General features: G+C 39.9%; 3 protein-coding genes across 3 annotated transcripts; 2 read left to right on the top strand and 1 right to left on the bottom strand.

Moving 5' to 3' along the window:
* The first annotated feature begins 46,371 nt into the window (after window positions 1–46,371).
* LOC121443393 (hippocampus abundant transcript-like protein 1) lies at window positions 46,372–86,927 on the top strand. Its single transcript, XM_041645150.1, has 12 exons — window positions 46,372–46,824; window positions 58,880–58,975; window positions 67,350–67,412; window positions 67,820–67,947; window positions 70,576–70,690; window positions 74,501–74,719; window positions 76,128–76,241; window positions 77,895–77,966; window positions 79,825–79,937; window positions 82,110–82,207; window positions 83,847–83,989; window positions 85,197–86,927. Exons 1-12 carry the CDS (start codon window positions 46,711–46,713, stop codon window positions 85,440–85,442), a joined length of 1,521 nt encoding a protein of 506 aa, XP_041501084.1. The 5' UTR covers window positions 46,372–46,710; the 3' UTR covers window positions 85,443–86,927.
* An 11,970-nt stretch (window positions 86,928–98,897) lies between these two features.
* On the top strand, window positions 98,898–107,771 carry LOC121443359 (putative serine protease 47). Its single transcript, XM_041645091.1, has 5 exons — window positions 98,898–98,971; window positions 99,816–100,019; window positions 103,330–103,607; window positions 106,286–106,449; window positions 107,454–107,771. The coding sequence occupies exons 1-5, from the start codon at window positions 98,898–98,900 to the stop codon at window positions 107,769–107,771; spliced, it is 1,038 nt and encodes a 345-aa protein (XP_041501025.1).
* A 155-nt stretch (window positions 107,772–107,926) lies between these two features.
* Window positions 107,927–123,670, bottom strand: LOC121443358 (spermatogenesis-associated protein 31D3-like). Its single transcript, XM_041645090.1, is given in 10 exon segments — window positions 107,927–108,190; window positions 118,678–118,902; window positions 118,904–119,367; window positions 119,370–119,462; window positions 119,465–120,418; window positions 120,915–121,370; window positions 121,373–121,635; window positions 121,880–121,940; window positions 122,550–122,592; window positions 123,302–123,670. Coding segments are annotated over 10 exon segments (3,192 nt in total).
* Between the last annotated feature and the right edge of the window lie 20,509 nt (window positions 123,671–144,179).

The raw sequence follows: 144,179 nt of genomic DNA, 5'->3' as shown, positions 1-144,179 counted from the left end.
AGGGGAAAGGGGTAAAGGGCGCTGGCCTGGGGGTGAGAGTAATACCTCATCCCTTATTTTAACTGGCGGCGGACATGTATTAGCACATGGTCGAGGTAGTGAGTGATCTGTGAAGTCCCATAGTAGTGAGCGTAAGTGGAACAGGAGGGGAGTGAGCAGGTGGTCAGGAAGGGGAGAGGTCTCCTATGAGAAGCCGGGGGTTAAGACCGGCCGCCCATACATGAGTTCAAAGGGTGAGATGAGGAGGGGGCCCCTTGGAAGGGCTCGGAGTCGGAAAAGAGCTAAAGGCAGGAGCCTTACCCAGTCAAGGTGGAGCTCTTGTGACATCTTAATGAGGGCTTCCTTTAAAGAGCGGTTAGTTCGTTCTACCTTACCTGACGACTGAGGATGGTACGGTATGTGAAAATTCCAGGGGATCCCGAGCGCTTTAGACAGATTTTGAGAAATCTGAGAAGTAAACTCTGGACCGTTATCTGACTGAAGAGAAGTTGGGAGTCCAAACCGAGGAATAATCTCTCGGAGAAGAATATCAGAGACTGTCTGGGCCCTCTTGTTAGAGGTGGGGAAGGCTTCAACCCACCCAGACATTGTATCCACCAGAACCAGGAGATATTTAATCCTCCTGACTGTGGGCATATGAGTAAAATCCAGCTGCCAATCAGTTCCCGGAAGGGAGCCCCTTGCTTGGTGGGTAGGGAAAAGGAAGCTACGATATTTAGTCCTGGGATCTGACTTTTGGCAGATCTGACAGGAGGCAGTGGTGGCTTTTAGAAACCTGATGTCCTCAGGCGTGGGTTTGATATGTGTTTTTACAAAATGAAGCAGAGCTTTTTCATTAGGATGAAAAAGCTGGTGCAGGTAGGACAGGATCTGTTGAGTGTTAGGAGGTGCCTGTGGGGTTGTGGGCTGTGCTGTAAGGACTCCCTGAGGTAACTGAGGCAGGTCTGAGCTAAGAGCTGCTGTCTTAGCTGCTCTGTCAGCCCGATTATTTCCCTTGGAAACAATAGAACTGTCCGACTGATGAGACCGACAGTGAATAATTCCTATAGCTTTAGGTAGATAGGAGGCCCTCAGCAAGTCCATAATATACTCTGAGTTGGTAATAGACCCTCCCTTTGCCGTGAGAAGCCCGCGTTCCTTCCAGATGGCCACGTGGGACAACAGGATATGAAAAGCATATTTAGAATCTGTATAAACATTTATTTTTAAAGATTTTATTTATTTATTATGTATACAACATTCTGCCTGCATGAAGAGGGCGCCAGATCTCATTACAGATGGTAATGAGCCACCATGTGGTTGCTGGGAATTGAACTCAGGACCTCCGGAAGAGCAGCCAGTGTCTTAACCACTGTATAAACATTTAAAGATTGTCCGTCGGCTAACTGGAAGGCACGGGTGAGGGCTATCAGCACAGCCTGCTGGTTGGTAGTATGAGCAGGGAGTGCCTTTGCCTCGACTATCTCTGCATCTGACACTATGGCGTAACCTGCTCTGCGTGTCCCGTCACATAGAAAGGAGCTGCCGTCCGTGTACCAGGTGTGGGTGGCCTGGGGCAGACTGCCCTCCTGTATATGTGAGGGGTGGGGCAGTAGGTCCTCTAGGACCTCAATGCAGGAATGGGATGGGGAATCATTAGCACCAGGTTGAGGTAGAAGATTTGAAATGTTGAGAGGTGGGCAGCACTGGAATGTGAGACTCGTATCTTCCACCAGCACCACCTGAAGTGAAAGAACTCGAGAAGGAGGTAGGTTCTGTAGGCCTTTGTAAGTTAAGAGGTTAGACAAGTTATGATGAGAGAAAACCGTAGTAGGTGCTCCGAAGGTTAGCTTTTTGGACTCACGAATAAGAAGTTCCACAGCTGACAAGGCCCGTATGCAGGGTGCCCAGCCCCGAGTGGTGAGGTCCATCTTCTTTGACAGGTAAGCTACAGGTGCAAAGGAAGGTCCCAGTTGATGGCCTAGAACTCCCAGGGCATAGCCCTCTTTTTCTGCTACGTAAAGAGAAAAAGGGCGGGTTAAATCCAGAAGATGGAGAGCTGGGGCCTGGGTAAGGGCCTGTTGGAGTCTCCGGAAAGGTTTGGTGATGGGGTGAAGCAGGGGCTCATGCATAGAGCCAAGGGCTGCCTCATATAGGGGGCGGGCGAGGAGAGAGAATGAGGGAATCCAGGATTGCAGGAAACCGGCCACTCCCAGGAATGACAAAACCTCTTCTTTGGTGGAAGGAACTGCAAGAGATTGAATTAGTCTCTTTCTGTCTAAGGTGATAGCCTTTTGTGTTGGGGTTATAGTTAACCCCAAATACGTTACCTGGGTGGTGGACAATTGAGCCTTCAAAGGCGAGACTCTGTAGCCCTTTTTGGATAAAAAATTTAATAAGATGGCGGTGTCAGTCCTGCTAGTCTCCAAAGAGGGGCTACATAGCAGGATGTCATCGACATAGAGTACCAGTTTTGATTTAAGGAGGGACAGTGAGAGCAGATCAGAGGCCAGAGCCTGGCCAAAGAGGTGTGGGCTGTCCCGGAAGCCCTGAGGGAGGACGGTCCAGGTTAGTTGTGTGGAGAAATTAGTATCAGGATCTGTCCAGGTGAAGGCAAAGATGTTCTGAGACTGAGGGCTGAGAGGAATAGAGAAAAAGGCATCCTTTAGGTCTAAGACTGAAAAGTGGGAGGTCCCTGAAGGAATGTTAGACAGAAGTGTGAGAGGATTGGGTACCACTGGGTGTAAGGGAACGACAGCAGAATTAATGAGCCGGAGGTCCTGAACCAAACGATAAGTTCCGTTAGATTTTTTGACAGCCAGTATAGGAGTGTTAAAGGGGGATGAGGTGGGGTGGAGCAGCCCCTTCCTCAAGAGATCAGAGATTATAGGTTTTAGTCCTTTGAGGCTTTGGGAAGGAAGCGGGTACTGGGCTTGAGTGATATACGCAGTAGGGTTTTTTAACTGAATAACAACGGGGGGGGGGTGGTGTTTAGCGACAGCTGGGTTTTGGATGTCCCACACGAGAGGGTCCACCTGGGAAGCTGGGAGGGGAAAAGGCATGTTAGTATCAGAGGGTCGTGGAGCCAGGAGAAGCAGCAGCTGTGTCACTGATGGATCTGAAACGAAAGGGGTGGGGGGCACAAAAGAAATGGAAGCTCCCAGCTTGGTCAGAAGATCCCTTCCCAAGAGTGGGACTGGACAGGTTGGTAGAACTAGGAATGAATGAGTGAGAAAGATACCTTTAAATATGCAATTGAGAGGTGGAGTTTGGAGAGGTAGATAAGGCTGTCCCCCTACCCCAACAATAGGGGAACGTGAGGGGGAGGTTGGCCCCCAAAATTCCCTTAGAACCGAATATGTTGCTCCGGTGTCCAAGAGAAAAGAGATGAGGCGTCCCGACACTGTAAGAAGTACCCACGGCTCCTGGTTGCAGATGGGCGTAGCAGTCGGGTTGTCGGTGGAGGAGCCCGGGAACCTTCAGTCTTCCAGAGCCAGACCCAATAGGTCAACCTGGGGGTCCTCTGGGGCGGCTGCCCCAGCGTCACTGAACGCACGAGGGCAGTCTGTGGACCAATGACCCTCCCTGTGACACTTTGGGCAGGGGCCCCTTGGGTTGCGATGGGGATTGGGGCACGCCTTTGACCAGTGACCTGTCTTACCACACTTGAAGCATGGGCCGGGGGGCGGGGGAGCCGCGCGCGGAGGGCGGGCAGTGGAGTCCATCACCTCGGCTGGCCTGGCGGGTGCGGTGATCACGTGGCAATGATTTCTGGCCTTGTCATTCCTTGCGTGGTAGATCTTGAAGGCCATCTCCAGGATCTGTGCCTGTGGAGTTAAGGGACCCTTCTCCAAACGTCTGAACTTCGCCTTGATGTCTGAGTAGGACTGGTTGACAAAGTGGGTCATCAGGAGCTGTCTGCCCTCGGTGGATTCTGGATCCATGTTTGTGAACTGTAGCATAGCTTTGGTGAGACGGTCAAGGAATGCGGAAGGATTCTCCTTTGTATCCTGAAATATTTCTGCAAGTTTAGAATAATTGACTGGTTTGAGAGCCGCCTTTCTTAATCCCACCAGGAGGCAGGTTAAGAATCGGTCTCTGGCCAGAATGCCCCCGGGGGAGTTGTAATCCCAGTGGGGTTCCTGTTCGGGCACCACCTCTGCACCGGGTGGATGAGAAGGCTGGGTCTGGTGTACTTCATCAGCATGCAGTCTCGCCTGCTCCCAGACCCGTCGGCGTTCCTCAGGAAGCAAGTTGTTAAAGAGAATCATATAAATATCATGGTAAGTTAGGTTGTAAGATTGGCTTAAATATTGAAACTCTTTTGTGAAATTAGTGGGGTCAGCCGTATACGACCCTAGTAGCTTAGAAATATGTGAAAGTTCCGATAAGACAAAGGAGACGTGGACCCGAAGTGGGCCCTCGACCCCAGCTACCTCTCGTAAGGGCAGAACGGTAGCTGGTTTGGGTTGATCAGGGTCTGCTGCTGCGGCAGCGGCTCGCGAGCGCATGAAGGGAGGGGTGAAATTAGGCGCAAGGCGGCGGGTGGGGTTAGCGCCTGAGAGGGTCTTGGAAGACCGAGGCAGAGGGGTGGGTCGGGGAGGTGAGACGGAAGAATCCGAGGTTGATTCGGACAGCCTGCGTCTTCTGTGACGGGAAGAAATTGTTAATTGTCTTCGTAGTCGAGTCCTGCTGTGAGAGGAATTAGGTGAAGCTGGATGGGAAAGGCTGGGATATCTGAGACGGGGGGAATGAGATTTTTTGGGGGATTCAGAGGAACGGGAAGGCGACCCAGAAGGATGTTTACGCGGAACTCCTGGAGACCTAGGAATGAAGCGTTTAGAGGCGTGGGGAGAAGGTGTAGGCGACTCCTTTTTGTACCTAAAAGAAACTTTTGAAGGAGGGGGGATAGAGGAGGTGGCCCCCGATTGGGCAGGGCGGGAAGGAGTGGTCCCACGAGGTCGGGGAGGCGGGGGGTCGTCAGCGGGGTCCATGGTCGGAGCGGAGGGTTCCTGGAGGGAGGGTAGAGCCAAAAACATGTGAGCCGGTGAAAAGTGTGACGAGGTAGATGGGTCAGTTTTTAGAGCCATATAAAAGAAGGCCATCATGTACATTAATTCCTTCCATTTAGCTGACCAGTGACAAAAATTTGCCAGCTCCCACAGAGTGTCAGGGTCAAATGATCCCTGGGAAGGCCAGCGGATGGAACCTTGTAAATTGTATTTAGGCCAAGTCTTGGAACAAAGCCGTGTTAACTTGGATAGTTTTATGGAGGGAATGAGGGCGTGAGGGTCGAGAGCTTCCAGAAGCTGCCCGAGCGGGGAAGATGGAGGGATCGGTTTAGAATTTTTAGAGCCCATGGCCGAAGTGTAGCCCAGCCGCAAAAAGGTACCAACAGAGTACCGCGAACACGGCAAGCCAAAAACGCAGGCGTCCGAGCGAATTTGGGGCGTGTTAACTCTTAACTGCCCCGAACCCAGCAACCGTCGGCTGGGAGGAGATAATTAAACTCTTTAGGGCGTACAGCCCGGAGGTGCCGCAAGGAGCGGCCCGAAGGCGCCGCGGGGAGCGGCCCGAAGGGGACAGGAAAAGGTTAGAAAAAAAGAAAGAAAAGAAAAAAAGAGAAAAAGCCCAGAGCACCGAACTCCGGGTGCGCGGACTGAGCGTTTCGGCCGAGGGCAACAAACCTGGGGAGGCAGGTTAGCAACCCAGCCCTAGCCCGGGGTGCGCAAAGAAAGCCGGCCGGACAGTCTTTGAATGCCCGGGGGGAAGGAAGCCAACTCAGGGTAACTCACGGATCAGGATGAAGCGGTGGAAATGGCTGTGGAGAACAGGTGGCAGTGAGCGAAGGCTGTCGGTTCTTTAGACCTTGTCAGTGAAACCCAGAGGCAAAAGCCTTGGGCACCAGACGGAGAGGTCTCCTGGTCGAGGCGGCGGCACCAAAATGTAGTTCTTAATTTCTGCGGGTTAGACAAGGGTTACACAAGGAAAGACACAGACACGCGGCGGTCCCACGTGGTACACTTTAATGGGAGGGGGAAGGGTAATAACAGGTAAGGGAAAATGTGCAGACACACTAGGGAAGCGGAAGGAAGGGGCAAGAAGGGGCGAACTCGTGGCTTGTCCTTGCTTTTAACGGAGGATGCAAAGGCTTCTGGGAAATGTGTCCCCAGGGGAACGCTGGGAGTTGTAGTGTTGCAAGAGAACAACAGTTTTAATCCAGGATAATTCCAATTTACTTGTAATATTATTTTACTTTCCCTTGATTCCAAACTTTCTATCTAATAGTACTCAAAACAGTATAATTTTTAAATTTCTTCTGAATTGGAAATAAAGTAAATCTTAGAAGTCTGAATCTAAGTCACAATGAAAGTCCTCTTTACCATTTTAATATGTGAAAACAAATAGAGCCATTGTACTGCTTATCTTCCCATGGCAGGCAGAATATCTGCGCTAACTCAAAAACGAAGAGGAAAACTAGGCCTGGGAATTTTGTGAAAGAGTAAAATGTGTAAATATGAGTAACTGAATACAAATGTCTAGGACCCATATACAGTCAGGTGCAGTAGGTCAAGTCTGTAATCCTAATATTTTTACAGAGAAATGGGAAGAGGAGACAAGAGATTTCCCAGAAGTCCACAGGTCAGATTGGCTGGCATACACATCAAAAAAAAAACAAAATATAGTTCCTCAAAAAAGGTGGAAAGTGGGGACTGACATTCAAGGTTGTCCTCTGACCTTGACACACACACCCTGACACAGGTACATGCACACCTGCCTATGCTCACTTGGCCCTATGGTCTTTGGGGCTGTGATAAAGTAATTTCATCATTGTGGAAGCATGTAACAGAGTATGTCTGATCACCTCATATCAAAAAATTGGAAGGGAAGAGTCTCTAATGTTCCTTCCAAAGACACACTGTAATTGGTTTTGTTGTTGTTGCTTTTTTCTGTTTGGCTGTTAGCTCTTTGGGGACCTGCCACCCAACTCCCAAATAAATACACGCAGAGAGTTTTATTCCTTATCATGATTTCCCAGATTTAACTTGGTTTGTTTCCAGCCAGCTCTACGGCTTGCTGTGTGAATGGGTGGCTGACCCCTGGTATCATCCTTATTTTTCTGCTCCTTGATTTTTTTTTTCTTCCCAGATTTCTCCTTCTATTTATCCTCTCAGCTTGCCAGGCCTGCCTATTTTTTCTTCTGTCTTGCTATTGGCCATTCAACTCTTTATTAGACCAATCAGGTGTTTTAGACAGTTTCACAGAATTAAACAAATGCAACATAAAATAATACAACATATATTTGCATTATTAAACAAATGTTCCATAGCATAAACAAATGTAACACATCTTAAAATAATATTCTGCAATATTTTCCCGTTTTTGTCTAAATAAAATGAAAGGTTTTAAGTTTAACATATAACAAAACATTTATTAAGCCAGGGTTGGGTCTTTTGCAACTGAAGTTACAGGCAGTTGTGTGTCATCTGAAGTGGGTGTTGGAAGCTGAAGTCAGGTCTCCAGCAAAATCTTCAAATGTTTTTTTTTTAATTAACCACTGAGCCATTTCTCCAGCCTCCCACCCAAGCAAGCATTATGTAAATTACATTTCAGAAAGTACCCTCATCATTTACAGAGTACTTCAATAGGTAACATCATGATAAAGTCATAGTCATAACCTTGATTCAGAGATCTGAACTCCTGAGGATAGGTACATAGACATTGCTAATAGAACTGGAAAAATAAAGCAATAAATTAATCTAAAAGCCATTGCATTTCAAATTGATTAATTCTAGAATTTATGAATGAAACTTAAAATTCAAAAGTTCAATTTTGTATAGTAACTAGAAAGATAGGGGTTTTTATTTATATTTGAAAAAAGTTATTTGTATTTTAACAAATGGCAACTTCAATCTATTTATTTCTAAATATATATATGTATATATATATGTAGACATTTTTACCTACATGTATGCATGTGCACCACATGTGTGCTGTCTGTGGAGGCCAGAAGAGTGTATCAGATCTCCTAGAGCTGGAGAGTTAATGGATTATTTCAAGCCACCATGTAGATGCTAGGAATTGAACCTGGGTCCTCTGGAAGAGCAAGTATCCCAAATGTTAACTTCTGATACATTAAGAAATCAAATATTCATTTTTGAAGTGCATATGGAGTAATAATTCTAATATGGAAGGAATAAGAAATGTTTTATTTCTAGAGGGGGTAGGGGCACTACAAGATCCTTTACTTTGGTCCTAGGAAATGACAGCTTCAGTCTGTGTCACCTATATCATTAATTAGAAAACTGACAAGTCTGATACCATATGGAAATTACATTACTTCTCTACTTTAGAGAAGTAAAATGTGGAGCAAAAAGAGTCAGAACATTACACCCTCAGAAAGCCCAGCAGAGAGTAAGAACCTATATGCCTTCGACTCACTGAAAATAACCCTAACAGGATGCCAAATTTAAAGTAAAAACAGTCAAAAATATAATTATAAGCTGTGGTAAGTGATTCTTTGGGCATTTAAATTGTACTAATGTGGTAGACATTTTAGTTTCTTTTCCTGTTTCTGTAATGAAATATTTGGATAAATGCAACATAGGGGGAAAACGTTTTTGTCCATCATGGTGAGGAGCTCCTAAAAGTATATCATAGCCTCCTAAAAAAAAGTACAATCATTCAGACTGGGAACAAGCAAACAAAACATGAACTCAGACACTTCAAATTTAATTAATAACAAAAACATTTTCAATAAAGTGATAATTTGCTAATGAATACTTTTACTGTCATTGTTCTTATGCAGATTCAACTTTAAAATACATAAAATTCTATTCTTTGGAGTTGCAATTCATAGTTACATACTATCAGTTGATGAGAATTAAAGCACTACTTAAGACAGATAGAATCAGTTTGAACAAATCCTGTCCTTGTCATAATTTATACAAAGGTTTAATGTGGTTATGAATTGTTTCAATATTTTTTATTTATACTTGTGCTCAGCCATGACATCCTACTCCATTTCACACTCCAAACACCTGCTAGTCACTATCACAGGCCACTGATGCACGATTAATAAAAGCTCAGAGACGGATATTGGCATTCAACCTGAAGACCAGAAAAACAAAGCAACCAGTCACTGACTCTTACCTCTACCTCAGTCCAAAAATGATGATCCTGCCTTCAGGAAATCCCTAGACTGAGACTGAGAGCTGTCCCCTCCCATTTTATAATCCTCTCTAGTTCTGGGATTGAGGGCATGCCCTACAACTGCCTGGTTTCTTTGACAAGAGAGTGTGGCTACTGGGATTAAAGGTGTGTGTCATTGCTGCCTGGTCTGTAAGGCTGACTAGTGTGGCTGTTTTACTTTTCTGATTTTCAGGCAAGTTTTATTAAAATACAAATGAAATGCCACTACAGGCTACAGTCCTTTTGTTCCTCAGGATCTAGGCTCAGTGATGGCACATGTCCTAGAGTCCCATACTCACTTCAGTGTGGATTACTGTGATTACTGTGAAGTGATTATCTCTATCTCAAAACACAAGATGCCTGCATTGCAAGACTCTGAGCCAATGACAAAGTAGCCTGTCTTCTAACTAGATAAAAGACTCGAGAAGAGGGAGCACTTAGGGAAAAGAACAATTTTATTTACCCAGAAAAATCTTTATAATATTATATTAAACTAATTAATAATATTACCTACTGAGAGTAATTTTCTTGCTTCTTTTATAGTTCTGATATCACAAGCATTTCACATTGTCATGAATTCTATCACAGTTATATGCAAAATATCTGAGAAATAGCTCATAATGCTGAGTGATATATATATATATATATTGCTCTCAAATTTGTATGCGTGTAGGTAGAACATCAAGATTTTGATTATAATTGCAACAAAAATGTCCTGTAATAGGCATATTTTTATTCTATTATACATCTCCAGATAACAGGCTTAGCATCAAAGTATCCAAACATGTATAGCTAGAATTACATTTAATCTTCTTGACATTTTGTAATTTTCATCTCAGGAAATACAGAAATTTAAACTCATTTTAAAGATTTAGTGTTATTAAGGTATTTTTTTTCAAGATGGAAATATAGATATTATTTCTTCTGACAGCTCAATTTATAACTTAAGTGCCTCCTTTACAGTGCTGTACAAGACCTTGAAAATGTCAAAAAAGAGGTCTGAACTTTAAATACAAAAGACATGTACATTTTTGAAGCTTTCCTCCCTGGGATCTTGAGCCATGAATACCGCTTTCTCTATCTAAGGTACATTATTGTTAGTGAATGCTTTGAATGTTTTACATGTTTTGAAAATATTTCACAATAGAGTAAGAAAGTCAAATAGCTGTGGAATGAGATACTCTATTGGAAATGATTTCCCAAAAGAAAGGAAACCATACCTAGGATATTATGCAGTTAATATGAATGCTTCCTGGATCCATGCAATGTCAATTTTAATGTGAAGTTTTTCTTGATAAATTTCTCATATACATGTAAAGACCTGAAATCTGATTATCTTTTTCAGTGCTATACTTACAGGTAGGTAGAACAAAAAAACAGATGAAAAAGCGACTTTAGCAAAGCCACATAGTGATTCAGTGGAGAACATTTAGAATTTTGTTTTTTACCTTAACCATTCTGCAAAAGAAAGGAAACACAATCATGTGTAAATGGAAGTTATCTGTCCCTACTGTCTGGTCCCAAATAAACACACAGAGGCTTATATTAATTATAAATGTTTGGCCAATAGTTCAGCCTTGTTACTAACTAACTCTTACACTTAAGTTAACATATATTTCTGTCTATTATTTGCCATGTGGCTCATGGATTGATATATCATTTTCTATACATCCTGCTTGCTCTGGGGCTGGCTGTCATCTCTCCTGACTCCACCCTTCTTCCTCCCATTATTCTCTCTGTGTCAGGCTGTCTGGCCCAATCTCTTTTTGCCTTGCTATCAGCCAATCAGTTTTTTATTAACAATAAACATAACCCACAGCATTTTACCCCTTTGTGTCTAATTAAAAAGTGTGGCATAAATAATAAAAACCCAGAGACAGATACTGGGGTTCAAGCTGAAGATTAGAAAAGCAAAGTAGCCAAGGCACTGGAGAGTTCTTACCTCTACCAAGACTTAGACAAACAAAGGTGGGATCCTGTCCTCAGCGTGACTACAGACTGCAAGACTTTCCGCAAAACCTCAGACTGCAGTGGTGCATGCCAGTAGGATTTGCTGAAGGAGGCAAAGGCAGGAGGATACAAGTTCAAAGCCAACCTGGGCAAAAGAGAAGGCAAAAGAATTACAGACTGTAGAGAGTCCATTGGCTGAATCACATTATTAACAGATCTTATATCTGTTACCATTAAAAAATACAGGAGAATTCTAAGGGCTGGCTGATTCTTTAATATGCTGAGCATTTAACAGCCCCTGTACCAGCTGTTCTAAGGCCTGCAGTTTCTCTGTTGTTAAAGGCCTTTGTGCAACCCATACATGTTTGTCTATCACCATTTTAAAGGTAGGGCCTTTGAAAGATCAACAGCTGTTGTGCCCTGTCCTTGTACAACCTAAATGGATAGTGATTACTCTTTTTTATATCTTGTAATATTTTTCCCAGAAGCATATGTTAGTTTATTGTTTGTTTCTAAGACTGGGAGAATATTAATCTGAGTATTCCATTGCTATAACAAATCACATCCCCACAAAAAGGAAGGTTTTAGCTTTACTATAATAACACCATATACAACAAAAACAGTTATTAAGTAAGAATTAGAGTAACAATATCCAATCCATTTACATTTGGCAAAATTAGAGAACATACTTATCTATCTGATCTCAATGAGTATAAAGTTTTGTATCTAGTTTACTTTCTATTAAAACTAAGGAAAACAATAATTATAACTATTTAGTATTGAACTCCATCAGAGACCTGAGAAGGATATAGTATTATCGGAGTAAACAGTAAGTACAGAGCAAACAACTTCCAAAACTCAGAAATGACAAAAACAGCTGGCTGCCTGGACAGTCACTCAAGGTTCCTCTGTAATGTTGGGGAATCCAACTTTGACATGCAGTCCTAGAATATCTGACAGACTTTTCTGTAAAGCAGGATTTCTGAAGGTCTGTCTGCCTTATCTTAGCAAAGTTCCACAGTCACTTTCTTTCTTGTCCTCCTTCTCTAAATTGGACAACATACTATCAGTAATTAAGGCAATGACAGTTTCTTGCCCAGTGGCTAACTTTTGCCAAAGAAAGTAAACTCCATATAGAGTTTCTCTGAAGTAGATTGGTGCTGCCAGGAGTATAAATGTCTCATTGACACAGAAAAAAGCAAGCCCTTATGTTATTAAAACATTTTTAAATGCCATATTCTGTAGATCTCTGAAATGTTTAAAGGTTGCCTACCTGAAATATATATCTATATGACCTTGAACACATATCTAACATTACTATAAATTTGACTATTATAGATGAATCTGTATTTCTTAATTATGTATTACATTTTTAAATAAGCTACATAAACATAATACCTTAAATAAGAGTAGAAATAAACATACAGTATAACAAAATTAACATTTGTAACAATAAACCAAAATCCATGCCAATGTAAAACATTTTGAGATTAATAATTGTTTTCTGGATTAAAAGAGGTCCCCCATTTTTCTTTTTAGAAAGTGATCCTTGAATCTAATCTCCTTAGTTCAGCTTCTTTCCAGACTTTTATCAATAACAACTTGTAACAACCCCCCTTAGATGATAATAAATATCCATAACCTATTTTGGGGGAATGTGGGTATAGTTCTCTAGACTACTGTCAGTTGACTTGGGGTACTGGTAATCTTTGGGGGACCCTGAGAAAATTTAGGATTATGTTCACATTCTTTCTGGAGTATTCTGTGAGGCTGTATCATCTCAGCCAATTGCCTTGAAGCTGCTATGGATGCAGAATTCAGAGGAACATGAAACAGAGGTACTCTGAGATGTTGAATCATCTTGGCAATTCACTCACACTAGAGATATTTCAGAGGGTTTTCCTCAATCAAACCTGATTTTTCTTAACCCAGAGTGAACCCATAGGCTCTCATTTTCTGTGGAAACAAAAGCACACCCTCTCTCCCAAAGTAACATACCTTTTAACTTAAAATTTGAAGTTGAAGATATTTTAAAAATATATAAGTTGATTTAACCTATTAGTTTTCATAAACCAATGTCTTTTCACAGCTAAAAAATTCAAAGACAACACAATAACATACAGGATCCAGAATCTTTATGTATTTCCAATCTTTACATGGCTTATTATTTTTTATTACCACTCTGTTTCTTTCTCAAGGACTTTCTCTCTCAAGACTTCATATTTTTTAAACACACTGTAAAACATTTAAAAGTGTTTTTTTGTTGTTGTTCTGAATCTGTCTTTACTGTACATCTATCATTTTCTGACCACATGAGTCTTTAAACTGCTAAGTGATGTGGCTAGAACCAAGGTGGCAGCTTTGGCAACTGGATCCACCCAGTTTCTTGGTCTCTAAGAGCCTAACTTCATGGCAGGTGTGTGTATGGGAACCACATTTACTACCCCAACTCTGTGAAGTTTCTGGGTCCACACCACCACCAAGCAGCATGCCACCTGATTCTCATAAACTCCATATAAGTGTTTGGTAACTAGCCTCCCAAAAGAGCTATCCATGCCACCAGTTTGAACCAGTAAGCCTTCTCTTAAAGATGCCACGCTCTGGCTGGGACCGAACCCAAACCGGGAGGACAAAGGGGTGGGCGGTAGCTCCTTTGTTCCCATAGCCTGCCCGCAGCAAGCAGGGTGGGCCCTTTGTTCGCGAGCTAACCAAGCAGCACGGAGTTTCGATCTGGGCACCAAGTGAAACATCATTTTGGTGAGTGAGTGCTGCGGCAGCTGGGAACATACCTTAGCCCACCCACACTTCCTGGCCATCCTACAGGGGCTATACTGCCCGATACCTCCTCTTTCTTCCTATCCCATCCAGCTTATATCCAGATCCCCCCACCCCCTGTCTCCCTCCCTCCCTTCTTTGGCAGCATAGCACCTCCCTGCCCAGCCTGCTCGGGCGCTGGGACCGATCCTGAACAGGAAGGGCAAGGGGGGGGGGGCGGTCCTTTGTCCACATAGCCTGCCTGCAGCAAGCAGGGTGGACCCTTTGTTCGCGAGCTAACCAAGCAGCACAGAGTTTCGATCTGGGCACCAAGTGAAACATCATTGTGGAGAAACATCTCTGGGGAGTGACATCACTGGGAAGGTACATCAGTGGGCAAGAAGACCTGATCCTGTAAAAGAAGATGCATAGGGGAGTATTGGGACGAAGACATGGGCAGACGCCAATGCAGGAATTCTCCCAACAATCTGAAAAACAACACGAAACCACCAGAAGCCAGTGACCTCACAACAGGAGGACATGAACACCTTAATCAAGAAGAAGTAGAAAAAACTGACTTCATGAAAGTGATTGACACCCTTAAACAGCATATAAAAAACGCCCTTATAGAAATGGATGAGAAGTATAACAGAAAGTTCAAGGAATTGAGTAAATCAGTGAATGATACCCTAGGAAACCAAGGAAAAACAATCAAGCAGATAATGGAAACAGTTCATGACTTGAAAACTGAAATGGAGGCAAAGAAGAAAACACAAACAGAGGGCCTGCTGGACATGGAAAATCTAGGTAAACAAATAGAGACTACAGAATCAAGCATAACCAGCAGAATACAAGAGATAGAAGAAAGAATCTCAGATTCTGAGGATAACATAGAGAAAATAAATGCTCTGATCAAAGAAAACAGCAAGTCCAACAAACTCTCATCACAAAACATTCAGGAAATATGGGACACAAAAAAAAGACCAAACCTAAGAATAATTGGAGTAGAAGAAGGAGAAGAAGTGCAGCTCAACGGTCCAGAAAATATACTTAATAAAATTATAGAAGAAAACTTTCCCAACCTGAAGAAAGATGTACCTATGAAGGTTCAAGAAGCATACAGAACACCAAATAGGCTGGATAAAAAAAAAAAACAAAAAAACAAAAAACATCCCCTCACCATATAATAATCAAAACACAAAATATACAGAATAAAGAAAGAATATTAAGAGCCGCAAAGGAAAAAGGCCAAGTTACTTATAAAGGTAAACCTATCAGACTTACACCTGACTTCTCTATGGAAACCATGAAAGCCAGAAGGTCCTGGATAGATGTACTCCAAAAACTAAGAGACCATGGATGCAAGCCCAGACTACTATATCCAACCAAACTTTCATTCACTATAAATGGAGAAAACAAAATTTTCCAGGATAAAAACAAATTTAAACAATACATAGCCACAAATCCAGCCTTACAGAAAATAATAGAAGGAAAATCACTAACCAAGGAGTCCAACAATGACCACAATAACTCAGACATCTAGAGACCCTTCACCAGCACAAATCAAAGAAGGAAAACACACAAACCCTACTACTAAAAAAGTGACCGGACTTAACAACCACTGGTCATTAATATCACTTAATATCAATGGGCTCAACTCACCTATAAAAAGGCACAGGCTAAGAGATTGGATACGAAAACAGGATCCAACATTCTGCTGTCTACAAGAAACACACCTTAACCACAAAGACAGGCACCTACTCAGAGTAAAGGGCTGGGAAAAGGCTTATCAAGCAAATGGACCTAAGAAACAAGCAGGTGTGGCCATACTAATTTCTAACAAAGTTGACTTCAAACTTAAATCAATCAGAAGAGATGGAGAGGGACATTTTATACTCATAACAGGAACAACTCATCAAGAAGAAGTGTCAATCCTGAATATCTATGCCCCTAATATAACAGCACCCACGTACGTAAAAGAAACACTACTAAAACTCAAGGCAGCCATCAAACCGCACACACTAATAGTAGGAGACTTCAACACTCCTCTCTCACCAATGGACAGGTCAATCAGACAGAAACCTAACAGAGAAATTAGAGAATTAATGGAGGTAATGAAGCAAATGGACTTAACAGACATCTATAGATTATTCCACCCAAATAGGAAAGAATATACCTTCTTCTCTGCAGCTCATGGAACCTTCTCGAAAATTGACCACATACTCGGTAACAAAGCTAACTTACACAGTTACAAAAAAATATTAGCAACCACCTGTGTCTTATCAGATCACCATGGATTAAAGTTACAATTCAACAACAATGCTACCCCCAGAAAGCCTACAAACTCATGGAAACTGAACAGTCAACTACTGAACCATACCTGGATTAAGGAAGAAATTAAGAAAGAAATTAAAGTCTTCCTGGAATTCAATGAAAATAAAGAAACAACATACTCGAACTTATGGGACACTATGAAAGCAGTCCTGAGAGGAAAGTTCATCGCACTAAGTGCCCACTTAAAGAAAACAGAGAAAACACATATTGGAGACTTAACAGCCCACCTGAAAGCTCTAGAAAAAAAAAGAAGCAGACTCACCTAGGAGGAGTAGAAGACTGGAAATAATCAAACTGAGGGCTGAAATCAACAAAATAGAAACACAGAAAACAATCCAAAGAATCAATGAAACAAAAAGCTGGTTCCTGGAGAAAATCAACAAGATTGATAAACCCCTATCCAAACTAATCAAACGACAGAGAGAGAACACGCAAATTAATAAGATCAGAAATGAAAAGGGGGACATAACCACAGACACAGAGGAAATTCAGAGAGTCATTAGATCTTACTACAAAAGCCTGTATGCCACAAAACTGAAAAATGTAAAAGAAATGGACATTTTTTTAGATAAATACCATATACCAAAGTTAAACCAGGACCAGGTGAACATTCTAAATAAACCTGTTAGTCGCGAAGAATTAGAAGCTGTTATCAAAAACCTCCCTACCAAAAAAAGCCCAGGACCAGATGGTTTCAATGCAGAATTCTACCAGAACTTCCAAGAAGTCCTAATACCTATACTCCTTAATGTATTCCACAATATAGAAATAGAAGGGTCATTACCAAATTCCTTTTATGAAGCCACAGTTACTCTGATACCAAAACCACACAAAGACTCAACCAGGAAAGAGAATTACAGGCCAATCTCACTCATGAATATTGACGCAAAAATCCTCAACAAAATACTGGCAAATCGAATCCAAGAACACATCCGAAAAATTATCCATTATGATCAAGTAGGCTTCATTCCTGAGATGCAGGGCTGGTTCAACATACGAAAATCTATCAATGTAATCCAGCATATAAATAAACTGAAAGAAAAAAACCATATGATCATTTCATTAGATGCTGAAAAAGCATTTGACAAAATTCAACATCCATTTATGTTAAAAGTCTTGGAGAGATTAGGGATACAAGGGTCATACCTAAATATAATAAAAGCTATATACAGCAAGCCGACAGCTAACATCAAATTAAACGGAGAGAAACTCAAAGCCATCCCACTTAACTCAGGAACACAACAAGGCTGTCCACTCTCGCCATACCTCTTCAATATAGTGCTTGAAGTTCTAGCAATAGCAATAAGACAACATAATGGGATCAAGGGGATTCGAATTGGAAAGGAAGAAGTTAAACTTTCGTTATTTGCAGATGATATGATAGTGTACATAAGCGACCCCCAAAACTCCACCAAAGAACTTTTACAGCTGATAAACAGCTTTAGTAATGTGGCCGGATACAAGATCAACTCCAAAAAATCAGTTGCCCTCTTATACACAAAGGATATGGGAGCAGAGAGGGAAACCAGAAAAGCTTCACCATTCACGATAGCCACAAACAGCATAAAATATCTTGGGGTAAATCTAACCAAGGAAGTGAAAGATCTATTTGACAAGAACTTTAAGGCATTGAAGAAAGAAATTGAAGAGGATACCAAAAAAATGGATGGACCTCCCTTGCTCTGGAATTGGGAGGATCAACATAGTAAAAATGGCAATTCTACCAAAGGCAATTTATAGATTCAATGCAATCCCCATCAAGATCCCATCAAAATTCTTCACAGAGCTGGAGAGGACAATAATCAACTTTATATGGAAAAACAAAAAACCCAGGATAGCCAAAACAATCCTATACAATAAAGGATCTTCTGGAGGCATTACCATCCCTGACTTTAAACTCTATTACAGAGCTACAGTAATGAAAACAGTGTGGTACTGGCATAAAAACAGAGAAGTCGACCAATGGAATCGTATAGAAGACCCGGATTTTATCCCACAAACCTATGAACACCTCATTTTCGATAAAGGAGCTAAAAGTATACAATGGAAGAAAGAAAGCATCTTCAACAAATGGTGCTGGCACAACTTGATTTCAACCTGTAGAAGAATGAAAATAGACCCATATCTATCACCGTGCACAAAACTCATGTCCAAATGGATTAAAGACCTCAATATCAGTCCAAACAGACTGAACCTGATAGAAGAGAAAGTGGGAAATACCCTACAACAGATGGGCACAGGAGATAACTTCCTATATATAACCCCAGCAGCACAGACATTAAGGGCAACATTGAATAAATGGGACCTACTTAAACTGAGAAGCTTCTGTAAAGCAAAGGACACTGTCACTAAGACACAAAGGCAGCCTACTGACTGGGAGAAGATCTTCACCAACCCCGCAACAGACAAAGGTCTGATCTCCAAAATATATAGAGAACTCAAGAAACTAGACTTTAAAATGCTAATTAACCCAATTAAAAAATGGGGCACTGAACTGAACAGAGAATTCTCAGCAGAGGAAGTTCAAATGGCCAAAAGACACTTAAGGTCATGCTCAACTTCCTTAGCAATCAGGGAAATGCAAATCAAAACAACTTTGAGATATCATCTTACACCTGTCAGAATGGCTAAAGTCAAAAACACCAAGGATAACCTTTGCTGGAGAGGCTGTGGAGGAACGGGTACCCTCATCCATTGCTGGTGGAAATGCAATCTTGTGCAACCACTGTGGTAGTCAGTGTTTCGGTTTCTCAGGAAATTCGGGATCAACCTACCCCTGGACCCAGCAATACCACTCCTGGGAATATACCCAAGAGATGCTCTATAATATGACAAAAGCATTTGTTCAACTGTGTTCATAGCAGTATTATTTGTAATAGCCAGAACCTGGAAACAACCTAGATGCCCTTCAGTGGACGAATGGATGAAGAAATTATGGAATATATACACACTAGGGTACTACGCTGCGGTAAAAAAACAATGACTTCTCGAATTTTGCATGCAAATGGATGGAAATAGAAAACACTATGCTTAGTGAGGTGTCCCAGACCCAAAAAGATAAACATGGGATGTACTCGCTCATAATTGGTTTCTAGCCATAAATAAGGGTCACAGAGTCTACAATAGGTGAACCTAAAGAAGCTAAGTAAGAAGGTGAACCCAAGGAAAAACATATAGTAATCCTCTTGGCTAATGGAAGTAGACCAAATTTCCGGGGAGAAAATTGGGATCTTGGGGGTGGGGTGGGATGAGGGTAAGGGGAGATGGGGAGACAAAAGGTAGAAGGGAAGGAGGGGGGACTTGGGGAAACAGGAGGATTGGGATAAAGGAAGGGTGGATAGGGGAGCACGGAACCACAATTCTTAGTTAAGGCAGCCACTTTAGTGTGGGCAAGAGACTTGACCCTAGAGGGGCTACCAAGTGCCCAAGATGAGGTTCCCAGTTAGTTCCTTGGGCAGCTGAGGATAGGGAACCTGAAATGACCCTATCCTAGAGCAATACTGACGAATATCTTGCATATCATCATAGAACCTTCATCTGGTGATGGATAGAGATAGAGACAGAGACCCACACTGCAGCACTGGACTGAGCTCCCAAGGTCCCAATGAGGAGCAGATGGAGGGAGAACATGAGCAAAGAAGTCGGGACCACGAGGGGTGCACCCACCCACTGAGACAGTGGAGCTGATCTACTGGGAGCTCACCAAGACCAGCTGGACTGTGACCGAAAAAGCATGGGATAAAACCAGACTCTCTGAACATGGCGAACAATGAGGGCTGATGAGACGCAAAGGACAATGGCACGGGGTTTTGATCCTACTTAATGTGCTGGCTTTGTGGGAGCCTAGCCAGTTTGGATGTTCACCTTCCTAGAAATGGACGGAGGGGGGAGGACCTAAGACTTACCACAGGGCAGGGAACCAGGACTGCTCTGTGGACTGAAGAGGGAGGGGGAGAGGAGTGGGGGGGAGGGGGAGAGGGTGGGAGGAGGGGGAGAAGGGTGGGATGAGGGGGAGGGAAATGGGAGGCTGGGAGGAGGTGGAAACTTGTTTTTTGTTTATGTTTTTTCTCCTTTTCTCAATAAAAAAAAATTAAAAAAAAAGAAAAATAAAAAGATGCCACGCTCTGCTCACCACCAGCAAACAGAGCGCAGCCAAGAAAATGCTGCTACCAAGAAGCCATAGTTGGCTCTTCTTTTGTGTATTTAAAATCCAATTTTATTTTAGTGTTGTCAGGTTTTAAGTGGAGATTTCAGCCACATGTCAGAACACCATATGTAAATGGAAGTTTCCTATCCCTACCACCTGGCCCCAAATAAACACACAGAGGCTTATATTAATTAAAAATGCTTGGCCAATAGCAGAAATTTATTAGTAGCTAACTCTTACACTTAAATTAACACGCATTGCTATCTATATTTCGCCATGTGGCTCATGGCTTGTTACCTCATTTTCTATATGTCCTGCTTGTTCAGCAGCTGACTGGTATCTTCTGACTCCCTGACTCCACCCTTCTTCCTCCCATCATTCTCTCTGTGTCAGACTGTCTCATCCAATCTCTTCATGGCCTGCTATGAGCCAATCAGTACTTTTATTAACAATAAGCATAATCTATAGCAACCATGGGAAATTGTGCTCCTTATAAGCACTCTGAAGATGAAAGAAGAGTCATTTGACGTTCTTCCAACATCTCTATTATCTCTCTCATTACTAGAAACAGAATTACCAGGTCGAAGGTAGCATTTCATTAAGTCATACTCAAGTTAAAATGAGGATGCTGTCACTCAAACACTGGTCAGAATTTTCTGACTTTTGCCCCAGATTAAGTAACTACTGCCTCATGCAAACTAAGCATGTGTTTTAACACAGATACACCTCTAGTTCTCATAAATTTTTGACTTTTGAATTTTTAGAGTATTAACTTAGAAATAGTTTGACTGCTTAAATATATTTTTTTCAAGACTGCTTTTATTCCTCGTACTCCAAAACTCTTCTATTTTAGGCTGCAGTGTGCAAAACAGTTTGTCATTTTTTTCTATCAAAATTTTATATTAAGGCAGATGGTCCCATGTTAATTACACCTGTCTCCTAGTGCTCAGGCCAGGGCCTGGCATAGAACATATGAACAATACTGTTTAGAAAACTTAGCACATTATGTTTATTTTGGAAACATGTATTGTCCAACTTTAAAACCATTATAAAATTGCAGTCATCAAGGTATGTAAGTATCAAAACAGAAATAGACATATAGACCCAAAATTGCCTAATACTATCTTGGAGAATAGCTCCTAAATATGGCCAACTGATTTTTTATATTATAATATAATACAAATAACATAAATTTCAACTCTAGTCCTCAGGAAGAGTAATAAGCATCAGAATTTTTTAAATTTATAGTTCTGTTTCATTAATACATTCACGTTACTTTGCAATCTCCAGAATTTCTTCATATTGCAAAACAAACTGGTAATACACATATACTCACACAGGCTCACATGCATACACCCATACTAAATTAATATACAAATCTTCAGAACTTGATGGAGGAAGGTCATTGGCTAATAAAGGAACTGCCTTGGCCCATTTTATTGGTTAGAAGATAGGTGGGAGGAGAAAACAGAACAGGATACTGGGAGGAAGAGGAAGTGAGCTCAGAGTCTCGACAGCTCTCCTCTCGGGAGCAGACGCCAGAGAGAGACGCCATGCTCCGCTCCCGGGATGAAGCTCCGACCCAGGATGGACATAGGCTAGAATCTTCCTGGTAAGCGCACCTTGGGGTGCCATACACAGATGATTAGAAATGGGCTAAATTAATATGTGAGAATTAGCCTAGAAGAGAATGGGCCAAGTAGTGTTTAAATGAATACAGTTTGTATGTTGTAATTTAGGGCATAAGCTAGCCGTGCGGGCGGCAGGGGTGCTGGGGACGCAGCCCGCCACCCTTATTACTACAAGAACTTAAGAGAAAACTCTGTTGGAAGAAGGCTGCTTGTTCTTCCACACCAGAATTCAGTGGTTAAAGTGCTTATTACTCTTCCTGAGGACTAGAGTTGACAACCAGCACATTTGTCAGGCATCTCACAACAACCTGTTAAGTAAAGCTTCAGGGAATCCCACACCATCTGGAATTTAAGTGTACCTGCACACATATAGCATATGCATCCATACTCCATACATATACACATAAATAAAAATGATAAAAATAAATCTTTAAAAAATTCAAACTCTATCCCTGTAAATAACAACTTCTTATTTTTTCTCCTTTGCCCTCAGGCCTCAAGCATTCTGTCTTTCTAGGAGTTCCACATAGAGAAACCTTACAGTATCTGGGACTTTGGAAGTGATATATTTGTATTTTAATGCTTTCAAGGATTATTAAGCTTGAAGCAGGTGTCAGAATTTTCTTTGTAAAATGAAATAAGTCTATAATATGTACAAAATAAAATGCATATCACTTTATTTATGTATTTTTTATTCAAGGACATTTGATTTGTTCCCCCTTGATTACTGTGAACAATTCTGCTGTGAAGATGAGTTTACACACGTCTCCTCAGTTGTCTGCCTCCAGTTGTTTTAGTACAGTTGGAAGCTCTCGGGATTATTCAATTTTCAATTTTTAAAGGAATTGGAACTTTTTAATGTTTACATGATTCCACCTTCTTAACCATAAAGCAAAATGGTTTAATTACACCACAGTCTTACCAAAATTGTTTAAGATGTTTATAACAGTAATCATCCTGAAGACAATTTGGGATGACAGATGGGTTTCTGTTTTTAGATATGATATTCTTATGCAATCCAGGATAGCCTCAAATTCCTAATCCTATTGTCTCTACCCCCTGAAATTATGGTCATGTACCATTAAGCCCAAATAGCAATTGATTTTTGATAAATGTATGAACATAATTCACAGAAGAAATGGCAATTTTGCCAAAAATAGTGTTGAAACAACTAAAGATTCTGCAACAACATCAACAAATGAACCTCAATATCTGGCCCTGCGGCTGTAGACTGGGGAGCCTGTCCTGATCTCTTCTGGCTGGATCTGTCTTTGCAGCAGTGCAGACAGCATGAGGCATGGCTTGTCCTACCCCACAATGGTTCCAGTTCACAGGGGTTGTGTTGGTGCCTGGGATTACAGGCATGTACCACCACAACCAGCCATCCAGGTTTGATTTTTTTTAATTCCATGTATCATCAAGAAAGTTCTGCTGTATATATATACTAGTCTATGATATAAATTCAAGGCCAGTCAGAGTTACTCTATCTCAAAACTCTTCTAATATTTACATCCCATTTTTTCAGTATTCAAAATTCCTTTTAACAAACGGTTTCACTTGTTTAGAAAGATGTTTCTACACACATTTCAGGTAATAGTGCAAGATCATATGAACAGCACTGTTCTTCTTAGAAGCTACTTAAAATCTCATTAAGAAAGAACATTTTTGTTCTTTGGAATTTTCCTGAAATCAACAAACAGTTTGAGAATGTCTTTTGTAATCTTCATATGACTGCAAATATCTAATATTATAACAAGTGATTGCAGCCTCAAGAAACAGGCATTTCCTGCTTCTAAGACAGTTGAGAAATCCAGAGGGTGGGGCAAATGACAACACCCTGTGGCCCAGCTCTGTTATCTTAACTGGTACATCAGATAATAAAGTCTGTTGCAGGGCATAGTTTGAATTGACTGTTTCCCAGGTGAGTGAGCATCTCACTATCCAGGTTTCCTGCCTAGCTCTATTCTGCCCTGTCATAGGCCCAAGTAGCTTCTTTATTCATTAACCAATAAAAGCAACACATACATAGAAGGATTTCCCACATCAAAGAAACAGCTTTCCTTTCATTTATAATTCCCCCAAACAAAGGCATTTCTTGGTCTTTAGTCTTCTTTTCTATTTTCATAAGCCATTTTAAAGACCTTTGGAAGCTCACATGGTACAGGATATCTTTTAAAAGAAAATCTTGGGACTAGTATCTGAACTATATAAAGAATTCTTTCAAATCAAACTACCCAAATAAAATATCTGCCTTAATAGAGGACTAAAGGTTCTTAAACCTGCTGAATTCAATCCATTTTGACTTTGACCCTTTTTTAACACAGAGTCTCACAGGCTGGCCATGAACTCACAATCCTCCTGCCTCAGACTCAGGGCTTGAGTAGACACTTTCCCAGAAAAGATATACAAATAGACAACAAATACAACAGAAGATATTCTATATCATTAAGGAAACACAAATAAAAACAAAAAACAATTGGAAACCTTTAACACAACACCCATATATTGTCTTCCAAGGCTCAAGGAACATCAGAAGAGGTGGTGCAAAGAATATAAAATCCTGACAATAAGAAGGGGGGGGCATGAAACACTATCTTATGGACACATATGGCTTTGCACTCATGAATTCCTAACAGTTGTGTTTGCCTGCATAGGACCTAAACACAATCGAGACATTAAACATTCAGTGATAGATCAGGAGGAGTTCTTCGGGCCCAGGAGAGCTAATGACAATCAGACTTTACTGAGGGGGAGTAAGTCATTGTCTGCAGCGATGTAGCAACTGGTGAGTTGTTCATGCTTCAGAAGATCCTTCATTATATAAATGCAAAAAAAAGAAGAAGAAGAAGAAAAAGAAGATCCTTCACACTCATGCCCATGCATTCAAGGAGTCCTGGTTAAGGTCAATGAATCATAAAACAAAAACAAAAAGACATGAAAATGGAATGAGGATTTGGTGGAGGAATGGAGCAGGTGGTGGAAAGACATTAAGGGAAGGTAGAAAGATAACTATGTCCAGAAAGTGTTTTATACATGTATGAAATTGTCAAAGAATACTACTGATGAAACCAATAATGAGGTCCCATTTAATGTCCACAAGGATAATGACAGAATAACTATAATAACTTTTAATTAGAAATGTTTATGTGTATAAGTTTCTGTTTGTTTTGCCTGAATGTATATCTGTGCACCATTTGTATGAAATGTGCCTGCATATCTCCTGAAATTTGAGTTACAGACCATTGTGAGCTATCGTGCAGGTGCTGGGAATTGAAACTGGGTCATTTGAAGAGCATCTAGTGCTCTTAACTGATGAGCAATTTCTCTAGCCACTATAATACTTTTATAGTTTTATTTTTGTGATACTGAAGAATGAATCCAGTGTTGTCAGAAGTTTTTGTGCTGCTGGCAACACCCCAAATAACACACAGAGGCTTAATATTAATAATAAATTCTTGGCCAATAGCTGAGACTTAATACAACCTAATTTTTACATTTAAATTAACCCATATTATTTCTCTAAGCTTTGCCACATGGCTTGGAACCTTTTCTCAATATGACATGTCCATCTTGCTTCTCCTCACATCTCTCAATAGTTCAGACTCCACCCTCCTTCTGCCCACCAGACTTGTTACTACCTATTACATTTAAATTAACCAATATTTCTTATCTATGCTTTGTCATATGGTTTGGAACATTTTCTCAGTATGGCATGCCCATCTTGCTTCTTTCCGCATCACTCACTAGTCCAGATTCCAACCTCCTTCCTCCCAGCATCCTCCTAGTCAGGCTCTCCCACCCAATTGCTTCCTGCCCTGCTATAGTTCAGTCGGTTCTTTCTTAACAAATGAGAATAATATATATTCTCAGTGTATAGAAAGATTATTTCACAGAATTTCCCCTTTTCATTTAATTAAAAAGGAAGACTTGCCCTTAACATAGTAAAACCACATATAATAAAACAATTAAGAATCATAGTTACAATATCCAGTCCATTTGTATTTGGCAAACTTAGAGAAAACACTCTATTATCTATCTTCTCTTTGTAAATCTAAAGTTTTACACCTAATTTACCTTTTATCATGATGAATGAAAACTTTAAGTATGACTATCTAGCCTTCAAATCTGTCAAAGGCCCCAGCAGGGTGAAATATTACCTACCAATAGGGACATCTGGCTGCCTGGACAGTCACCCTAAGTTCATCTGAAACACTGGAGCATCTCACTTTGACTTACAGGCCTGGTATATCTGACAGATATTTTTGAGAAGCAGGAAAATTTGAAAGACTGTCTGAAGCATGACTGATAAAAAGTCAGAAAGAGAAAAACTGGGGTTCAACCTCAAGATCTGAAAAGCAAAACAGCCAGCCACTGGGTCTTACCTCGACCTCAGTCCAAAATGGGGACCCTACCTCCAGGAATCTCAGAATGGGACTGTTTCTGAGAGCTGTTTCCTCCCCTTTTATAATCCTCTCTACATCTGGAATTAAAGGCATGCACCACTAGAATTAAAAACATGCACTGCTTGGTTTCTATGGCAACTAGTGTGGCTATTGGGATTAAAGGTTTGTGTTACCTCTGCCTAGCTGTAAGATTGACCAGTGTGGCTGTTTTACTCTCCCGATCCTCAGGTAAGCTTTATTTATTAAAATACAATGGAAGTGCCACTAAAACTGTCTTACTTTCTCTTGGCACTGTTTGGCAATCACTTTCTTTTGTGTCCTGCTGGTCTACTTTGGACAGTATATGGTCAACAACTGAGGCAAGGGCAGTTTTTGCTCAATGTCTAGCCTTTGCCTAATGAAAACAAATTCCATATGGAGGTTCTTTGATGCCCATCTAATATGGGATGCCCTTCTGTATATGTGTTGCTTTTATTGGATAATGAATAAAGTTGTTTTGGCCAGTGGCTTAGCAAAGTAAAGCCAGGTGGGAAATCCAAACAGAAATATATAGAAAGAGCAGGCAGAGTCAAAGGAGACACCATGTACCTGCCAAAGGAGGCAAATGCTAGAATCTTATCAGTAGGCCACAGCCTTGTGGTAATGCATAGATTAATAGAAATGGGTTAATTTAAAATGTAAGAGTTATTTAATAAGAAGCCTGAGCTAATAGAACAACCACTGTCGTAATATAGTTTCTGTGTGATTATGCATGTCTGGATGGCTGGGAAACAAACAAACAGTCTTTGCTTACACCCATCAACTTCTCTAAAGTAAATTGGTGCTGCCAGGAGCAGACTTGTCTCACTATCAAGAAAAGCCTTATGTTATTAAAGCCATTTCAAATGTCATATTCTGTAGGTCTTTGAAATGTTTGAAGACTATCTATCTAAATATATTTGTATATGACCTTGAAAACGTACATTCATGACTAAAATTTGACTATTATGGGTAACTATTATTCTGTATTTTGTAATTATACATTATATTTTTAAATTAGTTAAATGATAAAAATACCCTAAATAAGAATAGAAATATACATATAGTATAGCAAAAAGAATTTTAAACTTGTATTAATAAACAAAAATCCATACCAAGGTAAAATTTTTAAGACTAGTATTTGTTTTTAACTTTTGTAGTTTAAAAGTAGATTGACTAATCTACCCTTTTATCCTATCATTTCTATATTCCCTCCATTTTTTTCAGAACAAGATCCCTGAATCTAATCTCCTTTGTTCAGCTTTTTTCTTGACCATTACCAATAACAATTTGTAACCAACCCCCTTTAAATGATAACGAACACCCATAGTCAATCTTTTAGAAATGGGGGTATTGTTTTCTCAAGACTGCTTCCTGTTGCCTGTGGGTGCTGGCATCTTTGAGAGAATCTTGAGAAAATAAGAATAATTGTTAAGGGTTGGCTGGAGTATTATGTAGAGTAGCCCCAAAAAACCTGCTTCTGGGCTCAGTTCAGGGTTCAGGAGAAAAACTCCATAGAGTAGGAAGCTTAGGAGTTCGTCTGAGGGATTTTAGAAGAAAGAATGGGTCAAGTATACACTTTGATTGAATGCCAGCACACTTTATTCTCTCATGATGGAATCTGCAGTTTCTTTGTTCTTCACAGCTTATAAAAACCCACAAAATATTTCAGGCATTATATATCATTTTTTAAGTAAATGATAAGAAACAGTCCTCTTTACAGTTTTAAACAATAAATCCAGATTAATTGTCACGTAGGAAAAAAGAGCACTTTCGGTAAACTTTCAAATTAGTGGGCTACAAACTGCAGCTGCAAACTGAGGAGTCTTTCTTTTGTCTAATCTATAGGGATAGTCTTATAAAATTAAAATATTAAGGAGGCTAAAAGATATAAGGAAATTATGTGTTATATCCTATACTTCTAAGTGTATAAGACATCCCAAATATTTGTGGTTAGTTGTCCTAAAGGCCGGATGGACTTTCTTGCACTGGAGACTTGTTTGTTTATAAAGAGCAAAGTGACCTAGAAAGAGTACAGCCCTTCTAACAAAGAAGCCCTTCTCAGAAAGAGTTGCAGGGCAGTGGGGTGAAGGCTTGGCAGGCAAGCTACTTAGCACTCTCCAAAGCACAGTGACATTAAAAGCATTTTAAATCTTAAGATAAATTTTTCTGTCCTTCATGTAACACTTGACCATAAAAAAGGAGGCTTGTAAACTAGCTATGAAGTTAGTTTCTATTTTGTAGCTAGCCTGATCAGTCAGGGAATCTTATTCCATGGTCATAAAACAAAGGCCATAAAACTGAGGTTAGGAATCTTGCAAAGAGCTAATTACTGTCCCTGGCACTGCAATTAAGTTACTTCTCACATTTACCTTGGCTCAACAAATCACACAGCTGGCTACAAGTCCTTGTAAATAAGATTGTATTTTTCTGGTAATACCTTATCTTAAAATCCATTAGTAGGACACCTAATCCGATCTAAGGCTTTGAATTTTTGTATCAATTGATATGTATATGACTATATTGGCAGCTGGGGAAATTACAGCTGATTTCTTAAGCTGTGCTCTAAGACAGGTCTTATTGGAAACTTTTAACTTCTGACTTGGTCAGTATCTTTTTGTATTTATTTTATTCATCAAAACTTTATATAGGGTAACAACATATTAACTGGACAATACAGTTAAGGAAGAGTCATCCTCTTGACAATCTACAGATAAAAATACCCAGTAGATTGGGAATGTATTCATAAAATACACATATAATATATGAAGGCTGTGGGAAGACATGCAAATGAGCACATGTGTGAAATTACAGGCAGAAGCAACAGATGTTCTAGAGTCTGTATATCTCACTGACTATGCAAAAGGAGTTTCTCTTCTCAGAAGTTAATTCTGGTGAGTTGGCACCTTAAATATCAATTGTTAAGTCCTGTGATAAATGATAAAGTGTCTCAGAAATTCTGTGAGGTTGTATCATTTCAGTCAGAATCCTTGAGGCCATTCTGGATGCTGGATCACCTGGGCCATCTATTTTTATTGATTTCTTGTCCCCTTGTTCTGAAAATATATAAACTTTTAAAGATAAAATTAATTACCTTTAATATAAGCTTAGACTGCATTAATATAAGTATAGACTTGCATTGTACACAAGTCAGACAAAGATGATTTTTGTTTTATGTTTGAGCAGGTAAAATATCCATCACCTGTCTTGTAGTTTTCTGGGTTTATTTCTTTAGGCCTGTAGCTAGGATTTTCAGGGGGATTTCCTGATCCATATCAACCTGGAGTGAATCCACATAACCTCTAATTTCCTGTGGAAATAAAAGCAAAGCCTCTTCCCCAAAGTTCTATATATATATATATATATATATATATATATATATATATATATATATATGTTAAGACATTTCTAAAATATATAGGCGGGTTTAGTACAATTATTTTTTTAAGATTTATTTCTTTATTATGTATATAACATTCTGCCTCCATGTATGCCCGCATGCCAGAGGAGGGCGCCAGATCTCATTAAAGATGGTTGTGAGCCACCATGTGGTTGCTGGGATTTGAACCTCTGGAAGAGCAGCCAGTGCTCTTAACCACTGAGCCATCTCTCCAGCTCCCAGTACAATTATTTTTATAATTTTTAGCAGGCAAAAAAAATAAAGACAACACAATAATATACAGAATCCAGACTCTGTGTATTTTCCATTTTTACTTGGCTTTTTTTATATTATTTTATTCCCACTTTTAAAGACTTTATTATTTTAAAATTATATTTTTATGACTGCCTATACCATTTCTTTTTTCTTTACCAAGTCTATGTATGTTTTTGAACACACTTTAACCCATTTAGAGATTTTTTCTCTCTGAATCTGTCTTTACTGTGTATCTGTAATCTTTCTGTGTGCATGAGCCTTTAAACTGCTAAAGGGTGTGGCAGGACCTCTGCCTCTGTTTTGGCAGCTGGCTCCACCATGCTTGTTTCTCTAAGAGCCTAGCTTCATGGCAGAGTTCCATTGCAAGAGCCATGTTTAATATCCAGCCTTCCCTCGGTTTGTGTTTTCTTCATTACCTCCATTTCATTCTTCAAGTCTTGAACCATTTCCCTTACCTGTTTGATTGCTTTTTCTTGTTTTTCTTGGGTGTCTTTGAGAGATTTATTCATTTCCTCTACCTTTTTGTTTGTCATCTCTATTTCTTTATGGCAGTTTTCCCCCTCCTGTTTAAGGTCCTCTATTATTTTCATATAGTTCCATTTAAAGTCGATTTCTTCTATTTCTTCTGGAGTAGGGTGTTCAATTCTTCTTGTTTCAGGATCCCTGGATTCTGGTGATGTCATGTTGCCTTTCAGGTTGTTGGAAGAATTCTTGCATTGGTGCCTGCCCATCTCTTCCTTCAAATGGAGCCAGAAGAGGCCTGGTGTCTTGGTCCAGTCTTTGCTGTGACTGACTCTCTGGGTGGATCTCCTCAGTGCAGAAGCAGGAACTGTTCCTGTCTGGATGAAACTCCTCATCACTGAAACAGGGAAGCCTGATAGCCCAAGGACACCGCAGACAAAAGGGGAAACGTGGTGGACAGGGCGGGGTCGAGTAGAACACAGAAAACCCTGTAGCACAAGCTGAAGGTGCCCACACTCTCTTGCAGGGACCTTCAGGCCTGCCCTGCAGGCAAACACTCACCCCTTTGGGTGGGTAGCCTCAGTGCAGGAGCAGTAAACTGTTCTTGAGCCAAGGACCATGCAGACAATAAGGCAGGCTTGGGGGAGGCTGGGTCGTGTGGGATCCAGATACCACTCTTGGGAATATACCCAAGAAATGCTCTATCATACTACAAAAGCATTTGTTCAACTATGTTCATAGCAGAATTATTTGTAATAGCCAGAACCTGGAAACAACCTAGATGCCCCTCAACGGAAGAATGGATAAAAAAAGTTGGAATATGTACGCATTAGAGTACTACTCAGCGGTAAAAAAAAAACAATGACATCTTGAATTTTGCATGCAAATGGATGGAAGTAGAAAACACTATCCTGAGTGAGGTAACCCAGACCCAAAAATATGAATGTGGTATGTACTCACTCATAAGTGGATTCTAGCCATAAATAAAGGACATTGAGCCTATGAGATCCTAGAGAAGCTAAATAAGAAGGTAGACCCAAAGAAAAACATATAATTATCTTCCTGATACTGGAAGTAGACAAGATTGCCAGGCAAAAATTGGAAACTTGGGGGTAAGAATGGGGTGGGGATAAGGGGAAATGGGGAGAAAAAAGTGAGAAGGGGAGGATGGGGAAGAGCTTGAGGGAATGGGATGGTTGGGATGGAGGCAGGGTAGATATGGGAGTAGGGAAGTATATATCCTAATTAAGGGAGCCATTTTAGGGTCGGCCAGAGACTTGACTCTAGAGGTGATCCCAGGTGTCCATGGAGATGTCCCCAGTTAGATCCTTGGGCAGCTGAGGAGAGGGAGCCTGAAATGGACCTAACCTATAGCCATACTGATGAATATCTTGCATATCACCATAGAAACTTCATCTGGCGATAGATGAAGCTAGAGACAGAGACCCACATTGGAACACTGGACTGAGCTCCTAAGGTCCAAATGAGGAGCAGAAGGAGGGAGAACATGAGCAAGGAAGTTAGGACCGCGAGGGGTGTGCCCACCCACTGAGAAGGAGGGGCTGATCTAATGGGAACTCACCAAGGCCAGCTGGATGATGGAGCTTGTGATCAAACCGGACTCCCTGAATGTGGCTGACAAGGAGGGCTGACTGAGAAGCCAAGGACAATGGCACTGGGTTTTGAACCTACTGCATATAATGACTTTGTGGGAGCCTAGTCTGTTTGGATGCTCACCTTCCTAGACCTGGATGGAGGGGGGAAGACCTTGGACTTCCCACAGGGCAGGGAACCCTGACTGCTCTTTGGACTGGAGAGGGAGGGGAAGGGGGATGGGGGGAGTGGGAGGGAAATGGGAGGAGGGGAAGATGTGGAAAATTTTAATTAAATAAATAAAAATAATAATAATAAAAAAGAGCCATGTTTATCGCCCCAACTCTGCAGAGTTTTGGGGTCCACATTTCCCTGAGTAGTGCGCCACCTGCTGCTCATAAACCATTTAAGTGTTTCATTTAAGTGTTCAGGAGCAGGGCCTTTTAAAAGAGCCAGGAAGCTGCTTCTTAAAGGAGCTGAGCAGCAAACAGAAAAGGCATTTACCAAGAAGCCATGCTTGACTCCATTTTTGTATGTTTAGAATCCTTTTTAAAGTTTTATCAGAACTTATGTAGAAGTTCCAGGCCAATGTTGTAATGCCATTTGTTGGCACAAGTTCCTGTCCCAAACAAGCACACAGAGTCTTAATATTAATTATAAATGCTCGGACAATAGCTCAGACTTGTTACTATTACTTTTAAATTAACCCATATTTCTTATCTACGCTTTGCCACATGGCTTAGAACCTTTTCTTAGTATGGCCCATTTGCTTCTCTCTGCATCACTCACAAGTCCAGATTCTGCTCTCCTTCTTCCCAGCATCCTCCTAGTTTGGCTCTCCTGCCCAACTATAATCTGCTCAGTTCTTTCTTAAATAATGAGAGTAATACATATGCATGTGTACAAAAAGATTATTTCACAACAATCCAGGTTCACATGAGTTTAAGTAAGTCCTTTACTGCTGATATATATACATATATATATATATATATATATATATATATATATATATATATATCCCCATCTGGAAAATAATTGGTGTTGGTTTGAATGTGGAAAATTAAACCTTCCTGCACTGGTGAAAAAATGAAAAATATAACAGTCACACGTGAAAAATTTGGTGGTCCTTTAAAAAGTTAAACAAGAAGTAAGTAGCTAATAATTCCTCTCCCAAAGAATCAAAAATGACCAAACAATACTTGTATATTAATGTTTACATAAACTCTAAGCATAATAGACAAAAGGTATAAATAAGCCCATTGAAAATGCACAATTAAATGTGGTATATGCATTTAATTGGATCAGCTTAAGAAGAAGAAAATTTGACAAATGTATGAACCTCAATTACAGAAAAAGATAAATTTGAAATAATTTATTTGAGATATCTAAAATAATCAAAATTGCAGAATCAGAAGAATATTATTTTCCAAGGGTAAGAAGCAATAAGGAGTAGAAAGTCAGTCTCTTGTGGATTTGGAGTTCCAGTTTGGAATAAAAGTTATGGAACTGAATGTTAGATATACAGCAATGCAACTCCATACTTGAAAACAGTGATTTCTGCTTGAAAACAGTGATTATATATATATATATATATATATATATATATATATATATATATATATATGGCATGATGGAACATACCATATATATTGTATGCAGGTCTACCTACAATACAGACCAGGTTGTCTCTCCCTCCTGAGTACTAGGATTAATGGTATGATATAGGTGGGTCATCTGTCTATGCGTTATTTTCATTCATTAATAAAGAAACTGCCTTGGCCTTTGATAGGACAGCAGCTTAGATAGGCAGAGTAGACAGAACTGAATTCTGGGAGGAAGAAGGCAGTGAGCCAGACGCCATGCCTCTCCTCTTCAGGCAGACGCAATAGCTCTCCTCTCCAAGATGGACGCAGGTTAAGATCCTTCCTGGTAAGATACCACCTCGTGGTGCTACACAGATTATTAGAAATGGGTTATTCAAGATGTGAGAATTAGCCAGTAAGAGGCTAAAGCTAATGGGCCAAGCAGTGTTTAAAAGAATATAATTTGTGTGTCGTTATTTCGGGGCATAAGCTAGCCAGGAGGCTGGGAGCCGAGCAGGATGAAAAGGAGGCCTGCAGCTCCTACTACACATGGTGGAACATACCATTAATCCCAGCACTCACGGGGGAGAGACATGCAAGTTCCAGGCCAACCTGGTCTACATTCTAAGTTCCAGGCCAGCCAGGAACACATAATGACACCCTGTCTTAAAAAAAGATATACACTTTACTGATGTGGAAAGTCCTTTTGGATATGTGTTGCTTTTATTAGACAATGAATAAAGCCAATTCTGCAAATGGTGTAGCAGAGCAAAGCTAGGCAGGAAATCTGAACAGAGATATATAGAGAATAGGCAAAGTCAAGGAGACACCATGTAGCTGCCAAAGGAGACAGACACCAGAACCTACTAGTAAGCCACAGCTTCTTGGAGATACACAGAAATTGTATTAATTAAATCACTTCTTGGCTCATTTAGCTCTAGTTTCTAATTAGCTAACTCTTATATCTTAATTTAACCCATTTCTAGTAATCAGTGTATCACCATGTGACAGTAGCTTGCCGGGTAAAGTTCAGGCATCTGTCTCCAGCGGGGCTACATGGCTTATCTCTGATTCTGCCTTCTTTAACCCAGCATTCAGTTTAGTTTTCTCCATTAATCTGTACATCACCACAAGGTCATGGCCTACCAGCAAAGGTTTAGCACGTCTGTCTCCAGCAGCAGCATACAACAGATTGGCACCCACCTAGCCAATTAAAATTCACTTAAAAACATGAGAGAGCTTAAAAAGGAATTCTAGACACAAAAATATAGAGTGTAACATAGCTTCTTGCTGTTTGCTGGTAGCATGCTGCAGCTTCTTTAAGAGAGGTTATCCTGACTCAGCAATAGCAAAAAAAAAAAAAGCCATGCCATTTTGAAATACTGGCTTTCTGGGCTGTGCTGCCAGCACAACCTCTGGCTTTTTCAGGAGACTGAGTATTTGAATAAGGTTTGTGAACAACATGCTACAGTTTACTTGGTGGCAACATGGACTGGTTGTGTGCCTAGAGATGGGGCATTGTGCACAGCTCTGAGAAGAAGGAGTGAGCAGCGATCCCACACTGGGCTGGGTGGGGCAAGTACCAAGTGCCATATTTCCCCTAGCAATGGCACAGCTTCAGTTTTTAAGAAGCGCTTAGCATTTTAAGAAGTGTTCCTGAACAGAAAAGAATTACATGTACACAATAGGACAGATTCAGACACAAAAGAACTCTAAATGTGTCACAGTGTTGAATAAATGGACATAGGCTTGGGAGAGAGAAGGAAAAGAATAAAAGAAAAAGACAGAGTACAGATAGTCATAGATTAAAGGAGTAAAGAATAAAATAAATATTAAAAAATAATAGAGTAAAAACCAAAAAGCCACACAAAGATGCAATATACACAGAAAGTTTGGATTATGTGTATTATTGTGTTTTCTTTGAATTTTTTGACTGTGAAGGAGCTAAGTAACCAACATATATACTTTAAAGGTATTTTGTTTCCAAAAGTTGGGTATAAGGATATGTTGCTTTGATATGTTGCTTTGGAAAAGAGGTTCTTATTTTGTTTCCACAAGGGATGAGAACCTGTGGACTAATGTGGTTTGATAGACCACAATCCATGAAGAGGTCACCATGAACATCCCCAAAATTACTTCATCCAATAAAAAGTAGGATGCAGTTTGGAGAACTATGTCCACATTCCCAAATATTGTTTATAAATTTTTGCTTACATTTATAGGGTGATATGCTATAGAGATTTGCATTGGTATGGATCTTGGTTTATTGATACAAACTTAAGATCAATTTTGATATATATATATATATATATATATATATATATATCTGCTCTTGATTAAGGTATTATGTTTGTACAGCTCATTTAAAAATGTAATATAAAATTAAGAAATATAGGTAGAGAGTCATCTATAACAGTCAAGCTTGTAGTCATGTTAGTTATATTTTCTAGATGTACAGAGATATATTTCAGGTGGATAGGCATTCTTCAAACCTTTCCAAAACTACAGAATATGGCATTTAAAATATTTTAAGAATTTAGGACTTTTCACGACAGTGAGACACATCTGCTCCTAGCAGCACTAATTACTTCAAGAGGAAGATGGGCATCGAAGAGGCTCCTTATTGAGTTGGTTAGCCATTTGGGTAAGAAACTGCTCTTGCCCGGACTGTTTGATGAACTGAACATGCAGGATTTGCAGAGAAATGACTGCTGAACTTGTCTAAACGTGAGATGATCCTTCGGGGTTCCTGCTACATGAAAGAGTCTGTGAGGCGTTCTGCAGATACCGAAGAAAGTGACTGACAAACTGCCAATATAGGCAGAACTGTCTTTGAAATTTCTTGCTTCATGGGAAAGTTTGCTGGATATTATGGGCCTGTAGGCTGAAGATGGATTCCCCAACAGTACAGAAGAACTTTGGGTGACTGTACAGGCAGGGAGATGTCTCTGTCAATTCTAGAGTTCTGGAAGTTGCTTACAATGCACTTCCTATTTACTTAGGCAATATTATATCCTTGTGGAGTATTTGGTGGAGTTGAAGAATATATAATTATTATTATTATAGTTTTTCTTAGATATGATAAAAGATAAAGTAGATATAAATATTGTAACTGTAACTATGTTAAAGTTAAAACCTTTCTTTTTATTTAAGCAGAAAAGAGGAAGTGATGTGGGATACCCCTCTGTATGCTGTGATTACCATTAATGATTAAAGAAACTGCTTTGGACCTATAACAGAGCAGAACTTAGGTAGGCAGGGAAAACTAAAATGCTTGGAAGTAGGAGGCAGAATCAGAGAGAAGCCATGTAGACCTGCCGGAGACAGAAGCCTGAACTTTACCCGGGAAGCCACTGCCACGTGGCGATACACAGATTTTTTTTTTTTTTGATTTTTCGAGACAGGGTTTCTCTGTGGTTTTGGAGCCTGTCCTGGAACTAGCTCTTGTAGACCAGGCTGGTCTCGAACTCACAGAGATCCGCCTGCCTCTGCCTCCCAAGTGCGGGGATTAAAAGCGTGCGCCATCACCGCCTGGCGCGATACACAGATTAACATAAATGGGTCATATTAATATGTAAGAGCTAGCCAATAAGAAGCTAGAGCTAATAGGCCAAGCAGTGTTTTAAGTAATATGGTTTCTGTGTGGTTATTTCGGGTATGAGCTAGCGAGCAGCTGGGAACCAACAAACGGTCTCCTCCAACAATCTTTATTAAACAAACATCCTTACATAGTTAAACAAATACAAAATAAACAAAAGCAACACACTTTTACACAATTAAAGTAGTATTCTGTAGCATAAACTAATGTAACACACCTTCGTCTAGCTAAAATAATATTCAACAACACTATTCAATCTTCCTGCTTCTGATTCTATTTCAGTCTTTGTCTCCATCCACCACCACCTCTGCCTCTCTCTCTTTTACTCAAACACACACATGCATGCACACGCACACACACACACACACACACACCCCACAGAGTTTTAAGTGAAAACATTAAATTTCTTTGTAATTTGTTTTTGATCCAAAAAATATACTTCCTAGGATATTGCAGACAGTTAAAATATTTTTGTTAAACTCTTCAGTTTATTTAACTTGTTTACATTATGAAATATTACTAACCTGTGATCTATTTACTAAATACTCATTATCAACTGTTTAATCAAAAATAAATCATAATCTTAAAGAGAGTTCTTGGGGTTTTGTTTGTTTAGTTTCGTTTTGTTTGAGACAGGGTCTCAAAGTCACCCAGATTGGTCTTAACCTTCTGACCCTCCTGCCTCTACCTTCTAAATGCTGAGATAACAGATGTTTATCACCATACCCTGTAAAAGTTCTTATTCTATGGCCTAATTAAAATAAACATGTCACTCAGAGTTTCTGACAGGAGATTTGGAAAGGGTCTGTCTCCCATTAAAAGGATGCCATTGGGGTAATGCTTTCCCTTCTGTGTTGTTCAATGTTGTTCTTCTTGTCTGGTACTTTAGATGCTGAGATACCAATATGAACCCCATGATTAAGATAAGAAATGGTAGGAGGCATTGCTGGAGTGGCAAAAAAAAGTCATTGGGGGTGGAAAAGAAGAACTTTTAGAAAAAGGACACCTCTTGGGTACACTCGAGGGCAGTGTTTCTCAACCTGTGGGTCACCATCCTTTTCAGTCACATATCAAATATCCTGCATAGCAGATATTTACATTACAATTCATAACAGTAGCAGAATTATAGTTATAAAGTAACAACAAAATAATCTATATTATTAAAAAACTATATTATTAAAGGCCTCAGCATTAGGAGGATTGAGAACCACCCTGCTCTAGGGAAAAGGCTTAGCAATTGGTCACTTGCAGGATAGTTGGGCCCATGTGAACTCTGAGAAACTATCCACATATCACCAGGAAAATACATACTTTAGACTGAACACCAAACCGTAAATTCCATCAGTTCATAGTGTGGGCTAGGATTAAGTGAGTTATGATCCTGTTGTTGGCTGATGTGTTTATCTAATTATTCTTTAACAATAATAATTTGGGAGTCAAATATCAGGCTAAGAACCTGAATAATCAGAGACATGGTGCAAAAGTGACCAATGATTTCCCATCTCTTCTGTTCCTCCGTTCAAAAAGCTGAGATCCTCTTTAAACCTTGCCTTACTACTTCCTATCTCTCATCTATCCTAAGTCCTCAAAAACATCTGTTGTTAATTTTGGCCAGCTAGTGGCTAGCTATAGTCTCTGATTCAAAGCAAACCTTATTGTCAGAATGTGATGAAAATATTACATAACAGTTGGCTGTTGTGGCACATACCTGTAAACCCAGCACTTGGAAGGATGAAGAAAGAGAATTGGCATGAAGTTCAGGTAAAACTGTGATATATAGTGAAGTCTATTTCAAAAAGAAAAAGGGAACTAAAAGAAAAAGCACAGTGCTAAGATAAATTACAAATTTAGGAGAGATGTCATTTCAGTTAGTGCCACATTGGAAGGTAATTTTGCAGTAAGCCATCTAAATATCTTTTGAAAAGTGGGATTCCCCTCTGTATGCTGTAAATATGTTTTATTACCATTGGTTAATAAAGAAGCTGCTTTAGCTTATGGCAGGGCAGAATAAAACCAGGTGAGAAATTCAAACAGAGAGATAGAGAGTAGGCTGAGTCAAAGAGGCACCATGTAGCTGTCAAAGGAGAAGGACACCAGAATCTTACAAGTAGGCCACAGCCTCGTGGTGATACACAGATTAATAGAAATGGGTTAATTTAAGATGTAAGAGGTAGCTAGGAATACATCTGAGCCATCGGACAAACAGTGTTGTAATTGATATAGTTTCTTTCTGATTATTCAGCTATGGGTGACCAGGAAACAAACGAGCAGTCTCCGTTGACATAATGGTGCCAACGTGGGCCAACTATATCATCATAAAACCTGAGAGAGCTTGGGAAGGAATCCTAGACCCCAAAGAACAGAGTCAAGCACAGCTTTTTGGTAGCAGGATTTTCTTGGGTGGGCTCTGTTTGCTAGAGACAAGCAAAGACATGATTCCTTTAAGAGAAGGCTTCCTGACTCAGCATTAGCAGCAAAACTGCATGGCTTCTTTAAAAGACTGCAGCTCTGGCTCTTTGGGGGAGGTCCTGCACTTAAATGGGGTTTGTGAACAGAGTGCTAGAAGTTGATTAATGGTAACATAGACCCCCTGTGTCCCTGGAGCTGGGACAGTGAGGATGACTTGCAGAGGTGGTGAACATACCTCTGTAATGTTGGATGGGGTAGAGCCAATGGGCAGTATGGAGTCCTAGCCATGCCTGCTTAGCATATGGAAAAAAAAGAATAGATGGGATGTGTAAGCTTACTCACACTAATAATAATAGTGAGTAATAGTGAGAATACTTGTCTATTATTTATAGACAATTTACACTGATATAGATTCTTGTATATGGATACAAATTCAAATTATATTTGCTATATTGAACATACTCCTATTTCTGCTTACAACATTTGTGTACCTATGAATAGCTATTTTGTCATATTGTATGCATGCATGCTTCTACCTCTGCTTAAGATATTTTTTATATTGATGCAATTTTAGGATATGTTTATCATATATTTATCAAATTTCTACCTCCGATCAAGATACTTATACATTATTTACATTTTGAGGTAATAGGTCATAGCCCTCATTTGCTGCACAGTTGTTTAGAGATTGTTTAATATTCTAATATGAAGACTTAGTCTTTAAGCTATACAGGTATTGAGAATTGCAAGTCAATAGTCATCCATGTTAGTCATATTTATAGTTAGACTAATCAGGTTCTTTAGATGCACAGAGATTGTATTCCACATAGATAGGTAATCTTCAACCACTTCAAGGAACCATGGAATATGACATTTAAATAACTTAGGATTCTGTTGATATGAAACAGAATTGTTCCTGGCAGCACCAATCAATTCCTGAGACAATGTTGGGTACCAAAGACACTCCACTTGGAACTTGTTTTCTTCTTGGCAAAAGTAGCCTTTGGGCAAAGAACTGCCCCTGCCTTGACCACTGACAAAATGCATGGTGTCTGGACTGGACAAGCAAGATACAAACAAAAAGACTGCCAAATCTTGCCAAAACAGGGTAAGACTGTTTTTCAAATTAGCCAAAGTTGATTGCCCCAACATTGCAAATGAGACTTAGGGTGATTGCCCAGTTAGCTGGTTATCTTTGGTTATTTCTTGCACCTTTTGGAAGTTGCTTGATTATACTCCCTATTAACTCAAGTAATATTATTTCCCTTCTCAGGTCTTTGATGGAGTTGAAGACTAGATAGTCATAGTTACTTTCCTCTTATGACTTAGCCAAGTCATTTACAATATAAGATTTAAACTCCTTAGGATATGATAACTATTGAAATATTTAGGCTATGTTTCTTGTTTGATGTTGTTCATGCTGGTTGTAATTCTAATTTTTATGTATGTTTTTGTTTTTTTCCTGGACAATACTTGATAATTTTTCTTATTGTATATAGTTTTGTATTAGGTTTAAAACTCTCTTATTTAGACAAAAGAGGGAGGAGCTGTTGGAACTCTTTCAGCCAATAGCCTTTAAGATGTCAGCCACTTTGGGAGTGGTCTCTTGCACTATAAATGCAGATGAAAAGCATGTGCAGCCCTCTTGGCTGCTGGATTCGGTTCCAGTTCCCGGTGTACACAGAGGACTGTGGATCACTACTCTTTCTGTGAGTTTAATCCCAAATAAATAAACCTTTGTTATACTCCATTCCAAACTATTGTGGAAATCTTTTGTACTCCAACAATTATGACTATTTATATTTGGCAATATATTATTCATTAGACTTTGCTAGTTAACATTCACAAAAAAATAGAAGTTAGACTGAAATAATGTGCGAGTTGATTGTGTTTTCTGGGGTAAAAATTGAGGTGATAAACTCTATACTTAATTAAAGGGACAGTAATTTCTTAGAATTCAAATCTTGGCCTGGAGGTGTAGCTACAAGGTAGAGCACCTACCGAACATGCAGATACATGTGTATTCAATTTACAGTATCATAGACTCAATTAAATTTAACTCAATTCAATTATATAGTATGCTATTCTATCATGTTTGCTTTAATTTTAACAATATTAGCTTTTCATATTTTCTCTTTCCAAATTTTAAGCCATTTTATAGGTTCTTTTTTATTTTTTTATATTTTTGTTGTTGTTGAAACTGACTCTCACTGTCTAATTCTGGTTATCCTGGAACTCACTATGTAGACCAAGCTGGCCTTGAACTCACAGAGATCTTCCTGCTTCTGCAGTGCTAGAACTATAGGTCTTAGCACTATACCTGGTCTAGGTTCCTTTATTAAATAGATAAATTTAATGTAGGCATATGCTCAGTCTTTTGTGTGAATTTTTCTACCAAGATGTACTCTTTTTAATGTTAAAGAAAAATCTACACAAAGTACACAGAAGATGCAAGCAAAGGGAAGATGATACTGAAGGCCATCGTGGAAAGGTCTGTGGGCAAGACACCTGAGCTGAGCATTGAACTAACAGGAGTTGTCAGCAGGCTGGAAAGGAAAGAGAAAAGGAGGATTTGAAGTGAGGGGACATCATAGGGCAAGGAAACAATATAAACAGGTATAGATGGTGTCAACTAAGATTGAGAAGTCAGATCCTAAGACACATAGGTCATAATAATGAGCAGTCCTATCCTGCATGGAAGCATAGATGCGACACAATAAGATACATTTGTGTTTCACTAAGACCTGTTTTGTCTGAAGAATGCATGCATATGTGGAAACGGATCTAAAAGACAGAGATAAAATAAGATCTAAAAGAGAATGTACTTACACTACATAGGTAAGTAATAAAGCTATGCACTAAAGCAATGGTGTAGTGAAGGGCAGGCTCAGAATTATTTGTAATAAATAGGGCACTGTGGTTGCTTGTATATCGTAGGAGTGGGAAAAGGGGGTAGGAGGTGAGTGAGATATGTGTAAGATTTGATGAGTAATCATGAGGGGGTGGCTGGGATAAGGAGGGTTGACCTACATTAACAACCTTCCTACCTTGGGAATAGAGATAGTATCACCCCTATTGTAAATAATGCAGGGACAGCAGTTAACAACTGTGTATATTTCCAAAGTGATAAACTATAATGATAGCAAGCAACTCCTAGCTTTTTACACAGTTTATACACATTACAGAATTAACTCTTTGCTTATCTGGGCAACTCAAACTTCTATCTTTCTTTTCTTTGAGGCAGGGTCTCAGTATGTAGCCCTAGCTGTCCTGGAACTTCCTAAATTGACCAGGAGGGCCTTGACCGGCCTTTGCCTCCAGAATACTGGAATTAAAACTCAACCTATCTTTTCTTATAAAATGCTAATTCACTCATTTTGGGACTCTCCCCAGACCTTTAAAAAGCTATAATTTTAAATAAGTATCTTTCTATGGCTTCATATCTATCTTTAAAAATAAACGTAATCATTGCTTTCCATACCATGTCCTACACATTCTATAAGATATTAATCAGTGTTCTGTGAATAAAAGAGGTATGTAAAAGTTAATTTGGGAAACAATGATTAAAATATAATATAATATAATATATATTAATATAATACATATGCAGAGAATCATACAATAATCATGGAAATCTAAAAATAAAAAATTAAATAATTTTTAAAATAAATAATTTTTATTTTATTTTTAACCCAAAGTTATTTTCCACCAGGAAACAGATTTTTTTCTTGTGTATTTTTTCATAATATGTATTTAAGCTATGAGTCAATACAAACAACTCCTGGATCAAACATGATAAAATGTGTTAGTGAGAACCATTATTTTTTCTAAGTCTATAAGATTCTGAACAATGTAGAATCCATGGTATCCATTTGAATTAGTACATCAATTCCTATATTTTAAGAGATTGTTCATATAATGAATGTTCATACAATGAAGAATCTCTTACAAATTAATTAGGGGCTAGCAGAGGGAAGGGGTGCTTGTTACTAAGCCTGAATGCCTGAGTTCAATATTAGGGACTTATGTGGTGAAAGAAATGAAGCAACTCCCACAGTTGTTCTCTACTGTCACATCTGAGCTGTGGCATATATGCACACACACATAAATAAAACACTATGCCCAGCAATAAATGTAATTTTAAAATACTTTATTTAAAAAAGAAATAAGAGTTGAGGACAGGTAGCATAGGCCGTTAATCTCATCACTTAAGAGGACAAAGTAGGTAGATTTCCGTGAATTCAAGACCAGCCTGATCTACATAGGGATTTCCAGAATAGCTAGAACTACTTAGTAAATAAACACTGTCTCCATAAATAAATAAATAAATAGTCTGCAGAGATAGCTCAATGATTATGAGTCCATTCTACTGTTATAGAGGACTTGAGTTTGTTTCTCAAGACTGGAGTTCAGCTCTCAGCTTCCATGCTAAGTGGTTCAACTTCCTGGGACTCTAACTCCAGAGCATCTGTCTGCCTCTTTTTTATGGACTTCATGGTCACCCACATGCACCACATATTCATATAACAACACTCAAACCCGACAGACAGACAGACAGACAGACAGACAGACAAAAAATAAAATGAAGCTGGGGATTATGGCTTAAAGTTAGAGTGTTTGATGTGTCTTATACCCCAATTCTCTACAGGCATCAGACATGGTTATATATACATTTATGTGTATAAGTGTTTTGCCTTTGTGAGTGTGAGTGTGTGTGTGTGTGTGTGTGTGTGTGTGTGTGTGTGTATGATGTACATATTGAGCCTAGAGAGTGTGTTGGACTCCTGAAACTGGAGTTACAAATGGCTGTGTGTTTCCATGTGGGTGTTGGGAATAGAACCACTATTTTCTCCTCAAAGTTACATTTTAAAACATCACATTTTCAATGGGATTTTCACAAACTGGGATTTAATTAAAGAATATCTGAAAGATGAGAGGTCCAGGCTAGCATTTTAAGCAAATGGTGCTAGATGTTTTTGTGTAGATATAGTGGGCAAAATCATAATCATCAAAACATGTGTGAAACAGGCAGGAAAACTTTGGCTAAATAAAAGGATACTGAGAAACCAGCCTATCTCCATTTTGTTCCTGATAGTTATTTTGAGTCTGAAGCCAAGTTAAGTTTCTGTTTCTCAGAGCTGGACAGCACCCTACCCCCAAAACCATAGAATGTACTGTAAACCAGCCCCCTGGAGAGCTACCTGCTGTTGGAAATTGTCTATGCCCTTTGTTCTATAATTTACTTTCCTTAAAGCCTGGTCTCACATCTGTAACCATGCTTGTATGAAAAATTCCCCCACTTTATGGTTTTGCCTTATATAAGGGGCTTAAGAAATTGACTTTGGGGCTGGTATTATGAATTCCACCTTAGAGAGAGACAGCTGCTGATTTTGCTCTGATGTGTGCCTGAATAAACCTTGGTTTAATTTGGCCATAATTTGCGTTGGTGGTCTTTCTCCTTACATCTGTGAGATTAACTATAATTTACAAGCAAGGTAGTGGTGGTGCCTGCTTTTAATACCAGTACTCGCAAGGCCAAGACAGGTGGTTCTCTGGGAGTTCAAAGCCAGCCTAGTCTACAAGAGCTAGTTCCAGGACAAGTTGCAAAGCTAGAGAGAAACCCTATCTCGAAAATCCAAAAAACAAACAAACAAGAAAACCAATATCATTTACAAAACTACCATGTACCCGTATAACAATATAATTTACAGAAATGTACGTGGCTTGTTTATTTATCTTCTCCAGTTATATTTAACAGTCGAGAACAATGTCCTGTGTCGTGGCTCAAACCATTCAGCACGTGGGGAGACAGAGGCAGGATCATCATCATATATTTAAGACCAGCCTAGGTTATATATGAGGAAATCCCTAGGTTTTTGATTGTTTTGGCGTGTGTGCGTGCGTGCTTGCGTGAGTGTGTGTGTGTGTGCGCGTGTTTCACTGGAGGTTAAACCTAGAGTTTAGCGAATACCCAGCAAATGCTCTATCACTGAACAATATACCTGTGGAATTTTCTGTTAATCAGTGCAAGATTGGAGGTTTCTGGGATACCATTTTATATAAATATATATATATATATATATATATATATATATATATAAATGGGGAAGATATATATATATATATATATATATATATATATATATATATATATATATATGATTCCATTTTAGGATTCCAGATCCAGGGCTTGTGTATCAGGTTGTTCTTTTTGTTTGTTTGTTTTTGTTTTTTTCGAGACAGGGTTTCTCTGTGGCTTTGGAGCCTGTCCTGGAACTAGCTCTTGTAAACCAGGCTGGTCTCGAACTCACAGAGATCAGCCTGCCTCTGCCTCCCGAGTGCTGGGATTAAAGGCGTGCGCCACCATCGCCCGGCTCAGGTTGTCCATTTTTATAACTATTACCAATTATCATTTACTAGGGGAAGGGGGGGCGACTCAGTTCCTAAGGTGCCTGAGGACCCAAGTCGGATTCCTAAAACCCACATAAAAGTGTGTCGCGTACTCTTGGAATCCTAGCCCTAAGTAGGAGGAAACAGGCGATCCCTGGGGCTCCCTGGCCAGTCTAGCCTAACCAGGGAGCCTTGGGTCCTCTCGGTCTCTGTAAAAAGCGGTAGACTCCCAAGTCCCCAAGAGATGACGCAGTATTGGTGCGCCACGCATACCGGGGCGGAGCTTGGTTGAGCTAGTTGAGAGGGGTGGGTGTTGCAGGCGGGAGCCGCTTTTGCTTAGTGCTTTTGTCGCCCCAGACCGTTCTGGCGCTCACTGCCAGTGTCGGTGTCCTGTGTTCACGGACCACGATCGTATAGTTCAGGGTCCTGTTCGCTTCCTGCACGGCTCCAGCCTCGGTGTCGCCTCAGCAGCCGGCGTCGTCACTGGCGCCGCCGCCTGAGTGGCAGGCCGCCGCGGACTGCGGAGCCCATGAAGGCGCGGGCTCCGCCGCCGCAGTTGCGGCGCTGCCGGTGTTTTGGAGCGACCCGAACCTGTCCGGGCATGACGGCGGCATGAGCACGGACGGGGAGTCGCCGGAGGAACCGGGGTGGAAGGCGACGGCCTCACCCAAGGCGGCAGCCATGCCTGAGAAGCGCGGGAGCGCTCAGGCCGCGAGTGGCAGCTGGGTAAGTTTTGACTGGGCTCGGGCCGGGGCTCTGGAACTTTGGCCTTTTCTAGGAGAGCCAGGTTCACTGAAAAGCTGCCTTTCCTAGGTAACTCCTCCCCAGACGAAGCTCTGGGATATTTTGTTATTGATTCAAGAACCACTAGACATGGGACAGTAAATATAAGTAATTTTGGTATCTCAGAGTTCTCCATTCTGTGTCACTTGACAGTCTTCTGGATGCAGATTTTGTACAAAGCAACCTAGACACATGGATAGGGAGTTTTTAAAACCATTATTTGGTCCAGTCTTCCTAATAGCCTACAGGGATGCTGGAGGTAGAAGTGGGAGGCACCTTTCTGATCCTTCCTCCTCCTTTGGACTGCAGAACAGAGTGTGGTCCGCTGAGAGGAAGCTGATGGTCTCTGCAACCCAAGGAGTAAATTCAGCCTAATCTCTAGCGATTCTTGAGATGACTTTGACAACAGCATAGGAAAGCTTATTTTCATTGGCCTGCATTCACAGTACGGGCCTTAATCAGTGCCACCTTGGTTTTCTCTGGTGGGAAACTGAGCAAAGAAATGTCATTTTTTTCAGTCAGTCCTAAATATAAAAAGGGATTTTTGGGGAAAGATCTACTTAGGACCTAAAACATAAAAAAGTGTTGCAGCGAGTTGAGTACAAACTCTTGTTATCGTGTAAAGTTTGTTCAATGAAAAATGGGGTTTTTAAGGAAGATACATGCAGTCAATATTGTCAGTTCTTTAAGTTTTTAAGCTTGCATGTCTATTTTTTGTTAAAGAATACTAAGTGGTTACAAGTGCATATTTGATTATATGAATTCTCTTTTGGTAGAGTTTGGAAGATGGAGAATTAGGAGCAGTATGTGAAATGAAATTTTAGGCCAAAATTCATACATGCAAAAATACTGAGGAAAAACACAACTGTGTAGTATTTACTAATGACTTACAAGTCTTCAAGGTACAGGTTTTATAATTTTATTCTGTCTGCAATCTTGTGATTCATATCTTTAATGTTTTAGACCTAGACCAGAGCTGGTTTCTAGTCCTAATTCTACAGAGTGTTGCCACTCAGTGCCTAATTTGTAAAATCATCATGTATTGAAGAAGCATGGAGGGATCATTTCTTTCTTTTCAAAGCTCAGGCTTTTCTAATGTAGAAAGCTTACCTGGTGGGGTGAGTTTTACAAAATTGGTATTTCTCATTACGTAGGTAATACTTCTTCCTACCCTTTAAATGAAACTAAATCACCAGTTTCCCTTTCTGTCTTCCACCAGTGGATGAACAGTAATTACTAACTAGTGGCCAATTCAGTAGCCTAAGAAGTATCTTCCTTCATCTCTTCCCATATTTACAACATTGCGGCTATGCAAATTTTAGCTTCTTGTTCTTGCTTTTATATCTCTAGGGTTCAGTTCCCTAGTATTTCTTGCTCTTACTGCTTGACACTCATGTTATTAGCAATCTGTATCCCTTTGGCGTAGAGAATAAGAAGTAAACTGCTGAGTGGAGGCATCTTAGTATAGTAATTAGGTGACCATGCTTGGAATTCTAGTTTCTGTTCTTATTACCTATGTCACTTTGGGTGAGTTACATAACCTCTCCTAATAGTGTGTTCCTCATAGGTTGTAAGAGATGCTGCAACCTAGTACCTGGTAAAGCCTGAATAAATATTCCAGGGTAATCTTAGTATTTCTTACATGTGTAAATGTTTTTTAAGTTTATGATGTATTTGTATGTTTATGTGTGTGTACATGCGTGCTAGCCAGGAGCTTTTATGGGATATTTACTCAAAGAAACCTAGACTGTATTTATTCCTTAACCTTTCTTTGAATCCTAATGCTTATCCTATTTTTGGCAAAGGTAAATTTCTCCCAATCGTTCCTCATTTCTGGGTACAGTCATTATTGATCAATGAGAATACCGTTTTTCTTGGTTTTTTGTTTGTTCATTTGTTTGTTTTCCTATAATTAATGAGATGACTAGCATGTGCAGGGCCTAAGGAAGGATGTAAAAACAATGAACTTTTAGCTGTAGCTGTATATGTCATATGCCAGTACCCCAAATTATGCATTTTTAGTTTTGTAGTTTCTTTCCAGTATTGCTTTCCAGTACTGTGACTTAAGCATTCATGGAATCAGGCATTGTCTTCCATGAGATCCTTTGTCTAAAAGAGAATTGTGCCTGTCAATTAAGCTCACATCTTATTATTCTTTCTGTCCTTCCTTCCTATGAATTCACACACAATTTGAGGTGTTTTGTCAAAACTATTTTAATTATTGAATATAGATTTTTCTATTTTATAATTTTTATCACCAAGTAGAAGTTGTTTTGTAGTCATTTAATCTTTTTAATTATTTTATATCTATGAGTGTTTTGCTGCATGTAGGTAGGTAGGTAGGTAGGTAGGTAGGTACCAAATGCATGCCTGGTGCCTGCAGAGGTAGAAAAAGGCATTGGGTTCCTGGGAACTGTAGATATGGATGGTTGTGCACCATTGTGAATATGGGGACCAGACTGGGATCTTCTGGAAGATCATCAATTGCTCTGAACAGCTTGAGCCATCTCTCCAGCCCATTTTACAGTCATTTATTCATGGGCATCTGATGACAATTAATGATTTATTGCAAAGGAAATATACTGTTAAGTGTAATATTTCAAGATATTCATAGAATGATCTCTAAGAAATCAATACTTGGATTTCAGTAAAGAGCACTGATAAGGAGATTCAGAAATCAGTAATATTCTGGGCACAATTGTTGTCTCTTAAGATGGCTTAGTAGGTAAGAGTATTTGCTGCCCAAGCATGCAGACCTGAGTTTATGTTCTTAACACTCACGTTTGCATTTGGGTTTTCCCATCTGCAAAATTTAGGCAATTGCTTCCATCTCAAAAGGATAAAATAATTGTGTATATTACGTGATTTAGTTAGGGCCAGGTCTGTCTGTTACTACTATTGTTATAGGGTAATTTTTGCTTGGATTTTGTTCAGTGCCCTTCCTAATACTACCCCTAGTCTATATTTCTTGTACTTCAGTGAATATGTTTACTTGTGTAACTTTACATTCCAGGAAGTGAGAGCTGGAATCGTTTCTTCCTTTGTGCACCACTGTCCCCCTGCATCTTGCTAATGCTAGTAGACCTCAGCAAATAGGTGTTGAATTAGTTACTTGCAGGTGACTACTTTTACTGTTAATGAAAGTTGGTAGAGAGGGGAGTATTGCCAAAAGTAATTCTTAATTGCTTAAGTTTTTGATTGGTGAGGAACGGTTGGTTTGAAAAGTTGTGAAGAATGATTGCAAGTATTTAATAAATGCATAGTCTATCCAACTTAATAAGTACATCTAACCTAATTAAATGCTGAGAATATGTTTGTAGAAAATATAATTAATCTGGACAGACAGCCAGTAAAATTTCTTTTCCTTCTTATGTTTCTGTGATTCTTATGGTAGTTTTTTTTAAACTGTGGAGTACCTATTTTCTGTTAGAATATACTTATACATTTTTTAACGTTAGAAGTACAATATCAGTACTATATCACAGTTCTGGGATTTTTTTCTGACCTCCAAAATGTCCTTTCTTCCTTCTTTTTATTTGGAAACCTGAAGTTCAAAACTTTGGTGACTGCCAACAAAATGTTGCAATTTTGGACAAAGCCAAGGAATGTCAGCAGTTTTCCAAACCTAATCTGCTTGAAATGTATGCTTTGCAGAGGCCATATGCATTAGTTGAATTGTTATACATGAAATATATAGCATAAAAAATAAGAATGACCGTATGTCAATAGGTCAATTAAAGATACAAATATTAATGCAGAATAGAGAAAGGAGATTCATTTGCTGTGGCTGGGTTGGTGTGTTGTGGATGTGACTCAGTTTATAAAGTGCCAACCTGGCATACCAGAAGACATGGGTTCAATGTTGAAATAGGGTAATGGAAACATTCAGGTCTATAATGTAATATCGGCCACTCCAGATGTTAAAACTAGAGGAACAAGGTTTCAAACTCATTTTTGGTCAGCTTAAGGCCTATCTGTACTTATATGAGGCCCTGTTTCAGAATAGCAAAAGAATACTTAAATCATTGTGGCTACATTAGAAGGAAGAGCAGACAAAAAGGTCTTGTGACAGACTCTTTTACTTTTTTCATTTCCTGATATGAGATTTCAGTTTAAATAGAAGACAAACACTATCTACAAACAAGCAGTCCTGGTTAAAGTATAGTCTTGCCTCTCACTGTTCCATTGTTGTCTAGTTTCCAGTATTCCTACAAGGTATTCTGACAGGGGCAGAACAGGTCTGGGAGAAACTTCCACGATGAGTGACTCGGCTATGTGTTCCAGTTAGGGTTTCTGCTGTTGTGATAAATACTACCACAACAACGACAATAAAAACAACTTGGGAAGTGTCTTAGTTTTCTATTGCAGTACCAGAGCACCATGACCAAGGCAACTTATAAAATAAAATGTTTTAATTTGTCTGATGGCCAATAAGTAGAATGAAGGCATGATGACAGGAACTGCTGAAAAGCCTACATCTCAATCCAAAAGCAGGAGGCCGAGAGAGCACCGCTGGAAGTGGCATGGAATTTTGAAATATCAAAAACTTCCCCCAGTGACATATCTTCTCTAACAAGGGCATTACCTCCTAATCCCTTCCCAAACAGTTCCACCAACTGGGGACCCAGTTTTCAAATATATGACCCTATGGGGTCATTCTCATTCAAATCACCACAAGATTTGTACATTTCAATCACATCCCATCATTTGGGAAGGCAGAAACTTCAGCAGGTCATAAATCTGTTCTCAAAAACTGAGGTGCTGACTTTGAGGAATACTGCCTACTGGAATGCCTTCTAAGCTTGAATTTTTATGTGGCCCCATCCATACAGTAGTGTGGCCTGTTATGTCAGTCATTAATCAGAAAATGCTCTGTAATTTTGGAGACATTTTCTCTACTGAGATTCCCTCTTCCCAGATGACCCTAGCTTCTGTCAAGTTTGTAAAGAAACAGCATGTTATGGTAATTGATTTACCCATTCCACCTCCAACCAGATGGTGTGTTAACATGAATTTCTGCTTTGAGTGAAACATTGCTTATACTCAAGCTTAATATAGGTGGAAAGTAAGTCAGATTCTTGAAATGTCCTCTTCTTAGGTTGCCCTTCTGTAGACTTGGAGAATTTGTACTAATAATACTTATGGCATTGGCTGGGATCTTGAAAAACACAGGACTTTTTAGCAACACCTGCATGAAAATAAGGAGGTACAAATGGAATACTCTCATTCCTTCTATAAACCTTCATTCTTTTCTCTGTGTTCTAGTTTTACGTTATCACTAAATATTCTTTGAAACTGTTGGTATCACATCTTGCAGGTGCTTCCCAGTTCTGCTGAGAACTCTTAGACACTCAATAACATCTTTCCCAGATTATCCCACCTTTTTTTTTTTTAATGGAATAACTGTATTTGGAGAACCCTGAACTGGGTAATTCTCTTTCACATTAATAGTGGCTAGGGGATATTTCCTTAAGAATGATGCAACCCTACCACCTTAAGGGAATAACCATCCTGTATCACCAGAATCAGGCCTAGGACCAGTGCCACCTAAATTTTAAAGGAAATATTGTGCATACTCAAAGCCCTCAGTTTTCTCACTCCTCCCCTCTCTTCTTTTGCTGAGAAGGCACTCCAAGATATAATTTTAAGGCCTAAGTGACAACAGGAAGGTCCGTCTTCTCTGATGGCCTGAGCCCCGAACAGCTACACAAAGATGTATTTATTGAAAGTTACACAAAATATTTTCTCATAACAATGTCCCTAATCTAATTTGCATGTCTTACTGAAGGAAAGCATCACTTGCCCTCATGACTCTAGTCCTTTATTATATATCATTTGCAATACACAATAATACAAGAGCCTGGGGTGTATCTGGGTGGGGCATCTTGTGACCAAAATCAAGGTCACAATCACTGTTTTCCACAAAGATTCTTCAAGGTCAAGTTATTTCTTAAAAAAATAGTTGTATATTCTAATATCTAGCCAGCTACAGTGACTCTGCTAAATTACAACAGAATTTAGTTATTTGATTTATATTGTGATATTAATATGTCACCTTGGGGATTAATAGGAAAGGAACAGTTCTAATTGAAAAGTGCTGTATTTCTGTGTCAGGTTGATAAGGGGTCAGTTGTATTGGCTAGTTTTATGTCAATTTGACACACGCTAGAGTCATTAGAGAGGAGGGAACCTCAAATTACAAAATGCCTCCATAAGATTAGGCTGTGGGAAAGCTTGTAGAACATTCTTAATTAGGGATTGACTGGGGACGGCCCAGTGCCTTGCGAGTGGTGCCATCCCTCAGCTAGTGGTTCTAGGTTCTGTAAGAAAGCAGGCTAAGCAAGCGATGAGGGGCAAGCCAGTAAGCAGCACCCCTCCATGGCCTTTGCATTGTCTCCTGCCTCCAAGTTCTTGACCTGATTGAGTTCCTGCACTGACTTTCTCTGATGATGAACAGAGTTGGAAAGGGTATAGGAGTTTGGGGTGGATCTGGAAAGAGGGAGTGAATATGATCAAAATACAATGTAAGCATGAATAAAATTCTCAAAATTAACAGATATTATTTTAAGAATGCAAAACAAAAAATGCTAAAAAAAAGAAAAATACATGCTTTTAGGGGAAATGTTTGTTAATTTAAATAATTTCTAATTAATATTTTAATATACAATGGTAGTAAAGAATAGGGTAGGTTTTTTTATTTTTCAAAGTATTAAAAAGAGCATGATGGATATAGACTTTATTATGTATCTGCAAGTTTGGGATTTTGTTTTTGTTGTTTGAGACACAGTTGTGTAGCCTAGGCTGGCCTCATACTCAACAATCCTACTGTCTTAGCTTCCCAGTTGCTTAGATTATAGGTATTCAACGCTACAGTGTGTCTGTTTTTATATTCAGTCAGCATTGCATCAACATACCTGTATTCTAACAGTTTTCATTAAGTAGAATCCCAGGTTGAGAGGAAAATATTCCACTGAAGCTGTATATGAGAGCTGGGAAGGATAGTAGCACCCCAACACACACCCCTCATCTTCTTGTTCAGGATCCTTTCAAGGATTTTTAAGCCAAACATTTTCAAACAGTAACACAGGTCTCTCAGAAGTTCAGTGAGCTCTGTGGCACTGGACAGTTAGTTGTTAGTGAACATCCTATGTACATTGGTATTTTACCTCCTAGTATGTCTGTGTGAAGGAGTCAGATATTCTGGAACTGGAGTTAGAGACAGATATAAGGGTACTGGGAATTGAACCTGGGTCTTCTGGAAGAGCAACAAGTGCTCTTAACCACTCATCCTTTTCTCCAGCCCCGTTAGTTAATATCTTGACCTGGTCTCCATCCAAAACCAGTAGTGCAACAGGCTTAAGGGTTATAGGAAGTGTCAAGTTATTCACACGACTTTAGGCAAATTTGTAACTGAGTTGCTATGACAGTGTCTTTCTGTAAATCTGGAGTTAAAATAACTACATATTTAGAATTTTTTATTTATCAGTTGTATGATGATCATCCAGCTAAGTGGCTGACATTAATATACACTATAACTTCACAGGTCCCTTATTAAATGCTGCTTCTAAAGCTGATTTATCTATCCATTCCATAGAAAAGGCCAGTTGTTCCACTCTCGGACACAGAGGTACAAACCAAAGGCCTCAGGATACTTTGGTGCTTATTGTTTTTTAGAGGAAAAGAATTTTTTTTATTCCTGTACAGATTCTTATCTGAATACTCATATTATCCAAAGACCAAGTAGTACTAAAATTACAGTCAATGTGTGCATATACAGATAGTTTTACTAAGAATTATCTCCAACTAGGATTGAACTTCATTGCCCAAGGTATGGTTAAATTTGAATACCAAGATGGTTGTTTCAGAACTAGGGTACATGCTCTACATTCCCATTCATAACACTAATATTTGTTGAATAGTTGTCATATCCAAAGGAAACTCCATTTCCCCAAATTCTGGTGGTTAGCAAAAGATACCATTCCTCAGAAACTTGTGCAGCTGGTTCGGTTCCCCCATTTCCCTTATCATTGGCAGAAGGGGCAAATGGCTATCTTTAGTGCCTGTTAGCAGACCAGAGCACATGCTGGCCATCTTAGTGTTGTACTGCTGTGAAGAGAAACTGTGACCACAACAACTCTTATGAAAGAAAGCATTTAGTTGGACTAACCTTTATTTCAGAATGTTAGTTCATTATCATGGCAGGGAACATGGCAGCATTCAGGCATAAATGGTACTGGAGAAGTAGCCTTGAGTTCTACGTCTGGATCAGCAGTCAGCAGGGAGAGCCACTGGACATGGCTTGGGCTTTTGAAACATCAAAGCCCATCACCAGGGATACACTTCCTCTAACAAGTTCATACGTAGTCCAACAAGGCCACACCTCCTAATCCTTCTCCAGTAGCCTCACCCTGATGAATAAGTATTTAAATATATAAGTCTATGGGGGCCATCCTTATTCAAACCACCACATTGGCCCCCAGGTCCTCTCTGTATTACAAGTACCTGATGAGCATTTCAAAGTTCATGCTAGCTTCCTAGTTCTTCTCATCTCCCTAGCCCTAAACTCCTTTCAGCTCTGGAGCTTCCCTACCTCAACTACTCATTTTTCCTTATAACCCTGGTGATTTTAGCTATGTCCTCTCTCAGGTTTGGTCTCTCACTCTTTGTCTTCTTTTGGATCTCTCTCTATAACCTTCTCTCTGTGTCTGCCTCTTCCCCTTTCCCTCCTGCTCTGTTTCTGCTTCTTTCATGGCTAGGTTCAGTCTTTTAGCCTTGTTCAGTCTCCTTCTATTTCTGCTCTGGATTCTTCAGATGCCTCTGGCTATTCTCTCTCATCTATAATTAAAAACCCTTCCCCTAAACTATATCATGAACTAGTCATGGCTCCAGTTTATACAATACTGACCTTTACAGAGTAGCTGCTTGGGCTGGATCAGAGAACATAACAGAGAGAATACTTTACTTTTTGAGGGTATTTCCATTCCACAGAGTTAGATGATAAAGAGAAACAAGTCATAAATTTACCAGAAACCCTTTAGAAAACAACAGTGTAAAGAGAGACCAGGGATAAGAAGTTGAAAAGGAAGCACTAGGAAGCCTAATGTGCTCAAAGAGTAAAAGTGAAAAATTAGTATCCTTAAGGAAAGGCCTCCTGCTGTGTTCAGATCTATGGGAAGGGTGCCCTGTGAGCAACCCCACCCACCCCCGCCCCCAATATCTGCAGTATTTTCTCAGCTAAGCTTCCAATTCTTGAAAGGAAAAAAAAAAAAAACATAGGGCAGTGGTTCTCAAACCTTCCTAATGCTGCCACAGTTCCCAACCATAAAATTACTTTTTTTTAACTTTTTTTTTATTGAGAAAAGAAAAAAAAAACATTTCCTCCTCCTCCCAGCCTCCCATTTCCCTCCCCCTCCTCCCATCCTTCTCCCCCTCCCTCCACTCCTCTCCCCCTCCCTCTCCAGCCCAAAGAGCAGTCAGATTTCCCTGCCCTGTGGTAAGTCCCAGGTCCTCCCCCCTCCGTGCATTTCTAGGAAGGTGAACATCCAAACTGGCTAGGCTCCCACAAAGCCAGCACATTAAGTAGGATCAAAACCCCGTGCCATTGTCCTTGGGTTCTCATCAGCCCTCATTGTTCGCCATGCTCAGAGAGTCCAGGTTTATCCCATGCTTTTTCAGTCACAGTCCAGCTGGCCTTGGTGAGCTCCCAATAGATCAGCTCCACTGTCTCAGTGGGTGGGTGCTCCCCTCGTGGTCCCGACTTCTTTGCTCATGTTCTCCCTCCTTCTGCTCCTCATTGGGACCTTGGGAGCTCAGTCCAGTGCTCCAGTGTGGGTCTCTGTCTCTGTCTCCATCCATCACCAGATGAAGGTTCTATGATGATATGCAAGATATTCGTCAGTATTGCTCTAGGATAGGGTCATTTCAGGTTCCCCATCCTCAGCTGCCCAAGGAACTAACTGGGGACCTCAGCTTGGGCATCTGGGAGCCACTCTAGGTTCAAGTCTCTTGCCAACCCTAAGGTGGCTCCCTTAACTAAGAACCGTGCTTCCCTGCTCCCCCATCCAACCTTCCTTCATCCCAATCCTCCCCCTTCCCCAAGCTCCCCCAATTCTCCCCCTCTCCCCCCCTCTCTCCCCATCTCCCCTTACCCCCATCCCACCCCACCCCCAAGATCTCAATTTTCTCCCCGGCAATTTTGTCTACTTCCCATAGCCAAGAGGACAACTATATGCTTTTCCTTTGGTTCACCTTCTTACTTAGCTTCTTTGGGATCACCAAGTGTAGACTCCGTGACCCTTGTTTATGGCTAGAAACCAATTATGAGTGAGTACATCCCATGTTCATCTTTTTGGGTCTGGGATACCTCACTCAGGATAGTGTTTTCTATTTCCATCCATTTGCATGCAAAATTTGAGAAGTCATTGTTTTTTAACGCAGCATAGTACTCTAATGTGTAGATATTCCACACTTTCTTCATCCATTCTTCCATTGAAGGGCATCTAGGTTGTTTCCAGGTTCTGGCTATTACAAATAATACTGCTATGAACATAGTTGAACAAATGCTCATGTCATGTGATAGGGCATCTCTTGGATACCCATAAAATTACTTTTATTGCTTCATAACTAATTTTGCTACTGTTCTGAATCATAATGTAAGTATCTGTGTTTTCTGATGGTCTTAGGCAACTCCTGTATAAAGGTCATTCGTGACATACTGGGTTGAGAACTGCTGCTGCCCTAAGGAGTTTTTTTTATTGTTGTTTTTGCTTGTTTGTTCGTTTGTTTTTGTTTTTGCTCCCAGAAAGCGATTGTTTCTATTCATAAAACCTGCAGCTAATGTAGTCAAAAGAGAAAAGGATTCATTCCAAACTGTCTGTAGAATTAGCAGGAATTTAGCAGTGTAAGCCACACTGTGCTGTCTTTGGAGGTATGAAAGATACCAGAGTGAGGTTGTCCTGGGTTCTTCCCCCATGATCAGAGAGCTACTGAGGCCAGGCAGTGTGCGGCAGTGTTGCAGTTGCTGCAAGAAGTCCTTAAGAGGCCACTGAGTAAAACTGTATAGGAGACCTGGGCTGCAGTGGAGACTGAGATGTTGGAGATGCTAGAGCCTTAAGACATCTGCCAAGAGGAGTCACATAGCTGGAGTTGAGCCAGCCGTAGATAAAAGATTGCAGGTAGAAAGGTTGGAGGGACTGAGCCATCTAAACTCCTTGAAACTAAAGCATGAGATAAAGGATATGGAGCTACAGGATGTGGTATTTGCTCTGCTAGATTTGGATCTCGCTTTTTTCTCTCTTTTGGGAGGAATTGTGTATTCTGTGCCATTGTATGTTAGAAGTATGTAATTTGCCTTTTGTTTTTGCAGAGGTCATAGTTAAGAAATTGTCTTGGGTATTAAAAGGGACCTTAAATTTTTTTATTCTTGTTGTTTTTTTTTTTTTCAACTCTGTGTTGCCCTGGCTGTCTTAGAACTTTCCTGTCAGACAGAGATCTATCTGCCTCTGCCCTCTCAGAGGTGGGATTACAGTTGTATTCTCTATACTTGGCTTTGACTTTAGACTTTTACATGGTGTTGAAACTTTTAAAGAGCACCAGACTTTTGCAATTGAACGAAGTATGTTTTACATTATGATAATGGCTATGAACCAACCTGTGGGACTGCCAGAGCGTGGAATAGTTTTGAATGCAAAGTGTCTAGGTAGTCTCTCTGCAGTCTGTCAGCCATCTGCCCCAGCTGCCTTACCCTTCTGCCATTATAGACTCTCTTTCTGCAACTATAAGCCAAAGTAAATTCTTTCATAAGTTGCTTTTGGTGGTGGTTTTTATTACAGTGATTAAAAATAATTAATACATAGCTGTATCCCTACTTCCTAAAGTATGATTTTATCTTGAATGATATAGGTAGTCCAAAATTTGTATATTTCCCCATGCCATTTCATGATAATATCTTAAGTCTGTTTACTATTGTTTTTAACAGAATTTTTTTCCCTGCTTTCAGTTACAAGGCTTTGGCCAGCCAAGTGTTTACCATGCTGCTCTTGTCATCTTCTTTGAATTCTTTGCATGGGGCCTGTTGACAACTCCAATGTTGACTGTAAGTATCACTGGACCGTGTCTTTCATCTTTAGACATGTTGTATACGAAATATGAGGCATTTTTAAAATTGTCTTTATTCAGATGTTAGTGGCCTTTGAATTAAGGACCCAATAAATAGAAGATTGGTAAGTACTTCTTAATGTACTTTTTAATGATGAATGTAAAAATGATCATGTGCCAGGTTTTAATAACTTCTCTGTAGCAATTTCTTTTTTAAAATTTTATGTACATGACACTTTTGCCTGCATGTATATCTCTGGTGGTTGAAAAGAAAATGGCCCCCAAAGGGAGTGGCATTATTAGGAACTGTGGCCTTGTTGGAAAAGATGTGGTCTCGTTAGAAGAAGTATATCATTGTGGAGGCAGACTTTGAGGTCTCATACATGCTCAAGGTACCTCCCAGTGTCTTAGACCACTTCCTGTTGCCTACAAGATATAGGACTCTTAGCTACTTCTCTAACACTATATCTACCTGTATGCCACCATGTCCCACCATGATGATAATGGACTGAACTTCTGAACTGTAAGTGAGCCACCCTAATTAAATATTTTCCTTAATAAGAGTTGCTGTGATCATGGTGTCTCTTCACAGAAATAGAAACTCTAACTAGGACAGTATCTATATACTTCTTGCTTGCTTGCTTGCTTGCTTGCTTGCTTGCTTGCTTGCTTTTGGAGATATACCTGGTGTGAGAGACATCACATCCCCTGAAAGTTGTGTTACAGATGGTTGTGAGCTACCAGGTGAGTAGTCAGAATTAAACCTGTGTTCTATGGCGTGCAGCCAGTGCTCTTAACTGCTGAACCATCTCTCCAGTCCCATATATTCTTAACAGGAACTAAGATGTTTGATGTATGCGTGTACTTAAACATGTACCAAAAAAAAAAAGATGGGGGTGGTGATGGTACATATTTTAAGAATTATTTAACACTTAGGAAAGTTTTGAATGTCTTTGAAATTAAGTTTCAGTTGTCTTTACTTGTTTTTAAAAATCACTAATAGACAAGTGCAATGGCACATGCCTTTATTTCCAGCATTGGGGAGGTAGAGATATGTTGGCTCTTAAGTTTGAGGCTAGCCTGGTCTACAGAATGAGTTCTAGGATACCCAGGGCTGCACAGAGAAATACTGTCTTTAAAAAAATTTAAAAAAGGAGCAACAACAAATCACTAGTAGTTGTCTCTTCTCAGTCATTATTTGCCATACCAAAAAGCTCCTTTTCATATGTGCAATTTATGTCTCAGTTAAATCTTGAAAATACTGAGGTTTGCAGGGTGGCCTTTAGCCAGTTATTCTTATAGAAGACTTTATACCTTGTTGGGTATAAAAATCTTGGTTGATAGTTACATCCAAGGCTTGAAACACATCATTCTGTTCTTTCCTGAGTTTGTAAAGAAAAACAAAACTTACATCACTCATCAACAACCCTTAATTTTTAATGTTATTTATTTCTTTTGTATTTTGAACATCTTGACTATGATATGTCTTATCAATTTAGGCTTCCATTTCTTTCTCTAGGTTTGGGACATAGTTTCCTCTTCATCCCCATTGATTTTTCACCTTTGGTCTCTTGAATATGTCTCAAACTTCAAAGTTTTGATCATACTTGTTGACTTTTTTATTTGTGCATATCTCTAAATATATTCTTGTCTCAGCCTTGTTTTCCATCCCTTAAATTTGTTTTTCTTCTTGGTCTTGTCTGTTTATGATGCTTTCCATTCTCTTTTGCTTTGTTTTGTTTTTGTTTTACTTAAGCAATTGATTTTTTTTTCTCATTTTCAGAATTTGTGTTTAATTCCATTTCAGAATCTGAACTTTCCTGCTGAATTACATTAATATTCTCGGGTAGATCATTCTGAATTGATTCTCTTCTTTTATTCATCTGCTTATTAGAGTCTTCTGTATGGTCACTGATCATTTGAAAAGGAAGAAGTTTTGGTTTTTTTATGGCATTTTTAGCTATCTTATTATCTTTTGTTTCCAATATGAGTTGTGAGCCTGTAGAGGGTTGGTTTTTTGTGTAATTTGCAGATCTGTTGGGAAGGAAGTATTCTTCAGGTTTTTCAGATTTATCTCTCCCTCCCCTTTCTCCACTCTTGTTGTTTGTTTGTTTTGTTTTTTTACATTAATCTTTCTGGTGTCGTCTTTTCATTTGGGTGTTTGTTTCCTATTGCTATTTCAGGAGAAACTGACTGCAATAACTTACACAATGACTTGACAACAGCCCTGGTGTTAACTTGTAGAAGAAACATCTGTGTACTTCTTTTGTGTTCCTTTAAAGTTAGAGAGGCAGCTGCACTTGGGTATTGGTTGATGAAACCATAGTTTATGTTTCTTTTTGTTTGTTTTTGGCATTTTTCCATAGCTACTGGGAAAGACAGACTAAGACTGAGTGGAAAAATTTATGGGGCTAGAGGTATAAGAAGTAGTATACAGAATATTGTATAGGAAGAACAGATGTAAAATCTTTTCCTAGCAAGATAAAAGTTAAAACACAAAGTATAAATGTGTGGATACACTGAAATAAGGGAAGAAATTAATTTAATAAAAATAAACAATAAAACAGTATTATGACCTCTCAGTATTTCTTCCCATTTTGGAAGATACTGTTTGTCTCTGGGGAAATGACTTTGGTCTCTATAATTCAAACAAGTTAAATCAGTAGAGTTTCTATTACAAGTCTACTTTCTGACAGAATTCACCAGTATGTGCTCATTCCTCACAACCCCCATCTGCAAATTATAACCTTCTCTCTAGTATTTTGGGAATTAGTACATGTGCAGGGCTTTCTGTGACTAAGGCTCTGGGAAGGGATTTATGGATTTTTTTCTCCAGCTGCCTGTGTTTACCTTTTACCTCCTACTTCTTACCCTTTTCCCTCTATCACACCCAAGTTTAATGGGACACTTTCCATAATCCTGTGTAGCTTCTCTATGTGAATGAGGGACTTGGGGAGAGGTAGACAGACTTCTTTTAGCTGCAGGCGCCTATATACCACACTTACATTACTCTCTCCAGTTGGCTGTGTACTACTGCCTCCCTCATATATCTTATCTAGTCTTTCTAATTTCCACTGTATCTTCCCTCTAATGTTCAAAGCTGATAATTTGTGTGTGGGGGGGGGTGGTGTGTTCTGGCAGACACTGAACAAGCCAGCTGAGAAGCCGCTCTGTAGCCTCTTGAGTTTTTGAGCAGTTATGCTGCTTAAATAAATTTGCTTAGAATGAATGTTTAAGTGTTAGAGGTACTGAGTTGCTAATATAGTTTATTGTTATTTAAGAAATGTAGTTGAGTAGTTGTGCTAATTTTTCTTGTGTTCTTCATTGTCGATAAAATTGCCTTAATATGTTCTCTTGTTTCCTGATTCCTACTGTTCATCCCACAGTGTGTTTTCCCTATTCTAACCCTATTCTATTTTTTGATTAAGGAGATTGATTCCTCTTTAAGAAAAACATTTTGCTTTTGGCAAATGTTCCGTTTGGCAAATATGTTGTTCACTTCTATCTTTATTTTTTTAGATGCTAATTTGGGGTTCTTTGATAAGAAGCTAAATTAGTTTTGTTGTTGTTGTTTGTTTTCTCTTTTTCTTTTTTTTCTCTGTATAACATCCCTGGCTCTCCTAGAACTCACTCTGTAGACCAGTCTGGCCTCATACTCACAGAGATCCACCTGCTTCTGCCTCCCAAGTGCTGGGATTAAAGGCGTGCACAATCGCTGCCCAGCTCAAAATTAGGGTTTGTTTAGTCACAGCCAGTGCTCATGTATCCTCTTTTACGTTTGTGTATGTCATCATTCTATTTATTCCTTGGCATCTTGAACCCATCACCTACAGTGATTTAACTATTAAGATGATAGCATATGTTTGCTTTCATTTTTAACCTTAATGTAACAAGTAGACAATACTTTTATTTTTAATAAGGCAAAAACAAAAAATCCAAACAAAAGCAGTGTTGGAATCATGATTTGGAAACTTAGAATACCATATACATATTAATATTTTGTCCATTTAACTCATTTTTTATCTGAGAATAATTTCATGGAGTGGAGAAAAGCATTTTATTTCTTGGTTCACAGTCTTCGAAAAATGTTACTTATGTAGTCATGGCTTAACTTACAGTTTTAATTAATTTATTTGATAATATAACTAAAGTTTGCATCACTGATGTCTTGTAGCCATAGCAGTTTTATGAAATTGCCCTCATACAGGTTGAGCCTACCTTGTAGTACTAGTAGTAGTATTAGCACATTAAAATGACCTATCCCTTATTTCCATGCTCTTTGAGGGCCTAATCTTGATTCAGTTTGATTAATCTGATTAAACTAATGCCCTAGGGTACATTTAAATCAACTGCTTAATTGAATAAACTAAATAGTCACAGAAACAAGAATTTCATTTCTTATAATTTATAGAAATTATTTTTCAAGCTGACTTTGAAACCTCAGTGGACACTTAAGAATAGAGTATTCCCTACTCATTTATCTTTTTCATGTGGTGGTTTGAAAAATCCAGACTGTTCTTTGACCACTTTCTTGTGGCATTCAATTCTCTCATCCTTTATTCTGAACTGACTTTCAAGATAATGTGCCCATTCATTCCTTCATTTGACTAACATACATTTTTCTCTTATCTGCCACTTGATCTTTTGACTAGCTGTCTTGTCTCTTTAATAAGTGTGTCTTTCCAGGAGTTACAATGGCTGGAATGAGGTACAACTGTTTACTAGATGTTTTGGTCACATTACATAGTCACATTGCTGGATAATTTACTCTTTATAAGGAAAAAAATAGTAAGCATTGTAACTAGAGAGTCACGTGTATACCATCTTGATTTCTAGAATCATGAGATGCTACAGATTGATTTGCTGGCTTTAGTAGATGTTCTTTTTGGATTTTGTAAAATTTATATATATATATATATATATATATATATATATATATATATATATATATTGTAAAATATATATATATTTGTTGTTGTTCTTGATTTTAAAATAAAATTTATAGAATGGGCCTGTGCCGAGGACCCTGCAAGCCTCAGAGCCAGTGGGGAGATTATCCAAAAAAGGTGAAGAATGAAACTCCAGTCAGTACCAGCTTTGCAGGGCTGGCTCAAAATTTCCAGCCTGACTTTGTGGTTTATTTTTCTTACCCATTTAAGCATAGTAAAGATTTGGAAAAAGGTTTCTACATGACAGTTATTGCAACAAAGGCATAACTACAAAAAGCTCCCCCTAACAAAGTAGCAAAGTACCTGCGACCTTTAAAATAAAAATGTGTTCTTATTGGTTAATTAGCAGAACTTAAGGCTAGGACCTAGAGAGGAAGGATTTGTAATAAGTATAAAGATAGATTCTGTTGATGAAGAATGCAAAGTACATGGGACCTCTATCATGGGTTTCTATGCACAAAGGGACAAAGCTCAGGATTAGGGCCTAAGCAATTCTCGGATTTGGAGGAAATTCAGATGGAGGCTGGCTCCTAATGGAACAACAAAAGATCACCAGGTTGACTTCACCCCAGCATTCCAGGTAACCAGGATACGTTCATTTCCTTCTATTGAAGAAAATAGGCCCCCATGACTGACAATCCTGGTTTCTCCAATGCTTACTCTAAGCTGTGCTTCCTACAGGCCCTTTTATGTAAATGATTAATTATTAAAGTCAGTAAGTACCACTCAGTATCTAATAAATATTACTAGTTAAATCTTTGTTTACTGTTGTGTAGCTGACAGTGTTCAAAGCACTAATCTAAATCAAACAGATACAGTGAGCTTTTCTTGGCATTTGTTTGTCTTACTAATAGTTTATTTAAATGAATGGCTACACATGTGTGTACAGTGTCAGTGGAGAACATAAGAGGGTGTAGGATACCCTGGATCTGGAGTTACAGGCAGTTGTGAACCCTATGATGTGAGTACTGAGAAGTGAACCCTGATTGGCCATAAGAACAGTGAGCATTCTTAACTGCTGAGCCGGCTCTCCAACTCTGTTTGTCATGTATTTCTAGATATGTAAACAAGGTTAATACTTTAGCAAAGGCAACAGCAGATTTCCAACTTTGTTAATCTATAATAAAATTATAAAAAGAAGTGACAAGAGAGTGTAAAATAACTATTAGTGAGTCATCTTGTCTTAAAGATTGGGATATATGCATCATTATACTGCCTCTGGCATCAGTTACATCTGAAACAAAGCCGTTAATACAAATTATCATTCCCCATACTAGCATGATGTTTTGTATGCTTAGAATGACTTTTATAGTTGTGATTACTTGGTATAAAGCAGCTAAATGTTATGATTTTTAAACAGTATATTGTTAGTATTTTAATTTAATTGATGTTTAGTTGGATTTCCTCTGATTCTCTGTTCTGATGCTCTTTTTATTTTTCTTTTTGGATCTCTTTATTTTCTTCTGTATTTGATTTATAAAGACCTTTTTGTTTTGTGTGTCTTTGGTGCAGTTTTCCCATGTAGAGTATTTGTAATACACACTGATGGAAATATTCAGTCTGGTGGAGAAGAAACATTTTTACTTTAAGCCATTTTAGAAGTGAGGTAAATCTTTTCCTTTTTGTCAGTCTTTCTGGTACTGTTGTAGTAGGAGCGGCAGGGCTGCGTCCCTGGCACCCGGCCACCCGCACGGCTAGCTTTACCCGAAATAATTACACAGAAACTGTATTCTTTTAAACACCGCTTGGCCCATTATATCTAGCCTTTTCTTGGCTAACTCTCGCACCTGGACTAGCCCATTTCTTATAATCTGTGTAGCCCACGAGCTGGCTTACCAGGAATGATCTTAACCTGCATCTGCCTGGAGTGGGAGAATCATGGCGACCCCTTCACTCAGCTTCTTTCTCCCAACATTCTGTTCTGTTTTCTCCACCCACCTATGTTTTAACCTATGAGGGCCAAGCAGTTTCTTTATTGCTTAACCAATGAAATCAACAGATAGAAAGATGACCCTCCTCCATCAACAGCCTTTCTCAGTCTTTCTGCTGAATTTGATGTATCAGTTTATATTTATAAGTGAGAGTAGATGCAGTAGATGAGAAATTGAAAGAGATGTTTTCTGGGACTAGGCAAATAATATAAATGCATGAATTTGGCTGAGAGTGTGCTGGTGTTATAGTTCCAATGCCTGCTTCCTTGACAACCAGTCATCATGATCTTTTACTAGCCAATTAGCCATAGATAGTCTTTCAAGCTCCATGTTTTAAAGTCTATGGGTTGCTGTAAGAAGCTGGAGAACCACATGGGACATAGACACATTTATTAAGGAGGCGTATACTTACTTATTCATATGGGTGAGGCATTTGGGGAGGGTATATTCTTGCACATGCCCAATCTGCAGCATACAGTTTTAGCTGAAACTAAAGGATATTTTGAAAGTGTATTAGCATAGGAATCTCCCCTAATAGAAACAGGAACTCTTCATCTGGTTTAGAGATAAGCACTCTTCCATTTCCTCTAGAATACAGAAGGATTGTACAATGTAGATAAAGGGCATTATGCTGCTTTTAACAGCACTAAGTAATCTGAAGCACTGTTGGTTTGAATTACACCCCACTTAATTCTGTAAATGGTCCACTTTGAAGACTGTGCTTGTGATTGTTATCTTGTGACCAACTACAAAGGTTAGCAGCATTGACAATAATATATTGTCAAGAGTTTTTCTTTGTGACATATTTTAGTAATGCATTCTCTTATAGCTCTCTGTTTTTGTATGTGTGTATGTGTGTATCTTTTCATATAGGAGTTTTGGGAATCTGGAAAAGTAATTTATTGAAAGTTCTCTTTTAACATCATCTATTAATTTACTTCAACTGTTATTGGTAAAAATGAAATATAGTGCTCTGTGGGGGGGGGTAGAGATTGATTGATGTATAGATGTATATTCCTTCCTAAGATTAATTCAAGGAGCTGGAGAGATAGCTCAGCAGTTATGGGCACTTGTTGCTCTTTCAAAAGACCTAGGTTTGACTTCCAGCACCCACACTGGAGCTTAGAACCGTCTGTAACTCCAGTCCTGGGTTATCAGATACCTTCGGCTTGGCTTTATGGACACCATGCTCTAAATATTTTATGACAAAAGCTCCTATGAGTGCTAGGGCTTATCTTGTCTAGTTCTTATTGTTAGTGTTTTATTATGTTACTGTCTTTTCATGGCTTCAAAGTGTTTTGTTTTATTTTGGTTTTGAGACAAGGTTTTCCTCTGTAGCTCTAACTGAAGTGGTTTATTCTTGTTGTTTAAGATTTCATAAACATTTTATAATTTTTAGAGTTCATCCTGTTTAGCCTTCCAGTAATAAGGGCAGGAATCTTTACTTTTAATTTATATTTGAATATGTCTTGATGTTTATTTGTTTTTATAGGTTTTACATGAAACATTTCCTCAACACACATTCCTCATGAATGGTCTCATTCAAGGTGTAAAGGTAAGAAAAAAATGTGTGAAATCATAGTGAATCAAAACCAGGAATCCCTATTAAGTCAGAAAAAAAATATAAAACACAAATACTTATAATGTATAAAATAATTTAACATTAAAAAGCCAAGTGAATACTCTAAATGACTTAGGTCATTTTTATCTATATATACATGGAAAATCTATAAATTCTTATATAAACCTTTAATTGCTCTGCCAGGCAACAGTTTTATTTAACCCTTCATGCTTATATAATATTTGTCTATGCATTATGCTTATGTCTTAAACAATATAATTCAGATTGTAATTATGCTTTAGTAATTTTAGCAATATTGATGAATACATATAGAAAGGAAGAATTATAAGTAATAAAGGGATCATACTTTAAATGTAACCTTTGCTTCTGTTTGTTCTTAGGGCCTGCTCTCTTTTCTGAGTGCTCCACTCATAGGAGCTCTCTCTGATGTGTGGGGCAGGAAGCCCTTTCTCCTTGGTACAGTCTTCTTTACCTGTTTTCCTATCCCACTGATGAGGATCAGCCCTTGGTGAGTAGCTGAACTCTTCACTATCATACTGGTCTGCTTTGAGTCTTATGTAAATAAAAATAGGTTGGCTACCACTCCTAATCCAAATATCCAAAATGTGAAATGATCTATAAACATGCCAAACTTTTTTGAGTACTGACATAACACAAATCTAATTGGTTCAAGTATATACAAACTTTACCTCATAATGATCAAATATAGAATAAAATAATGAAAAAGTATTTCAAATATTGAATAAAATGACTTTTAGACTGTGCATAAGGAGTATACAGAATATGAATAAATTCTACTTTACGCTTGGGTCCTATGCTTAAGATAACTCTTCATATATATGCACAATTCAAAAAGGAAAAAATCCAAAACACTTCAATCCCAATCATTTATGAACTCAACCATTACTTTGATCTGCAGAACACTCTTTAACCATTTCAAAGTAAACTCTACTTAGTTGAAGAAATTCAAGGTGGCTCTAAGAGAAGATATTGATGCTATGATGTCATAGGAAGTCAGTGCTGAAAGTGCCCTCACAGTTCTTGTCCTCACCTCTGTGCTGTGGTTGACTTTGCCAATGTATTTTTTTTTTGTCATTTCATTGCACTGTGGCACTGAATAAAAATTGTGTAAGAATAAACAGGATTCACATTTTGCATACTCCATAAAGACCCTTAGCTTATTAGAATATATGATATGAATTTGAATTAATTTTTGCTCTTCAGTATGATGAATCCAGGTTTTTTTGTTTTGTTTTTGCTGTTTTTATTTTTTTCCTTTTTTTTAATTTTAGTGTTTTTAGTTCTAGACCTTGGGATAGTACCTTAACCAGTATTTCTGGTGTTGAGATGCTCTTGCTGTGTGAAAATACTTTTATTTGATTATAAGGAATTCTTGTTAAGTAAATTTTTTGGATACCATAATAATTTTATCTTCTACCAAGTAATCTTTTTTTTTGTAGAATACTAATGCACCATGCCTTTCTTTTTTATAAAAATTCCCTTTGCTAGTGTAATATTTATTTAAATCCTAAACATTTGATGGTTCTACTCTTATATATCCTATTCGTTTGTTGTAATATAAAATAGCCTTTTATCATAGTTGCTTGATTTTCTGAGTATATTAATGTCATCTGTAAATAATTTTACCTCATTCCTTCTAGCTTTATGCTCTTTACTGCCCTTTGAAACCTTAATAGCTAATGAATAGTATTTAATTAAAGTGATGATTGTGGTGTTTTCTTCTATTTTGTAAAGACTGTTATAATTTTTCTTCATTAGCATTTTCTTTTTTCCTTTTTTTCTAAAATCTAATGTGTATGAGTATTTTGCCTTTATGTATGTCTATGCACCATGTATGTATGTGGTGCCTACAGAATCAGAAGAGGGTGTTGGATTCCCTGGATTTGGAGTTAGACACAATTATGAGCAGCCATATGGGTACTGGGAATTGAGCCTGAGTCCTGGAAAAGCAGCCAGTGCTCTTAACCATTGAGCTATGTCTTTAGCATTTTGTTTCTATTTTATTCAAGGGTTTTCACTTTTAAAATAAAGACTTATTGATTAGATTCAGAATTTATTTATATCAAGAATTAGATATGAGATGTTATTAGATGGCTTTTAGCATAAATGGAGGGAGGGGTTTATTTTTTTTTGCTGCTTTTGTTTTGTTTTTGTCTCCTTAAAAACTGTTGTGGTGCCCATGAGATGGCTCAGTGAGTGAAAATACTTGATAAGTAAGCATGAGGACCTGTGTTCAGTCCCTGGTATCTATAGCTGAAGGAGAGAACCAACTCTTGTCTGACCTGCCCAAGACATGATGCCACACACATGGCTACTCTTTCATACATCATGTATATAGAGAGAGCTGCAATAATAGTAACAACAAAATTTGGATATTTTAAAGAACTATTTATAGATTAATTATGTTACTGACTGTTAATTAGTAATTTTTTAATATTAAAATATCTTTATGTTATAAAATAAACTCTACTTTGTATTCTGTAATATTCTGGCTTTTGCTATTTTAACTTTTTTCAATGTATTTATGCATATTGTAGAAATTTTTGGTTTGAATTATGTTAACATTTTTTGTTGTACTGTTTTTGTATAGGTTGTTTTTTTGTGTATATCTATGTGAGGGGTTGGACCCCTTACAACTGGAGTTACAGTTGAGAGCTGCCATGTGGGTGCTGGGAATTTTACCTGGGTCATCTGAAAGACCAGCCACTCCTCTTAACTGCTGAGCCATCTCTCCAGCCCCATATAAAATTTTAAAAAGGAAATTTTAAGCTGGGCGGTGGTGGCGCACGCCTTTAATCCCAGCACTTGGGAGGCAGAGGCAGGCGGATCTCTGTGAGTTCGAGACCAGCCTGGTCTACAGAGCAGCAAATTCCAGGACAGGCTCCAAAGCCACAGAGAAACCCTGTCTCGAAAAAAAACCAAAAAAAAAACACTCCAGTTAATTTTATTTTATCTTTAAACATATATGCAAATATGGGAGTTTATTTTCATTAGTTTATAATAGTCACATGATATCTTTGCCTTTGATTATAAAACTTGAGTAATTAAAATAATCTTTCAGCTAACAGAAGATGATGTTCTTAATCATATTCTTTTTAAAACTATCTTTTTATAGGTGGTATTTTGGCATGATTTCTGTATCTGGAGTCTTCTCAGTTACTTTCTCTGTAATATTTGCCTATGTAGCTGACTTCACTCAAGAGCACGAAAGAAGTACTGCTTATGGATGGGTAAGATGGTGAACTTTTTGTTTGATTGTTTGTTTTGAAACAAAAACTTAAGTAGGCCAAGTTTACTTCAAACTTGGAATTTTCCTTTCATAATCTCTTGAGGGCTGGGGTTATATTTTTATATTGGCTAGTAATTTATTATATTGTGTAGCAATTTACCTGTCATAGGAATTTTTGTTATTTTGAGGTCTTAGGGCAGACTAGACTCAAACTCAGTATCTTAGGATCACCTTGAACTTCAGTTCCTCCTCCCTTCATTTCCAGAGTGCTAGGATTACAGGCATACACCATTATGTCCAGCTTGTAGACTTAAAAACTAGAGTAATTAATAGCATTCTGTTAAAAATTGACAAGAAATTGGTGTTTAAGATAACATCAGAAATAGATTTTAGAAATGTGAGAATCTCAACAATGTGTCTCAGGTACTCATTTGAGACATAACCTATAGAAAACAAAAGGTTGTTAATTTGGAAGATGGTGTTGAGTAAATATCAAAAGTTATGAGGAACTTATTTTTTGATATTTTGACATTAGACAGTCGCATTTTCTTAGTCATGATAATGATATTATAGTTATGTATGAGAAGAAAGAACTATTAAAAGATGACAGCAGAAGCATTTTGGGCCAGGGCAGTAGATCACATCTTTGCAAGTTAACTCCCCCCCTGCCACTTAAAAAAAAAAAAGACAGGGTTTGAGAGAGGATTTTGCCATGTAGCCTTGACTGCCAGGCTGGACTCTAACTCAGAGATCCACCCTCTGCAAAGTACTTTTAAATGGTTTAGAGATAAGATAGCATATACTCATATTGATGAGCAATTATAGACACATGTTCAGTATCTGGGATATATATGTATGTTGTAAAAAGAAAAGTGATCTGGCTAGATATTGGAGAGTAGTAGGTTAAAGGAGGATAAGAGCCAGAAACCCAGATAATTACTTTCTTTCTTGTACCCTTTTCTTCAAAATACTGCTTCTTAAAATAAAGTGCTCATTCCTGTTAACTGATTAAATGAGTAAATTCACTGATCAGTTTCCAACCTACAGGTAAGTTACTTCCATTCCACAAAACACATTATTTTATTGACTTCAGGCACCCACAGTTAGCGTCTCTTTCCCTTCTGACTACTATCTGCCCACTCTGTCCCTTCCCACCTCCTGTGAACATTATTCATGCGTCATCCTAAATTGAAAGCACTGTGCATTACTGTTCAGGATAGAGGAAAAAGTGAATAGGAAGGCTTCGAAGAAGGAAACATTCAAAGTGGGCTGTAAGTGTCATGAAGAGCACCAAAATCCTATACCTCATAGAAGTGCAGCTTTCTTCTCCACCTTGTCTTATCATGCATGGAAAATTTCCTCACAATGTTATTAGACTACAAAAATGTGAATGGATACATGGAAACATAAAACTTGTACATATTTGATGTATATACATCATATAATGTCTGACTAGTTAGACATTTTGTTTCCTTCAGGTTAAACATTTTTCCCTTTTTTTGTCTTTTAGTGTGTGTGTGTGTGTGTGTGTGTCAACAACTACCATAACATGCTACTCTTCTTCTATCATGTTCTGGGAATCAAACTCTGGTCACCAGGCCTGTGCAACAGGCATGCTGAGCCATGTTGTCAGCCCCATTTGTTTTTTCCTTATGGTGGAATTTTCATAGCTGTTTATTTTTTGCTTTCAGTGGAAACACAATTTATAGTGCTTCTGTGCTAATTACAGAAAGGGTTTTGATAGTCACTAGTAGTGACTGTCACTTAATTACTTAATCTCTAGCTCAGTTTCTCATTGTAGATGACAGTTAGGGTTAGTGACTCATGAGGCATGGCAAGAAGCCAGTGAGTGAACATCCTAGCTCATACAGTATCATTCTGAAGTACTATCCCATCAGCTGCTGCAGCTCAGCAGTAGGCTACTGGGTTTGTCTCAGGCCTAGGTCTTTGCCAGTAATTCCCTTACAGCCTATCTAGCTTGCAGAGAATTTTCTGCCGATTATTTCCAGGATGTGTTAATTAAATTCTAGAAGGTACTTTGATATCCAGTTTAGATTAAAATGTGCTTTCCTTTCTGGAACTCCTTCAGGAAACCAAGAAGGAGGTTCTTTAAGGGTCATAGCAATCAATAATAATGGTACCCTAGTGCTCAAGTAACAACTGAAGACAGTACAGCACAGTTCCCATAGCTGTTTGCTTGTTTTTGCAATTTGTGGCAGTTATGTGGCTGCCTGGACTTTTTCAAATAAAATGGTAAGATCTCTGTCATTTTCACATACTAAATAACTGAGTTTCAGGAATTTTTATTTCCCAAACTAAAATTTTTCATATCTTTATTCTCCACTGCAAAAGTCTTTTTTCTATCATTTTTAGCTTTGAAAGCTTTTTAATGTAGCATTAGTTTTATATGTATTATGTTTTTATATTTAGTTGTGGGATAATAGGTGATACAAAAATGTCATTGCTTACCAGGAATCATAATCAGATATAGTGATTTCTAGTGCTTCTTTTTAAACAGCATTTTTACTTAATCTTTTAAAATTTCATACCTGTATATAATATATCTTGATCATATCCATCTCACACACTCCTAGAACCCCCATGATATCTTCTAATTTCATTTCACTCTTTATAGTGTTTTTCCTTAACTCACTAACTCCTTATGTGATTTTTTTTGTTTCTAATAGCATCTTCTAGTCTTAATAACTTATCAGCATGTTTTTGGTACTCTAATCTGCTTATAATTTAGAGAATGAATATTTACATTATATTTGTAAATGTAGAACATAGAGCTGCAGTGTAATAAGGCTTACTAGCTACTGCCCTAACCAGAAAGCTTTAACCCCTCCACAAATCTTTAATTTTCTTTTGTGTGGGTGTTGGTATGAGTGGTACTAATGATCACACCCAGTGTCCTGAGTATGCTAGCTTAATAGTCTATCACTTAGCTGTATATCCCCAGCCTTCATTCTTTTATTTTTATTAATGCAGTTATTTTGGTTATAGCTTTTTCTCTTAAAACCAGCTACCTTTTCCCCCCACTGTGTTAATGAAATAGTTATAAAGAGATAGATGGGTATGTGGGGAAATATACTGGTTTTGGATGAGTCACATACAGTACCTGAGAAATTTATAGATTTCATTATCAGTTCTTCAGAGATTTAGGAGTTTGGTTTTTGTTTTTTGTTTTTTTTGTTTTTTTTTTGAGACAGTTTTATTATGTAGCTTAGACCTGGCCTTGAACTCAGAAGTCCTTTACCAACCTAAGTACTGTGATAACAGGCATGAACTACCATGCCTCATGCGAAGCAGGTGCATGCCACTGAGATAAAACCTCGGCCCTGAAGGAATTGTTTTAATACTCTTCTTTGTGCATCTCTGTTTTCCAGTTAAACAGGCAAAACCAGTTAGTGTTTTATGAGGAAAACTCCTACACTGTTCATTTATATCGTACTTTAATTATAGCTCCCCAGAATATCTCCATTTAGTGGGTGAATATATTTTTAAGCAAAATTGCTTTCCTTCTCTTTTATTCTTAAAATTTGTGTGCAACACATTTGTCTTGCTGAATCCAGGAGAGGCGTCTTCAGAGATGGCTTAGCAGTTAAGAGCAGTTGTTCTTGTAGAGGACTGCTCATAACTATCCATTCCTCCAGTTCCTCTTCTGACCCCTGTGGGTACCAGGCATTCACTGAGGGAGGGGGATATCTGTAGCTATATACCTGCAGTAGGTGGGCCTCTGGGGGAGAGCATGCTCTCTCCACTGATGTTCATATTTAGGATCCTAAATGACTGTATTTTTTTCCCATAGGTCTCAGCTACCTTTGCAGCTAGTCTGGTTAGCAGCCCAGCCATTGGAACATACCTCTCTGCAAATTATGGAGACAGCCTTGTTGTGCTGGTAGCCACAGTGGTGGCTCTCCTAGATATCTGCTTCATTTTGGTAGCAGTTCCAGAATCTCTACCGGAGAAAATTAGACCTGCTTCCTGGGGAGCTCAGATTTCTTGGAAACAAGCAGACCCTTTTGCGGTAAATAAGACATGAAAATATTTACTTACTATGTATTTCTTTTTACTGAGAAAAATAAGACTATATATACAGTCTCAAATATATATACCAACAGTTGTTGATTCATTTCTTTTACAGTAAAAATAAAAAAAAACTTTACTTACAAGTAAAGGGCTGAGAGACTGAGAAATACAGAACTAAGTTGTGAGACAAAATATTGCCCTCAAAGACATGGTTGTTTTTATCACTTAATAAAATGAATGAAGATAGTAGGAGAGGGATGTAGTAGGGAGTATATCACACTAACAAGAAATAGTGCTAGGAAATTTTTGTACCTCTCTCTCTCTCTCCCTGTCATACCGACTTTTATAGAATAGTTGTAAACCACATTTTTTGAGTCAGGGTTTCTCCTGAACCTGGAACTCATCAATCTCGTAAGACTACCTGACCAGAAAGTTCCAAGGATCTTCCTGTCTCTGCCTCCCCAGTGCTTAGATTATAGGCATGCACCACAGTGCCTTGCTTTTTTATGTGCTGCAAATCAAACTTGACTCTTCATGCTTGTACAGCAGGCACTTTACCAACTGAGCCATCTCCCCAGTTCCTTAAAATTATTTTCTAAAATGATCACTCAGAGTACTTCCTGGAGATCTTGCCTGTTCCTCTTATATGTTAGTTATATTGTCAGATGGTGAGCAGGGAGTTTGGGGGAGGAAACAGGAATGGGCTAGAGAGCCTGCAAGCTACTTATTTATATATGTATGTGAGTATGTAAGTATGTTTGTATATGTATTTATCCCTTGTAGTGATCAAGTTACATGTAGAAACTTCTCTGTAAAACAGAACTACTGTGGCTTATTTTTCAGGGCAGCTATAAGGTCTCCAATTAACATGTGTAAGTTAACTGATCTAATGTCTTGTGTAGAAAGGTTTTAGTAGACATTAGTTGTTTTGGTATTGATTATATAAAGTTTATAGATGATGACCTAAAACTTGTGTGACACTTGTCACTCCTGTTCAAATAAAAGTTTTAGGATGTACCAATTGTCTTCCTGGTTTCAGGCAACTTGACTATCAATAACTTGAAGAATAGAGTGATTTTATGTATAGTGAAAACTATGGAAGAGGTGAAAAGGAAGATCAGAATATCAAGTTTATCCTCAGCTGCATACACGTTTGAGCCCAGCCTTAGCTACATGAGACTTCGTGTCAAAAAAAGAAAGAAAACCTTGTAATTAAAATCATATAAAAGAAGTTACTTTACAAATCCAGAGAGATAATTGATTTTTCTAAGAAGGTTTGGTAGAAACATTTTTTCAGGGCCTGTTTATAGGTTGTTCAAGATATCTTGACAGAGATATATAAAAATAGTGAAGCCAGTGTCACAAGAACACTGACATTTGTGTTTTTGCTCTCTACTTATTCCCAGTCCTTAAAGAAAGTTGGAAAAGATTCTACAGTCTTACTCATCTGCGTCACAGTGTTTCTCTCGTACCTTCCTGAAGCTGGACAATATTCCAGCTTTTTTCTCTATCTCAGGCAGGTGAGTAGTCCCTAGTAGCCTTCTAACATGTAGATATCAAAGACTGAGAGTTGTCTAAGATAGGTTGGAGAAACCATTGTAGAAAAGGAAATGTGAATTTATTTCTAGAGACGTCACAAAGCAGGGCATATAATGGCCTCATGAGTAACTGGAGCGACAGGTGTGGGTGGCCATGCCTACCTTCTTGCTGTGAGGCAAGGGTGTTGCTTATATCTAGGATTTAAGAACACAGTAAGATATCTACTTTGGAAAATTTCTTTTAAAATAGAGAATTATCAGAAACAAAACTCTGATCCTTTTTATTCTGAAAACCTGGTTAATTGGCCTAGAATTTGCTGAGCAGACCAGGCTAACTTACAGAAATCTACCTACCTTTGTCTCCTGAGTGCTGGGATTAAAGTCATCCACCACCAAATATGAGACCCTTGTCTAAAATAGCATTTAGAGTGAACAATGTGGGATTTCTCTCTGTATGGTGAGAATATGTTTTATTATCATTGGTTAATAAGACAGTGTTGTAATTAATGTAGTTTTATGTGATTATTTGGGTCTGGGCAGCTGGGAAACTAAAGTGCAGTCTCCATTTACATTGAACCAAATTAAGAGAAGATACAGAGCTGTCATATCTCTTACCCACAGGTGCACGCTGGTACCAAAGGGATTCATTTGGTACGGTTTATGAGCCTATATATTTTTATAAAGGAGCACCACTCAATTTGTACTTTGTGATAAGTTCACTCTTGGCATTGCTTACATGTTTTAGCAGTTATGCATAAAGCTGATAATAGGCTGCCTTCACCTCCTTTAGTGCTGAAATTATAGGCATGAGCTATACCACCAGGTCCAGATTTTGTAGTTGAATATGATTAGGTTGTAACAGAAGACCCAGAGGTTCTAACACTAGTAATTTATTATTTAATTGTGATTGGGTGGGAGATGCTCATTTATGAAGTAAGAAGACTATATAAAGTTATTTTTAGTATTTTCCTGTATTATAGAATTTCAGTAGAAGACAAAGTAATGTATCCTTTTAAAAATTATTAATCCTTTTATAGTTACTGTTGCAGTTGGAGGTTTAGAGGTCATTGCCAGTCAGACTTGGCTGTTTACTTAATAGAAGTATATAGGAGCTTTCACAGCACACCTACCGCTGGAGCATACCTCGAAGTCTAATATAATTCATCTTCAGTGGGGTCTGGCCTCCTCTTGTTCTCTTTTCTCCCCTTCTTTCCTTTTCTCTGTTGCTCACATAATTTTAAAATACAACCGGACTCAAGAGCCACTGACTTCGCTGATGGTCCAGTTCTACCTTGGCAACAGTAAAAGTCAAGTTGCTTTCTTTTACACTCTCGTTATTGTGCTCTCATTGTCTCCACACTGGGGCAGACTAATTAAGAGAGGGAATACTAAACAGTAGGCATAATAAAATTTTCAAAAAATTCAGTTTGTGCTTACTTATAACTATTTTATGTCACGTTTAACTATAAATTTTGGGTTAATTTTTTCAGCTTCTACCTACTGCTTTTCTGAACTTCCCTCAGCTATTTTCTCCTGTCAGTTTTAATAGGGAAAAAACAATTTCTTATTAATTATATCTCTAATAGCTCTTATTACAAAAGTGATTTTTTTATTTGTTTTTTCTCATTTCTACAGGTCATAGGTTTTGGATCTGTGAAAATTGTGGCATTCATAGCTATGGTAGGAATTCTGTCAATTGTGGCTCAGGTGAGTGTTTTTTACAACATGTGGATTAAAAAGGCAAAGCTTCCCACCCTGCCCCCCCCCCCCCAATCCTGATAACCTCAGTTCTATAAGAAGCCAAGGATACAAGTTTCAAAGAGTTCCTCCACACTGTTGCCTCAGCTGCTTAACTCCTGCTGTAACATACCTTGCTCATGTAGAGAACCACTGAATTCAGGAAGCTGGTAGGGACACAACTCACGGAACTGGTTGTACATATAATACTGAAGTCCTTAGGATTCAATAGAACTTCATACAGATTTCATTAGGATGTTATTTGTAATTTGTGCTGGATCCATTCTTCTTACTCACTGCCAAAACAACTGGGTTAACAGGATGGCGAAATGACTTGGTCAGAGAAGCTTATTGCCAAGCAGTGACCTGAGTTCAGTCCTTGGAACCGCCATGGTAGAAGGAGAAAACTGACTCCTGCAAGTTGTCCTCTGACTTCCACATACATGCTGGGACACGTGTATACACATGTAATAAATAGGTATAAAAACTATTTTAAAGGAAAATAAAGTAACCAGATACAGCAAAATTAACCAGTGGAATGTGAAAATTAATTAGAAATAAGTGTCTTCTAGATGCTGCTGTCTCCAGGACTAAACAAACAAGGATCAGCGTATTAGAATATATATAGTGAGTAAATAGCAGTGCATTCTTTCCAACCTATTATAATTTCAATCTAGAAAGGCAAGAATATTGTCCTCCTATGCTTCAGGGACAGTCACTATAGCTTATGTGGATTGCCCAGAGACTGTTCCCTCGAAATGGCCAGGCTACTTGTTCTTCTGTGATTAACTCTCTGCAGAGGAAATGAGAAGTCTGGGAAACTAACTAGTCCTACCAAATGAGAGAATGAATACATAGAAGCAAACTATTTCTTTGCTGTTTTTGTTTTAACTGTTGGAACATGTTAGCAAATTATGTTAAACTTCTAAGTCGATTATGATTTTCTTTTGTTTTTTTTATATTAACCTTAATTGTTTGCCCATAGGTGTCTTTATCTTCCTTTTTGTACTGTCCCTACAAGTTATATTTAACATAATATATATTTATTAAAAATGAAGCTCTTATTCTTGATTTTGTGAAATTGTTAACTACAAGAGAATAGTAAACCTTGATGAACATTTACAGGTGTGGAATTCTGCTGAACATTAAGTGCTTGTTGACATTTCTCCAAAGAAGGCTAAGATGTGATCCTCTCAGTCATGATAACTGCAGTGCAGCTGTATTAACCTTTTGGGAGGGACTAGAGGAACACCAGTTAGACAGGCTTTTCTGGAAGGAAGTCAAAGGCCCTAAGCCCCAGATCAGCACTAGAGTCCTTGAACTCCACCCCTGAAGAGTTATCACAACTGCCTGACACACACACACACACACACCCAGGCTGGCACCCAGTTCGCGAGCTTCGGGCAAGGGCCTGGAGGTTAAAATATACAGACACACACAGACAGATAGACAGCAACATGGGTCATCCCTGAATTCCCCAAGAATGCCCCCTTTATTGTGTTCAGGGGCAGAGTATATAGAGATAGCCACGCCCCAGCCAAACCCACCAGAAACCACTCTCCTGCCATCAGGAACTCCTGAAGGTCTCGTGCTCAGAGCAGCTGTAGGCACACAGATCAGGGGATTACAAGAAATTCAGGATCTGGGGTCTCACTGCTCCCAACAACTGCCTGCTCTTGGGGCTTATAACCAGACATATGTACCCTTAAAAGACTTTGGCCATCAGTGAGTGGATTTCACCAAAAGAGCTTATGCTCTGAATTTGAGTTTGTGATCAAATTCATGTGTGCTCATATGGCTTCTTAGAGTTATCCTCTTTGCCTTACAGACAGTCTTCCTTAGCAAATTGATGAGATCACTAGGGAATAAGAATACTGTCCTCCTTGGCTTGGGTTTCCAGATGCTCCAACTTGCCTGGTATGGTTTTGGATCTCAGGCCTGGTAAGCTTCCCTTAATTCACATATTATCAAAACAAACAAGCAAAAAGCAGTGAATATTAACAGATATAATGAGTCTTAAAGGAGCTAAGGCTATTTGACTATTTTTTTTTAAAGGGGGTTGTCTCACTAGTTTGTATTTAGCACTTCATGCTTGGGCAGGAGTGGAGCTAGAAGATTTGAGATGTCTTGTAAAGATTTCGCTAGTTCTGGGGTCATTGCTTAATTGAATGTGTGTTGTCATCTACCAGCCCTCCAATACAGTTCTCATTCACTCGTGATCTCCCCACTCACACACTCTCTCTCCTTTCCCTTTTTTGAGGGTGGGTAGATTTGTGTATTTTTTGAAACAATCAAATATTGTAGCCCAGACTGGCCTTAGAGTCGCTGCGGTTCTCCTGCCAAGGCCACCTGCATGCTGGTATTACAGGTTTGAGCCACATGGCTGACTTTGTGTACACATTCTCTTTTAATTGTTGGATAATATCATACATGTATATATGTTTTGATCACTTTCCCCTAACTTAATGTGATCTTTTGTTTTTAAACCCACTGTGTCCACTTGGTACTATTTGTATATGTAGAGATATAGACATCTACTGGATCATGAGTAATTTCTTAGGGTCTGCATTCCTGAAGAAAACTGAAAACTCCCCCTCCCATTTCCCCAGAAGCCACCAGTTGTCCACAGCTCCTCTGCCTGGGGTGGGACTTCATAAGCACCTCCTCCACTCATACCGGTATTTTGGCTGCTGCAAGTTCGTGTGTGCAACTGTGCTGTCAAATCTAGCAAATACTGCTTCTCTGAATATGTCCACTACTTCTGGCTGTTAAAATCTTCCAACTTAACTCTTTGAATGGTCCCTGAGCCTTGTGGGAAGGAGGTTTGATATAGATGTTCCATTTAGAGCTGAACTCTGTGGTCTCTTAGTCCCTATACTTCTGCTTCTTAAGTACATTTACCCACTTTCAGGATATGACATATAGTCAAAACAAAAAGACACTAAATAACAACAGATTACAGCATGCTTTGCTGGTACACTTAGGCAGTAATTTAACTATCATAAAATAAATCATTTGATGAACACTAATATGTTCTTCAAGGTCATGTGAGTATCCTGCATCAATTTTCTTTAAGTATTCATATTTTAGCTTCCTATAAATGGGAAGAAAGGTCAAATTAAGACCTACTGATTAAAAAAAAGAACAGGAAGTCTTGAGTTCCATTCTCCTGTATGGCAAGTGTCCTTGTGTACCTTATTGCCAGATACTGCAGAGTCTCAGTTTCCATTGTAGACATGAATTAGTCCTCATTTGCTCATTTGCATTCATAAATGGAGCTATTAGAAATGCTTTGTTGATTAGAGATTAGTTGGGAAGCAGATATGAAATTCTGAATTTCATTTCATATGAACCATTTGTTCTATGTTACATTTTGCCTAAGATTAAGTTGATGATTCAGTTTTTTTGGTGGGGGGGTTGTGAACTCTGGTTCAGTATCTGGCTAGTCTAGTCAAACCACTTTATAAAGTGTTAAAAAGACTTTATGATAATAAGATTTTTAAATATCAATAAAGACCACCCCAAAGGAAGTACATAATCATGACTGTTTTTTCCACTGAGAAAAGGACAAAGGTCTGAAGCAGTCTTTGTTTATTCATTTAACAACAGACAGTGCTATCAAGCCTGACAGACCACACAGCCCAAGGACATTGTGAAAGATGAATTTTCGAGAAATGTAGAAAGTTAGTGACAGGTGCAGATGGAGATGTGGTATTTATTTAAAACAATAAAAGAATAGACATCCTTTTAAGAACTTGTGCCTACACTTGGAAATGACAGTGGGGCAACCTGGGAGAAGAGACTTTTGAAAGAGGAAATAAAATATTCTTTGATCTGCATCCCAGTCTGTGGTCAGTGTTAGTATGGATTCTTTTTACATAGAGACTTACTTTGTATCCCAGACTGGCCTTGAATTCATGCTGCTTTTGCCTGAGCCTTTTGGATGCTGAAATTACTAAAATTACTTAAAAAACTATACCTTGTCCAGGAAATCCATTTTTAAAGAGTGAAAAATAAATAAAATGGAACATGAGGTAATACAAAACATTTGCACTTTTGCCACTGATTAAAAGTACCTTAAAACCTTCTTACAGCCTTCTTTAATCTTTTCAGGATGATGTGGGCAGCAGGAACTGTGGCTGCCATGTCCAGCATTACATTCCCAGCAGTCAGTGCCCTCATCTCTAGGAATGCAGAGTCAGATCAACAAGGTGAGATTTGTACCCTTGTTCCTTCAGCTGGAACTTCTCTTTCCTGAAGTATGAAATCCTGCATCCTCCATAACAATAACAGTTGACAGCAGTGGGCCCCTGTCATAGGAGCTTATCTGCTTATTTTGTCAAATACAGAAATTCTGTTTTCCTCCTTGCTCACGCTCAGACTTTTAACAATCCAGACTCAACCATTCAGGTTATTAGTAATAGTTAGAAATAGAAAACATCAATTTCTAGTTTCATTTCTGATTACATTGTCATCAGAATTAACCGGTTTATAATCTTATTTCAATAGATTTCTATTAAATAATAATAGCAAATTAACAATGTAATATCCCCTTAGTCACTAAAAGTTAACTTGAAATAATTCAGTCTCAGGAGCTTAATTTAAGAAAGGGATCTTTGAAGAGATGAAGAAAACTCTGGTTAGTAATTGGAGATAGGGAGCGATGACGTGACTTAGAATTGCTGTGCAGAAAGCAGACTTTATTCTTCCTTCCTCTGTGTGTTTCCTTTTCAGCCAGTTCTGATACCAAAATTAACCCTTTTTTCCTCCATCTTCTAATGGCCTACCCTACCATAGTCAGGAAGTAGAAGATTTTATCTCATTTATTGTTTTTTATTTTCATTTAATTGTAAATATTCATTGTAATATTCATTTGTGTTACAGGAAAACGGAAAATTTGTGTGTGTGTATGTGTATGAAACAACACAAATGTACATAGTGATTTGGTTTGATTTGGTGCCAGTATAAACCCAATACCTTGAATATACTAGGCTACACCTCTATCCCTAAAGGAAAATGTTTTTAAATTTGTAAGAGGACTTTTAAAATTTTCAACAAAAATTAAATTTTAAAAGATAGTTTATTTATTATCATTATACCTGTTTTCCCACATAATGAGTTTGCTGTATGAGTAAGTTGTATCCATCCTTAGATTTATGGACTTAAGTGACATCCTTTGTGTTATCACCATTAACTGCAGTAACTTAGCTGGGTATGAATACTATTATACTTGCCTATTTTTGATTTACAAAAATATACATTTCATATGATTCAAACCCATGTTTTGCTTACCATATTAGAAAGTTGCGATATCTAGAAGTTGATGCTTCCAGTGTTTTTGAGTGGACGTCTGCATGAGATGGAAGGTTGCAGATGACAACCCAGGGCCAGGCGGAGCCTCTTTGTATTCACATGTGGCCAAGGAGGTCTGAATGGAGAACGTACTTTTATTGTACATGAACAATTAAATGAGCTAAGAAGGAAGTCTTAACCCATAGAAAAATTGAAATTACATGATAAGGAAATAATTATTTAATATTTTCTTATTTCTCATTAAATGGTAGATCTAGTTCAAAAGGTTTTCAGAAACTGAATTCAATTTTTTCCTTGTAGATCTTCACACAGAGAGTACTGACTACTAAATAGACATAATGCGACCAAGAAAACATTTGTATAATGAATGACAATATCATGATGAACTCTAATGACTGTAACAGTTGCTATAGATAATTAGCCTAAACTATGATGGCTCTGTCCAGCCAAGTCTGTCTTAATGATGGAGTGTCCTAGATAAGCTCTTTATGTGAGGCACTTTTCTGAGAGACTGACTCCCTTCTCATTGTGATCTAGGGGTTGCCCAGGGGATCATAACAGGAATACGAGGACTTTGTAATGGCCTAGGGCCAGCACTGTATGGCTTCATATTCTACCTGTTCCATGTTGAACTGAACGAATTGGGCCCAGACTTGAATTCTGATGATGATCCCTTACAGGTAATTTGGTGATCTATGTTATAATAATGGTTATCTTTGATTATAGCATAATCTTGTGGCTTTAGATTCCTATTTATTCTTTTTTTTTAAATATTTATTGATTTATTATGTATACAATATTCTGTCTGTGTGTATGCGTGAAGGCCAGAAGAGGGCACCAGACCTCATCACAGATGGTTGTGAGCCACCATGTGGTTGCTGGGAATTGAACTCAGGACCTTTGGAAGAGCAGGCAATGCTCTTAACCTCTGAGCCATCTCTCCAGCCCCTCCTATTTATTCTTTATCATTGCATTTGACAGCAGCAGCTCATTGCTTGGGATCAGAAAGAGCTCATAACAGATTTAACGTCTTATATGAAAAAGTGTCTGTACCTTATTTAGATCCTCTTTTCACCTAGTCACTATGAATAGTATGCTATTATCTGGCTAAATTTAACCTAAATAAAATATAAAATTACCTAAAAATTTAGCTTAAGGGACTTAGTATATAGCTTAGTTGGTAGGTGCTTGCCTAAAATGTACAAAACTTAAAAGAAGTGTGATAGTACATGATTGTAACTCTAGCAATCAGAAGGTAAAGGCAGAAGATCTTAAGTTCAGGGTCATTCTTAGCTACATAAGTATGAGGCCAGCCTGGGATACAACAGACTCTGTCTTTACAAAAAAAAAAAAAAAACTTACTGAAAAGCTACTGTGCTTCTGTTTTTTAAAAGATAAACATTTATACAGAGTTCTGTACAAATCTGAAATTATTAATATTCATATGTAGAAATGTATGATCTGAGGTAACGAGACTACAGAAAGAAAATTACTGCTTTTGTAAGTATATAGGGTAGGTTCTATTAATTAGAAATAATATAAAAAGCAGTGATTTGTTGCCCTGAGTTATTTTCCAAACATTAATCTCTATTAGAATTTGTCTTGATTAATGAAATACAGGCCTATTAAAACAATTAACTAGACTTTTCAAAAAATCATTTAAAACTAGCTTGTAATTTTAAAAAAGATCTTGACCATGCTGGGTATGTTAGTGCATGTCTTATGACCCTAACATTTGGGAGATATCAGCAGAAGGGTTATGATGTCAAGGCTACTCTGGACTAAATAGCACAAGACTCTGTCTTTCAAAACAATAAACAAATAGAAAAATAAATAAATAAATACTTAACTAACTTCTGTCTTCATTTGTTTTTTTATATCCATCAGGGAGCTTTCATCCCAGGCCCACCATTTTTATTTGGAGCATGTATAGTTCTTATGTCTTTTCTGGTTGCCTTATTCATCCCTGAATACCGTAAAACCGGTGGAGTTCAAAAACATAACAACATCAGTAGCAGCCCAAGCACTCCCCCTGAACGGGGCTGTGATGAGGACATTGAGCCATTACTGCAAGACAGCAGCATCTGGGAGCTCTCCTTTGAAGAGCCTGGAAATCAGTGCACTGAACTATAACCCAGCAGTACCCAGCAGTAAGGGAGGTTCTGCAGACACCGTCTGGGAGCCGTGGAGGAAGCTGTACCACCTGGAGACTTCATGGTGCTGGAGGGGCAATGCTAACAGCATCCTTTGGGCCAAGTTTAATAAGTTACTCTTTCATGCCTTTACCCTTCACTCTTCTGCCTCTTTCTGTTCCTTTACTCCCATTCTTTTTCTTCCTGTTTATGTATTCTAAGAAAGATTGAAAATGTTTCACAGAAAATATGAAACTCTCAAGGTCATATAGAATCAAAACTTTAAATCTTTAATAGGAAAATCATGTCTGGTAGGAAAGGTTACCTTTTCTTCAGTAACTAGAAAGAGAGTGACAGAAATTTTTCTGTTCCCTTTTTGGTAGAAGGTATAAGACAAGAGTGTTAACTGCCTTCTTTCATTCTTTCTGTGAATTATTCCTCTTAGTCTATAGGTGTTGATGAGTGGCCATTCTAAAGAGTCACTTGGTATCAGGGATCTACTGACTTTGTCCAAAGGTTAAGTGAAAACCTAGTTTTGCTTTCCCTTTAATTTTTTTTTTATTTCTTAAGCTTCTTGAAAACAAACCTTAATAGTGTGTGGGCCAATGATTACCTTTATTAGATAAAGAAAATCTTTCTTAGAAAATTCAAATAATGTTGAACAAGCAGAACAGATTCTTGGTATACAAAATAATTTTACAGAAGAAAAAGAAAAAAAATCAAGCCTGTAGCCCAGCTACTTACAGATTTTAACAGGAGGATTGAAGTTTGAGGCTAGCCTTGGCAACATACTAAGATCCTATCTCAAAGCTAAACAACCAACCATGAAGCATTCTAGTTTTTGTTGTTTTAACAATTTGAACATTCCTACAAGGTGATGAGAGTAACAGCAGAGAATGCTCCTTCCTGTGTCTCCTGCGTCCTACTTCCGTTTCCTCGTCATCCTCCTGCCTTAACTGTTAATGTAGAATATGTTTGTTTTCAACCAATCTGTATCTCAGTCTGTTTTTCTGAATTTAGAATCTCATGGGAATGCACACATCAAATTCCTTTAAAAATTATGAAGGTTAGTGAAGCTCAGTTTCATGATAAGTATCTTGCTAATTTTTGAGATGTTTTATGGACAAAGAAAACTTTACAGATTTTATATTTTGCTGCACAGTAAATGGACCACTAACTAAGGTCTATCTTTAACAAAGCACTCCTTTGAAAGTTTTATAGGTATGAAAACATGTAGATATTTGTAAGGATTTTAATTTTTTGATGGGGTGCTGTGTAAATCTTGTATTTATAAATAATGAAGGTATTGACAGAAAAAAATATATACAACTTTTATAAAGGATTGTGTACTGACTGAATACATTTAAAGGAAAATATATTTTGAAGCCTGTTCTGCCATGAACAGATATAACATATCTTTTTACTATGCTGTTGGTTTTTAGTTTAAGCTTCCTAATGCATAATAAATTTTCAATGGATACTTAAATGTCTTAAAAAACAAGTTCTGTCATTGCTCTTTTGGGTTCTTTTTTGGGTAACTGTCAATATAACTGAGTTAGTAATCCTTCAGCTAATTAAGTTTTTTAATTAAAAGTTTTTTTAAAAAATGGTTTTAACAGTTCCTTGTGAACCTCCCATCACATCAAATGTTAAGTCATACATTGAAGGCGTAAGTCACAAACAATGCCACACCAGTTTGGAATTATGATTAATAGGGTGGTATTTATTTAAAGGGGAAAAAACTTACAGATAACTGTCCCAGACAACAGCCCTCTGTGCAATCAGGAAGGAGTCTAGTCGCTGAAAACGGAGCAGGAAGCGAAAAGAGCGAGAAGGGAAGTAGCCGCTTTTTTAAAGGGAGAGAGACCACGCCCCAATGGGATGGTATCTCAGTGGCTATAGGCTGGAGGAGTGGAAGGACCTCCCGCAACAATACACGAACAATGCTGCTGTGGGCATAGAAATACCTCTCCTGTTCCTAATAGGTAAAAGGTACATAAAGCAAAAATAGAGGCTGAAAAGAATGCTTGCTGGTCTTGCTGAGGAAAGAGTTTGTTTCCTAGCCTCCAGCACTCACATTGGGAGGTTCACAACCATAGCAACTCCAGCTCCAGGAAATCTGATGGTCTTCTAGTCTTTGTGGGTTCTGCATTCATTTCCACAAATCCACACTTGGACACTCCCTACTGTTGTGTAATATACATTTTTCATTGCCTGCTAGACACCCTTCTGTCACTACCATATATAAACTTCTTAGATAGCAAGACCTTCTGCAGACTTCTACCCAAGGCCACTATACCAAATACACTGCTAGGTGTCAGGTCCTGCTGTCTTAGTCAGGGTTTCTATTGCTGCAATGACCAAAAAACAAGTTGGAGAGGTAAGGGTTTATTTGGCTTTTACTTCCACATCACTGTTCATTGAAAGAAGTCGGCACAGGATACAGGGCAGGAACCTAGATGTAGAATCTGATGTAGAGGCCATGGAGGGATGCTGCTTACTGCCTTGTCCCTCTTGTCTTCTTACAGAACCCAGGACCTCCAAGCCAGGAATGGCAACTACCCACAATGGACCAGGCCCTCCCCATCAGTCACTAGTTAAGACAATTCCCTACAGGCTTGCCCAGAGCCCCATCTTATAGAGGCATTTTCCCAGTTGAGGTTTCCTCCTCTCAAATGACTTGAGCCTGTATGGAAGTGACATAAAATCACCAAGCACAATTGACCTCTTATCAGCCTGACACACAAACACATCACCATAACCGTTAAGCCACTTTTACTTTCACATTCATCTCCAAGATCTCACATTAAAATTTTAAGTAACTTTAAAAATCTAAGTCTTTACAAATTCCAACACATTAATAGTTCAGTATCTTTAAAATAGCCAATCTTTTTAAAACCCAAAGTCTTATAAAATTCAGAGTCTTTCAACTGTAGGCTCCTGTAAAATAAAAATTACTTTCTTCAAGAGGAAAGAACCAGGGCACAGTCACTATCAAAGCCAAACTCCAAAAGTGTAAATAGTACAGTGTTCGATGTCTGGGGTTCATGCACGATCTGGGACCTCCAAGTGTCTTGAGTAATTTCTGCACTTCCACCCTCTGCAGCACACACAGCTTGTCTTCTAAGCTGCAGCTGTCCTTTGTAGTAATTGGAGTGGCGGGGCTGCGTCCCCAGCACCCCGGCTGCCTGCTCGGCTAGCTTATGCCCCGAAATAACAACACACAAACTGTATTCATTTAAACACTGCTTGGCCCATTCTCTTCTAGGCTAATTCTCACATATTAATTTAGCCCATTTCTAATCATCTGTGTGTAGCACCCCAAGGTGCGCTTACCGGGGAGATTCTAGCCTAGTCCATCCTGGGTCTCTCTCAGGCGTCTGCTCCCAAGAGGAGAGCTGTGGAGTCTGAGCTCACTTCCTCTTCCTCCCAGCGTTCTGTTCTGTTTACTCCTCCCACCTATCCTCTAACCAATAAAATGGGCCAAGGCAGTTCCTTTATTAGCCAATGACCTTCCTCCATCAGTCCTTGGTGGTCATCCATCTCCAAAATAATGAACGGTGTTTTCTGCTGCAATTGGGCAGCAGCAGTCCATCACGGTCTGTGAGCTGGCAGTATATGTGGGGTATGAGCTAGGGGGCAACAGAGCCCAATAACCTAGAAACCTTTATGTACCAGAGATGGTATCCAGCAGAGGTTAATACCTCAAGTATATATGGAGTGGAAGGTATCCTACAAAAGCTGATAACTAGAAGTCTGTATCACCTACCATTGCTTCATCATATACACTGGTGGTTTTCATTCTATGTGGCTACTCCTCTTCTGGGACCCCATATAAACATTTAAGTATTAAGTCTTACTGGGTAAACTCATCACTGTAGCTGTACCACATACACTCTGGATATTAGACCCTATTGGACAATCTTACACCCCCACCTCTGCCTACTAAAATACATTGGTAGTTTATCAGGCCCTTGCTGGACACTGTTCAGCAAAACCTCACATATACTAGATTCAGAACCTTCCTACCTACCTACCTTCCTACCTACCATGTCATCACGTATGTGGCAAGGCAAGATACTCTTGGACATTATTCTACCATTGCAGCTCAAATATATTGCTAGGAATCAGGCTCTGCTGGATACCCAGAAACCCTCTGAAGCCCCACATACAGTGCTGTTTCAAGTTCAAAAGGACTCCTCCTCCCCCAACACCTTCTTACATAACGTGCTAAATATCAGACTTTTCTAGACAACCTCACCCCATTCTTAAACATCACTACTATTCATCAGAGCTTGTGGGACATTCTCTCCAACTCATCACCTACACTGCTAAATGACACTCCCCCCCACACACCAAAATCCTCACCAAAATGTGCTAAGGATTTTTAATGAACCTCTTAATATAGTTACTGATTCACAATATGCAGAAGAAGTTGTTTTACATATTGAAACTGCTGAATTTGTACCAGATGATACAGAATTGACTTCATTATTCATACAGGTGCAAGATGTAATCAAGAATAGGTTTTGTCCCATATACATAACATACATCTGATCCTATATGGATCTGCCAGATCCTCTAGCATAAGGTAATGCAGAAATTGATTGATTACTGATTGGAAATGTGTTAAAGGCTTTAGAATTCCATAAGAAACATCATGTCAATACCAAAGGTTTAAAGAAAGAATTTTCTATTACATGGCAACAAATTATGGAGATTATAAAGAGGTGTCCTACTTGCTCTTTCTATAACCAAACACCACTACCTGCATGAATTAACCCAAAGGGTACTCAAAGGAATAAAATCTGGCAGATGAATGTGTTTCATGTTGCAGAATTTGGAAAATTAAAATATGTACACCATACCATTGACACTCAGGTTTTCAGTGGGCAACTGCTTTAAGCTTAGAAAAGGTTGATTCAGTAATCACACATTTATTAGAAGTTATGGTCATCATGAGTATACCTGCACAAATAAAGACAGATAATGGGCCAGCATAAGTCTAAGAAAATGAAACTTTTTTGCTTATTAAAATATAAAGCATATTACAGGTATACCACACAATCCTACAGGTCAGGCAGTTGTAGAAAGATCAAATCAAACTATTAAGGATATGTTAAACAGAAAGGGATGGAAAATACCGCCAGACATAGATTACATAATGCTTTATTAACCTTGAATTTTCTTAACTCTGATGAGAAAGGGACAATAGCAGAGAGACACTGGATAATAGAAAAGTCTTCTGAATTAAATCAGCTGGTGTATTTCAAGGATGTGTTGACCTCACAATGAAGTCACATTGTGGCTTCACAATGAAAAACTGTGCTACGTTTTTGCTCCTTTTCCACAGGAGAAGAAAATCTATGGATACCATCAAAATTAATAAAGATTCCCTTTGAAAAAGAGAAATCTCTTGAAAAAGAGAAATGACAGCTCATCCACAATGGTGACAACCATACAGGTGGTAAGGAAACCATATAGGGTTAGGGCAGGGTTCTGCTCTTGTTTTTACAGGAAAATATACATCTTCAAAAATTCAAGAGATCCTGGATGTTTGGATGTTGACAGAAGGAAAAATAACTTTCCAATAGGGATCATGAAGAAAAAGGAACGTGACTTGTAAGGACAGGTGATCAAAACACACACACATATATATACATACATATATGTGTATATATACATATATATGTGTATGTGTGAATATATAGAGCTGGCTTTGGAGTTGGACAACAGTTCTGTCCTCTAAATCCAAACATGTTGTTAAAATAAAAATTCAGAATTTCTGTCTCATGTCAAGAGCTGTCTGGTATGGGACAGAAAGAAGAAAGAATTTAGAAAAAAATTTTACTTTTCTTTATGCCTATTTTTGTTTCTTTCATATCTTTCATTGAATATATATGTCTGTATAAATAATGATTAAGTTTTCAACAATGAATAATGAATTTTCCTGCAGTAATCTTTGAAATTTCCAAGAAGAGGATGGGATCCCACAACAACAACTCCACCTGGTTGATATGACATCATGTTGCTGATAGCGCTACCATAAAACCTGTTTGGGTGCCAGCTGCTCAAAATGGTTCCAACTTGATTAGCTGAAATGGTGTACTTTTTTTTTTACAAGGTTCTGACCAGAATTCCAAATAGGCACCTCAGAAAAACCCTACCAAATACTCAGAGACTATTTGCAATTATACCAGACAGTAATCTTGGAACTTAACCATCATTTTACTTTCACAGGATCCCATAGAAAGAACATCACCCTCATGACAGCTGGAAGTAATTCTAGAAGATGACATCCCTTTCCCAACAAAGTCTGTCCTCAGGGTTAGGGACACCATTTAGGGGTTTATTATAATTGGTATATGGTTGGGGATTAGGGGAAAAATTATGTAGGATCAGGGATCTCTTTGAAAAAAAAAAGAAAATTGGGTGGGATAATAGATTAGTGTGAGCTTTCTCACACTAATAATAATAGTGAGTAATGAAGTGAATACTTGTAAGCTATTATTTATAGGCAATTTACATTGGTGTAGATTCTTGTATACTGATACAAATTTAAATTATATTGAATATGTTTTTATTTTCATCTACAATATTTGTATATCCAGGCAAAGTTATTTTATCATATTGTATTCATGCATGTTTCTACCTCTGCTTAAGACATTTTGTATATTGATATAATTTTAGGATATATTTATCATATTGAAATACATATTTCTACCTCTGATCAAGATACTTCTACATTGTTTACATTCTGACATCATTGTCCTCATTTGTTGCTCAGTTGTTTAAAGATTGCTTAATATTCTAACATGAAGTTTTAGTCTTTAAGAATTTTAAGATTCATAGATTAATAGTCATCCATGTTTGTCATACTTATGGTTAGATTAATCAGATTACATACAGATACATAGAGATTGTATTCTGCATAGATAGGTAATCTTCAACTACTTTTATAAGAGCTGTAGAATATGGTATTTAAATAACTTTGGGTTCTGTTGATGTGAGACACGATTGCTCCTGCCAGCACCAATCTATTCTTGAGAGAATGTTGAGCACCAAAGACACTCCACTTGGAGCTTGTTTACGTCTTGACAAAACTGGCCTTTGGGCAAGGAACTGCCCATGCATCGAGCACTGACAAAATGCATGATATCCGGACAGGACATACAGGATACAAGAAAACATTCTGTCAAATCTTGAAAAATTTCCAGTTTCTGAAAATGGTCTATCAGTTACTCTATGCCTTAGCCAATGTTGGTTGCTCCAATGTTGCAAATGAGACTTTGAGTGATTATCCAGGTAACCAGTTGTCTCTATCATTAATTGCACATTTTGGAAGTTGCTTGACTGCCCTTCCTGCTTATTCAAGTAATATTATTTCCCTTCCCAGGTCTTCATTGGGGTTGAAGACTAGATAGTTATAGTTACTTTCCTCTCATGACTTGGCCAAGTTATTTATTATACAAAACTTAAACTCATTAGGATAGGATAATTATTGAATTTATTACATGTTTCTTGCTTGATATTGTTTATGCTGGTTGTAATTCTAATTTTTATACCTGATATTTGTTCTTATTGTAAATATATTTGTATTAGGCTTAGAACTTTCTTATTTAAACAAAAGGAGAGTTGCTGTAGGAATTCCTACTACCAGTAGCCTTTAAGTTACCTGCCAACTTGGGCATGGCCTCTTATACTATATATGCCAATGTAAAGTGTGCATCCGGACTCTTTTCTAGCTGTGGTATTCGGTTGCTGTTCTCTGTGCCAGCAGAGGATTGTGGTCTGTGAGTCTACCCCTAAATGAATAACCCTCTATTATACTCAATGCTGAGCTAGTGTGGGATTTCTTTTAAGCACCCTTCTTTGTACCAGAGCTTGCTGGACAGACCCATCTGCAGCCTCTTTCACATATACTGTATTTATCAAGTCCTGCTGAATAACACATATAAACTTCTAGGTATAAACTTGCTGGACGCTATCACTTCTATAGGAACACATAAAGCACTAAATATCAGGTCCAAATGGACACCTGCCCCATCCCATATAAAGTTCTAAACTGGATATACAACTCTTGTGGCTGCCCAGTATTATCAGTCTCTGCTGAGAACCCTCATACATATACAGAACCCATATACAATGGAAAGTACCAGGTCCTGTAGTACCACATCTCACCTTGCCCTCCCACAACAATAGGAATCTACATCTTGTTGAACAGTGTCCTACAGTCCTAATTAGACTTAGATATCAGGTTCAACTGGACCTTTCTCCATCTTCCATACTTTTCAAGGTAACAGACTTTGTTGGAACACACACACACACCAAACAACCACTGCCCAGCATAGACTGCTGGATTTCAAACCATGCTGGATACCCCTCACAACCCTGTATACTGGGGTAAGTACCAGATTTGGCTTGACTCTCCTCTACACTCGCTGCCAACAGGCATACACTGCTAGATAACACTGCCATCTTGTGACTGTCTCAAACACTGTGGGCTCCCTGGCACCTCCTAGCACAGTCCGCTGGACCTCCTTCCACTCTTTACCCAACGCTAACTGTAAAATATCAGGACCAACAGGTCAACCATTCCTGTTGAATGGTAGGTTATCAGACCCCACTGACCAGCTCACCAGAAGCCCCCCCACACACACACACACTGCTAGGAATTAGGTTGTACTGGATCCTTTCCCTTTCCCCCAATGACATCCTAAGCATATGCTGCTTTATTCAGGCCATGCTGCATACCTCTATAAATGCTACATCACATATACTGTTAGATATCAGCCCCTGCTGGATACCACACAATCACTGCTAGAGATTCGGTAATGGGGGACAATTATTTAGTAAATCCTAACATCCAGCAGAATAGGTGTCACATTGAGTGTAGGGTGCCTAGCAAGCCATAGTGCTTGGAAGTTTATATGTGATAATGACAGGAGGGTACCCAGCAATTAATGCATCATAAATGTAGTAGTGTATGTTTAGTTGCCCTGGAATGGCTAGCCACTTATTAGCAGGCCCTGTTGTCTTAGTTAGGTTTACTATTGCTGTGATGAAAAAACCATGATCAGAAGCAAGTTGGGAAGGAATAGGTTTATTTGGCTTACAGTTATACATCATTGTTCATCACTGAAGGAAGTCAGGATATGAACTTAAACAGGACAGGGACCTGGAGGCAAAGACTGATGCAAAAGCTATGGGTGCTGCTTACTGACTTGCTCTTCATGGCTTCCTCAGCCTTCTTTCTTTCTTTCTTTCTTTCTTTTTTTTTTTTTTTTTTTTTGTTTATCGAGACAGCGTTTCTCAGTAGCTATGGAGTCAGTCTGGAACTCACTCTGTAAACCAGGCTGTCCTCAAACTCACAGAGAGCCACCTGCCTCTGCCTCCCAAGTGCTGGGATTAAAGGCGTGCACCACCACCACCCAGCTCAGTCTGCTTTCTTATAGAACCCGAGACTATTATCCCCACCCTCACCCTACCTCCAGGGGGCTGGACCCTCCCCTGTCAATCACTAATTAAGAAAATGCACTACAGGATTGGCTACAACCCAATTTTATGAAGATATTTTCTCAACTAAGATTCCCTCTCAGATGACTTAAGCTTGTGTCAAGTTGACATAAAAATATTCAACACACCCTGATACTAGGATATCAGCTGTAACTGATATTTAGCAATGTATTTGGGTCATTAGGGTGTCCAGAAGGGCCCCTCCACAGTAGTATAAGGGGTGTTGACATGGGGTGGGGTGTTGACATGGCGTGGGGTATCCAACTGGATTTGATACCTAGCAGTGTACTCTGGGGAGGCAAGTAAGTAAACACCAGAAGGCACATGTTAGTTAGTTGGTGTTCTCTAAAGTAATAGAATTGATAGAATGAATAAATACATATATAGGTATAAGTGTTATAAAATGTTTTTACATTTTTTTTCTTTTATTGAAAATAGATTCCCTTCTCACATAATATATCCTGATTAGGGTTTTCCCTCCCCCCCACTCGTCCCAGTCCCTCCCTTTCCTCCCCTCCCATCCAGATTCAACTTTTTTTCTGTCTCTCATCAGAAAACAAACAGGCTTCTATGGGGCAGCAGTAAAACAAAATAAAATATATTAAGACAAAACAAAACCAATACATCAGAATTGAACAAAACAAACAGAAGGAAAAGGGTTCAAGAGAAGGCATGAGAAACAGGCCCACTCAGGAAGCCACAATACATAGGCAAAGGACCTGTAGGGCAAAACAAGGAAAAACCATAAATAGAATAAAGCAAAACTAAAATTTTAAAAATTAAAGGAAAAGCCCTAACATAACATTATGAGACAAGGAGCCCCCAAAGATTCCATTGAGTTCATTTTCTTTTGGCCATATACTGCTTGCCATGCAGTCTACCCTTAAAAGTAGTTTGTTTTCCCAGTAAGACTTCCTTGGAAGAAACTAAATTTTCATTTTGAAGTGGTCATCACCTGGGGATAGCTTCTGGGTTAGGGATGGGGACATGCATCTATTTCTTTCAGCTCTAAGACCCCAACTGGTGCAGACCTGTGCATGTCTTTTGCATGTTCTCTCAGTCTCTGTGAGTTCATATGTGCATCAATCATGTTGACAGAGAGCTCCTTGTATTCTTGGTGTACTCTAACCCCTCCAGATCTTACACTATTTACTCCTCTTCTTCAGGGTTCCTTGAGCTCTGAGGGGAGGGATATAATGGAGACCGCCAACTTTGGGCTGAGCATTCCACGGTTTCTCACTCATTGAATAATGTCTGGCTTTGGGTCTCTGCGTTTGTTCCCATCTGCTAAGGAGGAAGCTTCTCTGATGATGACTGAACAGAGCACTGATCTTCTTTCCTGGCTGGAGTCTGTATTACTGTGTGTATGTGCATAATGAAAAGGGGATTAGACTGGCTTACAGAATGTGGTCTGAGTGCTCCAACAATGACTGCCTTGCCATGGAGAGGCCAAAAATCTGGCTGTTCAGTTATTGAGGCTGAATTTCTCAGCAGTCCAATCTGAAGCCCTGAAGTCTTCTTAGAGAGTTGCTGATGCTCAGTCTATGTCGGAATCCTAAAGATGCTGTCTCTAATACTGGTGCAGTAATAGGATAGATGGGCTTGCTGGCTAGAGTGAGGGAAAATAAAGTAAAAATTCCTTCTTCCACATCCATATGAACTACCACCAGAAGGTGGGCCCAAATTTAGGGTTGTTGTCCTGCTTCTACTACTCTAAGAAGAGCCCTTAAATGCTGGTCGGTGGTGGTGCATGCTTTTAATATCAGCACTAGGATGGCAGAGGTATACAGATCTCTGAGTTCAAAGTCAGCCTGGTCTACAGAGCAACTTTTAGGATGGCTAGGGGTACATAGAGAAACCCTGTCTCAATAGAACCAACCAACCAACCAACAAAAAATGAAAGAAAGAAGAGAAAAAAAAAAGAACTCACAGGAGTTGCCAGCAGCTTGTGTTTAGTTGGTTCCAGATGTAGTCAAATTGACAATCAAGACTATCCATCCTAGACCAGTACCTACCAAGGCATGTGGGACATTCAGGGGAATCCAGTGTCAGCGGCCTAACTACTTTTAGAATGATCAAGGGGAGCTACAGCAGACATGACGATGAGAAGTATATTTAGGATGACATGTAGTAGAGGGTCACATACATGTACACTACATCAGGCCATCCTCAATACCCAGTCAGCACACCCAAACCACGGTTGTTTGGGTTCAGGCACTGGTGGATATCTACCACCAAACTTGAACTTAGGCATGAGGCCATGCAGGATACCTATTCCTCACACCCCCAAAATATACTACAGTTGTTCAGGCCTTGCTCAAAATCCTGTGACCTGCTTTCCACATACAATGTTAAGACTCAAACCTAACTGGACATACTTGTCCCCGACTGCCATCTTACATAGACTTGTAGGTATCAGGCTCTGCTGGATACCTACCTCCATGTTCTACTGCCTGAATGTTGCAGGAAACTGCCTACTTGGCCCAGGCCAAAGGTCAGCACATGTTCGGGAGAATGTCTACATCTCAATATAGAGATATAGCTAGGAAGTCTTTAGGATCAGACTGACAGTGGCCAAATCTACATTAAGGTGAAGGCATAGGCTGCTTGTTTATTCTCAGCCCCCCAGACCCAAAATAAGCACACAGAAACTGTATCAATTAAACACTGCTTGGCATACTAGCATATTTATAGCTAGCTCTTATATCTTAAATTAACCCATTTCAATTAATCTGTTTATTGCCACGTGATTGTGGCCTACCTGTAAGGTTCTGTACGCCATCCAGCATTTGTTTCCTGCAGGGGCTACTTGGCTTCTCCCTGACTCTGCCTATTCATTCTCTCTCTCTCTCTCTCTCTCTCTCTCTCTCTCTCTCTCTCTCCATATATATATATATATATATATATATATATATATATATCTTTTTCAACCTGGCTATATTCTCTTAAGCCTTTGACTGAAAACACCTTCTTTATTAACCGATGGCAATAAAACATATTTACAGCATACAGAGGGGAATCCCACATTGAAGGGTCTGAATTTATTTACATTATATCCTCCTCTCCCCAAGGCAGTGATAGTAGAAGTTCCTATAGTCCGGTTTGTGCCTGAGTGATGAAGACTGATATGGTAAATGTGAAATGGTGTGCTCTCACATACGTTCAGATCACATGTGGGGTAAGAGGGGATATGTCTTTGAGATTCAGATGCCTACTACCACTATAAAGATAAATTGCTGATTAATAAAATACTGGGAAGCTATTATATATAATTTGATGACTAGAAATGATACATTTCATGTTTTATTTTCCTGAGAATTAATTACATTTTCCCTCTGTGTGGATCTTTTAATTCCTCCTTCTTCCACAAATTAACTTTCTCTATGTGTATGGGGTGTATGGGGATGTCCTAGTGAACCCCTGAGCTTCCCCCATCACTCTACTTATACTATTGAGCTACACCCCAGCCTGAATTTCCCTTTCATATCATTTCCTATTTTCTGTGGTTGTACTCCATGTCTTTTGTTCATTGCTGTATAGGAACTTTCCATTGTACTGTTGCTGACTACACTGCACATGGGTTAGAGGCTGGTAATTGCAGGAATTAGAGCAAGGAGCACTGTGGTCTTGGAGGAGTTCTGATTGGGTGACAGCGGGAAGGAAAGCCTAATGGGGGCAGGGCTTGGAGTCCTATCTCAAGGCAAGGTCAAGAACGTCCCAGCAGGGGTCAGGACCTGGTCGGAGCTGGGGTCAGGCTCAGGTCAGGGCCAACTTCCCTATAGGTCCTGGAATCTGGGATGGGCACTAGGGTGGTGAGGATCGCCTGTGGGCCCAGTCCTCTACTCTTGCCCCTGATGTTTCTGCTGCCCCTGAGCCCCAAGGCTGGCTCTGTTCTGAAGTCTGGTGTCCCCAGCCCCTCAAAGTTTTCTGGGGTAGCACCATGGAGACCGGGGCCACAGCAAGGCTGGGAACCGTTGACCAGAGAGCATCAGGATTCTATGAGCGGAGCAGAAGGTTTGTTTGAAAGCCAGTGGGCGGGTGACGGGTGGAGGCCATAAAGGCCACGCAAGGCACCCGGAAGTAGTGAACCCCTTTTGCCAAGGGGGCTTAGGTTCTCTTCCGATACTGACTCTTTCCTCCCTAGAGCCTGGTGTGGTGCTGTGGGACCAAGGTGGTGTCCAGGGCTGACCCAGTGGTAGTGGCAGAAAGCATGGGATTACTAAGAATGAGGGCAAAGGGAACAAAGCTCCCTGAGATTTCGGATGCTGATTCCTGGGAGAAGATAATCTTGTAAAGATCTGGGCTCAGTAATCCCCTCCCAGATGAATCATAGAAACAAAATTATCATTATTGGCCTCACTTGGTCTCCGTTTAGAAATGTAAAGCAACTTGTTCCGGGTCACTCATCAGCACCACAAAGTCCTGCCAGCAATTCTCTCTCCCTTGGGTATTGGGCAGATTGAATTTGGGACAGTCACTGAGAAGTCATTACCTTGAATAATTAATATCAGTCACCTATGAGACTTCTAGTCTTGTGATCTAAAAAGTAAGCACAAAGCTGTGTTATTTGAGGAAACAAAGTCATAAAACCTCCCTTCTGTCCACTTGCCTGTGAGGCCCACTTAAGGATAGGCTTCTGTGGCCAGCCTTTTGTTTGCTTCATCCCATCTTTCCAGACTCCTGAGCTCTTGCTCCCACAGAACTGTCAGTGGAGTTTTTCATGTCCCAGGTGGTAGCCAGTGGAAGCAGAGACCAGGGTGGCCCCAAATCACTTACACAGGTTATTTGGTTTTTGCCATGATCTTCTAATCTGTGAAGTGGAGGAAGGTCTTCCTTAGGGAGTTATTCTGCCTCTCAGGAATTGTGTCTCTAACAAATTGCACGGGGGTGTCTCCACAGTTTGTGGGAAGCCGAAGATGGTTGGGAAAGTGTTTGGTGGCCGAGATACATTGGCTGGCCAGTGGCCGTGGCAGGCCAGCCTGCTGTACCGGGGCTTGCATCTCTGTGGAGCTGTCCTCATTGATTCCCACTGGCTTGTTTCCACAGCCCACTGCTTTCAAAAGTGAGTTTGCCTTGTCTGGAGCCCCCAGAGAGGGACTGGGTGGTGATAAAGATACAGGATGAGAGGAGGAAGTTAGAGATAGCTTGCCTTTCTCCTCTGGGCTTTTCTCTGGGGCAGTCTACTTCTACCTGCCGTCCTCTCTGCCTGGATTAGCCCCATATGACATCAAAACTTCCTTGATCTCTCCTGGTTCTCATTATATTTAATTCTCAGCTTCTGTAGGGATCCCTATACTCCCACCCTGTGCCTGCCAACTCACACAGATGTTTTCCAAGAGGATTGGCCATGCTTTGTTGTCTACCTGTAGACTTCATCTTATTTCATGGTCCCTTTCTCTCCTGTGAGTCAGATTCTAGGAAATGACCACATATGACCAACAGCCAGGTAATTTCTTACTTTAATAAAACTAAGCCCTGGGAAAAACTGTGGTCATGCCTATGCCATATTAGGATATATGGATGGAAAGTGCCGTAGCCCAAACCTGAACAACTGCTATGGACAGCCAGGAGCCTATCTCCTCTGGCTCTCTGGAGTCTGACAAGAGGGCCTAGCTTCTGATAAGACATGGAGGAACCCAGAGGGAATGGGTGCTATACAGTCCAGACCGGGGAACTGAAACAGCTTTTTGGCTTTGAGGCTCCAGCTTAATCCTGTTGGCACCTATTTTGTGCTGCATTCACCCAAGACCTTTTAGGGAACAGAATGTAGGAGATCCAAGGTCAAGGTTTCTTTTCTCTCAGAAGAAAAAAGCTTCAATCAGTATGATACACGTGAGACATGCCAAACAATATGAAGAGGGTAGCCCCAAGGAACATAAATCTACAAAGATGCTGCAATCTTAGAGGAATGAAAGGAACTACTGGGGCTACCAGAAGGAAGAATTGGGTATGTGGAGCTGGTGAGGATCCTCCTAGTGTGGAAGCTGTGGGAAAAAAAGCTGATACTTAAGCTGTTTAATCAGTCCTATCAGGAACAAGAAGGAAAGCTCCCTTTGACTCACAATTCATTTGTGAATGCTTTATATCAAGTGGAGAAGCAGTCCTTGTTAAAGGGGCAGGAAAATATGCTAGATTTCCATCACTGTGACCAAACAATCCAAAAAATGAAGAAAAAGAAAAAGATTATCTTGACTCATGGTTTCAGTCCAAAGTTAGTTGGCATGTTTCTTTGATTATATAATAACACAGTTCATCACAGCAAGAACATTTGCAGAGGAGGCCTGACCACCTCATGGTAGCTAGGAAACAAAAACAATGAAAAGAAGTGAGGGCCCTTCAAGGAAATTCTCCCAATGACATAGCTTCTTTTCACTAGGTCTCACCTCCTAAATGTTCCACGCTTTCTGGATAGCACCACAGGTTGATGACTATGCCTTTAGTTATTGGCTTACTCCTAAGCCAATAACATTTAAGATTTAAATCACAAAACTAGGATTCAGCCATAGTTTTTCTTAAGTAAAAATTTAAAAGGTTTGATTTGAAGATTCTATTAGGGACCCTTCCAGTGCTGAAATTCTTTGTTCCTCCAATTCTAAGATATAATGGGGAACACTTTGTCGTGAGGTTTGAGTAGAATATCCATCAGCCTGGAGAAAGAAGGCTCCTATCTTAGTTACTTTTCTATTGCCATGATGAGACATCATGACCAAGGCAACCTATAAAAGAAAATGTTTATTGGGACTCACAGTTTCAGAGGGTTTGAGTTCATGACCATTATGACAAGGAGTATGGCTGCAGGCAGGCATGGTGCTGGAGCAGTACCATGTAGCTGATAGCTTAAATATTAATCCACATGTACAAACTGGATAAATAGATATAACTGAGAATGGATTAGGACTTTTGAAACCTAAAAACTCACACACCCCCAAGTGACACAGGTCCTCTATCAAGGCCTCATCTCCTAATGTCTACCAACTAAGAACCCAACATTCAAGCATATGAGCCTATGGAGGTCATTCTCATTTAAAGTACCACATTCTACTCCCTGACCCCCTTAGGCTGTGGCCATATTATAATACAAAAATGCATTTAGCACAACTTCAGAAATTTCCAAGTCTTTCAGTCTCGACACCATTTCAAAGTACAAAGTCTCTTATGAGATTCAGAACAATCTATTAATTGTTACCCCTATAAGATAAAAAAGCAAATTACATTCTTCCAACATACAATGGTAGGTATCACAATATACATTACCATTCAAAAAGGAAGAAACAGAACTACAGTGAGGAAGTAATGGACCAATGCAAGATGGAAACCCAGCAGGCTAAACTCCAAATCATGGAGCTCTATGTCCAGTGTCAAAGGACTTACATGGTTCTATACTTCCAACTTTTCTGACTGCAACATAACTTTTCTTTCTGGGATTGGTTCAACTCCCTTTGACAGGTCTACAGTTGCAGTTCTAGCACCTCCCATATTCTGAGGTCTCCAGCACAACCCAGGCTTCACCTTCACACCTTCACACAATGGCCTCACTGGGCTTCCTTGCAGGGAAGCTTTTCTTAACAGACAAAGATTCCACAAACCTTTTACTCTGTATTCTCCATGACTCTAAAGTCAGAACTACATAGCTGATGCCACCAAATTCTGCTTGCTGTTTAGGATAAAACTTGACTCCCTCAAATTACATATGCATAAGCCTTGACTTGTTGCTCTTTAGGAACAAATAATTCCTCTGAGCTTTTCTTTTTACAAGTTGCAGGAATAGCTATGTGAGGTGTTCCTTGTCTCTTCAAACTTACATTTTGTATTTTTCCCTACTTGCTCTTTTTCAATAAAACCAACTTGACCAGGTCTGTGACAGCCCATTCCCTGGTATCAAATTCTGTCTTAGTTATATTTCTATTGCCATGATGAGATACTACAGAGCAGTTTAAAAATGTTTATTGAGACTCCCTATTTTAGGATCATCATGGCACGGAGCATAGCCGCAGGTAGGCAGACATGGCACTAAAGCAGTACCTGAGAGCTTTACATCTTATCTTCAGGCACACGGCAGAAAATGGGATGTAATTAGGAATTACTTGGGCTTTTAAAACCTCAAAGCCATCCCAGTGGCACACCTCCTCCAACAAGGGCACATCTTCTAGTAGTTCCCAAACAGTTCTACCAATTAGGTACCAAGCATTCAGATATATGAACCTATGGAGGTCATTCTCATTCCACCCACCACAACACTTGACTGTCAGAAAGGGAGAGACCATTCTGCATGGAATCAGGGCAGAGTGGCCAGTGATAAGTGAGGGTTCAGGAACACGGGGCTATCCTCCCACTCAGAGATGATGGTGATGATGGACTCCTTTATCTTTCAGCAAATCCCAGGCCCCAGGGGACTATCAGGTTCTGCTGGGGAATACTCAGCTATACCAGAAAACACAGCACACTCAGAAGATGTCTGTGAATCGTATCATCAAACACCCAGACTTTGAGAAGTTTCATTCCTTTGGGAGTGACATTGCCATGCTGCAGCTGCGACTGCCCGTGAACTTCACATCCTATGTTGTGCCTGCCTGCCTCCCACCTAAAGATGCACAGCTCCACAACCACACATCCTGTTGGATAACTGGATGGGGAATGCTTTCTGAAGACAGTAAGGGAAAGAGAAGTTGGAGAGGGAGAGAGGGCAGGGAAAGGAGGAAGGAAAAGGTCTCAGCTGGCAAGAGACCCAGGCTGGGACCTCACCTCCATAGCCTATGACATGAGAAATCCATTATAGAGTCTTCTAACCCTGAAAGTGTGAAGAGTCCATAGCCACAAACTTCCCTGTAGTCCAGGTTCGGAAGGTGGGGAACTGTTGACATTTGCCATTTAGAATCTAGGCTCTTTGAATATTAATTGTTTTTTCTTCTAAGATTTCAATCAATCATGGATCTGAAGTGATTTGATTAAACTCAAAAGTCATGTGTAGAGGCAGGCACATTCCATGTTAATCAAGTTTCCAGCCTTGTAACAAAATACCTGATGTAATCAGTTTTAAAAGGTAAGGTTGATTTTAGCTCACAGATTTAGCTCAGAGCTTCCAGACCATGATAATTTGCCCCCCCCCCGCCTTTTTTTTTTTTTTTTTTGGACTTGTGATGAAGCAGCACATTGTGGTGAGGAAATGTGTGGTGGAATAATGATGCATACCTTATGGTGGTCAGGAAGCAAATAAAGAGGAAGATCAGAGGCCAGTGTACTAGTATCTTCTCAACAGACACACATGTCCAGAGACCTAACTTCCTGCCACTAGGCTCTACCTCTTCCTAATAGGATATTCAGTTAATAGTGTCACAGGCTGAGGACAAGGCCTCAAACACACTGGCCTGAATACTTAGTATCCAAGTATAATACATGTAATTACCAAATATCTTGGGAGTGCTTGAGTAAAGCAGAAAGTCACATGTGATTTGAGACCATTGAGAATGCATGATTAAGTGAGAAATATTGCAGCTCCTAAGTGCTTAATCTCACTTAATCTCAACTGGCTTTATCAGCCTTGTCAGATGAACTACATAATGGAGAAATCGTTTTGGTTTTATTTGCTTGTTTGTTTGTTTCTGGTATTGAGGATTGGTCCCAGTGCCTTGCACATATTGGAAAAGGCTCTACCAGTGAGCCACCAAGATCCCCTAGCTTTTATTACTTTAGATTGAAAGTAGAGAAATGTATGCATTTATTAAAGGATTATGACTTAGAAATATGGAATAATGTAAATAAAAAAGAATATAGATTTTTACTTATTTGTAAGATCATAATTTGGCACATTTCTTCTCAAAATATGTATTTTAGGTGTTTTGGGAAGAACATGTCTTCCTGAGGAGCTTTGCTCCCCTCACCCATGCACACATTCTTGAAAGCAGGGCCCACATTTTGTTTTACAATACCAGTCTAATACCTGATGGATACTGCACAGTGCTGCTGTTACATAGCCTAGCATAATTAACTCCCATTTCTTGAGTGTAGTTTCTAAAATGGTCCTCCACTTTTATTCTTATTGCTTCTACGTGAGTCTCTATGTGGCCGTCAGCATTGCTTTATAACATAGCAATTTCATTTTCCTTTTCAGAACCCTCCACTCCTTCTCACTTGTGCTTTCAATCAAAATTTAAAAAATCCCTGTCAAGGTCTTACGTGATGATAGCACCCTGATCCATGTCTGCTTCATCACCTACTTCTTCCCTCATTAACCCCACCCCAGCTTCCTTAATTCTCCTTGAATAAGTTTGAGGTCATTTCCACCCCAGCACCTCTTTTTTCTCTGCAATTTTCTCTCCCCTTTAGTCTTGGTATGATTGGTTTAGATTTATTTTTACAGTCTCCCATCTGCATTTTACTTAATTATGTGTACTAAAGTAGATAATTTGTACTATTACCTCTCCTTGTGTTATTTCTTTGACACAAATGAGTAGATCAATTTAGTTTTTCTGGTTTTCCCAACTAAAAATGTTTTTTTGTATCACTTTAACTAGTGCAAGGCTATTGGTGACATAGTCAGTGGATAGGTGAGTGAGATGGAGTCAAGTAAGTAAGGGAGAAGAAGAAAAAAGGAAGGAAGGAAGGAAGGAAGGAAGGAAGGGAGGGAAGGAAAGAAAGGAAGGAAGGAAGGAAGGAAGGGAGGGAGGAAGGGAGGGAAGGAGGGACGGAAGAAGGAAGGAAGGAAGGAAGGAAGGAAAAAAGGAAGGAGGGAAGGAAGGAAGGAAGGAAGGAAGGAAGGAAGGAAGGAAGGGGGAAAGGAAGGAAGGAAGGAAGGAAGGAAGGAAGGAAGGGGGAAGGGAGGGAGGGGGAAGGGAGGGAGGGAGGGAGGGGGAAGGGAGGGAGGGAGGGAGGGAGGAAGATGGGTGCATAGGTGTTGTGGATAAGAAGTGTTAGCAGGTATGAGGCAGCAGGATAGATGGAAACACTAATAAAAGAATGGATGGATGGAAGGTTGTGTGTGGAAAACAGATAGATTGATAAAGGTAATGAAAAATAAGTGGGTTTATGGGTGAATGGGTGGATAAAGATATAGGATAAAGATTAGTGATAAAGGTTGCTTAACAACATTGGACACAATGTGTTAGTAGGACTTGCCTCCTTATATAGTAGATTTGTGATCTGCTGCTGTAAGAGAGATGAGGAAGGTAAGTAGGAGTTTCCAAGAAAAAGGAGAGAAGTTCATGAGAAGTAGGTAGAAGATGGAAACAGAATTTGACACTCAGATGTCCTATGGTGAGCGCCAGTCAAAGTAGCCTGTACTTCCCAGCTAAGTCACAGTGTCCATCACTGACTTCCTCCTTATTTTCACAGCAAAACTGTTACCACCCTTCTCACTGCAAGAGGGTGAAGTGGGCATCATTGAGAATGAGTTCTGTAATGCCTTATATGGGCGAAGACCAGGCCAAAACAAGGACTATGTGCATGAGGAAATGCTGTGTGCCGGAGGCCTCTCCACAGGAAAGTCCATCTGCCGGGTGAGCAGGGCAGTCATGTATCTTCCCCATGCCTATTCTATCTCAGTTCCTCCAAGATGGCTGTATTGTCCTCTAGTCTTTGTGGAGACCCCCACACTTCTTGTTTCATTACCTCTACTTGTTTTCCTTGGGTTCATGCCTCAATAGTCTCCTTGAGGATAGCTTTAGCAAATCCTAACATCAATTTTTGTTGCATATCTTATACTTTTTATTGAGGCATAACATATACACAAATATGTAATTTGTAAGTAACCCGTTTGGTAATGTTTTCAGTGCTGACTTAGTACGCTTCTGGTACCCATCTTGCCACGAAGTGCATTTTGTATGTTCATTGTTACATGCTGTCTTCTGTGATGTTTCAAGTTTCTCACTTTGCTGTTGGGTTGTCAGTTTCTTATGGGAACTCTCTATATGGTATAGAAGTAAACTCACTATTGGACATAGTGGATTTTCTGGGGAAACTGTCCCAGAGAAGGAAAATAGTTGGTCTGAAGTGAAGTGGCACAACCAGGGCCCAGATGTCTGGATTCTGATGCCTTCCCCATCTCTGCAGGCTTCCGACTCGTGAACTGACATAGTCCCCATTATAGACTGGATTTCCCATGGGATTTTCCTAAAGGGATTTCACAAATGAAGTTACTTTTGAAAGTGTTCTGATATGAGCTGTCTTTACCCAGCCAAGGGATGGGCATATTTTTTCAAGAGTTCCAATTCACAAGTTGAGAAAATAGACCTAACCAAGGTTACCAAAGGCAGAGGAGTTGACTGAATATATTGCATCAGCTCAAGGTTTACAGAGCCAGGACCTACACATAGGTTAGCAGAACTAGCTTTCTTACAAGTCCCTAAACTTTCCCTTCTAGACATGAGGCATGGTAAGCAAAAGGAAAAGTCCATAAGTTTTCAGCTTGTCCTCATTTGTCTGGGCTCTGTAGGATCCTAACATGCAGTTGGTATTTGTGGCCCTAAGCAGATCGCACACTAATTACTCTCTCTCTCCTCAGGGTGATTCTGGGGGTCCCCTCATCTGCTACCAAACCAGTTTATGGGTCCTGGTGGGACTGGCTAGTTGGGGCCTGGACTGCCGACATCCCATTTACCCCAGCGTCTTTACCAGGGTCACCTACTTCACTGACTGGATCAGCCAAGTCAAGGGACTTACTCCACTTCCAGAATCTGGATCTGTGTCTCCTCACACAGAACTACAACCTAGGCCTCTGAGAGCTGCTGGCTCCCCACAAACCTGCAACATCTTCATAGTTGCACAAATCTGGTTCCTATTGGTATTTATCCCTGAGGCTCAAGACCAGGCCCCAGCGTGAGCACCAGGCCTTTGGGCATTCTTTGCTCAGACTTCCCTAAGCTATGCCTCCATTCTTTAGTTTACCATCTGAATCTTTTCCATAGCATATCTGCCCATTCACTGCCACTACTAAAACAAGCCTATAAAAGCCAAGCAATAAAGCCTCATCCTCCCTCAACTCTGATTGCATACCTTTGTAGGGTTCCCATATCCCTCGGTGGCCAGACTTACCCTGGAGTTAGCCATCAGACCTTGAAAGGGAGGAGATGAAACGTCACAAGGAAATTCTCCTTGAGGAAACGGCAAGGAAATGGGGGTGTGCCTAATTGGGTAGGAAAATGGGGGCACGCCCACTACAGGGATACTGGAGAGTAAGGATGCATCCCCGAAAGAGAGTGACATTGCTATGGCCTTGACTCTGCTGAGGAATGTCAAATCCTTCAGGGGAAGTAGAATTTTATACCTGGCCTTCAAGTACAAGGGAGTAAGGGCCTTTCTGGAGGTGGGGCAGCAGCCCTCCTGGGATCTCAAGGAGGAAGAACAAATGCACAGAGAACCTGAAAGATTGAAGTGAATTTGTGGGTGTGGGGGGCTAGGATCAGGTCAAAGGGATAGAAATGTGATTTGTGGCTAGAAGTCTCAATGGATGTGGGGGACTAGAGCATTAGTCTAAAGCAGATAAAAACTGTTCTAGTAGCTGGATGAAAACTAAACATTAAGTCAACCATGCTCAAGTTTCTACTCTAGGTTAATACTGAGCATCATCCTCACCTACTCCCAGGGGCCCCATTCTTCCTATGAACCTGGTCCCTAATGTTTGAAGCCCAGACCGCACCTGCCTCTGTCCACACTTGATATAACCTTGTCAGTTTGGTTGACCCAGGACTTAGTAATCAAGGAAAAATTAAAACAACAGAAATGGTCTTCTGGGCCCATTCTTTGGGCAATTGTACCAGGCACAGAATACTTATATGGCCAGCAGGAGTTAAGAGGCCTCACAATGCTGCTCACTCCAGTCTTTAGAATACTCCATAAAGAGGAGAGCTCCTGCTTACCCCAGGTCTATAGGAACCAGAGAGCACTTACGAGGTTCCAATCATGGTGTTGTCTGATGGATTTGTGTTCCCTAGCAGCAGTGTCCCTGTTTTCAATCTTTTGCTGCCTGTGCAATAGGGCGTCCATCACAAAAGGATCTTGTGGAGACTCAAGAAAGTATACTACATACAGTCTCAGCCACAGGAGATGGTCTATAGAGTACTTGTCTATCACAAAAAGCCCGTTTGATCCCTAGTGCTGCATAAACAAGGTATCATGACAAACACCTGTTATCCCAGGAGTTAAGAGGTAGAATCAGGAGGATCAGATGTTCAAGACCATTCTCAGCTGTATAGTAAGTTCCAAATGAGCCTGAGATGCATAAAAGCACACCTTAACACCTCCCCCCAGCACACACACATGAGAGTATCTTCTTAGTTTATTCTTGCTGGAGACTTTTTTTTTTTTGGAAGATCCTACATCTGACCACAGCTCCACTTCTGAGGTACTGCTAAAACTGGTTGTACTTCTATATTCATATTAAACCTTGCTGCTTCAAGGTCTATGGAATTAAGAACTCAAACACTTCACTTAATAACAAGCTTGGTTATGGGGTCTTGCATCAAAGTTCGTTAGGACACTGAGATGTCAGTTAACAAGTTCTCCTTTTCATTGAGGGCTCTAAAGTCTGGGGAAGAGTTAGCCTGACAGTGGTGTGGTAAGGGAAGCTCAGGTGACTCAGTGTGGATTATGAGTTTCTTCACTGGCCCTACAGTTACCATGATGCCCCCCAGACGAGCCGGACTCAAGAAAAATGGGTGTCATTGGGCCTGGCATGGGCTTTTAAAACCTCAAAAACAAACCCCAATGACACACTTTTTTCAACAAAGCTGCATGTCCTAATCATTCTAATCCTTTCAGAGTTCCACTTCCTGATGACTAAGCGTTCTAAAATATGAGCCTATGGGAGCCCTTCTTACTCAAACCACCACAATGTCCTTACAGTCTCAACTACTGATCTCAACCTATAAGTAGCCCACTGAAGAACACAACCAAAACTCAGCTCTAACTGCACAGGGAAGGGTATCGGTAGTAAGTAGTGGAACAGGAATCAAATCCCAGAGACTTCTTGAGAGGGCTTGAACACATGTAGGCTTGTCATAGACTGTACATACATGACTGCTACCTAAGCCTCAGATTTCTAGTAAAGCCTTAGTCTGACCTGTACTAAGAACAAGCACCAGACATCCACTTAGAAAGATATTATGGACAGAGGCGCAGCGGCGGCGGCGCCAGACGCACAGAGGCGCGGCGGCGGCGCCAGACGCACAGAGGCACGGCGGCGGCGGCGGCGGCGCCAGACGCACAGAGGCGCTGCGGCGGCGGCGCCAGACGCGGCACAGTGGCGGCCGGACCCAAGCGGCTGGGACAGGCGTGCAATAAGGAGAGCAGATCGCCCTACTACAATTGAATCAAAGAGGTAGGCCTTTGGTTGGCCAGGTCACTGGCACAAGGGGAGCCTGGTCCTGTCCTGAAGATCCTTCGGAGGGGTGAGAGGGTTCTTGGCCTGCAGCAGGAACCACGAAAGAGAGTGAGGGCATTTTGTAAGCGGAGCCCTTGGCCAGCAGGGAAACCTGATCCGGTTTCTAAAGGATCCATTGGATAGGATCAATAGGAGGAGATGGGCAGGCGCCAAGGCAAGAACTCACCCAATAATCCGAAAAACAACATGAAAACATCAGAACCCAATGATCTTACAACAGAAGTATTTGAACAACCTAACACAGAAGAAGTGGAAAAAATCGACTTTATGAAGATAATAGAGTCCCTTAAACAACATGTAAAAAATGCCCTTATAGAAATGGATGAGAAGTATAACAAAAAGTTTGAAGAAATGAGTAAATACGTACATGATACCCTGGGAAACCAAGAAAAAACCATCAAACAGGTAATGGAAACAGTTCAAGAATTGAAAACTGAAATGAAGGCAAAGAAGAAAATACAAACTGAGGACCAGCTGGATATGGAAAATCTAGGCCAACGAGCAGAGTCTACAGAAACAAGCATAATCAATAGAATACAAGAGCTAGAAGAAAGACTCTCAGATGCTGAGGACACCATAGAGAAAATAAACGAACAGATCAAAGAAAACAGCAAAGCCAACAAATTCTCAACACAAAACATTCAGGAACTATGGGACACAATAAAAAAACCAAACCTAAGAATAATAGGAATAGAAGAAGGAGAAGAGTCACAGCTCAAAGGCCCAGAAAATATTTTCAACAAAATTATGGAAGAAAACTTTCCCAACTTAAAGAAAGATATTCATTTAAATATTCAAGAAGCATACAGAACACCAAACAGACTGGATCAAAGAAAAACATCTCCTCGCCATATAATAATCAAAACACAAAATATACAGAATAAAGAAAGAATATTAAGAGCTGCAAAAGAAAAAGGGCAAGTAACTTATAAAGGTAAACCGATCAGACTTACACCTGACTTCTCGATGGAAACTATGAAAGCCAGAAGGTCCTGGATAGAGGTTCTGCAGAAGCTAAGAGACCATGGATGCAAACCCAAACTACTATACCCAGCCAAGCTATCGTTCACTATCAACGGAGAAAACAAGACATTCCAGGATAAGAACAAATTTAAACAATACGTAGCCACAAATCCAGCCCTACAGAAAGTAATAGAAGGAAAATCGCAACCCAAGGAATCCAACACTGCCAACACTGCCTACAATAACCCAGGCATCTAATGACCCTTCACGAGCACATCTCAAAGAAAGGAGACACACAATCTCTACTACCAAAAGCAATAAGAATAACCGGAGTAAACAACCACTGGTCATTAATATCACTTAATATTAATGGGCTCAGTTCACCTATAAAAAGGCACAGGCTAAAAGATTGGATATGAAAACAGGATCCAACATTCTGCTGTTTGCAAGAAACACATCTCAACCACAAAGACAGGCACCTACTCAGAGTAAAGGGTTGGGAAAAGGTGTTTCAAGCAAATGGTCCTAAGAAAAAAGCAGGTGTGGCCATACTAATTTCTAACAAAACTGACTTCAAACTAAAATCAATCAGAAGAGACCGAGATGGTCACTTTATACTCATAACAGGAACAATTCATCAGGAGGACGTCTCAATCCTGAATATATACGCCCCCAATATAAAAGCACCTACTTATGTAAAAGAAATATTACTAGAACTCAAGGCAGACATCAAACCACACACACTAGTAGTAGGAGACTTCAACACACCTCTCTCTCCAAGGGACAGGTCAATCAGACAGAAACCTAATAGAGAATTAAGAGAATTATTGGAGGTAATGAAGCAAATGGACTTAACAGACATCTATAGAACATTCCACCCAAATAGGAAAGAATATACATTCTTCTCTGCAGCTCATGGAACCTTCTCAAAAATTGACCACATACTCGGGAACAAAGGAAACCTCCACAGATACAAAAAAATATCAGTGTCCACCTGTGTCTTATCAGATCATCACGGATTAAAGTTAGAAGGCAACAACCACGCTGCCCTCAAAAAACCGACAAACTCATGGAAACTGAACAGTCAACTACTGAACCACACCTGGGTCAAGGAAGAAATCAAGAAAGAAATTAAAGTCTTCCTTGAATTTAATGAAAATAAAGGGACAACATACTCAAACCTATGGGACACAATGAAAGCAGTGCTAAGAGGAAAGTTCATAGCACTAAGTGCCCACTTAAAGAAAATGGAGAATGCATACATTGGGGACTTAAAAACACACCTGAAAGCTCTAGAAAAAAAAGAAGCAGACGCGCCCAGGAGAAGTAGAAGACTGGAAATAATAAAACTGAGGGCTGAAATCAACAAAATAGAAACACAGAAAACAGTCCAAAGAATCAATGAAACAAAAAGCTGGTTCTTGGAGAAAATCAACAAGATCGACAAACCCCTATCCAAACTAATTAAAAGACAGAGAGAGAACACGCAAATAAATAAGATCAGAAATGAAAAGGGGGACATAACCACAGACACAGAGGAAATTCAGAGAATCATTAGATCTTACTACAAAAGCCTGTATGCCACAAAACTGGAAAATACAAAAGAAATGGACATTTTTTTAAATAAGTATCATATACCAAAGCTAAACCAAGACCAGGTGAATGATCTAAATAGACCGGTTTCTCGCGAAGAATTAGAAATGGTTATCAAAAATCTCCCTTCGAAAAAAAGCCCAGGACCAGATGGTTTCAATGCAGAATTCTACCAGAACTTCCAAGAAGAATTAATACCTATACTCCTTAAGGTATTTCACAATATAGAATCAGAAGAGTCATTGCCAAATTCCTTTTATGAAGCTACAGTTACCCTGATACCAAAACCACAAAAAGACCCAACCAAGAAAGAGAATTACAGACCGATCTCACTCATGAACATCGACGCAAAAATTCTCAATAAAATACTGGCACACTGAATCCAAGAACACATAAGAAAAATTATCCATTATGATCAAGTAGGCTTCATCCCTGAGATGCAGGGCTGGTTCAACATATGCAAATCTATCAATGTAATCCACCATATAAATAAACTGAAAGAAAAAAACCATATGATCATTTCACTAGATGCGGAAAAAGCATTCGACAAAATTCAACACCCCTTTATGATAAAGGTCTTGGAGAGAATAGGGATACAAGGGTCCTACCTAAATATAATAAAAGCTATTTACAGCAAGCCAACAGCTAACATTAAATTAAACGGAGAAAAACTCAAAGCCATCCCACTAAAATCAGGAACACGACAAGGATGTCCACTCTCGCCATACCTCTTCAATATAGTGCTTGAAATTCTAGCAATAGCAATAAGACAACATAAGGAGATCAAGGGGATTCGTATTGGAAAGGAAGAAGTTAAGCTTTTGTTATTTGCAGATGATATGATAGTGTACATAAGCGACCCCAAAAATTCTACCAAAGAACTCCTACAGCTGATAAACAGCTTTAGTAACGTGGCAGGATACAAGATCAACTCCAAAAAATCAGTTGCCTTCCTATACACCAAGGATAAGGAAGCAGAGAGGGAAATCAGAGAAGCATCACCTTTCACGATAGCCACAAATAGCATAAAATACCTTGGGGTAACCCTGACCAAGGAAGTGAAAGATCTACTTGACAAGAACTATAAGTCTTTGAAGAAAGAAATTGAAGAAGACACCAGAAAATGGAAAGACCTCCCTTGCTCTTGGATTGGGAGGACCAACATAGTAAAAATGGCAATTCTACCAAAAGCAATCTATAGATTCAATGCAATCCCCATCAAAATCCCATCAAAATTCTTCACAGATCTGGAGAAGACAATAATCAACTTTATATGGAAAAACAAAAAACCCAGGATAGCCAAAACAATCTTATACAATAAAGGATTGTCTGGAGGCATTACCATCCCTGACTTCAAACTCTATTACAGAGCTACAGTATTGAAAACAGCTTGGTATTGGCATAAAAACAGAGAAGTCGACCAATGGAATCGAATAGAAGACCCTGACATTAACCCACAAACCTATGAACACCTGATCTTCGATAAAGGAGCTAAAAGTATACAATGGAAAAAAGAGAGCATCTTCAACAAATGGTGCTGGCAAAACTGGATGTCAATCTGTAGAAGAATGAAAATAGATCCATATCTATCACCATGCACAAAACTCAAATCCAAATGGATTAAAGACCTCAATATCAGTCCGAACACACTGAACCTGATAGAAGAGAAAGTGGGAAGTACTCTACAGCACATGGGCACAGGAGACCACTTCCTATGTATAACCCCAGCAGCACAGACACTAAGGGCATCATTGAATAAATGGGACTTCCTGAGGCTGAGAAGCTTCTGTAAAGCAAAGGACACTGTCACTAAGACAAAAAGGCAACCCACTGACTGGGAGAAGATCTTCACCAACCCTGCAACTGACAAAGGTTTGATCTCCAAAATATATAAAGAACTCAAGAAACTAGACCGTAAAAGGCTAATCAACCCAATTATAAAATGGGGCACTGATCTGAACAGAGAATTCTCAACAGAAGAACTTCAAATGGCCAAAAGACACTTAAGGTCATGCTCAACTTCCTTAGCGATCAGGGAAATGCAAATCAAGACAACTTTAAGATACCACCTTACACCTGTCAGAATGGCTAAAATAAAAAACACCAATGATAGCCTTTGCTGGAGAGGTTGTGGAGAAAGGGGTACACTCACCCATTGCTGGTGGGAATGCAAACTTGTGCAACCACTCTGGAAAGCAGTGTTTCGGTTTCTCAGGAAATTCGGGATCAACCTACCCCTGGATCCAGCAATACCACTCTTGGGAATATACCCAAGAGAGGCCCTATCATACAACAAAAGTATATGCTCAACTATGTTCATGGCAGCATTGTTTGTAATAGCCAGAACCTGGAAACAACCTAGATGCCCTTCAACGGAAGAATGGATGAAGAAAGTATGGAATATATACATATTAGAGTATTACTCAGCAGTAAAAAACAAGGACTTCTTGAATTTTGCATACAAATGGATGGAAATAGAAAACACTATCCTGAGTGAGGTAAGCCAGACCCAAAAAGAGGAACATGGGATGTACTCACTCATATTTGGTTTCTAGCCATAAACAAAGGACATTGAGCCTATAATTCATGTTCCTAGAGAAGCTAAATAAGGTGAATCCAAAGACAAACACATAGGCATCCTCAGGAATATTAACCTTCATCAGGCGATGAAAGGAGACAGAGACAGAGACCCACACGGGAGCACCGGACAGAAATCTCAAGGTCCAAATCAGGAGCAGAAGGAGACGGAGCACGAGCAAGGAACTCAGGACCACGAGGGGTGCACCCACACACTAAGACAATGGGGATGTTCTATTGGGATCTCACCAAGGCCAGCTGGCCTAGGTCTGAAAAAGCATGGGATAAATCCGGACTAGCTGAACATAGCGGACAATGAGGAATACTGAGAATTCAAGAACAATTGCAGTGGGTTTTTGATCCTACTGCACGTACTGGCTTTGTGGGAGCCTAGGCAGTTTGAATGCTCACCTTACGAGACCTGGATAGAGGTGGGCAGTCCTTGGGCTTCCCACAGGTCAGGGAACCCTGATTGCTCTTCGAGCAGATGAGGGGGGGGGGGACTTGATCGGGGGAGGGGGAGGGAAATGGGAAGCGGTTGTGGGGACGAGGCAGAAATCCTTAATAAATAAATAAATTAAAAAAAAAGAAAAAAAAAGAAAGATATTATGGTATAAGATCAGGAAGCCTGAGGTTGGGCTTGTCAGACACAAGGGTTTCACCAGACGGGAGGACAGGAAAGATCTACAATTTGCCCTGAACTCCATGATGAGGCTATAGTTACTGTTCATACTACCAAAGAAAAGCTCAGTCTTGCTTTGGACTGCAGAGCAAGGCTTTGCATTCCAGTCTGGAACAGATGCTGCTGAGACTGTAGCCAAATGCAACTGAGTTTCCAACTTGGTAAAGTCAAAGTCAAATAGGTACAGCTGTGATACAGAGTAGAACAGGGTTATCCGCAGCAAGTGAGCACAGCACAAACGTAATCTCCAAAATAATGTTTCCACTAAACAAAGGAGGCATGGGGATTTTTTTATTTTCATTTTTCGAGACAGGATTTCTCCATAGCTTTGGAGCCTGACCTAGAACTAGCTCTTGTAGACCAGTTCGGCCTCAGACTCACAGAGATCCACCTGCCTCTGCCTCCTCAGGCTGGGAATAAAGGCATGCGCCACCACTGCCTGGTTAGCATGGGATTTTATTGTGGAGGGGCTATATGTACATGTGAACAGGTCAATTATTAAGCATGATGAGCTTCAGTCATATATATGACTATTGTGGACACATTTTGGGGACCATATTTATCTCAAAGTCTCAGAACACATACATGATCAAAGTGGTAAACAGAAATTCCTCTGGGTATGTTCAGTCTGTACCATAACATTTTAGCCAAAAATAAGATATTTTGAAGCTACATTAATATGAGTTTACTCCCAAGAATGCCTACCTGGCATAGTTACTTACAAATTCATCCTTGAGACATTTCACTGACTTTATGGGATCAGGATAAAGGACATATATTTCCTGAAGGACTGGAGTGCTTTACCTTTCTAGTTAGGGATTGAAACTCTTGAAGTTGAGGGCAAGATAGGCCTCAGGATCATGTGGGGGCAGTCTAACACTGTAACTTGAGGAGATATATACATAGGTAATTGTATCATGAATAAAATAAGTTGATATTTGCACTTTATGTAGCCTAAAAGATAGGTAATGTTCCTTTGAAACACAGTCAAAACAATTAAACAAACAGACCGGCTAGAAAAATAAGGAAAAGATAGACACTCTTTGTGATATTTTATACAATTTCAATGAATGTGATTTTCAGCTTTTGGTTATAACAAAAGAACTTTCAAAATAAGATTTAAGCTATATAAACAAGCTAAGTAGGACAGTAAGTTAAAAAGATTCATTACTGTTTCAGCTTTATTATTGGACTTTTTGTTGGCTCATAGGACAGGCGTTTTAAAAGCTGTTATATCCTGCCCCTTTAAGATGCTAATCATGCTAAAAAAAAAAAAAAAAAAAACGATCATATCCCAAGTCCCAAGCCTGGAAAAATAAGGCCACTTTCCCCTTTAACTGTCTCTTTCTGGGCCAGAGTTAAGAAGCCATGCTGTGTAAGGTTTCACAAGCTCTTCCCCTCAAAACTGCAAGAGATGTATGGGAGGAATTAGGGAGAGGGGTGGGGGTGAAAATGGTCAAAGTACACGAGATGAAATTGTAAAAATAAAAATGACAAAATCATCCTAAAAATCTCACAAGCATACTTATTCTTTATAGGTGACACAACCTAGTTCAGGAGACCTCTGCTCTCAAGGATATGGAAGTCAATGAAGGAGAAGGTGTGGCTGCCATATATTGGCAATAAGGCTAAGATAAGAGATGGGAATCAGAGCTCCTCCCCAAATCACCAGAGAATGAAAGTTCCATTAGGGACATATCTGACTCATTGTTCAAAAAGAACCTCAGAGAATCAAGTCCCATTTCAGTAGCCCAAAGAGGAAATAAGTGAGAGCAAAGCTGACTTGTCCTTTCTCCTGAGCACAAGTCCTATTGCCTGAAAGACAAGCCCCATGGGGAAAGCACAAACACCTTTTCACAACATTTATTGGGGCAATCAGTATTGTAAATAAAGGATGGAATACTGAGGAGTAGAGAATTTTTTTTTCTGATAGGAATTCAGGAAAAGCATTTTCTGCTTGTAAAATTGAAATGAGCTTCCTGACCCAGAGCTTACAACCAAAGAGAGCAACTGAAGGTACCTGACCCAAATGATACCTATAGATGAGATATCAGTGAGGCTCTGGCTACTGTGAGGCATGGATGGGTACTGGGTACTGCTTCTGACACAGTAGCTTCTTCTGTAAAGCCACATAGCCACACATTTCTGTAATTTATGGACCTGTCTGCTACTGTATCCGCCCTCCCCTTTTTTTGTCAGTGAAAGCATCACCTGCACCAAGCTCTCCTGTTTTGCAGGCCAAAATGTGCCTTCTTGGCAGATAGAGGGAAGTCCTTGTTCTGGCACTTGTCTAAGACATTTGAATGAATGCATCCATGGTTCCTGTTGCTGTTTCACACTAAGTAAGCCCTGTTGTGGACCAGTGAACCTGCTGCACCTGAGAAGCATTCATGGTCCACTGGAAGGGCTCTAATCAGGCATAAGTTAAAATCTGTAAGCGAATTCATCTGAGGCAGGGAGCTTGTCACGTGGGAGCCCTAGAGCTTGGATGGGCAGCCTGCTTTCTGATTTAAATTTCCCTTCCCTGGATACCTGACTATTACAGTCAGATGTCTGGCTTTCCTGGGGACCTGTTATTTCTTTCAGGGCCCTTCCAGCTACCAGAGTATTTTGTGCTTTTGTTGTGTTCCCATCTGCCCCTTGAGTACTCTTGCCCTGGTTGGTGTTCAAGATGTTGGTAGGTTGTGGTTGAAGAACACTGAGCTGCCCTCCCTTGACTATGTTACTAATCTTGTCCGATACAAATATGCTTTTGCCATTCATTCACCTTTGCTCCTTGAAGCCCCAAGACTGTTTTTCCTGAATCCAGGTGCTTCCCCAATGGTGCAGGGGCAGCCTCGGTGGATATTCTGGGCACATCTGGGCTGTGTTTACTGCTCTCTGACTCTTTCATGATAGTGTTGTCTAAGACCATAGATGCCTGGGGCAGAACAGGCTTTGTCATTGTATATGTGCTTTTGGCATGTCTGTCCTTGTTATCAGAACGTGACTGTCTCTGAGCCTCATGTTCTTCATTATCCACATGTGAGGTAAAAGGGAGAGGACAGTGCCCTGTTCTGGACACTGTGCCTGCTCTCTGACCCTTATTGGTTTCATTGAGATGACTGACCAAAGGCTTTTGCAGTGCAGTTTCAAATTTTCCCTGACATTGGCTCACCCGTGAGGTCCATGAAGGTTTACCTGACAGACTGCCTGGGTGGTGTTGTAGGACTGTCTAACAGACTGCAGGCCATTATCTGGAGTGCCCTTGCTGTTGCTCCATAGTTTTTGAACAGTCTCTAGGCTATGTCCCTTTGCCTTTAACAGTTTCTCCCTGACTGTCTTGCTGGGAAGCTTTGAGGTTTGTTCAATACAATGATGTGTGGGTCTTTACTGCCCTGTTGCTTAAAGAAAGAGATCCATGAAAGCCCATAGTTGCTTGTAGATGAAGATGCCTCTGAAAGTTCTGCTCGACGATTCATCCATGACAGAGAGTTACGAATCCTCTGGGGTAGGCCCCAGCGTTGTAGAATGAGCCTCTTTCGAAGGTGGTGCTCAAGTTTCTTCCGGAGCTCACTGGTGAGGGGGAAATTTCCAAGAGAGATGGGCCTGGGAGCACGGGTCTTAGAAGACCGCTTAACTAATGAGTGATTGGGAGGTGGGGGACAAAATTCTTCCTGGGATTTTTTGACCACAGTGGGTAAGCCCCACACTCTTTCCTGCACCTTTTTCAAGATGTTGTATTCTAGGCAGTGGATTGAAGATGCCTCAAGAGGTTGTGCTTTATCCTGGGGTCTGTGAAAGTACACTCCACAGATTCTAAGCTGGAATAGCAGAGAAGGTGACAGCACTGGAATTGGGTGTTGAAGCTGGGTCTGGGTCTTGGCAAGAGGGACAGGTTGGGACTGAGATGTGGACAGAGTTTGGGGCAAGTTCTGTGGTTGACTCTCAGGAAAGGACAATGGTGTGTGGTTAGTAAGCACTGCAGAATCTGAGAATCTGTTGAAGCATCCAGAGGTCAAGGAACTGTCAGCCCACACAGGAGCAACAGAGTTCATGGACTCACTGTGTAGAGAAGGGATGTTCCAGAAAAACTGTGTATGTTTAGGCTCTAACTGATCTTCAGAGGTCTTGAGATGGGGGGACTGCTGGTGCATATGAAGTCTCCCTGATTTACCTTTGCAGCTCCCCAAAGCATAGGAAACTGCCAAGTTCTGCTGATCAGATTCTTGGATCTTCTCCCAAGTTTTAAATGAATCAGGCATCTTTTGATCTTGTCTCTCAAGTAGTACCATGGAATCTGAAAGACCCCAGCTTAGCTGCTGTAATGCCATTTTGCAAAGCCTTCACACAAACAAATATAAGTTCAAGGTAAAGTAAGTACTCCTAGGCGGTCAAACAGGATATCTGTGGTCAGACACCAGGCCTAGGAGGGGAACGAACAGTTCTGGGAAAAACTACATGTACCCTAGATAGGGCCAAGTCTGCTATTATTATCAGACCTTCATGTCTCTAGGGAACTTGTCCCCTAAATGAACCCATCGCCTCATTCAAACTGACCAATGAGATCCCTGTAACCATGCATTGCTTCTGTATGCCTGCTTTTGTCACCCTTTTCCTATAAAAAGACCTTCTCCCAGCCTGCAGGCACGCAAGTCCTCCAAAAGGACTTTGCCGCCCACAGGTACCTGTGCCAACCAATAAACCTCTTGCTAATTGCAGCCAGTGGTCTCGACTGTTCCTTGGGTTAGGGGTCTCCTCCTGAGGGAAGGACCACTCTGAGGGTCTTTCAGAATCAAGGTTGGAAAAGGAAAGATTTCCAGGTAATTTAAGGCTGGTTGTGTTGTTTTCCCATAAGTAAGATTCAGAAGAATGGAGGTCAAGAAACTCCTGGTTAACCAAATGTTCTGGCTCCAACTGGAAAGAGCTGTCAGTATCAGTCTGCTGCTGAATAGATTCTGACATTGCATGCCTTGAACTGCAAATACCCTTGTTTGTTGGAATAGTAAACAGCTCCCTAGGGCTGCCCACCAGAGATAGAACAGTTGTTGGTTGGAGAAGCAGTTCTGTTTCCTGGGTGGCATGTTGTCGTGGAAGAGGGAAAGCGGCACATGGATGGAGAGAATCATGGTCTAGAGAGAATTTAGTACTCACAGGAGGAATAGATTCTGATGGTACGGAGTCACCCAGTGATGAGGCAGAAAGTGTGTCTTCTAAGTGGGCACTCTGTTGAGGTGAAATGATGAAGAATGTAGAGATAGTTCATGTGGAGGGTCTGAAATTGGATTTCCTGAAGGATTTTCTGGGAGGGGAAGGGACAGAGTCAACAAGGTCTTGGACTCAGAAACTGAGGTGGAATCCATACTGGATGCAGAGGCAGCACCATCTTCAAGGGTGATCTGAAAAAGCAGGTGACCAATCTTAACAGTTGTTCCATTACACACATCACAGGAAGAATCTGGATATAGTAGGTGTCGGAAGTGGGAGTGATCATGCAGCTCACCGAGGGGGCTGCAGGAGATAGAAATTTCAATTCTGTTGTAAAGACCAATATTGAAACATGGCCTACTGGCCTAGCTGTGGTGGAGATACCCAAAGCCTGTATATCTATTCATTTTTATGCCACCTACACCTTCCAGAGCTACTATAGCCTCTTTGCACACTCTTTTGTATATTTTCCCATTGACTATTCCTCCCATGACAAGAACAAGCTGTGCAAATTCCCCATGATGTCCAGGAAAGGGGGAAGAATCACCTTTGCACAACAGACAGCAGCTTCCTCCATTCCTGTGTTTGTCTCTGGGTAGTTCTACAACCTGGGTAAGTAGAGGTATTAGTTGAAGGAAAGTAATGTAGAAACATGATGGTCACACATGAGTCCCTTTAAGGAAAATACTTAAGCTAGTAAAGTCTAAAAGTACCAAGAACAAGTACACAAGATCAGATTGTCATTAAGAAGGTTCATGTGTATGTGGTTTCACGTAAAAAGTACCTTCATGTACTTTGTCCCATGTGATGATGCTCAGAACCACCATGTAGAGCACACAAGTCTTAATTTCCTCACAGGTATCTAAGCACCCAGGTGTCAAGCATACCAATGATATCAGGAGGCAAGAGCTTGTGCCCCCAAAAGCCAACCAAACAACCCCTCCAAAAAAAACATGCATTGTCCTCCCTGGACACGATCAGTGCTCATTGATATAGCACCCATTGTCCAAATGGCACCTGGAGCTTCTTGCCCACAGTAGAGCAGAGAATCAACTCCAGCATATCTCCCATGTTGTCTTTCTGTGAGTCTCTCCTTTGAAAATTATTTCCTGAGAGACTGTCTGGGAACTTTCCGTCTTCAGATCATAGACCTAGTACCTTATAGAAATGACAGAATGGGAAACTGGGAAGAAGATGCCCAACAGATAGGAACCTACCTTTAAATGATCTCCTGCTTCCTTTCTTAGCTGTGCTCTGCCACTATGGACATAGAAAAATGAACAAGGCATTGTAATTTTTTCCTGTTGTTTCTTTTCTGAAGAAACCCAGACTTCATAAACCAAGAATATTATGATACGTATTCAATGAATGAAATTTAGTCCTCCCCTGAGTTAACTTTCAGAGGTGACCAGACATTTTGTCTTCCCTTATTTGGGAAATTAAAGAAAAATTTTGTCTGTAAGAGCCACATTTGTGATTATCAGTCAAAAATTTGAGGCCAGCAGCAACATCTGTGCTCTCTTTGAGATTCCTTTGTCCTGTGGGACAAAGCTCAGGTTTCAGGTTCTGTTCAAGGGCTCCACTCAGCCAGCACTGCTTTCCTGACCAGCCCAACTTGGAGGGTAGCTGGGTGAATGTACGTGCAGGATGAGAATGGAGCCTGGGACTGAGCACTGGGAGAAGCTATTCTCCTTCAGAGTATCCACCTTCTAGAACTAATCCTTTGAGATCAAGAATCAGTATTTTATACCTTTTTGGTCTAGAACTCTTACCCATACCCAGAGTAGTAGACTGAAGATCTTGATGAAAACTTTAGTCCTGTTTTCCTCTTCTGGCAAGACTAATGCCCTAGGAAATCAGTGTTCTTTACTCCCTACAGTATCCCATCTCAGGCAGGGCTCTGGCAGATAGCCAAACTCATATAGTAACTCATTTGGCATTGTAGCAATGCTTATGGGGTTCACCATACATCCTCACCTTTTTTGATGTCCTGATTTTTCCAAGGCGGTGGTAAGAATGGTTTCAATATCAAATACCATAGGTATAGAAGAATAAACCCCACTCCACTCAGAAAGATATAATTGGGGTCAGTATCCAAAAAAGCTGATTCAAAGTCTAGCCATATTTTTTTTTCATTTTTTCGAGACAGTATCTCATTACTCCCTTGGTCTTGAACCCCTTCCTTTCTTACTTGATATCTTGTGATATTGGACAATCTCCAAAGCAGGCAGAGTTGGTCACAGAAGCAGGTAACCTTGCCTTGAAGAAAACTATGCCTCTTTGTACCATCGGACAAATTTTCATGTACCACATACTTACATCTAGGCCTAGGATACATGTATACCTGTAATTCACAAACTACCCTTGGGCACATGATGTCAAGTCCAGATTACTAATGCATAGGGAAAGGCTAGAGAGGCTGACAGGGAAGGGTGGCACCCCTGTAACCTCCATGAGAAGTTCCTTCAACATAATGACTTCCTAACCTTGAAGTATTCCACGAATATCCATCCTCCACTTACCTTTCAAGTGCTGTGCCAACATACCCAGCTATCTTGGCAGTTTTTGAGGACAATTTCTTATCCTATTTCTGTCTTTCCAATGCTGTTCCTTTTGTTATTGAAGTAATAATGGATTTTGATAGGAATAGATTATCTTTCTTTTCTTTCTTAAGGCAATCCAAAAAGGATTATTTAGATGCCCCCAAACATTTCATTTTTCAGGTTAATCTTGCTAGAAACAAACAATAACATTTAGAAAGGGATTAGTTTATTGTTATTAAAATGAGACTGTCACTAACATCCTATCCTGTCTATCACTCAAGTGATGTAAGCCTGATCATTGGCAATGCTCACCTTATCTGCGCTTCTCTATCTTACCTGTCATTCCAGAGAAGTTCTCAAGGTATTTATGTTGCTATGTATTTAAGTATTTTCCTAACTAATAGTGAACCTTGTAACTTGATCAGTAATATACAAGTAAAACAAAGGGCTTCTAATCATGAAACACGGACACTCATTTTCTAGGTAGGTACAAGGCAAGCTGCTTTGTATTAGCCCATTTTGTGATCAATGAGGACTCATGTGAAGAAAGTAGCAAGAGCAGGATCCACATATCTGAGTAAGAGGGTGTCACCTAGAAGCATATTCCTCTCCAGAACTAGCTTCACCAAATTCATGGTACAATACTTCTTTTTCATTTTATACTCAGTTCCTCTGTGATATACCCCTCAGTAATCACTTCCTGGAGATCAAGACAGTTATCATTGTGTGAATATCACAAAAGGTATAGAGGCCACTGGAAAGTGATTTTGCAGGGATTAAATGAGTTGGGAATTTAAAGACAAGGAACAGGGTAGTAAAGTCAAAGAATCAAGAAGAAACAGCAGACGTATTTTGGCTAACCCAGGCCTACTAGACATGACCTGGATTATGGATGAGGGTAAGGTATCTGATGAGATCTTGAGCTTGACAAATCCTGAGGATTGGGGTTCCTGCTTAACTGACTAACAAAGAAATGCCGAATCACCTAGAATTTTCAGGAACCTATTATTTGGGAAGTCAAGCTATCCTTTTCAGTACCAAGCAATAATAAAAGTTGATAGCCTATAGGCAGCACTTGTATAGCTCTCTAGAGTTATTTGATGATATTAAATTGGCTATTTTCTGTTTTGAAGTTAAAAAATTAGTATTTTCTTTTTCTTTTTTTTTTTTTTTTTTTTTTTTTTTTTTTGATTTTTCGAGACAGGGTTTCTCCGTAGCTTTTGGTTCCTGTCCTGGAACTAGCTCTTGTAGACCAGGCTGGCCTCGAACTCACAGAGATCCGCCTGCTTCTGCCTCCCGAGTGCTGGGATTAAAGGCGTGCGCCACCACCGCCCGGCAAAATTAGTATTTTCTAAGCTCAGAAATTTTATTAATTTGAAACAGAGTGCAATAAAATACAGAATCAATTTGAACACTGACTCCACAATTAGATGCTCTGATCAAATCACTTAATGTCTTTGAATTTATTTTTTCTAAAAAATTAAGATATGAACAACAACCCCTGAATATTTTTGACAGAATCTAATCCTAAATTTACATATAAGTTTCCAATGTATTACCAGGAAAAAGTGAGGTCTTAATACTCTTCTCTTCTCTTCTCTTCTCTTCTCTCTCTCTCTCTCTCTCTCTCTCTCTCTCCCTCTCTTTCTTACATTTTTTAAAAAAGAAAACAAACTATCTTTTTTCATTTTACATACCAATCCCAGTTCCCACTCCCTTCCCTCCTCCTGTTCCCTCCACCTTTCTCCCACCCCACTCCCATCCACTCCTCAGAGAGGTAAGGCACATAGCTTTGAGAAAGGACCAAGGCCCTCCCTACTATATCTAGGATGAGCAAGGTATCCATCCAAAGAGAATGGGTTCCAAAAATGCCAGTACAAGCAGTAGGGATAAATCCTGGTGCCACTGCCAGTGTCCCCACAGTCTTCCCCAGACATACAACTGTCACCCACTTCCTGGAAATTTCTCCAGTGCCAGTTTTCTTGCTAACCCCATAATGGCTCCCTCAATCAAAATATGTCTTCCTTGCTCTCATCTCTGTCCTTCCTCTATCTTGACTATTCCTTTACACATTAGAGTATTACTCAGTGGTAAAAAAAAAAAAAATATGACATCTTGAAATTTGCATGGAACTAGAAAAAAAATCCTGATTGTGCTGTGGGACAATGGTCTTGTACTTTGTAAAGATTTATCATTTGTATTTTAATAAGACGCTGATTGGCCAATAGCCAGGAATCCACAAGGATGACCGCAGCTTAAGACCATAAGCAATGAAGGAGAGGGTACCTGAACTGACCTTGCCCTGTAGTCAGATTGATGAATATCTTAGATGTCACCATAGAACCTTCATCAGCACTGATGGAGCCAGAGGCATAGACCCCCAGCAGAGCACTGGCTGAGCTCCCAAAGTCCAGTTGAAGAGTGGGAGGAATGAGAATATGAGCAAAGAGGTCAAGATCATGATGGGGACATGCACTAAAATAGTTTACCTGAGCTAATGAGAGCTTACCAACTCCAGCTGGACAAGGAAGGAAACAGCACAGGACCAAACTAGCCCCTCTGAATGTGGGTGACATTTGTATGTCTGGGGCAGACTGTGGGGCCACTGGCAGTGGCACCAGGATTTATCCCTACTGCTTGTACTGGTTTATAGAACCCATTCTCTTTGTAGGGATACCTTGCTCAGCCTAAGTATAGTGAGGAGGGACTTGGTCCTGCCTCAAAACAATGTGCTAGATTTTGTTGATTTCCCATGGAAAGCCTTACCCTCTCTGAGGAGTGAATGTGGGATGGGGTGAAAGAAAAGTGGAGGGAACAGGAGGAGGGGAGGGACTGAGATACTCTAGACCCTAGCAAAAGTTAGTTGCCCCAACATGAAAAACATGTAACATGAAAAACAATAGTTTGCTTTCTTTTAAAAAAATAAATTTAAACCAGGCAGTGGTAGTACACACCTTTAATCCCAGCACTTGGGAGGCAGAGGCAGGTGGATCTCTGTGAGTTCAAGGCCAGCCTGATCTATAGAAGCTAGTTCTAGGATAGGCACAAAAGCTACAGAGAAACCCTGTCTAAAAAAGACCAAAAAAGTAAATTTTATTTTTTTTGTTTTTTGTTTGTTTGTTTGTTTGTTTTTTGGTTTTTCGAGACAGGGTTTCTCTGTGGTTTTGGAGCCTGTCCTGGAACTAGCTCTTGTAGACCAAGCTGGTCTCGAACTCACAGAGATCCGCCTGCCTCTGCCTCCCTTTGAGTGCTGGGATTAAAGGCGTGCGCCACCACCGCCCGGCTAAAAAAGTAAATTTTAAAAAAGCTAAAAAAAAGGTATTTTGTAAATTGATGTGATTTAGGATATATTTATTATATTGCACTATACACTTCTACTTCTGATCAAGAAAATTATATATATTGTTTACATTTTGGGGTCATTGTCTTCATTTGCTGCACATCTATTTAAAGGTTGTTTAATTTTATAATGTGAAACTTTAGTCTTTAAGCTAATCAGGCATTAAGAATTACACATCAATAGTCACCCATGTTTGCCATACTTATAGTTAGGCTAGCCAGGTTCTCTAGATGCACAGATATTGTACTCCACATAGATACATAATCTTCAAGCACTTCAAAGAACTATAAAATATGACATTTAAATAACTCAGGGTTCTGTTGATGTGAGACACAATTGCTTCTGGCAGCATTGATTTATTCTTAAGAGAATGTTGGGCACTGAAGACACTCCACTTAGAGATTGTTTTCTTCTTTGCAAAACTGACCTTTGGACAAAGAACTTCCCTTGCCTCAACTACTGACAGTATGCACACTGTCTAAACTGGACAAGCAGGATACAAGCAAAAACTCTGCCAAACCTTGCCCAAACAGGGTAGGACAATCTTTCAAATTTTCTAGCATCACTTTACAATATACATGGACTGACAGTGGGATGTGAGGGTGGCTGGAGGGTCTGATACCCACAGCTGAAAAGTTGGAACCTAGATATTTATATGTGGTAACAACAAAGGGGTGGCCACCATGACCTGAAAACTAGCAATGTATGTAGGGTAGCAATGAGGGGAAGAAGTGTCCAACAGGTCCTGACTTCTAGCACCTTATTTATGGACAAAGGAAAGATCCACATACTTACTTAACATTGTTTTTGCAGTTGTGGCTGGTATTGCCTAGGAGTATAAGCTGAGAAGTAGTCTGGTGTCTTAAGCCCTAAACTCTAGCTGTGTATATGGATGTCAGTTAGGTATCTAGTAAAGTCTAAATTTAATAATGTATGTACAGTGGAAATGAGTGATGCTCAGCAGGGTGTGATACAGAGTATTGCATATAGGACAGAAGCATAGGCCAGGTTGGATTGAGGGTTGTGACATGACACGAATCATTGTATTTATGAATGCTGAAATGAGCAAGGGGATATGCCCAGCAAGGCCTGATACCTACCATAATATGTGAAGTGGTGGACAGGAATCCAATGGGATCTGATTCGTAACAGTATTCACAACAGGGCTGTAAGGGGGTGCCCAGCAGGACCTGATACCTACCAGTGTATGTGGAGTGGGAGCAACAAGGAGTAAAGCTTATAAGTTTATATGTGCTGGACATGAATTTATCTGTTGCTGACCCAAATTGCTTTGCTGGTTTTTATGCCATGCTTATGACCTGTCTTCTGGTGTCCCACATAAACTTTAATGTGTCAGGCCCCATTGAGCACCCCACCAAATTTGCTGTAAAACTTACAACACTAGTTATCAGACCTTACTGAAAAATCTCATGTCTCTGCTTCCAATAGAAATACACTACTAACTATCATGCCTCAATGCACACTCTGACCCCAGGCAAAACCCCACATACACTGCCAGGTTCAGATCCTGCAGAATATCCCCTGATCCACCACATCACATATACCATGGGTATAAGCCCTTACCAAGCCTGGGTCCACTGCAAATCTCCATATACACTGCTAGGAATTGGGCCCCAGTGTATAATTAATCCCCCTGATATCTCTCATACGCTGCTATGTTATAGGTCCCTCTGGACAATCTCACTTCCCTACACATAAAGTGCTATATATAAGGCCTTGAAAAACAGTGCCTTCCCTCACCTTCTCACCACCACATAAGCTTTGCGCTAAGTCTTCCTGGAACCCTTTCCTTCACCCATATAAGTATTAATCAAGCCCTGTTGGGTATGCTCTCCCACCCTATTACTGCCCCAAATGCACTACAAGTTTTCAGGCAATACAATGTACTCCTTGTCATCACATATAAACTTCCAAGTATCAGACCTAACTGCACAATATCTCTACCTGATGCCACACAGACAGTGTAAGGTACCAGGCCAATCTTCCATGTAACATACATAGCTATATATCTGGCCTTGTTAATCAACCCCAAACCCCTGACACCAAAACCCTACATACATAACTAGTTATTAGGCCACACACTCCTGAAGCCCCCATACACTGTTATTTATCACATACTATTGGACTCCGAACCTCACCCCACACATTCTGCATAGATCGGACTTGTTGGATACCCTCATTCTCTGCTAATATTCCACTAAACTGCTGAAGACCAGGTTCTATTGCACAGCCTTCATACTCCAGGTGCACTGTTAGGTATCAGAACCATTTACACACTGCCTTCCCTTCCTGATATACATAGATTACTAGGTATCCCTTCCACCCTTCACTGCCAACATATACACACTGCTCAGTAATAGGTCCTTCTGGACACTCTTACCCGATGGCATTCCCCATCCCATAACTTATAACTAAGTATGCGGTACTACTGAACAACTTGTCCTCTATCTCAACCAGAACCAACTTCAAGGTATCAGGACCTACAGAACAAACTTGCCATTGTTCCATATATATATTACTTGGTGTCAGACCCTCCCAGACATCAACTATCCACTGTTGCTGACTAATTTATATTAATAGTTTTGGCCCATGTTGTACATACTTTATATAAGCTTTAGGTGTCAGATTTACTGGGCAATATCTCCAGGCCCGTGCCCTATAAATAATGTTAGTTTTCAGACCCTACATGATATCCCCAGCACCTGCTGTCTTTATTGGGCACCCTCGTCATCTTCCATATCACATATACTGTTAAGTATCAGGCCCTTTTGAATATCACCCAACTACTGCTGCACCAAGTGGAGTCACCCAGCAGTGGCTAGGGATCAAGTGTATATGGGGTTTTGATGATGGTGCAAAGGTTTGTCTAGAAAGTCCAGAAACCTAGCTGTATATGTGGGATGGCAGCTTTAGGGGAGTAGGGGAATCCAGTATGATCTGGTATTTATCATTTTGCATGGGAAGAAGGGAAGTGTCCAGCTGGAACTAATATATAGCAGTATAAGTGGGGGATTAGACTAAGGTTTAATAACGAACTATATGTGGGTTGGCTGTGAGAGTTGGAGGGTATCTTATAGGGTTTTATATCTAGTGTTGTATGTGAGATATTGACTCAGGGACTTGGCTGGAATGTCTAATACGTAGAAATTTATTTAGGGAAGCAGCAGGTGTGTGTCTGACATAGTTTGAAAACTAGCAGTATATGTGGTGTGACAATGAAGGTATTGTCGGGGTCCAGCCCCAACAAGTTTGTATGTTCCAGAGTAGGGTCATGTGGATTAGAAATGTTGGACAGAACAGACAGAGACACAAAAGTAATACAAAGACATAGAATAGTACCAAGAGGGCAACTCAGGGAATACTAAATAACGAATCCGCCTGTGTTTATTTTCCATATGCTTATATACCCCCAATCCAATGGGGGTAAAGAAAGCAAAAGACTGTTTTAACATGACACAAAGGACAACCAGAACAGTTACTTGCTTCAATACTTGAATCATCGAGTCACTATTTCCTGAGTTAAGCATTCTGATGTTTTGGGCAGGATATGCAGCGAATACACCTTAGACCAAGTATCCTGTAGGCAGCCACTCCCTAAGTCAAACCTCCTCTATTTTAAAACGAAGGAGCAGGAATACACTTGAATTCTCTGACCTTTGGTCAAAGTGGAGCGGATCCACCTCAATGTTGAAAACACCAACTATACTCTAGGCCAGGATATCTTGTTTGTGGCCACACCTGTTGTCAACAACCTGTTGGGTGCTCTGTACCCTAGCAAAGACCCCCCACACACACACTGCTAGGTTCAGACCTCTGTAGACAAATCCCCATCTGACATATCATATACACTGCAAGATATGAGATCCAGATGGGCATCCCTACCACCAGCAATGCTTCACACATACTGCTAGGAAGTAGTGATCTGCTACCCAACTTATGCTGCTAGTTTTCAAACCCTGTTGAACACCTTCCTGTTGTTTCCAGATACAATATTCTAGGTGTCAGCCTTCATTGGTAATACCTCCACCTGCTGCAATTGCCCATAAAGCCCTATATGTCAAAGCCAGCTGGACCCATGCTCCTATCCCACATATAGTACTGTTGGCTGTTTCAAACATACTCCCATTGTTGCCCAACATACACTAATATTTATCAGGCCATGTTGGATATTACTGATACCATCCTACATATTCTACACATTAAGAACTAATAGACACTTCACACCTCTAGTCCCTGAGATTTGATGGCTAGCCACTTACACCATTGAAGTCCCAGGCTCTACTAGATATTTATCCTTCTATGTAGCTTTACATGTACTGCTATCTAGCAGGTTTAACAGGAGCTCTCCTAAACACCCCATAAAAAATTCTAGGTATCAAGCCATTTTGAACACATTATTTGTCCTTTCCACTTGTCATCCCAAATACACTACTATCATTTAGGCCATGCTGACTACTGTAGGATTTGGGTGGGAGAGACTAGATCCATGGTACTCTCTCCTCTAGAGACTATAGGGATGCTTTTATCCAGGGGTCAAAAGCTGTCCTTAGAGATGAGCAGTGGCTTTGCACCTGAGACACAGGTTTTCTTTCTCAATGCCAACATCTCAGGCTAAAGTGTTCATGGCTGCACAGTCTTTACTCATATTCCCAGCCAACCCTCCCTACACAAAAGTGTCCCTTCCTCTTCTGACTCACTGAACCAGCATGCATTGGGGCTGTGTCTCTAGGGCTGAGATTAAGGAAGGAGGATGAGGGATATAGGAGGCTAAACCAACAGTAGCCAGGGGAGACTGAAGGACAAGAGGATGTAGCTCTCTCTGGAGATACTGTTGGGCCCTGGGATTTACTCATCTTGAAAAGGATGCCAGGAGGCTGCCCAACACAAAAATCTCACCGTCTGCTAATTATATATTATCTTGCTTCTTATGCTTACTCCATGGAGGTCATCTACCAACCTGGTCACACTGGGAGCCTAGGTTCCACAGTCATCACCGACAACTGTAGCATCTCACAGTGAGTGTCTGGTGTGGGACCAAGGCCTCGCCTAAGATTGCACTTCTAGCTTAGCACAGCTGTGAGCAAAGCTGCTGCCAGACTGTCTTCATGGAAGAAACTGAAGCTCTAAAAGGAAAAAGGCTTTTCTAAAGATAGTGAAGAGAACTCACAACATACACCATGTGAATTCAAATATAATCACTGTAGAGATGGACACCAAGTGAGCACCAGCTTGGAGCATGGGCTATTTGGGGACTACATTCTCAATCTGGTTAACCTGTCCTGGGAAGATTGTGATAGTCACTCTGGTAGAAGAACTCTTTCCTCATGTGAGAAGCCCTCTTTTCTTTCTTCAAGCCCTGGCCCAGAGATATGAAGGGAAATATAATAGAGCAAGATAGGGCAATTGTCCTATCAAACATTTGAGGTTACCCCCTATATGGGACTAATGACTGATATATTTCAGTACTTGGTTCCCCAGTTGGTGGAATGTCTGGCAAAGGTTAGGAAATATGGCTTTGTTGGAGGAGTTGTGTCACTGGGGGTAGGCTTTGAGTTTTTAAAAGTCCACTCCATCCCAGCTAGCCCTTTCTGCCTTGCGTTTGTCTACCAAGATATAAACTTTCAGCTACTGCTTCAAAAGCCCTGCCTGCTTGTTCACTTCCAAGCTCCCTGTCATGATCATTATGGACTCTAGCCCTCTGAAATTATAACCTCCATTATAACCTCTTCTAGAAAATCAATTGGTAATGCTGTCTTATCAAAGCAATAGAAAGTAACTAAGACAGGGCTGGGAGGGATTCTAACTCCCAGGCAGCTTTGGGCATCCTTTTACGCATGTTCCCAATATGCGGAAGATAAAATGGAAGACCAGCCCTGAGTTAAATTTCCTGGTGACTTGGATTTCTGGTGGAGAAAACTATCTGTTTGTATACCTCCTCTCTGTGCTAGACAGAGCCTCTTTGCTGGGCATGCAGGCACATTATCTCCTGGACTTTCTGCCTGGTTCATGCTACAGATGTCTCAATCCACACAGGCTGATTTCCCACTCCATGACTCAGTGTCCATGATGTTTCATCACTTAAAAATAGAAAGACATATGAAAGTAACTTTTGGCAACTGAACTATATGGTACTTATTAATTTACAACCCTGCTGTGTCATAGTTTCCTACCTGATTCCTCCCTTCTGAACATCTTTTTCCTTTAGTCAACACTTCTTCAATGCCTCCACAGCCAATGGTAACTATTTCTGTTGTCTATGTCCAGGTCAACTTTCTCAGGTTCCAGATAATAAGGAAACTGTTGCTTTGTCCATCTGAGGTGCAAGTTGCATATTCCATAAATATGTTTAACTATTCTAAGTCAGTTGCAAAGAACATTAGAAAAATCATTAATTAAAATAAAGAAGTATATTTTGATCCGCCACCTACCTCATTTTATGTTACTCCATTCTCCCATTCCACTGGAGCCACTTTCTTCTGGGAAGCATGGCTTCTCCATTGGGGAAAGAGGCAGCAACACAGGCTTTGAAAACAATTCACCGTTCTCCTCTTCACCCTCTTCCAGCATCCCCTTATGTTGTGGGAAGAGGCTGTGATCACACTCTGGGGCTGGGCACTGGTGGAGTATAGTTCCTTGTGATGAGTGCCTGTGGTTGTGACACTTTGAGGTGCCTCCATGGAGCTCATTATAGACGATGTGTTCTGGGGAGATGAGCTGTTTTTTGGATTGGTTTTACTCTGTGGTGTTATCTGGGCAATCTCATTTCTAGAAAGAATATTTTTTGAGGATGTGCTGCCTAAGGCCACCACCTTTGAGGTCGTACATCTCTTCTGAATAATGCTTCTCATGAGATGAACAGCTACATGACCACATTCAGAAGCTACTTTAGGAAAGATGGTTCTCTTCTGTTGACAACACAGAATGTCAGGCATGCTGAGCCTTCTGCTCCCCTCCTTCATTGCAATCTTGTCATTGCCATGAAACTTGTGTTTTGCCAGAAAGGTGTTAGTTGGAAAAGCAGGATCACTCCCTGGGCCATTTAGGGAGAAGCGAGCCATGGGAAGACATAAAGGTGTACTGGCAACATCAAACTGCATAGGTTTAATTTGATGATGTATATTGCTTCTCAAGAATGACTGGTGTTTTAATATTAAATAAGTTGCCATGATGTTATTAAATTTTTTTTTATGTAAAGAGTCTCTAATGTCTTTGGGACTGTAGCCCATGACCTGCATGGCTGACACAATATTGAGGTTTGGTTTTCTAGGGAGCATCTCCAAAGAAGATGATAATTTTAAAAGTACTTCACTGTCCTTGAGCCACAGATGTTTCATAATGTCATGTATCTTGGGTCTCTGCTCAGAGTCAATAGTGAATAACTTCACAATGAGGTTGACAATGTATTCTGGAAGCTTTGATGGGATGTAGTAATGTGGATCTTTCATCTCCACCTTCATGTCTTTATATGTTGTTGCTTTGAATGGGAGGTACCCTGTCACCATGATATATAGAACTACTCCCATGCTCCAGATGTCAGGTGTCTTGGGATCATATTCTTGGCCATTGAAAAGCTCTGGAGCACAGTATGGAAGGGTACCACAGAAAACCTTTAATTTCTGCCCCACAGTTACTTTGGTAGCCAGACCAAAGTCACACAGCTTGATACTTCCTTTGCTATCTAACAGTATGTTATCTGGTTTGATGTCCCTGTGTGCAATGTTATTCTCGTGGCAGTACTTAACTGCACATACGATCTGTGTGAAGATGTGTTGGGCCTCCTCTTCCTGCATGGAGCCTACCTCCACTATACGACCTGCCAGGTCACCCCCAGAGGCCAGTTCCATAACCATATAGATATGCTGAGTAGTTTCCATGACATGGAACAGCTTAATTATATTAGGATGATTCAATAATTTCATGATATCTACCTCATTTGTGATCAAGGTAGCTTTCTTTTTGTCCTTTTCCATAATCTTCAGAGCAACCTGTACGTCTGTACGGAGGTGACAGGCAAGTTTCACTTCAGCAAAGCTGCCTATACCAAGGGTATCGAGGATCATGTAATGATCTGTGGGAGTCTCCTCCCCAGAGGAACTTTCCTTCAGGTCCTGGTGCATTGTTACCTCCTCGCTCCTCCTGTTACATATTGTCTGTCTCAGTATAAAATCACAATACTAGATTTAAAAAAAATATAAGTAAGTTTATGAGAGAAGTTCATAATCATCAAATTCCTATGTAAATAAAAGCAAAAATTCACCTAATGATGTACTCCAAAGTCATAGAAACAAAAGAATAAACTAAATCTAAAACAGTGAATGGCAATACATAGTAACTTTCAGAGATGAAATTAATAAAATAGAAACCAAAAGAACATCACAAAGGATCAAAGAAACAAAGAGTTGGTTATTACAAAAATAAGTAAAATTGACAAACCCTTACTCAAACTAACCAAATGAGAGAAGATACAAATTATTAAAAATTAGACATGAATAAAGGTGATGTTACAGCAGCTAACACTAAAATCAAGGACCCTAAGAGGAACATACATATATCCCCCTGGGAAAGGGAAATAGACAAAATCTCCTGAGTAAATTGGAAGAAGAGAGAGTGTGGAAAGGGAGAAGCGAGGGGAAAGGAAAGTGGAGAGGAGAACATGAGGGAACAGGACAGTCAAGTTGGGGGAAGGACAGACAGGGAGAGCAAGGAAAGAGATATCTTGAAAGAGGGAGCCATTATGGGGTTAGCAAGAAATGTGGCACTAGGGAAATTCCCAGGACTATACTAGGATGACCCCAGATGCTAAGCAATAATGGAGAGGGTGCCTGAACCTTAAATGTCATCATTGAACCTTCATACAGCAGCTGATGGAAGCAGATGCAGAGATCCACAGCTAATGACTGGCTGAGCTCCTGAAGTCCAGTCAAAGAGAGAAAGGAGTGATATGAGCAAAGGGGTCAAGACCATGATGGGAAAACCCACGACCCAAGCTAGTGGGCTCTCACTGACTCTGGACTAATAGTTGGGGATCCTACATAGGACCGAACTAGGCTCTCAGAATGTGGTTGACAGCTGCATGGCTTGGGCAGTTTGTGGGGCCAATAATAGTGGGGCCAGGATTTATTCCTAGCATATGAACTGGCTACTGGGAGCCCATTCCCTATGAAGGGTTACCTTGTTCAGCCTAGATACAGTGGGGAGGGACTTTGTTGGCTCCCCATGGGAGGCCTTATTCTCTCTGAGGAATGGATGCAGAGTGGAGTGGGGGACGGTGAGGGGAGTGTGAGGAGAGGAGGGAGGGGAAACCAGGATTTATATTAAAACTAAAAAAGATTGTTTTTAAAAATAATTTTTTAAAAAAGTTATGTAAAGTTAAACCTTTAAAATGCAAAAAAGAAGCTCATTAGGGAAAATGGGAAAAGGGGAAGGCTCATTAGAGAGAGGGTTCTTGTTTTGAAAAGAAAAAAGGGGAAATGCTGTGGGATAATGCTCTTGTACCCTGTAAAAATTTGTCACTCATATTGGTTTAATAAAACACTGATTGGCCAGTAACCAAGCAAGAAGTATAGATGGGGCAACCAGGCTAGGAGAATTCTGGGAAGAGGAAAGGCTCAGTCTGTAGTCACCAGCCCAATGCAGAAGAAGCAAGATGAGAATGCCTCACTGACAAAAGGTGCTAAGCCATGTGGTTAACATATACACAAAATATGGGTTAATTTAAGATAGAAGAGCTAGCTAGAAATATGACAGAGCCTTTGGCCAAGCAGTGTTATAATTAATATCATTTTTGTGTGATTATTTGGGTCTGGGTGACTGGGAAACATAAGTGCAGTCTCTGTTTACAGAAGGGAGGTAAATGTAGAAGAAGGAGGGAGGGAGATAAGAATAAAGATCACTGAAAAAAGCCACAATTAATCATACTATTAACTATTTACCTTAAAAACCCTATAATATATATAATTCAGTATATAAATATGCATGGTTAGTTGTAATAAACTTTTCTCATCTGTGCTGATGGCGTTCCTTCCAAGAACCAAAGACCACCTAACAAAACCCCTAACAACAGACATGAAAAGCCCTCTTTTGAGTTGTTGGCTAGTACTGTCTAAAAGAATTCTAAAATACCCCAAAATATATAGCCTATTGCTGTTGTCCTTGGTTACCATCCAGGGGTGGAAGGCAAGGCCATGTTGCTGAAGATACTATGCACTTCAGAAACAGGACTCAGAGGTCTTTGAGCTCAGATTAACCTTAATTCCCCTCCCAAAGAACTAGCTTTCATGGTACCAGAAGGTACCAAGAAAACTTCCAAATGTAAAGGCAACCAATAGTCCTACCTAGCTATGATACCTATGAACTGTATCAGTGACCATCATGACATGATAACCCTATGGATGCAGTAGTGACACACACACACACACCTTGGTAATAGTCAATGGTTTCTTAATTGGTCTTAAACCCTGCACAACAAGAAGGATACCATGTCTGGTATGGGAAACCTAGCTAACTAATCAGTACTAGCAAAATCATGGTTATTGGAGAAAATCTACAAACACTAAGTTACTAAACAAACACAATCCCTAACAGCAAATTACAAATGTGTCCTTTTACCAACAGATAAGTTTAGTCTTCACCCCTCATTAAAAAAAAAAAACCCCTTCTCTTTGAAACAGATGGAGACCACCATAGAAAACCAGTTCAACCAATCAATATTCAGAGTTGTAGAGCCCAGTCTCAATGGATACATCCACAAAAATTCAGGGAACATTGTGGAAGGGGCAGAGGGTGGGAGGTGGAAAGACTGTTAGAGCCAGAGGATCAGGGAGTTTGCTGTCAAATTGTGTCTTGTAGTAACAGCAGGAGCTCAGAAAGCTATACCCATAAAGTCTCATCAACATAAGAGTACAAACGTGAGCTGAACAAGAATGCCAATGAACATGCAAACTGCAAGGAGAAAAGCCCATGAGGCCTCAACCCTACAACAATAACTGAGTAAATCTGGGAGTGAAAGAGGTAGCCCACTTGTTATCCCGTGCCAAATGGTCATCCATGCAAATACACATACATGTAACATATTATATGGATTCAACAGATATTTGGGGATATATTATATGCAAATACATATGTGCATGCAATAACAACTGATAGAAAAGAAGAAGTTATAAATTTGAAGAAGTGTGGGATGGGATATATGGGAGACCTTGAAAGGGAAGGGAGAAATGTTGAGATTAAAATACAATTATCCCATTATCATTATGGAGTAGTTTGAAAAAAAACTTAGTCAACTATAATATCTGGAAGAAATAGACCAATTCCTAGAATCATACAACCTACCCAAATTTAGATAAGAAAAACAAAATCATGTAAATAGATCAATAACTAGGGACAACATTGAAATACTAATGGAAAAAACTGCCATAAAAAAAGTCCAGGACCATTCAGACCAGCAGATAAATTCTACCAGAACATTAAAAAAAGAATTAACATCAATGCTTCACAGATTATTCCATAAAACAGAAAGGGAAGGAACACTCCAAATTCATTCTACAAAGTCAATATTACTGATACTAAAACCAAATAAAAACATTATAAGCAGAAAATATTATAATTTCCTTGATGAACATCACAATTCAACAATGCATCTAAAAGGCCATTGAAACAGAATTAATAAAATCTCAGAGACAGAAATTGGGGTTCAACATAAAGTTCCAAAAAGCAGAGCAGCCAGCCACTGGCTCTTACCTCAACCTCAGTCCAAAATGGCAATCCTGCCTCCAGGCATCTCAGAATGAGACTGTGAATGAGAGCTGTCTCCTCCCATTTTATAATCCTCTCTAGGGCTGGGATTAAAGGCATGCATCACTGGGATTAAAGGCATGCACCTCACAGTTTCTATGGCAACTAGTATGGCTACTGAGGTTAAAGTGTGTGTTACCACTGCCTGGTCTGTAAGCCTGATAAGTGTGGCTGTTTTACTCTTTGTTCATCAGGTAAGCTTTTATTAAAATGCAAATGTAATGCCACTACAGACCATACCCCAGGATCAGGTGGATTCATCCAGGAATGTAAAATTAGTTCCTCATGCACAAACAATACAGCATATAAAAAGAATTTAGGGCAACATAATCAGTCCTAAAGAAATACAGCATTGGGGCTGGAGAGATGGCTCAGTGGTTAAGAGCACTGCCTGCTCTTCCAAAGGTCCTGAGTTCAATTCCCGGCAACCACATTGTGGCTCACAACCATCTGTAATGAGGTATGGTGCCCTCTTCTGGCCTGCAGACATACACACAGATAGAATATTGTATACATAATAAATAAATAAATAAATAAATAAAGAAAGAAATACAGCATTTTGCCATAAAATTAGACAGAACCAGAGATGCTTCAAATGGGACAATCCAGCTCCACAAATATCAATGTTTTCTATAATATTTGGTATCAGTGGATAAGGCAGGGGATCTGAATACAAAAGGGAAACCATCAGAAATATGAAATAGGTCAGGGATAGCCACAGAATGCTACATAGGACCTGGGATTAGTTCAAAATTCTGGGCTTTCACAGCATTGGGGTTCTCCATTGAACCTGCTAGTATGAACAGAGGGCAATTGTATGAAACCCATTCCAAAGTGACTTGGACAACCCACAAAACAAAGCTGATTGAAGGACTCATGAAAGAGAGAAGTGCATTGGGCAGCGCTGTACCTGACTGTTAGCCAGAGACCAGGAAACATCTTCATGAATCTGGGGTGCTGCTTACTACTCTCTGCACTGGTGTCCTTGTGGCGAAAGCTCATATAAAACTGCAGCTAACTGTCTCAGCAATCCTCCCCACTTCCAACTGTGAATCCAGATTTATGAGCCCTCATTGGTCACATGCATTAACCAATCACACTGGCCAAGTGGGCTTGGCTCTTCTGATTGGTCAAGTTGAAATCATGTGACTTTTTCCTGTGGCTACAGCGGAACTACTGGTGGAGATCCTGAGAGAACAGTTAAGAGATTGAGCCTCCTCCTAATGCTCTATGCTTTGTTTCCAGGGATGTGCCTGTTCAGACCTGCCTCCTCCATCACACTGCCTTCTGTCTACAGAATTTATGACAGCACTTCTTCCTTTCCCAGGCCCCATTCGTTTCTAACAAGACTTACTCTTTGAGGATCAGTTTTCATTTGCTCCCAGCAAATCACTAACTTCCACAGTAGTGGTTTTGCCCCCAAGATAGTCTGACACTTGATTTAAAGAAGACAGAGCAAAAGTCAACATTCATACTGGAGGCAGCTGGTGGCATGCGGGGTGGGGCACTACTGCAGGAACAGACTGCATGCAGGAAATAAGCACATTAGACTATGCAGTCCAGTTACTCAGGGCTAGAGCGCTTATCTACTATGCAAGAAAGCCTAGATTCAATCTAGAATCCCACCAGTTTAAAAAGATTCAAAAGCGCTAACTAAAAGCTCTTTCTCAGTTCCTCAGGTACAAAAAATAATACTTTCTTCTAAAAATGGACACAAGAAGAAACAAACAAAAATACTCTTAAGTAGTGTGAACTAAAGTTGAAAAACAAATTGAGAAGTGTAGCTAAAAACTAATGAGGAAGGGTAATGAATAGCAAGCCTCTGGGGAAAAACAACAAAAGTCACAATTTGATTGTTTATGCTTATGTCTTAGAAACTAGAAAGAAAGGTGTTAAACACAAAGGATGAACAAGAAGGGAAGTATTTATAAATCGAAAAAGCTCAGAGACCCGTCTGTAACATGATTGGGGCCGGCTTGTTGCGGTTTGTGTCCTGCCCAGATCCCACAGCTGTTTAACCCCAAAGAAAATCACACAGCATGACTGTCTTACTCTCTGATCTTCAGGCAAGCTTTATTTATTAAAATACAAATGAAATTTCACTACATATGAGCTCTAAGGAGATTAAACAAAAATGTTACAAAACTACACTGCATGGGTCCAAAAGGGATAAGAGCAGTTCTACAGCCTTAAGTTACTCGTGTTCCCATTAATCTTTGGGGAAGAGACGTTTTTACAGCAAACTAAAACAAAAATCTATATCCTCACCTCTAATGCTACCTATTCTTCACAGGCTCAATGGCTAATGAAAAGAATGGGATCTCAAAAGGAAAAAAGGATTAGGAAGAGTTGCAAGGAATTATTGAATTTACAGTCCCACAGAGACAAAATCATGAACATGGATCAGGTTTTTTATAGGGGACGCTGAAAAATTACACGAAAAACTAATGAGCCTGTATGGACACGTAAATGGTCTCTCTCTCTCTCTCTCTCTCTTTCTCTCCTCTCTCTCTCCCCCCACTCTCTCTCTTCCTCCACTCTCTCTTCTCTCTCCTCTCTCTCTCCTCTTTTTCTCTCTCTCCTCTCTCTCCTCTCTCTCTCATCTTTTTAAAATGAAAACAAACTATCCATTTTAAAATTTTTACATATCAATCCCAGTTCCCACTCCCTCCCCTCTTCCCCTCCCCTCCCCCATCCACTCCTCAGAGAGGGTAGGACACATTACTTCAAGGAAGGACTAAGGCTCTCTCTACTATATCTAAGCTGAGCAAGGTATCCATCCAAAGAGAATGGGTTCTGAAAAGCCAGTACACACAATAGGGATAAATCCTGGTCTCACTGCCAGTGGCCTGAAGTCTGTAAACGGCCCCTTTCTAAAGAAAAGTTGCAAGCTCTTCACCCGTTAGTCAGAGAGCAGTTCGAGAATTTTTGCATAGAACCCTCTTTTTCTCTCTGGAATTCTCCTGTTTTGGTTAAAAATAATCTTGTAACTGGAATTTGTTGATTGACTAATGGAATGTTAATGCCACCATGTGGCCAAGGGGAGCTTTACAGCCCAGTTTACCTCTGCCTAAAGATTGGCCTTTAAGAGTTTTTGATTTAGCCTTGCCACCGGACTTATTTACTGGGTCTTTGTCTCTTTTGGCCGACTTTCCGGCATCTTTCTTCTTCTTGTCATCCTTGGGCAGCATGATGAAGTTCCGAGAGTGGCGATGACCACTCAGAAGAAGTGGTCCAAAGGCAAAGTTCGGGACAAGCTCAACAATCTAGCCCTGTTTGACAAGGCTACATACAACAAACTTGGTAAGGAAGTTCCCAACTATAAACTTATTACTCCAGCCGTGGTCTCTGAGAGACTGAAGATTCGCGGTTCCTTGGCCAGGGCAGCTCTTCAGGAGCTCCTTAGTAAAGGGCTTATCAAGCTGGTTTCAAAGCACAGAGCCCAAGTAATTTACACCAGAAACACAAAGGGTGGAGATGCCCCAGCTGCTGGTGAAGATGCATGAACAGGTTCAATCAGCTGTACATTTGGAAAAATAAAACTTTATTAAATCAAAAAAAAGAGTTTTGGATTTAACAGACTGCTTTTATAGTATACATATTCATCTTGATGAAAAGGTGCACTTCACTTTTTCTGTTCCCTCAGTCATAAAGAACCTTAGCTTTGGTATCATTGGAATGTACTACCTTAAGACATGGCAAACTTCCCTACTATGTGTCAATACTATATAGGAAAGTATTTAGAGCTATGAGGCGGGTTTTTCCTCAGGCTTATATTTGTCATATGGATGATCTCCTGTTAGCCACCTACAAAGAGGAAAAGTTACAATATGTATATAATGTGAGTCAGGATATGCTACATAAAAATGGGATTATTATTGCTCCTGAAAAGGTACAAAGATCAGACACTGTGATATTTGGGACAACTAATTACCAAAACAATTGTTAAACCACACACACACAAAGTCCATTAGACAAGACAATTTAAAAACACTTAACAACTTTCAAAAACTATTAGAAGACATTAATTGGCTACAATCTACTTTAGGAATACTTAGTTATGCACTAACCAATCTATTAAAACTCTAGAAGGAGAGAAGGTGTTGGACAGTCCTCAAATATTATCCCAAGAGGTAAGGGAAAACTATAGCTGTCTTAATCCAGACTAAAAGAAGCTTTCATATATCATGTGGATCCTTTGGTTCTATTAAGCTTATTTATTTTCTTCACTAAGTTGTCCCCTAAAGGTATTATGTCACAAGAGGGTAAACCTTTAGAATGGAATTATTTAAGCCATAAGGGTCATAAAATACTAACTACTTATCTTACCCTTCTTGCTCAATTAGTAAATCAGAGGAGGACCCAATTTCAAAGCTTATATGGATTTGATCCTTGCTGTATTATATTACCCTTAACTAACAACTAACAGTTGCTGAACTGTATGGATTTTCAAATTTCATTTGCGGATTACTGTGGAAGGATAGGAAATCATTGGCCAAATGACATGCTATGGAACTTTTTTCATACAAATTTATGGTTACAAAAATTGTTTAACATTCTCCCATTCCACAAGTAGATAATTATTTTATTCATGGTTCATCTAAGAGTCTAGGAGGAATTCATGGTCTAGATGCTGATCAATATAGTCATACTTCCTTTTCCTCATCTGAAGTGGCTATTTTGATTCACCTATTACCAATAATTCATAAACCCTTGAATACTGTACCAGAGTCTGTTTATATTATAGGATTATTTCCAACAATAGAAACTGCTTAATTCCATCTTCACTTTCTATTCTGCTTCCATTACTAAAGGAACTACAATATCTGGCTAAAACACACACACACACACACACACACATCCTTTCTTATTAATCATACTCTAACTTCCCTGGTTTTATGCAGAAGGAAATAAGTTATCTGAAGCATTATCCTGCCATATTTTTGTTTCCAAAAATAAGAGCATCAACAGCTATACTATTGCTGATAGACTTCATGTAAAAGTCATACACAGTGAGACAAGTGGTATAGGAATGCCCTATTTGTGCTCCCTAAAGTATCATAGCCACAGAGCTGGAGCTAACCCCCAAAGCAAAAAAATACTAAGGAATTATAGCAAACAGATGATGCTCACTTTGTTCATGTGCCTCA

The sequence above is a fragment of the Microtus oregoni genome, unplaced genomic scaffold, assembly GCF_018167655.1.
Source record: "Microtus oregoni isolate MIOR12 unplaced genomic scaffold, Mior012 000105F_ref0000443, whole genome shotgun sequence".
Taxonomy (NCBI): Eukaryota; Metazoa; Chordata; class Mammalia; order Rodentia; family Cricetidae; genus Microtus; species Microtus oregoni.
The sequence above is the reverse complement of the archived record's forward strand: the minus strand, read 5'-3'. Positions and strand labels throughout refer to the sequence as shown.

Coding starts and splice junctions, on each gene's coding strand:
- LOC121443393 (XM_041645150.1), top strand. CDS start 46,711: ATGAGCACGGACGGGGAGTCGCCGGAGGAACCGGGGTGGAAGGCGACG. Junction 58,976..67,349: donor TGACAACTCCAATGTTGACT/GTAAGTATCACT, acceptor TTGTTTTTATAG/GTTTTACATGAAACATTTCC. Junction 67,948..70,575: donor CTGATGAGGATCAGCCCTTG/GTGAGTAGCTGA, acceptor ATCTTTTTATAG/GTGGTATTTTGGCATGATTT.
- LOC121443359 (XM_041645091.1), top strand. CDS start 98,898: ATGGAGACCGGGGCCACAGCAAGGCTGGGAACCGTTGACCAGAGAGCA. Junction 98,972..99,815: donor TTCTATGAGCGGAGCAGAAG/GTTTGTTTGAAA, acceptor TCTGCCTCTCAG/GAATTGTGTCTCTAACAAAT. Junction 103,608..106,285: donor GGGAATGCTTTCTGAAGACA/GTAAGGGAAAGA, acceptor TTATTTTCACAG/CAAAACTGTTACCACCCTTC.